The sequence below is a fragment of the Nymphalis io genome, chromosome 13 (genome assembly GCF_905147045.1).
Source record: "Nymphalis io chromosome 13, ilAglIoxx1.1, whole genome shotgun sequence".
NCBI classification, from domain to species: Eukaryota; Metazoa; Arthropoda; class Insecta; order Lepidoptera; family Nymphalidae; genus Nymphalis; species Nymphalis io.
The window spans coordinates 10,241,412-10,351,271 of record NC_065900.1 but is presented as its reverse complement, the minus strand read 5'-3'; the positions used below and the strand labels follow the sequence as shown (position 1 = coordinate 10,351,271).

At 34.6% G+C, this 109,860-nt stretch overlaps 8 protein-coding genes, 1 long non-coding RNA gene and 1 pseudogene across 21 annotated transcripts; 4 read left to right on the top strand and 6 right to left on the bottom strand.

The window, feature by feature from the left end:
* The first annotated feature begins 1,749 nt into the window (after positions 1–1,749).
* LOC126772683 (eukaryotic translation initiation factor 4B) lies at positions 1,750–9,073 on the top strand. Its single transcript, XM_050493135.1, has 14 exons — positions 1,750–1,795; positions 2,276–2,386; positions 2,915–3,099; positions 3,203–3,310; positions 3,397–3,485; positions 4,509–4,618; positions 5,699–5,801; positions 5,885–5,947; positions 6,016–6,083; positions 6,179–6,365; positions 6,705–6,789; positions 7,028–7,067; positions 7,147–7,655; positions 7,751–9,073. The coding sequence occupies exons 1-14, from the start codon at positions 1,783–1,785 to the stop codon at positions 7,811–7,813; spliced, it is 1,734 nt and encodes a 577-aa protein (XP_050349092.1). The 5' UTR covers positions 1,750–1,782; the 3' UTR covers positions 7,814–9,073.
* Positions 9,074–10,717: 1,644 nt separating this feature from the next.
* Positions 10,718–27,186, bottom strand: LOC126772687 (uncharacterized). 3 transcript variants are annotated; one of them, XM_050493141.1, is made up of 6 exons: positions 26,829–27,186; positions 14,305–14,383; positions 12,841–13,101; positions 12,582–12,708; positions 11,825–12,498; positions 10,719–11,721 (listed from the first exon to the last, which is right to left on the bottom strand). In XM_050493141.1, the coding sequence occupies exons 3-6, from the start codon at positions 13,009–13,011 to the stop codon at positions 11,137–11,139; spliced, it is 1,557 nt and encodes a 518-aa protein (XP_050349098.1). In that variant the 5' UTR covers positions 13,012–13,101; positions 14,305–14,383; positions 26,829–27,186; the 3' UTR covers positions 10,719–11,136. The 3 variants fall into 3 exon arrangements, with proteins under 3 accessions (XP_050349099.1, XP_050349098.1, XP_050349097.1); XM_050493140.1 differs by lacking the exon at positions 26,829–27,186 and adding an exon at positions 16,694–16,932; XM_050493142.1 differs by lacking the exons at positions 14,305–14,383; positions 26,829–27,186 and having other exon boundaries at positions 10,718–11,721.
* Positions 27,187–31,561: 4,375 nt separating this feature from the next.
* On the top strand, positions 31,562–39,215 carry LOC126772697 (transmembrane and ubiquitin-like domain-containing protein 1). 3 transcript variants are annotated; one of them, XM_050493208.1, is made up of 10 exons: positions 31,562–31,699; positions 31,824–31,924; positions 32,271–32,449; positions 32,770–32,829; positions 32,991–33,128; positions 34,213–34,377; positions 34,923–35,148; positions 35,516–35,690; positions 37,160–37,305; positions 37,401–39,215. In XM_050493208.1, exons 3-10 carry the CDS (start codon positions 32,275–32,277, stop codon positions 37,546–37,548), a joined length of 1,233 nt encoding a protein of 410 aa, XP_050349165.1. In that variant the 5' UTR covers positions 31,562–31,699; positions 31,824–31,924; positions 32,271–32,274; the 3' UTR covers positions 37,549–39,215. The 3 variants fall into 3 exon arrangements, with proteins under 3 accessions (XP_050349165.1, XP_050349166.1, XP_050349167.1); XM_050493209.1 differs by lacking the exon at positions 31,562–31,699 and having other exon boundaries at positions 31,768–31,924; positions 32,274–32,449; XM_050493210.1 differs by lacking the exons at positions 31,562–31,699; positions 31,824–31,924 and adding an exon at positions 32,172–32,192.
* Positions 39,216–40,078: 863 nt separating this feature from the next.
* LOC126772754 (uncharacterized) lies at positions 40,079–41,521 on the bottom strand. Its single transcript, XR_007669687.1, has 3 exons — positions 41,406–41,521; positions 41,092–41,142; positions 40,079–40,718 (listed from the first exon to the last, which is right to left on the bottom strand). It is a non-coding gene; the product is annotated as an uncharacterized LOC126772754 (long non-coding RNA).
* A 68-nt stretch (positions 41,522–41,589) lies between these two features.
* LOC126772733 (60S ribosomal protein L15) lies at positions 41,590–43,152 on the bottom strand. Its single transcript, XM_050493267.1, has 5 exons — positions 43,058–43,152; positions 42,621–42,813; positions 42,351–42,487; positions 42,081–42,191; positions 41,590–41,874 (listed from the first exon to the last, which is right to left on the bottom strand). Exons 2-5 carry the CDS (start codon positions 42,790–42,792, stop codon positions 41,680–41,682), a joined length of 615 nt encoding a protein of 204 aa, XP_050349224.1. The 5' UTR covers positions 42,793–42,813; positions 43,058–43,152; the 3' UTR covers positions 41,590–41,679.
* Positions 43,153–44,835: 1,683 nt separating this feature from the next.
* On the top strand, positions 44,836–58,480 carry LOC126772666 (double-strand-break repair protein rad21 homolog). Of its 7 annotated transcripts, none has more exons than XM_050493103.1 (21): positions 44,836–45,087; positions 47,425–47,724; positions 48,200–48,315; positions 48,444–48,627; positions 49,425–49,614; positions 49,846–49,958; positions 50,228–50,361; positions 51,021–51,123; positions 51,231–51,378; positions 51,596–51,816; positions 52,025–52,138; positions 52,213–52,303; positions 52,642–52,710; positions 53,113–53,232; positions 53,344–53,418; positions 53,552–53,713; positions 53,823–54,095; positions 54,202–54,389; positions 55,224–55,316; positions 56,129–56,302; positions 56,387–58,480. In XM_050493103.1, exons 2-21 carry the CDS (start codon positions 47,467–47,469, stop codon positions 56,510–56,512), a joined length of 2,952 nt encoding a protein of 983 aa, XP_050349060.1. In that variant the 5' UTR covers positions 44,836–45,087; positions 47,425–47,466; the 3' UTR covers positions 56,513–58,480. The 7 variants fall into 7 exon arrangements, with proteins under 7 accessions (XP_050349060.1, XP_050349066.1, XP_050349065.1 ...); XM_050493108.1 differs by lacking the exon at positions 44,836–45,087 and adding an exon at positions 46,369–46,387; XM_050493105.1 differs by lacking the exon at positions 44,836–45,087 and adding an exon at positions 47,116–47,195.
* Positions 58,481–70,547: 12,067 nt separating this feature from the next.
* LOC126772745 (ATP synthase lipid-binding protein, mitochondrial) lies at positions 70,548–73,723 on the bottom strand. 2 transcript variants are annotated; one of them, XM_050493279.1, is made up of 4 exons: positions 73,566–73,723; positions 73,033–73,109; positions 72,377–72,563; positions 70,548–71,155 (listed from the first exon to the last, which is right to left on the bottom strand). In XM_050493279.1, exons 2-4 carry the CDS (start codon positions 73,075–73,077, stop codon positions 70,992–70,994), a joined length of 396 nt encoding a protein of 131 aa, XP_050349236.1. In that variant the 5' UTR covers positions 73,078–73,109; positions 73,566–73,723; the 3' UTR covers positions 70,548–70,991. The 2 variants fall into 2 exon arrangements, with proteins under 2 accessions (XP_050349236.1, XP_050349237.1); XM_050493280.1 differs by having other exon boundaries at positions 73,429–73,604.
* LOC126772708 (juxtaposed with another zinc finger protein 1) lies at positions 73,650–80,492 on the top strand. 2 transcript variants are annotated; one of them, XM_050493226.1, is made up of 6 exons: positions 73,650–73,759; positions 73,890–74,032; positions 74,373–74,561; positions 74,870–74,978; positions 77,896–78,042; positions 79,763–80,492. In XM_050493226.1, exons 2-6 carry the CDS (start codon positions 73,933–73,935, stop codon positions 80,220–80,222), a joined length of 1,005 nt encoding a protein of 334 aa, XP_050349183.1. In that variant the 5' UTR covers positions 73,650–73,759; positions 73,890–73,932; the 3' UTR covers positions 80,223–80,492. The 2 variants fall into 2 exon arrangements, with proteins under 2 accessions (XP_050349183.1, XP_050349184.1); XM_050493227.1 differs by lacking the exon at positions 73,650–73,759 and having other exon boundaries at positions 73,871–74,032.
* A 4,153-nt stretch (positions 80,493–84,645) lies between these two features.
* LOC126772670 (vacuolar protein sorting-associated protein 16 homolog) lies at positions 84,646–105,737 on the bottom strand. The gene is made up of 15 exons (XM_050493120.1): positions 105,459–105,737; positions 105,101–105,290; positions 104,343–104,489; positions 103,323–103,449; positions 102,591–102,724; positions 101,569–101,744; positions 97,578–97,824; positions 96,847–97,103; positions 96,349–96,487; positions 91,406–91,540; positions 90,231–90,392; positions 87,945–88,164; positions 87,028–87,205; positions 85,804–86,004; positions 84,646–85,269 (listed from the first exon to the last, which is right to left on the bottom strand). Exons 1-15 carry the CDS (start codon positions 105,506–105,508, stop codon positions 85,128–85,130), a joined length of 2,505 nt encoding a protein of 834 aa, XP_050349077.1. The 5' UTR covers positions 105,509–105,737; the 3' UTR covers positions 84,646–85,127.
* Positions 90,998–91,116, bottom strand: LOC126773096 (5S ribosomal RNA; annotated as a pseudogene).
* Positions 105,738–109,860: the final 4,123 nt, after the last annotated feature.

The window sequence follows — 109,860 nt, the reverse complement described above, 5'->3', positions numbered from 1 at the left end:
CCGTCTGTAAAAGAACATGCGAGTCTCTGAGACTCTTCGAGTGACCTCTCACTGCAGACAGCACTGCGAACATATCTTTTTTGTTGCAATGCCACAGTCTCTGCTGAGGTACCCAGGAACCTGACATTGTCATCCTGTCCAGGACCGCACCCCGACCGATGTCTGAAGCGTCGGTAGTCAAAAACGAGTATCGAGTGAATGGGGGCAAAGCTTAAACATAACTCAAAGAAGGACAACTATATAAGATTAATATGTCTCGGATTTAATAAAGTAACTATCTTATTGTATCAATCGTTCAATATATTTAAATTCCTAAAATAAATTACATTTCTATTTCCCCTTTAGTTCTGTTATAAAATCCTGTTCCTATTTAACAATAATAAATAATAATAATAAAATCATTTATTTCGACCAAACAGGGATCATAAACACAAAACAGTAAATAGTCAAAAGACAAAAATTACGATAATAATATTTTACAGATTTTACATATTATAAATCAGATTAAATTAATTCGAATTAAATTATAATACCAAATTAAAATAAAATTATTTAAATCAGATATAAATTAATTAAATAAAAATAAAATTTCAATTAAATCAAATCAATTCAAATTCACAATAATCAAAAGAAATCAATCACATAAAATTAAATTAAATCAAAAATAAATTTAAATTAAACAATGTCATGAATGTAATTATTGTCAATTTACATATCAATATTCATTATTAGTCAGTACATGAATCTTATTGCAATGATTCAAGTACTGACAGTCAAATCTGCATGCGAACATTTTTCGGATGGTGTTGGAGCTGTCCCGAACCCTGCGCAAAAGAGATGTACATCTTACGCATGGTTGCATAAAGACAATCGATTCGCAAATCAAACATCCCTGATGCACGACAGTACCGCGGTCCAAGATATTTGAATCGATGAACCCTACTTAATTCAACATTGTTTAATGGCAGTGGCATCCTTATTTTCCTAAAGGCGAAGTTTTACACACCCTAAATCTTCCCATAATACCTGTTTTTTTTTTGTACTATAAGTTGTATACCCTTTTTACAACGTTACGTTTAAGATAGTATCAATGAATTTAAAATAAGTATTTTATAAGCAAACAATAAAAATATTTTGCTGCAATTAATACTGACACCACGCTTTTTAATCAAATAAATACTTATGTATATTAAAAAGTTAATATGCTTTGTTTTGATAATGTTGTAACGTTATGATTTAAATTTGTTTTGATGTACTATTTTTGTATTATAGTATTAATTATTGGGTTGATTCCACAATAAATATCATATTATTCATATAATATAATCAATTATTTAATTTTTTACTTTTTTGCATTATCTGAACGTACATATTGTATTTTACATATAGCATGAATTATTTGTTTACATATACTTTTTTAATACAAATATCATATTAGTCGATTAGATTTGCCTAATAAAAAAAAAATGTATTTAATTTTCAGTATAAAATTTTACAAATAAGGCTTTAGTAAATTGGTACTATTGATTTCCTTCAATATATGGTTTTTTTATATAAGCATAATTTTAAAATTGTGTACTTTATAAGTTTTATTAGATTCATTGGAATAATTTAATAACTATGTAATGTAACTACAAAACTGATATAGTTACATTTAGAGAATTATTAGATATAAAAAAATGGTAACATTTTTAAATATTTAAAATTAATTATGATGGTATACTCTGGCTTCCGCACTATAATCTGTGATGTCAGTGGCAACACTGGCCCCAGCCTTGTAATATGGCCGCTACAGGTTAGTTTTATTAATTTAATCAATTGTAAAACTGTTATTTTTCGCTATATTCTGTCATTTATTTTTAATTATTTTATCTGCAGTGCATATATATTGCTTTAATTTATTAAAAAAGTAGTTTATATACGTATCGGGTTCAATTAGGTAATGCTAACGTGTCATCAATTCACCTTTGCAGACGTTTGGATTTACCGCGTGGCCACATTTTCAACTTTTCATTTCTTAAACTTTTTCCCTATAATCAAAATGCTCTGATTCTATTGATACTACATTCATATGGTTAATCTATTAAAGTTTAATTAACTTTGTCAGCTGTTGTAAAATCATCGACATGTCCTTTGAACTTGGCTACGAATAAATACTTTCCAAAATCGGAGTAGGTCGTTCACTTGCTATGCGTCATCACAGTATTCCAGAATGATATGCCTTAGGGACTGGGATTAGGCTAAAATTCCTTAACTTTGACGTAATTTATTGCAGGCAAGAAATCAAAGAAAATAAAATGGATCAAAGCCGACGCTACAAACTTCATTGCGGAGTCAACCACAACCCCTGCAGCTAACGATTGGGCAGATTCTGTAGACGATGGACGTAAGTTACGCGACGTAAATCATATTTATATTTTATTTGTGAAATAATAATACCCGATGATGATAATTTATGGGTAACGGCAAGCCAATGATAATCTCGTACTTGGGGCGCACTAACTGGGTGCGCATCACTCACCTCGCCCCGGGAAGGTCTGAGTAAAGGTCTTTGTGTTACAAACATTCTAGCCGGATGCTTCAATCACAAGGAAGGTGGGGGAACCAGAAATGACAAAGTCAACTTAAGCCTAGGATGCCTGACCTGGTTTAGGAGGAGGCGTAGATTTGGCATTGTTGGAAACCCCCATGACCAGCAATTTTAGCGCGATCTATGAGATGACTTAGGTCACAACTCAATTCAGACTAGTCTTTCATTGGCTTGTTCCCTTAAGCAACTGAGGGTGCATCTCTTAATAACTAGTTTTTGTAAATTACCATGCAAATTATGTCGATAATTTAAATACAAAATAAAAAAATAGCATAATTTTAGCATATAAATAGCATAAATTTCTTCAATGCAACCTCTTTTCAGACTCATATGTATCATCGCGGCATCGTCCACCTATGGTGCTGCCGTCAGCGTCACGCGCAGCCCGAGGTGGCCTTGCAGTGGATGATGAATCTATACCGCGTCGTCCTCCCTACATCGCGCATATCTCCAACTTGCCTTATGATGTTGAGGAGAGTGCAATCATGGAGTTGTTTGAAGGGCTTAAGGTATATGACATTCCATTTTTATGATTACGACGATTTTGAGTGAAACTAGCTAAATATAGTTAAAAAAATAGGCTTATAATTATATAAAACTATTTGCACACAGATAAACAATTTGCGACTGCCAAAAGAAGGAGGCCGTCTTAAAGGCTTTGGGGATGTAGACTTTGAAGACAGAGAGAGTCTTGTCAGTGCTATGAATATGCCTGACTTGGTAAGTTTAAAGCATCTTTTTATTGGAATCAGTTAAAATAATTTGAGCTTAAATTGCAAAGTGACTTTCATTTTAATTTGATATAGATGATAGGAGGCAGAAGAATCAGAATAGAAGTGTCCACTCAAGACAATGATCGTCGAATGGGTAGAAGTGGCAGATCTGATAGAGACAGGTATGAAAAGAAAGTATATAAAGGGTTGGTGATGTAAAGAATGATTACTATTTCTTTTATCATCAATATCTGCAGTGGTGACCACTTACCATCAGGTGGCCCATTTGCATGTCCGCCTACCTATAATTTAAAAAAAATGTTAATCTATCCAATATCACAATATAATCTATATGAAACATGTAAAAAAATTCCCCTTTATAATTTTAGTAAATCTTTGCAAGAGAAAGTCTTATTACAAAATTTTTAAAAATTCTCTTGTGCCAGATAATATAAATTGTAGGTCTTTGCTAAGTCACTTGACACTAGTAGTTTGGTTGACTGCTCTTTGCATTCATAAAACAGGTATTTTTGATGTGCTCCTATCTGCCTCTGAGTTTGATGTGCAGAATCATTCTGAAAATAAACAAAAGTAATGAGGTCCTGATCCCAGTCTCTTGATTTTTGTTCTAAAATTTTTTTACGAAAAAAAGGTCTACTGTAGACAATGTCAAAAAGCACAGAAAAATTGTCTAATAATATGCATTATGTGTTTTTTTAAATACGTAATTGTAATAAATATCTGAAATTAGTTATGAGGTAAACATCTATACCATAGATAATTCTAATGCAGAATTTTTGAATATTATTTAAAAAAAATTAAAAGTTGGTGCTAACTCTCAAAACCATTTTTACATTCACAAATTATATAATACTAGTTTTCTGTCGCACCTAAGGTCCCTACCCTCATGGTCAGGTATTAGGTACCCTTTGTCCTTTTCTGTACCACTGACAATGTGTTGTAATGATCGGTCGAGTAGATGAATGAAACTCCTTCATCACTCCTTCATTTGTAATAGCATTAAACAGCAAATAGAACAATACATAATAACGCAGGTACAAGATTTTTAACAACCAATATCTCGAGAATCGAAGATTGAAATAATATTTCAAAATATTATAATTCCTAATTATTTGTTTTTTCTTAAATTGATTATGATATTGTTCTCTCCTTGGCTTTCGATGTAATTGAATATTAATTTACAGAGAATATGACCCAGAGCGCACAATGGGCGACTGGCGCTCCGGCCCGCGAGCTGTGCCCGAGCCGGCGCGCCGCTCCGAGGCCACACGCGACCGCGAGCGCGAGCGGGACTGTAAGTTACATCACCTAGGCCAAGCTGCTCTATGGGTGTATTATTATATAGTGTACTGTAGTTTACTGGTGGTAAAGCTTTGTGCAAGCTTGTCTGGGTAGGTACCACCCACTCATCAGATGTTCTACCGCAAAACAGCAGTACTTGGTATTGTTGTGTTCCGGTTTAAAGGGTGAGTGAGCCAGTGAAATTACAGGCACAAGGGATATAACGTCTTAGTTCCCAAGGTTGGTGGCGCACTGGTGATGTAAGCGATGGTTAACATTTCTTTCAATGCCATTGTCTATGGGCGTTGGTGGTCAGGTCACGTCCGCCTTCCTATTATATAAAAAAAAAACTTTATTCAGTTGTTAAATAACAGGAACTAACGGCCATTTTTATTATATATATCATTAAGCTAACTGATTCATTTTTCGAGTGAAACATGTTTTGTTATGCACCTATACCATAAATATTAAATAAAATCACAATAGCAATATATGTTTCTAATAAAATAAGATATATATTTTTCTTTGTTCATGATGTCACTATGATGAATATGAGTGATTGGGCTCGGAGCGAGCTTTAATGTCACATTTGGGATGCACATTCAAAGTACAACATTATCTATTTTATTAACAGTAGCACTTTATATTTATACAGTGAAATTTTAAAACTTAGTATTTCCTGTACCTTTATAGTTGTTATGGCAATAAAATAGTTGATAATTAGTTACTCTATTCATCTCGGGAAGGTCTGAGCAAAGGTCACTGTGCACTGTGGTCACGTATAACCTTTCAGCAAGAGGCGTTGCTCACAGCAACGGCAGGAAAACCAGAAACTCCGACAATAGGGCTAGTCTGGGAATCTAAAGGTTACTCTAGGTGAGATGTAACCCATATGTCGGTGGAATTTTCCTGTGATCTGCAATTTTAGTACAATCTGTGTCGCGACTCGGTCGTAACTCAATTCAGACTAGTCTTCGGCTCGCTCCACCTTGTCTCTCTTCTGAGTGAGCAATCATATCACATGTATAACGTTATATATAATAATAACACTGCAACTTTCGAGAGTTGTCATAATGCTTTGCGTGTTTCTCAGCCAGCGCAGACAACCGTCCCGGCGGGTGGCGCGATGCGGAGCGCAGCGAGCCGGCGCGCACGCCGTACGGCGGCCGGGACTCGTACGGCCGCGACCGAGAAAGGTTTGTGGACCAAGCTCTTTTCATTTACTAGATGACTTTATATCTGTTTTATAAATAATTAATGGTATGTTTATTTGTTATAGTGGGCGAGATCGCGGCTACGGTGGTCGTGATGGTTTTCGTACTGCGGATAGAGATGGATATGGGTATGGTAGAAAAACATTTAATAATATTTATATGTTAAAAGAAATTCTAACCAGTCCTTTTTTTTTAGGAGTCGCGAAAGTAGAGGATTCGGTAGTAGGGGATTCGGTGACAGGGATCGTGATCCAGCAAGAGAAGGTATTTCCTTATTAATTCTATCATTCAAAAGAAAAATTTGCAATTTATATTTATACAAGTACACAATATTTATTTATATTCTTATCCATGTTTAGATAGTAAACCTCGCGAACGTCCTAAGCTTAACCTACTACCAAGGACTGTACCCCGAGAAACCGAGACACCTACGAAACCTGCAGATGGAGCCTTACTCGAGGAAAAAATGCCAGAAAAGAATGTGCCTAAACCTGTCCCTGCTGAAAAAGTTTTTGGAGCTGCCAAGCCTGTTGATACTGCAGCTAAGTGAGTCCAAATCATAAAGAAAAATTCAAATAATTATATTGGTTTTAATAATGAACAGTATGCTCCTATCAAGTATATTTTAATCAACTTTTAACTACTATTTTAGACACTACAAAACTTGTTTTTCATGTGCGCATGATATAACAAACTGAGTTATTTGATTTAGATTGTTAAAAAGACATATTTGTCTATGCGCTATATTAAAGAGAGGGTCAACTAGACACCGTGTCATGTTTTATGCGCGACTCGGTCGCTTTATACCCACATATTATCCAATATTAATCAATGTCAGTTTTTTATTAAATAAATAAATTAATAGCAATTTCTTTTAACTTATAGGGAACGTGAAATAGAAGAACGTTTACGAAAACAAGAAGAGGAGTCGAGACGCGCTGTTGAAGAGAAAGATCGCTGGGGTCGCAGGGTGAGTTAAATCATAGACAAATGATATGTGTCATAATAATATGTCTTATAATATTAAATGACCAATACTTAAATATACAAAATTTAATTCATGTGTCTCTGAAACGGGTGTAATGATTTGGATCAAATATTGTATTCAAATAGGGTTTTGCTTTTTAAGTTTATTTACATAGTCTTTCAAAATTACATAAAAAATGGTTTATAAATGTTCAGTAAACAAAGTATTTTCACATTTTTAGAACGATCATTCTGGCGATCGTCGTGGTGGCGCTAGACGTGGTATGTATACCTGACAACTTAATTCAGAAATCATTTCACAATATATTTTTATATAGTAGTCCTATTTTCATTATTTCAGATGATCGTGATCGTGGTAGAGATTCTCGTAGTTACAATAGAGACCGACGTGACTATTCCAAGGACGACAAAGATAGACGCGACTATTCCAAAGACGATAGAGACCGGCGTGACTATTCAAAAGATGACAAAGATCGACGCGAGAGAGACGACAGGGACCGCCGCGAGAGAGACGACAGGGACCGCCGGGACAAAGATAATAGGGACCGCGATTACAGAGACGATAGGGACCGCGATTACAGAGATGAAAAGGATCGCGATTATAGAGACGACAGAAACCGCGAAGGCAAGGACGACGACAGGCGTGACAAAGACGAGAGCGATAACAGAGACGATCGGGGCAGGCGTGATATTTCCGGTGAGCGAAACGATCGCCAACGCGACCCGTCACCGGAACGGAAAGACGTAGATCTACACGACCAACATAACGGTCGCCAAAGTCGCAGCCGCGACAGACACGACGTTGGAGTCGACAAACCTTTGCCCAAGCTCAAGGAGCAGGAGAAACCGGTACGTCGTATAAAAATATTAATTTAGTAATGTTGAAATGGTCTTTTATTTTTAGATAATTCGTAACCATTGAGGAAATTTTCTTATCTTTTCAGAACTTTGTAGCATCGAATAAATTTAGCTTCCTGGAAGACGCAGACGACGGCGGCTCCGATTAACACGTGCTTCATTTATCAGTTTCCGTTTTTACTGACTCGAGTGTAAAGTGTAAATTTACGAGTATCGAGTGCCGGCGTGTGCGGTGCGACTCGCTAAGCACTCAGACGATCATCAGTTGTGCTATGTAATAGAACTCATTAGTCGTTAGTGCGGTGTGGTATACGTGTATATTAGGGTCGCTGATGCTCACACTGCTTCGAGGCCGGCCCCAGCCTATATTATGCCCCGTTAAGTACAGCTGTATCTTTACTCGACTTAATATTCTATTCCCTATTCCAATCGTAGTAGGAGGGGAGGTAAACAAACCGTAGATTTACAAATTACTTGCGATTTTCTAATTGTTCTTATGTGTTACGCACTATAAATTAGTTATTACACAGTTATTAAATAATATATTTTTATTTATAATACAACAATATTCCACTCAAATAGTTATAACCACATAAATTTTCGAAGTTCCGATTACAACTTCGCGGACATTGAAAACGCCATTTTATCGTTAGTTAACGCCATTGATATCGGTGTCAAATTTGTTTATTTGAGCTTACTCCTCTTGTGGTTCGAATAGGCTATAATGTAAATCGCAATTCATTCCGATTCCTAAATTCTTCTACAATTATATATTTTAATTAATTATACGGCTTATGGATTGGTCATATTACAGGCTGGGGCAGCTAATTTGTAACCATGTACTGATTGGTGTAAATTTTTCTATGGGTTTGTTAAATTGTAATAATTATAAGCAGGGCTACATTACGATATCGGCCAAGAGCAATTATTCCTACTATTTTGCAATGAACTGATAAACTGTTACAGGTGCTCTCAAATTAAAATTTTTTGTGAATATTTTTTTTTATTAGCATTGTTCATGTTTCTTATGTGGAAATTTCATTAAGAAACATTTGTACCACCACTGGAAATCTGTTTTCCTTATTTAGAGTATGTCTATACTAAATATTTAGTCGATTTAGAATTATTGTTAGAATTTTAATTGTATTATTTATCTTTACACTCAAAATTTGTCAAGCAGTTGTAAAGTGTTTATTTTAACACATTTTGCAAGTATATTTATTTGCCTACCTTGAGTGAAAAGTCATAAAATGTACCTAATTGTAAATAATACAGATTAGGCCTGGTCACAAGAATATTCTGATCAATGACAAAATATAATATTATGTTTATAATATTTATCTTCAGGATTTTTTTGGTACATATTCTCCAATTGTGAATTATAAATAAATTACACTTTTTACAGCCAAGATTTTATTTTATTTTTCACCCATAAAACAAAAATGTTTCCCCAAAAAATACCTTTGTTCCGCTTATTTACATTAAATATTAATAAAGAAATAAACCTATTTATCTTTTAAAAAATATATTAAATGTACAAAAATAATTGTTTTGAAATACTATATTTATACTGTAAACCCGTTACCGCCATATCGTTATCAAACTGCCATTTTCGTAAGATAATTTTTTTTTTATTGTATACCCAGTTCATCGGGAATCGACTAATGTCGCTACCTACCATGCAATTGCAATACCCGCTAAAAAACCAGCTATACGCATTCCATGTTAACGAGAAGCGCCACGGGATTACTTGCGCATGCTACCGTGACGCTCGGTTGTCCACACTGCCTCAACGTGTAACTACATTTTATAATTTATTGACTACCTATTAAAAAATCTTTTATGACTTAATGTTTCATGTTAGTTCGTTAATGTATGTTTAATTTTTACTTATTAATTATTTTATCCCAATTTAATGTGGTTTAGATTTCAAAGCTGATCTGTCACTTTGTACAGTCATTCTGATGCACGCGTTTTACTGGTGGTAGGGCTTTGTGCAAGCTAGTTGGGTAGGTACCACACACATCACAACACACCCATCAGATATTCTACCGCAAAACAGTACTTGGTATTCTTGTGTTCCGGTTTGAAGGGTGAGTGAACCAGTGCACTTACAGGCACAAGGGACATAACATCTTAGTTCCCAAGGTTAGTGGCGCATTGGTGATGTGAGCGATGGTTAACATTTCGAACAATGCTAATATCTATGGGCGTTCGGAACCACTAATAACCAGGTGGCCCATATACTCATCCATAGTGGTATGCCTATGTATTCAATTACAACTCGTAACAGCCTGTGAATGTCCCACTGCTGGGCTAAGGTCTCCTCCCTTTTTGAGGTTTGGAGCTTATTCCACCACGCTGCTCCACGGGTTGGTGGAATACACATGTGGCAGAATTTCAGTGAAATTAGATACATGCAGGTATCCTCACGATGTTTTCCTTCACAGTAAGGGTCCATTCACACAGACCGGCTCGGAGAGGAGAGCAGATTTTTATCACGTTGGAAACAGTGTTTTGAGTGATTGTAGTAAAGTTTATTTTTGCATTTGCACCTTTTTTGTCATTAAAAATGCCTGAACGCGCTTCGTGTGAAGTAATAAAAGGAGCCGACCGGCTCCGCTTGCGTGCTCTTTCTCGCTCGCACCCGCTTTCAGATCTCTTCCAGCCGGTCGATGTGAAATAGTTGGCGGCTCCGCTCCGGCCAATTCCAAGCGTATACGACCCGGTCTGTGTGAAAAGAAAAAAGCAGGCCGATGCTCTCCGAGCCGGTCTGTGTGAACGGACCCTAAAGCATGCAAGCATAAATTATAATCACAAATTAACCATATGAAAATTCAATGGTGCTTGCCCGAGTTTGAACCCACGATCATCGGTTAAGATTCACGCGTTCTTACCACTGGGCTATCTCGGCTGCAACATACATAAATTTACTAAAAATTCTGTTTATGTATTATTTCTCTAGTAAGAAAAATACATGTGTATAAATAAAACCATTTTTAACAAATGAAATTGTTTATTCCAAATACAATAAAACAATAAATCTATTATCTTCAATTGAACATCATCCTTAATTCAATAAACTAACAACAAATGATTTCTACATTATAGATTAACTTTTTTTTACAATTACTTCGAGCATAGTAACAGCATCGAAAAACTAAGATAATATGACATAAGTTTGTTAAACTTAGGGTTCTTCTGTAAAATATATTTCAAATGTATCAATAGTTTTTATAAAATGAATGCTTAAATCTAATACATCATAATAGTCAAATCCATTAAGTAAAATAATAGTTGTCAAATCCGAGATTAAAGAGCTATATGTAATGCTCATGTCGTGGCCAATTGGGCTATTTATACAGTATGTTTCATATAAAGTAACTATAGTTATATTCCCCAAATATTTTTTTAAATCTATACATATAGATTTGAATGTATAAAATAGTGCTATGCACAAATTTTATTACTCTTATCCAAGTTTTTTCTGTGACACGGCTGTCATGAGTGCATCCCGCAACTTCTTAGTCATGTCTTCTAGAAGATCTGCTCGAACTTTTAGTATCTTATTTCTTTCTTCTAGTTCATCAGCTAACTGTTCCATTTGTAGCTCCTTGATTTTTCTATTCATTCTAGATCTTTTTGAGGCTTCATTATTCTTATCCCTCAATTCTCTGTATTTCATCTCATGTGTAGATATTGATGAGTTATCACTGACAGTGGATAGTGTACTCTCTCTTCGTTTAGGAGGTCTCCCTCTTCGAGCTTTTGTTGGCTGCTGTGCACCTTCCAGGGCTTTTATCATTTCCTTTATAGGAATACTTGGCTTACGCTTTCTATATTTTCTAGGTGATTGTTCAGTATAGGGAGTATAAGTTTCGTCCGAATCCTCACTGTCATGGCGGCGCCGCTTTCTTGAACTAGATGTTATTTCCTCTTCAGAATCGACTACAGGTTCACTTTTAGGAGTTATAGGATCATAGTCTTCTGGTATTGAAGATTCTTCTATTTTTGCGCTTTCTGCGCAGATATCGATCTCAGATGACAACGCAGTGGTCTGTAATTAATAATAAAAAAATTAATAGGTTGAAATTAACTACGATACTTAAAGTAAAACATTCATAAGTAAGATATGCTTAGTAAAAATAATATTCGCTTACCGAGCTTGGAAGGATGCATTTCTCTTGCTCCAACTGTTCAACAAAACTAAGAACTTCTGGTGTACTTATGATGTCTATATCTTCAGGCCACATCTTTGTGTGCGCAGCCACGTCTACAGAGAGCCCTACACCGCGCCTGTCTGGTCGCGCGAGTGGCTCAGATTCATTAGTCCCCACATCCCGTTCCTTGTTGATTATGTACTCAGATATTGTTATGTTGTTATTTTCCACCTCCCTTGGTGTCACTGATACAAATTTCATATCCATCGAGTCATCTTGGTGGATGAAGGGCATTGTGTTATGTGTGTCTGATATTGATTTAGTGTAATCTATGTCGTGTATGTTCTGCCAAACAGACTCCGTTGCTTGCCACGTATTCATGTCAGCGATTACTTCGGACGCTAAATCACCTATTACCACTGGCAATGTATTTATGTCAACAAACTGCTCTTGGAATGGTATTTTATTATCGTTTACTATACTTGAATTATTAAAGAAACCTGGGTTAAACTCTGCCAACCCGTCCACGTTTGGTGACACAGGATAGCTGGGTGTTTGATTAATCGTTTGGGCAGACGGCGAGTTAGCGTCGAATACATCCCAACCTTGCGGTGAGATGGGCGTGTATGGTGTGTCGGTTTTGTGTGCCCTTGCTTCCAGATTGTTTGGGGAATCTGTTAACATAAGATATGATTAGAGGAAGTCATTTTTCGTGACATGAATAAGAATTTTTACTGTGAATTGTATCCCTACTTACCAGTGGACTGTATTCTTTCTTCCTCGGCGACTGGCGGGGCGCACCATTGTACCAGATCTTGGAAGAACTCGCAGTCCGAATCGTGAAACATTGTATTCTCGAATAACGGCTCCGGTTTCAGATATTCCTGAAATTTAAGATTACATATTAGATTATGTTTATAAAAATTATATAACTAAAAATAATTTATAAGAACTTATTATAGAACTTAAAAATATAATTATCATATGTACTCACAGACTCGACGGCACCTCCTTACCTCGGAAAAGCTGGTTGTAGCCACGGGTGATGATGACATTGACTTTGTAGTTCCGCCGGTAATTACTCCGGTCAGACCGTTCACCTGTTGATTCTTTTCGGACTTTAAGCGATTTATTTCTACCACTTTCAAAGGACGTTGAGTATTGACATTCGTTTGCGAAAAAACCATGTCTTTCGGTATTTTGTTCGAACTGATTTCCGATATCGTCTCCTCGACACGGACTGACGGTGATCTTTTGAGCAACCATTTTGAATAGAACTACAAACAGAAATGATACGACGTAACATAATGTATATATTTTTATGAAGCAAAGGTAAGGAAAATAGGTGGATCATAAAAGCGTGATAGGATCGTGAGAAGTTTTAGATGTACTCTGGATGTGATATTATTGTTTTTTATTTTTTATTTTAACATATGCCAGTATAGAATAACCATGTATAAATGTAAATTACTCTTTATAATTTCAAGAATAAGTATTAAGATTCGAACATTTATTCCGTGCACATGTAAAGGACCCAAATATACATACATATAGAATATCGTTTACATGACATTGTAAGGAATGGTAAGAGCATAAATATAATTTAAAATATATATCTGAACAAAGACACCAACCGCGCAAAAATTACTTTAAGTCTTTGTTATTTAATTACGTTTTACCAAAATCGAATAAAATAAAACTAACTCCCAAAGTCATGTACCCGACAAGAAAAGAAAAGGTTATCGAGCTATGGTTGCGTTTATATAAATTGTATTTTTTGTTCAATTTTGTCTATAAGAATAAAATATCGTTTTAGAGCAAAGAAATTTAATGAACTGTAATTATCAAATCAATCATAATCATCAATTTTGTGTCATGTGTGTATTTATTAGTGATTTGGAAAGGTAATGAAAATTAAATTGAAGTTCTATAATAAAATGTTATGAGATCCTAAATAACTTCGATGACACCTTAACTAAATATTGAATATAAAAACCTACTACGCTTTTGTGATTAATACAATTTAGTAATCTTGCCTTATTGTTGTTGTTTAGACGCATATTACTTATATGACAATAATTCGCAAGATGGTCGATGACTCGTTATAAATATGCGTTTTTGTACCCAAAGTTTATTATGAATCTTATTCTTGCTTTACGTACTAATTGACCAAATTATATGAATTAAGTCGCGATTATCAAACAAAATTTGATATTTTATATACCGTTTAAATTGCTGTAATAAGATAAAAGAAATATGAACCCTATAACAATTATAATGTTTTATGTCAATATCAATGTAGAATATCTATTTGAAATAAATCCTGACAAAAATGTGAAACAATTGTGTTAAATTTGTAGAAATAATGAGGAGATATAGGTATTTTCTTGTGAAGTTTTCTCTTCGACGTTCTGTGATCTTGCAGTTCTGCAACAAAAAAGTAATTAGGGGAACAAAACCGCCGCGGCGGTGTTACTTACTTTTTTGAACTCTTCTTGAGTTCCTAAAGAAATTTTAACCTTCTAGGCTCCCAAGTTCGAAACTGTCGAAGCGATAGACCTGCAACAACAGAAAAGAAAATCAATATAATTTATACGATAAATATGAAAACTATGCTCATAAATATATTTTTATTTATTTATGCTAATATATATGTGTTTTCATAATGTTAACTTCATTTTGGTTTAAACGTCGTATTGTAGCAACGAATAAAACAAAGTCTTAAAAGTAGGGAGTTGTTGCGATATAATTGTATTCGCATCCGTTTTCGATAACGTATATTTGACTAATTAGATTATTCAATAATTCATGAGAAACATGTTATCTACGTTACTTAATCAAAAACGATTTACTAAGACTAACTAGAAATAATTAATTGGTTATGTATTTATAATTGAGGAGAAGGTTTGGAGCTTATTCCACCACGCTGCTCCAATGCGGGTTGGTAGAATTCACATGTGGCAGAATTTCAGTGAAATTAGACACATGCAGGTTTCCTTACGATGTTTTCCTTCAACAACCTTCTCCTCAAAAAGAGGAGAGGAGGCCTTTAGCCCAGCAGTGGGACATTCACAGGCTGTTACGGTATTTATAATTTTATACTTTGCTCCAACGCAATCCTGTGATTGCTAGTCGACTAAACTTTAGGGTTATGAAGCAGTAGATAGGAAAAAAAGTCAAGATGGCCCAGTGGTAAGAACGCGTGAATATTAACCGATGATCGTTGTTTCAAACCCGGGCAAGCATGATTGAATTTTCATGTGCTTAATTTGTGATTATATTCAACATCGTGAATCATCGTGAGGAAACTTAGGAGGAAAGAACGATAGGCGGCCTTATCCCAGCAGTGGGACATTCACTTTAAAGTCACAATAGCTTATTACACAGTACGCAAAACCCGTTTGTATTAAAAAATGAGTCGATTTTACTTAAATAAAAGTAATTAATTACTGGTTTTTATACTACCATATAAAATAACATTAGGGCTCCTACTTGAGCTGATATAAATTATCAAACTATAGTAACTTGTAGAATCGAAATGACCTTGCATAGTCATGACGGCCATTATCGATTGATACTACTTATGACGTTATCTTTGTATTTTTTATAATAAAGTTTCTATGTTAAAAGTGGAAAAAACATTTGTTAAAAATTACAGTAATTATTATACCGTTTTCACATACCTAATTATGCTGTGATTAGATATAATTGTGGTTTTGTCATTATATTAATAAATTCAAACAACGAGCCTTGACGAGCCGGTTGGCGTGGTTGGTAGAACACTTGCCTTTCACGCCGAAGGTTGTGGGTTCGATTCCCACCCAGGACAGACATTTGTGTACATGAACATGTCTGTTTGTCCTGAGTCTGGGTGTAATTATCTATATAAGTATGTATTTACAAAAGAAAAGTAGTATATGTAGTATATCAGTTGTCTGGTTTCCATAGCACAAGCTTTGTACAAGCTTAATTTGGGATCAGATGGCCGTGTGTGAAAAATGTCCCAGGATATTATTATTATTATAAACAAGAAAAGTGAGCATAGCAATTTCGATAAGTTAGAAATAAAAAATGGGTTACATCATATGAATATTTGCATACAATATCTATTCTATTAATTTAAGAAAGAACGACATATCAATGTTAGACATTATAATATAATCATATTACCAACTGTGTGTAAGGTATTTAAAAGGTATACTTTCACATTTACTAAAAAGTCTACTGCAGAACAAGGCCACCATTGACGTAAACATACGTTAATAATATACTAGTTTTACCGCGGCTTCCCCCGCGTGAGGGGGCGGCGGGTATTAGGTACCCTGTCTTTTTTATGAACCCGGCCAACGCGTATGAAAAAATGATAACATAATGATTGGTCTAGTAGTTAAGACGTGAAAGCGTAAAAATATTATATATCACATTTATATCATTAAGGATTCCCATATTTAAAAAAGGACTAAAGAACAACATTATTTAACTAGAAAATCACCATTCAGAATTTAATAGGTCATTAAGATTTTCAGTATGAAAAATAAATTTAATTCTTATGCAATCACATAAAAAACCTAAAACGAAATTAGTTAAACCTATATACCTTTTTACTATTTCAATGCGTATAATTCGAAATAATTTTATTAATTTTAATAATTTTAATTTTTAAACATTCGAGAACCATCTTACAAACAGTACCTACTCATGCAACAAACAACGTGAGCGCGCAGGTCTAAACATGCTCACGTGTATTCATTCAACATGGTAGATATTATTTTATTTTTTTAATTTGTGGTTAACAAAATATATAATATAGTTTACATTAGAAAATTACTTATATGATAATAATTTATTTGAAAACATATTTTAACTCACCTTACAAAAATTATCTTTTTGTAGGCACCAAGATGCACAAAAGTAACTAATTACTCTTTAAAATTAATGAAAAAGAAGTAACCGTAAACGCTGTGAGAGCAGCTAGCAGTGGAAATTGTCAAATACGATGAAAATCGTGAACTTTAAATAATTATAAGAATTTCAATCACTTTATAAAACATGCAATCGCTCTGTGGGAGAGCCAAAAACCTTGTGCAACATACAGGTCCGAAAGCACCGCATACAATTTTCCTTAATCCCCACTGTCGCGTTTACGTTCTAAAAATATCTTCGTTAGCTTATGATTGGTCTTTTTATATGACGTCAAATAAACTGGCCAATGGAGAACGAGTCACGAGACCATCGCGTTTCACATTGCTATATACTTTTATACTTATATTTAGTTGTTTCTCGCAAACAACGAGTTTGATCAAGTAGGTCGGTGGGGGATTTTCACTGGGGTTTTACACCGTTCCACTGTTCAATCTGCCATCTACATACATAACAGAATACGCGAAGCTAATGTTTCTTTATGAATCATCGTAATAGCTTCGCGAATATTTCGCACGCGGTGAACGTATGATATTTTGTACTTCGTTATTTAAAGTTTATCAAGCAATTATTTAAAAAAATGTGGATTGTAAACTTACAAATTAATCATTCTCGTTTCGATTTGATAATTTAATAATGTACAAAACACTGTTTACATCGTTTAAGGGATTGAAAATTAATCCAGTATTTAAAAACAAGTTTAAATCTCATTGCGGTAAAACACTATTTAAAATTTAAATAATGTTATCCTTAATAATACCTAAACATAGTTACGACACGACATAGAAAAATATTATTAAATCAACTGTCACTACATAATAAACGTAATTATTTAAAGGAATAATATTTTCTGAGAATTTTTCCCTGCTTTATTCAGGTTGTTTATATTCTGAACTTTAAAATGTAAGTATAACTCATAGAATAATATAATAACGAACTTCGATTGCAAACGCTCATGCATATTGTAACAAAAAATATTGATTTAGAATTACTTAGGTAGGTACGATAAGTTAGACAATATAGGGAACGACTCCCTTATTTATTTTCTTTGACTTCGTTATTCATACTCATCTATTACGCCGTCATGCTTACTAAAATTTGATTTTAAATCGATATAGCACTTGTTTCATCTGATCATAATTAAATAGTTACTTAATGTGTAAATTATACTAAACTGTTCAATGAATAATATGATTTAACAAGCTCAGTCTTAGAAATGTAAATTTATTATACTTTAGGTTTTTACCGCGATCATACCTTAATTAATACTTTACGCGGTGTGATTATTATATAAAAGATTATATTATATATATATTATTAATTAATCTTAAGAAGACTCTTAATTAATAGACTACCTAGTCTTATTTTATTTATTTTTTATTTTTTTATATGGGATGGCAAATGACTCTACTCCACCTGATGGTAAGTGGTAGTAGAGTCCAAACGCGACGACGGCCAGTACAGACGGGAAAAACGTTCTGCACTAGCCGCCTTCGCCTTGCCGGCCCGCAAGATGCCTCTTCACGCCTCGTTTGAAGGAACCCGGGTTGTAAGAGGAGGGGAACACGTGAGCTGGTAAGGAATTCCATTTTTTGGTAGTGCGACAAAGAAAGGAGTTGCCAAATTTCTTTGTGCGCGATGGAATTGATGTCACAGTTAAATTAATTTGAAACATTTAATTCTAAATATGGTTAAACTTTGTGCTTACACCAGCCGTGAGTATCGTAAGAGTATTTTTTTATTAAATGCATCCAACAATCGACCACGTAATCACATCACCAACACAAACGAAGGGAATCTTGTCCACCAGCACAAATTCCCAAGAAGTTCACGCGTATTTTAAAAAAAAAATATATCATAATACAATAGAACTGATCAAGTTAACACATGACTTTTCAAGTTTTCAGACAAATGTTACGAATAATATGTGCTATTATGTCCATATGATGATTCATGGTAACTTGTAGTTGAATGACCTCATATTTATTCTTGTGTTTTTTTGTGTCATATAAAAATTACGTCAGAGAATTATTGACATGATCAAAATATATAAGTATTATACTATATGTCATGATTTATCTGCATAAATTCTATATGAGATAATTGCAATGGCGATGTCATTACATATAGCAATTATGATTTAATAGCTACACAAACAAAATACGAGAATTATGCAATTACTAGATTACAATAGCGCGACTTGAATGACCTAGAACATGACATTGAAATCCTGGAAGCAACTATAATGAGAAAATATGTTGAAAAATCTATAGCACCGGTATTTTTTATGATCAACCTTTAAATCATAAAAAATATTATTAAATATTTATCTATTTTATTAGTATTTAATTCAAAATTTAAATATAATCTTCTGTTTTATTTCTTAATAACCTCATTACATTTAATAAATTTAACATTCGAAAATGTTAGAAGGTATACGTTTTGAAAACAATAAACTCAACTATAAGGTTTCCACGCGACATAGAAACCTTAAAAAATCATCTAACTCGAATCTGGCATGGGAGACTGAGTATATAGCATTGCCATCACCCATCGTGGCCTCTGTCGGCACTACGCCATCGACATTTTGCAAAGTCATTGCGATAACATTGTTATATTCGCAGATTGTATGAGACTGCTAATATTATATTTACAATAACGTTGTCTCTATGGTTTTATCTTGTTATTTTTATCAATTATCAGTAAAGTAAAAAAACTTTACTTGAATAATATATTTTAATAAAATATAAGCACTCCTTTATAAAAATAATATTTATTTTCAATACAGCACATTTTTTTCAATATGAAATTTTTGAAAGCCCATCATAGACGTGGGGCCAGCTTCCTGAGCAAATAGAATGAACGAACGTGTGCTCTGCATGTTTTTGTCTTTGGCGGAAAGCACAAATCATCCAGACCAGCCTCGATTTGTTTTGCGTTGCACAACGACAGGACACTCTGTAAGCGGTAACAGCGTGTCCTGTCGTTGTTACATGCCGACAGAGGTCTTTTTCATTACTTAAGATAGGTAGGCAGATTGGCATATGACCTGAGAGAAAAATTCCCATCCCATACATCGTCTATGAGCACCAAACTCGGGAACAAAGATGTTATATCACTCATGGCTGTAGTTAACTAGCTCACTCACCTTTAAACCGGAACAAAACAATACTTTTGTTTTTTACTACGGTAGAATATGTGCTGAGTAGGTGGTACTTACTCAGGAGGATTTGCACAAAGTCCTACCACCAAGTAATTGTTATGCGTATGAGTATATAATTTATTTTTGAGTTAGGACGGCGATATGTAGATAAAATTTTAAGTTATTTTTTTAAACATTTCAGTTTTTTAAATGCCACGACCAATAAATATTAAATCAAAGTTATTTACGAACATTTAATTTCTACACATTTATAAGTTATAAACAAGGCCCAGAAGAAATAATAAGTTACTATTTCATTTAAATGTAAGATTGTCCATTGTGTAACGTTCTTTGAAAATAAGTGTTTATGTTATGTCTTAAAGAGATAATTCTTAAGGATTTTTCCATAAGAGAAAATTGTATATTATTAACTTATTTCAAAGATGGATCAAATTTTCTGTATGACTTGTCTAAACTCTCTTTATTTCAATCACTATTATCTATGAAAATTTGTGTTTTTGCGCAATTATATAACAATGGAAACCGATTTGGATGAAATTTTCAACAATAAAACCCATTCCTGCACACAAATGAAATTTATTATATATTAATTAATGAATAGTAACGATAAGGCCAAGGGATTAGTACAAGTTAATCTTAACCAAAGATTGCATACCCGGATAAGCACTACTAAACGTTTATATGTTTAATTTGTATTTATAATGCAACTCTGGCTCGGTCGTAATGGAAAACTGCATGTGTCGGATGAAAATCTACCACATGTGCATCCATATACACGCTATGGAGCAGTTTGAAGGAATAAGCCTAACTTCCTTTTTAAGAGGTGAGCATCCAGGCTATTACAGAATAACGCCGCATTAGTAAACACATAATAATAGGACGTGTCGCGGAAATGATATATTGCGGCAACTACAATAGGTAGTTTCTACATTCGTCCTTATCAAACGTTCAATGCCGATTTAATAAAACGTCAACGTGTAAACAGTGCTTTAGTCATAATATGGGACGCAGTACACTTTTTTTTTTTAACGCTGGAAAAACGCCTTACGCGTTTCTCCCACGGGAACAGTGGGAGGTATGTGAGGCTCGCCAGTGTCCAAGGCGCCGAGTGCGTCCCGAACATCGGAATACCCACTAAAAAACCAGCGGTACCCTTTCCGTCTTAACGAGGAGCGCCACGGGATAGCTTTCGCATGCTACCGTGGCGCTCAAGGGACGCAGTACACTGGCCTAACTTCAGCCGTAGCTTTATTCGTAACTTCAGCCGTAACTTCTTAATATTCCTATCACATTTCATCAAATTTTCAGCAAATCGATTTAAATGTAAGTACTTCTAGCTATCATATTGATTTAAAACATTACAATTATATGTAATTGGGATGACAACCAATTAACATTAACACATCTCGATGATCCGATTGGGAAATGGAGACATGGTTTGCAGAGATCCGCAATGGATCTGGTAAACCTTTCAAAATTGGATTCATTTCAATCTTTAAAAAATTAAAAGAGTAATTTCGAAAGCAATGAAAACATAATATAGTAAAAAAATCTGTAACTGTTCGATGGGATGATAATCTGAAGACTGGGCAAGGGGCAGAACTAATGGTTCTTTTCGAGGCAAACAAGTGTAACGTCGACAACTCCTGGATACTATTGATAATTCTATGACAGAATACGCCAATAGATTTTTACTGACCCAATCTAAGATGCGAAATCTGCATCCTAAAAAGATAGCTTCTAGACAATTAGGAAGATGAGCTTATTTTTTTTATGATCTCAAAAAATCATATTTAAAATATAAAAAATACTGGCGATTTTTTTTTTACGATATCTGCAAAAATGTTTTTTTTTTATAATTTTTAAAGGTACGAGTTCTTAAATTTTTTATGGAGCGACCGATCGACGCGTGACATCACATCGTCCAACGTCGCTCACTCGTCCATACAATTTCGCCTGTATTTTCGCGTTATTTTTGATTTTATTTATATTTCGGTTAGTATAAAAAAAAATTACAGGTTACAGTTATAGGTATTAGTTTAATATAAACATAATTCAGAATGTTCGTAATACGCCCTTGATACGTTGAATAACGATAGTGTTGTCATAAGTGCATTTTAACGTTTATCTTAAGTTTGTTGTTAATCTTGGAGATAATTTGTAAACAACGCCGTATCGCCAATGGTACGATGAAAAAATATTTAATAACTATGATCCATTGAAATTGATTTTTATCATATTATGTTAATACGTATGATACAAATGAAATCAAATAATTCTTTATTCAAATAGACTTATAAGGGCACTTTTGAATCACCATGTTACAGTATTGAATAAAATGTAAAGCTACCACCCGTTATCTTCTAGTTTATCTGACCGATAGGCTGAAGCAGTTGAGTCTAAGAGGCCAGTTCTTGGACTCAACTACAACAAAATTAGCAGTTAGTCTGGACATAGAAAAAGCCTTTGATTGGGCTTCCCAGGAAATAATGCAACTGGATCAGCAGTTTTGCTAGATCGGACCATCTTGATGGTCATTGTCAACGTTGCATGGTCTTACGTAAAATTCGTCAATTCTGGTGTTCCACAAGGCTGTGTGTTATCACCTGCTATGCTTCTTCTGCATATTAACGACATGTGCAAATGAGCAATATTCAATGTTGGCAGACAACAGCACTGTGGACGCCTTATACACCGGCCGCGCTAATATTTGTCGGAAACACGTCGATGAGTATAAACTTGTGTCTGAAATCACAAGTGCTTATTAACCAAAGTGAGATTGGGGCCAACTAAACTTGGTACAACTCATCCCCAATACGACACAAGTTAGCGTTATGATTTCTAAAATGTCACCTTTTGTCGTATCCCCTTATTTTGAGAATACCGCCTCACTGCCAAATCTAGTATAAGGTTCCGCGGTCTATTGGAAGGTGAAGCGAAATTAGTCTCTAGAAGCTTTGTTTGCTCAACAAGGTAAGACAGTACTTGACGTCAGCTGCTCGCCTAAAATTCTACAAGGCGAAAATTCAGCCCCAGATGGAGTACTGCTCTTATATCAGGGCGGGAGAGATAGCACCTTGTATCTTCTATCGCATCTTTTACGCTTTGAGGAACTGTTTAGATTAATCCCAGGCGCTAAATTTCACCATCGGACATAGCGTCTAAATTCCATCCATACCATCTCGATGTCTGGAAATCCACTACTACAACGCTATTTTTAAAGCATTTCCTGCCTCGCACAGCCACTCTGCGGAAAACAATATTTCCTGGCGACTTTTTCGAACCGTTATGACATAGACAGCTTCAAGAAAAGAGCCTTCTCATTCCTTAAAGGCCGGTAACGCACCTGCAAGTACTACGGTGTTGCAAGTGTCTTTGGACAGACGTAATTACTTTCCATCAGGTGAGCCTCCTGCTTGTTTGCCCCCCCCCCCCCTTTATATAAAAAAGGTTTCTTCCAGTAACAGTTTATTTCATTACAAGTAGGCTCCTCATATCGCTATCTTGCACATTCGAGATTGTTAATTTTATTTGCACTTTCATCACAAGCAAAATTACGATAATATGCCGTGGCTCTGTATCGTAACTATCGTGTCTCGAATTGTGTATGTAAAATTAAAATATAGGAAATGTATATCATATTCTATATCGATATTATCTTCTATCGAAAGCGGAAAGCACTAGTATCTCTACATGAAGAGTACGGACTTATTGCCGATCGCAGTTATGATCAATCAACATCAACAAAAGATTAAAATAAACAATAATAAAGCTCACTAATATATTTCGCGTGATTTGTTAAAGAATCCGCAATCATAAGATCAATGAAAAAGTTATTTTACATAAAATAATATATTAATAATCGTTATAATATTACTATAAGTGGAAGAACGTATGTGAGGCGTCAAATCACAAAGAAGGATAAAAAGATATGAAATTATCAACGCGCGTATCGCAAAAGAGTCGCCCGCAATAACGAAAGGGCGAAGTGACGTCACAGTCAAAACTCGGACGGAGCAAGAATTATACGAGAACGCCTAAGTTGATTTATTTATAAAAAAAAATTTACATGATATAATCATAATTTTTTTACACATGTTATTATAATCATTTAATGTTCATAACATATGCTCTAGTTCCAAAGTGCACATATTCTTCAATGTGGTGCAAAGTGTAAAATGACCATATTTATAGATAGTTTAGTGTAGTAAGAAACAACAAACTGCTTACTCATAAACAACAACCCACTGACAAACAAGCAACACACCATTCTATTTTTAATTACAGTAAGAAAGTGCAATAGAACCAATTATTTTATAATAACAACATTTAAGTATTGTTTCATAATCAATTCATTTTAGTTCTTTTTATATTTATTTTAGTTAGCTTGCCCTTTTAGTTCTTGGCTTTTAGTCTCTCTAACAGGGCACCTATTATTTAGTCAATGTCAAATAGAATGGAAAAGACATGAAGGAGTTTGATGGGTGTGGCCGAGAATAGAAAATTAATTAAACTATATAAATTGTAATATTATAATTTTTTATATATGGGTGTAAGGTTGTAAAATTGTTAAGTTAAATTTAAAGTTCTAAAGAGGCAAATAAAATTAAAAATCGGTAGAGATGGAAAAATAGAAATTAAACAAACCTCTAAAGAATACTGCTCCGGAAGTCAGAATAAGTACCCATATTATTGCAATATCGATTTACCAAATGGATAGTAAATCTATTTTCTAAATTAATAATTCCAAAATGCAAAATGCTCGGGCGCCAGGATGATTATATCCGTTTAAAGCCAATATAACATTACATCTAATAACTTCTTTTCTTTTTTTTTAAATTCTTAACAAGTGCCAAAGCAAAATTTTACAAAATAAGTTTAACAAAACAATAAGTAGTTATTTAAATGAGTGCAAAATTAATGTTATAAATACAAACAACATCAAAGTATAATTGTCCAAACCAAATACAAAGTTACAATATGTAAACTTTTTTTTTTTTTGAATCCTTTGAATGGCAACTTTTTTTTTTTAAATAAAACATTAAATTACAGTTTATATAGATCACACGCGGTTCCCCTACAGCGGCGAAAATAATATGTAGAAATTACATACCATAGTCCAGTTCTTTAAGTTAATTAAGTAATAATTAAAGTTTAAACCTCCTTGAAGTCCCTTCAAAGAACATCATGAAGACATAAACAATCAAATATGGATTATAATTAATTTAACCAAAATATGGAATATTGTTCATGAAAACAGTACTTTTGAACAATATTATAAGTTTACAAAAAAGAAAAGTTACCATTACGACCCAATGACCGGAAGGAAAGTGAAGTCTTAGACAAATGTCAAAGAGCATCTCAAAGATAACAAATTAAAATCAGTTCGAAAATGCATAATGCATAAAAATTTGCATTATGACGAGATGTCAAATTTAGTGGTATTTTTCAAATATGGTATAAACATAATTATAGTGACACCTGTCAAAGTCAATTGACACATGACAACTAATGTTTTAAGGTTATAATTTTAATAAATTCGTCGTATTTATTTTAAAGCGTGTACGTTACATGGTTGCTTAAACATGTAACATACGCCAAAACTATGTTACAAAATAATAAGATAAAATCAGCCATGTTGCTATCTCTTTCTAATAGTTAGGGATAAAAAGGCCTCTTAGTCATATAAAGCTTTATCAAATTAATTAAGAGAAAATGCTTAGCTTAACTTGACAATCTGAGCTAAAACAGCACTATGATTAAGCATATGATTACTCAAAATCATCATGCAGACTGACAAAACAATCAATGTTTGTTTAAATTCTCAATTGTGTAAATATGAATAGAGATGGAGAAATAATCTCTTTTCAAACACTCATACACAAAGAAAACTTGATAAGAAAAGATACGGAATGTGACAGTGTTATTATTAAAATTTTAATACTAAATAGATAGTACTAATTAATAATTCATTCTGAAAACCACAACTTACAAACCAATAATTTATAAAATATACTCAAATTGTAAATGAAGCATAACTTAGAAAATAATAATTAACTTCTAATTCCCACAGTAATGAGTGAGAGTTGTCACCTATAGTAATGAAAAAATAATGTTTGAAGGAGCACAACTCTTAGCTTATATTAGCTTAATAGAATTATTGGGCACCCTGGACGAGTCAACCATATGGTGCCCCTTTTTATAATTTAACTTTTTTTTTTTTTATTTTGTGCCGTATTATTTATAAAAAAAAACATATTTTATCTATCCATTCACTAAACAATATACTTATAATCCGGTCAAAATGAAAATCATTGAAAGTTGAAATGGTTCTGCATTGTGGTCAAAAGTAACCTAACCTATATGACTTTGCCATAGAATTTGGTGTATAATCATTCGGCTGCCCTGATTGTCTGGATCACTATGGTTCCCCTTTTAATGAATAAAACAATACTGATACAGACAGACAATCATAAGCCCTCCAGTGATCATACAAATTTTATTTTATTTTTTCTAAAATAATAATTAATTATTATACAATAACAAATTGTTAAAAAACAACAATAAATATTTTTAGAACCAAATCACCATAAAAAGTATTCTAGAACCTTAAAAATGGCCAAGCAGCCGTTGAGTGACAGAACCAAATCGGGCCATATTCACTAGTCTAAGGCAGAATATGCATAAATGCCAATTAATAAGGGGAGGGGGCAGACCTCTTACACCTCCTTTTACCCCGTGTACTCCTTTTTTTACTTTAATAGATATTGTTATTAGTAACATTTAATATTAATAATTCCTGTTTTATATACCTCAAAGGTATAAAAAACACAATACATTAAGATGATTAAGTGTTTAGTAAATGGGTATTACTTTAAATAAAAAAAAGAGAAATAAAATTCTTAATATGTAGATACTTACATTCTGATGTTTCTTCTTGTAATAACTAGCTTTAACTTCTTTATTTTGTCCTTTCGCATAAAACAATAATTCATTCGACTATGCAACTGCTTGGTTGTATTGTAGTTTATATTCAATATATTGTTAGAGAACTTATTATTTTTTTGTTCAGTATATGCGTAGCTCATGTTAATCACTTAGTACGTTAATAGATAATTATTTTTGGATTTATTTCTACTTATCTCTCGTAATATTATAAAAAATTAACCAATCGGCGGTCTTACAACTGTTGAGTTAATAAGACCAAAAATAAAAGTTAACAAAAATAAAAACCTCCACTTAGTTATTTTTTTAATAAATAAAAAGGACTAGTATTGTTAAATGTGTTGTAACTAAATCAACGCTATATAAACAGCTTAAGATACTTTTAATAACAAAACTTTAATATCTAGAACACTGTTCCTCTGATTTTTTCAAGTCATATGACGACTTGATGAGTAAATCAGTTATAAAAGAAGTTAAATCCCTATGGTATGAAAGAGCGCGATCGTAAAATTAATGACAATTGTAATAAGAGTAAATGAGAACGATATACTTGGATTTTGACATGTTGTCAGAAATGATGCTGTGTTGTAATTCCATTCTACACATAAACTTTCATTATAAACTCTTTACAAACTGTTTTTTTCCGAAGTAAGTTTAAGTATATGATAATAATTTATCTACAAATGCAGCTTATGTATTATTTTACGTTAATTGCTTATTATAAAATAAATTACAATGCTATAAATAGGCACAGATTATTCTTATTTTCTGCGTCAAATGATTAGCTATTCTTAGGGTGATGCAATTTTCAGACAAATTAGTAAATACGACTAAATCAATAATGTTATTATTATATAAGAGTTGCAAAGTGCAAATTCAGCTTCTATAAGATACTCCTATAAGAATGCTATATTATAAATGTCTATGAGTTTTAAAACCATTCCGAGTTATATTTTTACATAGTAATAGAAGAATATGCATGTCTACGATAAAAACTATTAGTTGAGTACCGTTACCTATCAGTTCATATATTGTTTTTCATAAGAAACTATAAAATACAAATTTTATAATATTAGTTATAGATGAGACCAGACCATGCAACCAGTTTTATAAAAGCTTTTTTAGGTACCTACTTATTCAGGCATATAATTATCTTGACGCAAACGGAAATATTTTTTATTTCAACATTTTAAAGTTTAGAAAGTAGTTCTTAAATTTTAAGACAGACCAAGTCCTGAAATAGCCAGATTTTGTTGTTTTTGAGTTTTATTAATTTTTTTTCTTTAAATTTGTGTCTTATTGCCCAGTCAACTGTTTTTTTAGTTTTTTTTTTAAATAGTTAAAATGTAAGAAAACACGTACACTCAATTAATACTTCGAACCCTCAAGGTTAAATGAAAATCACTTAAGCAATTTACTTAATTATGTTTTGTTTATTTTAATTTTTTTTTATATTACAATACATTTTTTATATTATATTTTATTGGTCCAGAAGGTTGCGTAGCATTTTAGGTAGTGATTTTACGCCGATCGATTGCCATCAATTTCGATAAATCTCGAATGACTAATAAGTAAACCAAGCGTCAACTGACGCACCCGCGGTGGGTTTGGCTGTGGGAGGTTGCAAAAGTGGCAAACTAAAGAAAACAAAATTAATATCACGCTGGCTGAAACTTTTTTCATGAATAGTTAACATCACAATGAGCCGGAAAAAATCGTCAGCTGCACATTAAAGAGAAGAGTTATGCGTCAGCTGGTCGCATGAACTAGTAAAAAATTATGTAAGATAAAGTCATAGTGCGACGTATGAATTTTTACTAAGACATTGCTTACATATTTCAAAGTATGAAAACATGCCTGTGTAGCGGTGGAAAGACCGTCAGCTGACGCAGTAAAGATGTGGTCGGGAGGTAGCGTTGCAAATACCAAAGTCATAGTAAGCCGGCTGATGTTGACATAGATAGTTGATCTTATATAGCTAATAAGCAAACCGACCGTCAGCTGGCCAAGTAGCGGTGGGTTTAAGATTTTAATATATAAGAGTTTTATATCATTTTAAAGGTATCAAGGTCGTGATTAGGATTGTGTATTTATTTAAATTAATTCAATAAAATTAAGGCATTTCTAACAAGAAGTGTCACTTTTCTACACAGAGATAAAATTTCTCTTTAATCTCACCATAATGAGACCGGTCAGTTCAAACTTAAGTGTTACTCATAATGTTAAAGTAAACATAGAAAACTATAAATATAAATATAAATTATAAAAGAGGAAATATTTTGTCAACCTTCAACTGCAATCATTAATCCGATTACATTTTGCCGTAGACGGAGAAACTAATAGACGCAATGACTGAAATAGTCATTGCGTCTATTGCTTCATGCATCTTCTAACTTACAAAAGAATGAGAACGGAAATTATGTTACAAATGGCTTAGACAGAGATAGAATTATCAAATCTTTTGTCCCTTATCGCGTAATCAGTTTTATCAAGGTCGGCTACTCAAGTAGCGAAACAAACTCGATAGTTGGTGCGTTCATTGTGCTTATTGTTCAATTTTTGCTTATTTTTATGTTAGAAAACGATTTTAAGCCAGTGAAGACAGAGAAACAATCCGTATATTACATATATCGAATGTTATACAATGGCGCATTGTCGTATTATTTCATGTTAAAGCTATATCAAGAAGAAAATTGCCGGCGTGTGTTTTCACGCATGAGTACGACTATTTTGTTCCTAATATAGTTTTCTCAGTGACGATTATTTATGCCATAGCATGACGGAACCTTATATCGCATTAAAATCCTGAAGATAATAGGATTTTCCAGTTTTTGTCATTCATAACCTATAATTATTTATCATGTAAGTGCTGCCAGCGTCAGCGTCATAAAAAATCTACTCGTCGACAATGTAAACATATAAATATGGAGTCCAATAATAGCCTAAAGTGCTGCGTTATCTAAACATCTTTAAGTATAAATAAAATTAAACTGTCTGTCTGTGATTTCAAAATAACTGCCCCTTTTAAAGTTAATATGGCTATTAGCGATTTACCAGAACCAAAACAATAAAAAAAAATTCTGTCTGTCTGTTTGACCAGGCTAATCTTGGATACGGCTAAATTACAAATTGAAATAACTAAATTATTATAAGTAGTATTTCGAGGTTTCGTTTAAAAAATTATTTGAGTCTATCAAAAGTTATAAAAACATACGTATTTTTGTTGTTATATCTATAAACATATAATGACTCTTCCCGACTGATTTATCAACGCAGAGCGTAAACTACAGGAGTAAGAAACTTGAAAATTTGGCAGTTGATACATTTTATGATGCAAGCATCCACTAAGGAAGGATTTCTGGAAAATCCATTCTTAAAGGGTTAAAATAAGGGATGTACGGTTGTATGGAAACCCGTTATTTTTGAAGTAAGAAAAAATGCAATTTCATATACAAGGTTATAAATAAATAAATATGTATTTCAGTGTTTTTGAAAATTTACCCCTAAGAAGGTAAAATAGAGGTTGAAAGTGTCTATGAGGATTCATCATTTTTAATGTAAGAAGAATAAAAATGATATTTAATATTAAAGCTTCTGATTAAAAAATAAAGGCATACATATTTTAACGTTTTCGGTAATTCAGCCCCAAACGGGAGGTTGAAACATTTATATAAAAATGAAAAAAAAATAGTCTGATCTGGTTGAAATTTACTATTTGTGTTTCTTGATTGAATTGTTATACATGTATTTTAAAGTTTTTAGAAATTCCACCCAAACGGGTGGCAATTTTTTTGTTTTTTTTTAATCGTTAGAACGGTCGTATGTACATATTCGCTTAAAAACTTCATTCATATACCTCTGGGTGCAAATAACAAAATACACAAATACACTACATGTGCATCATTTAATTGATAGTCCCGAAGCTTTACCTCAACGGGCTTAATAGGGCACAAAGCCTACCACCGTTAACAAAGAGGTGCTTCGATTATTTATTATAAATAAAGTTTTTAGTGAGATGAATAGTTTTTTTTTAACCTGAATTTGATAGAATAAAAAAAATTGAATTTGAATTGAGAATATTAATCCAGTGCCATATAAAGATGCTGAATTGAAATTGATAACGAAATGATGATAAACAAAAACAAACAATGCAACGGTTGTTGAGTGTAGTTGGAAAACAAGAAAAAAATTAAAAAATTATTTATAATAAATATTATAAGGTAAAATTTAAAAACCTCGTATTGTGTTAATGAAATCCTGAAATTTATCTATATATATCTATCTCTCAAAACAGGAAATGTAGTTAATATGGCAGCTTTATACGCACCCATTGACAAACTATCTCTGTCTCAATCGCGGTTTCACGGCCCCTTTCTACGCACATTGCCCAAGTCTGTCTGGAAACCTGAAACAGAATATTAAACAAAAGATATAAAGCTTTAAAAAAATTAAATGTTTAACGAGAACGATATTATAATTTTAATCGTGCGCCTTATCATAAACATACTGACTTCGATAGTATATGTATAATTATACACGTTCGCGTTATAATTATTATATGCCCACATAATAATTATAACGTGAACTAAATAATTATTATTAATAGGCTTTGTCAATAAAATTAAATTTGACGTTGGTTGTTACATAATTTAATTGCCATTAAAAAAATATTCATAGGCTTTATAGAAATTATAGTATGACAATTGACAATTTTAGTTTAGTTTTAACCATTAATGACATTTTATCGTTTGCAATTTAATAAAAATTAAAAATACGATTTGTAGAGTAAAAATTGGTATCATTTTATTATTAAATAGATAATTAGTAAAATCATCCATAATTATACAGTGAGTTTTATTTATTAATGTAAACTGTGTGCAGTCAAATCTTTTATTCGATATTGACATATTGCGATGATTGCCTTGATATATCATTAATCTTCTCTGTTCCTATTTAATTAATTATTTTCAGTTTTAGCCGAAATGTCTTTCGATTATTCAGTAAACTTCGAACGAATACTCTTGTAGCTTGTATTGCTTGTATCAGCAACTTCATAAACACAACGAAACGAGGTAAGTGCATATGTTGTTACTTGTTGTATATTCGTTGTCATGTATATGACCTTGATGGGATTGTAACAGTCAACAGAACAAGTATATAAATCATCCTTGCAATAATAAACATGTATTTATAACTTTAGCAAAATATGAATAATTTCATCATTATATTCATAGCAATTTGAAATTATGTCAAAAGGAAGTTTAAGGAATTTTTAAATAATTATATATTGACGTAAATATTCAAATGATTCATTGGTTGTGTTTTAACTCTTTTACTAAAGTAAAGTTTGAATGTAATATAGACCTTTAGTGCCTTTAAGTAAGGTGAATGAATTGCATTTGTTAATTAATGTTTTAGAAGAATGTCCTTAATAGAAGGTGTTGGGGATGAAGTGGTGCAGTTCGTGGTTGTTGTGTTAGTTGTGGTGGTAGCTTCACTGGCTTGGTGGTCCACCAATGCAAGACCTGATAGATACAGAACTGTACTTGTGATGAGATCTCGGCCCCATCACCCTGTTACAGTCAGCATTTTAACGAGTGAGTGCAGTTATTTTATTACCTTGTAAAATCTTTACAAGGTCAATTTATTAAAATTTCAAATTTAAAAGAAAAGGTTACAATTAATAATCTCTATGTATATTTGAAATCAATTAAAGGCATTTTGTTGCACTTTTAAAATTTTATTAATTTTTTTTAAGTTTACTTATTTTGAAATATGGTAACCACATTAAATTGAAATCATAGTAGCTATGTGATTCAAATATTTGTCTTCCTGTTCGTTGCTTATATTGCTTAGCTTTGTCTGTTCTATAATACTTTAAAGAAATTGCATCTTTTTATTATTTTATTGTTTACAGGGTCAAATGTAACAAATACCCAAGTCAATACTACTCAACCATCAACTTCAGAACCTATAGGTATATAGTGTATTATAAAAGATTTCCTTTTATTTATTTTTCATATAATATGTATGAATGTTGTTGTTCTTATTTTTAGTAAAAGCATTTAACAGTATTTTATATGAATCGAATATGAAAGATGAAAAATTAACTGATATATTTTTTACTTTAAATAACAGCTGCAAATAACACAAGTTCTGATAATGAGAACATCAGAGACAATAGAGTGATACCTCTACAGGAAATGGACAGCATTGTTGATGCAGATATGGCGATGTTGAACAACAATCGCTTACATTTCTATCGAAGGATTGATTGTAAGATTATACATGCATACATGCTTATTAAATTAATACTAATTTAATTTCACAATTATATATAAAATATATTACAGTCTTTATTCTGATTTTTGTTTTAAGTAAATCTGTTTCACAAAGTTTGATTAGCAAATAGCATGATCTAAAATGAGCCATTGAACCGGTAAGGTACTTTTGTAGAATGTTTACAATTATGTAAATCAACAACAATTACTTTAAGGTTATGAACAGAACCCATAACATGTTTTCAAGGTTTTTTTTCTTACACTCTCCATAGCATTGCATTAGTTTTTATCTTTATAATTTCTTTCCGATTGTTGTCAACTTTGCTTCTCAGGTTATTCAATTATTGACATTTTATCTTAGTATATGACATTTTAATATGCAATTAAACATATCCACAGAAAAGTTTTATATTTATTTTTTTCGTTTTTCATGTGTTCACCTCTAACACCTGATTGAGTTGCATTTTTGTATATTTTAATTTAGCACTAGCTGAATTTATTCATTTATTATCAAACTAACATTATATATTAAGAAATACATTTTCTTATTTGCATATATAAAAATAGTGTTACGAAATATGTGCCAATTATAGGCTAACTTAACATTCAAATAAAAGTTGTTCATCTAATCAATAAAAACAAAAAAAAAACAAACTTAAATAAAATATATAACTGAATTTTAACATTACCATGGACTAGTGGACTGAAATTTTCAAATATACTTATTTTTTTTCAATAACTTCTTATTTTTCATTAATATATTTCATATATTATTTTATTATCTTTATTTTATCTATAAACAGTCTAAACACTTCATTATGTTATAACCAATATACTATACCAGTCAGCAATCTTTTATGAAATTATTTTAATAACCCATTCGGTTTTTATAGAATTATTGTAAATTTAGCTTGAACTTTGGAAAGAGTTGAATAAGTTATTTAAAACAAAAAATAACATCTGAGATGTGATATAAGATATATGAGATTATATCGAAACAATATAGGATTAATCCTTAATTCTACACAAGCAGAACAATAGGAATCGATAGTATTTATAACATTTTATTTTCATTTTAGCTCCAGCTAATAATCAGAGCATCTCAGAAACTCAAAGTGAAGAAACAGATAGCATTGAGGAACAAGAACCCTCCAGCAATGCTCAGATAAGGGAGATGGACAGTATAGTCAGTGCCATGGAGGCTGATGTCACAACTGGATGTGACTTTTTTACAAGATCAAGTGGTATTTACTAAAAATATATTTATAATAATTTAAATTATGACTTTAAATCAAATTTGACTGTATAGATATTCATATAGCCAAGATGGCGCGGTGGTAAGAACACGTGAATCTCATCATGTGCTTATTTTATGATTATAATTCATCTCGTGCTTTACGCTGAAGGAAAACATCGTGAGAAAACCTGTCTAATTTCACTGAAATTCTGCCCTATGTGTATTCCACCATTCCATGCGGGGTGCATTGGAGCAGCATGGTGGAATAAGCTCCAAAACTTTATCCTCAAAAAGGGAGAGGAGGCCTTTAGTCCAGCACATTCACAGGCTGTTACGACGACGAGATATTCAAAGCATAAGCCATTTTTATTTTGCCTAATAAACTTGCTCACATTCGCAATGAGTCATCCACAAACATGGCAATATGTATCATTATTATTTGTTAGGATAGTTTAAACTAAGTGTAAAATAAATTTCTTTAATTTCGAAATTAATTTTAAATTAATAATTATTAATGTATATTCTAAGTTAAGGCTTTTTCTTTATTCTTAGAATCCCATTCTAATTCAAAACCAAAATCAGCAATATCCAGTCAAAAAGAAGATTCATCAAACGAGCGAGAAATTACAGATGTTGAGACAGAAAATGCTGTTGGAACATCTAGTGATGTAATAGACAACAGTGATGAAAGAAAAATACTTATTAAGCTTAAATATCTAAATGACACATTAAAAGAAGTAGAAGGAAGCCTTGATGAACTTTTAAAGGATTTCAAGCGGTAATTATTTTATAGTTTATACTTTATTGCAATACTAGTTTGTGCCTGTGTAGTACCAGGAGGTGGAGGCATGAGTTGTTACTTTATATCCTCTTCTGAACCCTTGGCAGTAAGTATGCAAAAGTAAATGATGATCAGCTCAATAGTTAAGACATGTAAGTGTAACAAATAAACTCATTTTCATATATATAATATTAGATAAAGTATACAATGAAATTAATTTATATTAATAAGAAGGCCAACTTAAGAAATATTATGCAAAGTCGCACCTATGCTCATGACTTCGCACAGTCAGCTTATCTTTGGTGTAAGTAAATGTAATCAAAATAATAAAAATAACTAAGCATATTTGATGTTCATATTTCAGACGGCACTTCTCGGCGGATTTGGGCGCGGATCGTCGCGTACGACTCATTTTCCGCGGTCGTGTGCTAGGCGACGAAGCTGCCACATTACGTGCGTGCGGCTTGCATCACCAGGCTGTGGTGCACTGTCTCGTGCATCCCTCCCACACGCCGCGATCGCCGCGCGTTGCCTCTCAGGTGACACACTCACACATACACACACATAGACACACTCAGACTTGTGCGTGCGGCTTGCATCACCAGGCTCTGGTGCACTGTCTCGTGCATTCCTCCCACTCGCCGCGATCGCCCCGCGTCGCCTCTCAGGTGACACTCTCACATACACACAAACAGACTTGTGCGTGCGGCTTGCATCACCAGGCTCTGGTGCACTGTCTCGTGCATTCCTCCCACTCGCCGCGATCGCCCCGCGTCGCCTCTCAGGTGACACTCTCACATACACACAAACAGACTTGTGCGTGCGGCTTGCATCACCAGGCTCTGGTGCACTGTCTCGTGCATCCCTCCCACTAGCCGCGATCGCCCCGCGTCGCCTCTCAGGTGACACTCTCACATACACACAAACAGACTTGTGCGTGCGGCTTGCATCACCAGGCTCTGGTGCACTGTCTCGTGCATCCCTCCCACACGCCGCGATCGCCCCGCGTTGCCTCTCAGGAGACACACTTACACATACACACACATAGACACACACAGGCTTGTGCGTGCGGCTTGCATCACCAGGCTGTGGTGCACTGTCTCGTGCATCCCTCCCACACGCCGCGATCGCCCCGCGTTGCCTCTCAGGTGACACACTTACACATACACACACATAGACACACACAGGCTTGTGCGTGCGGCTTGCATCACCAGGCTGTGGTGCACTGTCTCGTGCATCCCTCCCACACGCCGCGATCGCCCCGCGTTGCCTCTCAGGTGACACACTTACACATACACACACATAGACACACACAGACTTGTGCGTGCGGCTTGCATCACCAGGCTGTGGTGCACTGTCTCGTGCATCCCTCCCACACGCCGCGATCGCCCCGCATTGCCTCTCAGGTGACACACTCACACATACACACACATAGACACATACAGACTTGTGCGTGCGGCTTGCATCACCAGGCTCTGGTGCACTGTCTCGTGCATTCCTCCCACTCGCCGCGATCGCCCCGCGTCGCCTCTCAGGTGACACTCTCACATACACACAAACAGACTTGTGCGTGCGGCTTGCATCACCAGGCTCTGGTGCACTGTCTCGTGCATTCCTCCCACTCGCCGCGATCGCCCCGCGTTTCCTCTCAGGTGACACACTCACACATACACACACATAGACACAAACAGACTTGTGCGTGCGGCTTGCATCACCAGGCTCTGGTGCACTGTCTCGTACATTCCTCCCACTCGCCGCGATCGCCCCGCGTTTCCTCTCAGGTGACACACTCACACATACACACACATAGACACAAACAGACTTGTGCGTGCGGCTTGCATCACCAGGCTCTGGTGCACTGTCTCGTGCATTCCTCCCACTCGCCGCGATCGCCTTACACGTGACACAACAGACACGCTATTTGCGGATGGTCTGCACCATCAGGTTTTGGTGCACTGTCTCGTACATCCCCTTTTTCTAAAACCTAAAAATATTTGTTTATTATCAGCAACAACAAAACTTATCAGAAACTTCCGGAAACGCCACTCACGAGCTGGTGACTGAGACGGCGGCTGTGCCAGAACGCCCATGGGATCTCGAGAACATCCTTATGACTCTAGTCTCTGTAGCGCTCACCATAGTATGGTTCTTCAGGTTTGTTATAAAAAACATTTAAACTTGATAATATCTAAAATATCACTTACTTTACTTAATTTCCTTATGATTTCTTTTCCAATGTCTTTTTGCAGGTGTGAATATTCAAACATGTTTACGGCCAGTGCCAGTGTTGCCCTATTTGGATTGACCGTGTTTTATAGTGTCGCAATTTTCGGTCTTTATTTATCAGATACATTCCATTTCGACCGACGACCTGCACAACCTTTACCTAATAACTAAAATGAATCTAAATGAACACATTACTTATAAACCGCCTTTTGTAAACTTTATTGTATTTCATGAGCATGTGGACGGCTTACGTAATATTAAATCGATGTTAAAAATATATATATTGCCACAATATATATTTTGCTCATAAACCATTTTAGCTTGCATTGTAACTTCAGAAATAGTTTCTTCGTGAATTTGTTAAATTCATAACAATTTTCTTGAAGTTTCTAATATTAAAATGTAAAATTTTGAAAAAAATGCTTGCGTAAATATAGGTATAATTCTGTTTGACTAACAGAGGAAGTACCAATTAAAAAATACAATTTTTCAGATTAATTATGTAACATATGTATGTTTAGGACAGTTGCAATTTTCTATAAAGTAACACTTATAAACACAATATTTTTCATCAATAATTAAATTGTTTTAATCACAAAGATATTTTACACTTTCTTGGGTTAGTATAAATAAAAAATAATACTTAATTATTATTAAAAATTAGCATACATTCATGTATAGCACAAAGCCTTTTTATTTTTACCGTCCAAATAATCTCAATCATTATTGTTGTACTGCTAATTTATTTATTGTAAAGGATCATATCGCCATTATACAAATAATATAGTAAAAACAATTCTTGAAAAGATTCAGTAACAGTAACAGCCTGTAAATGTCCCACTGCTGGGCTAAGGCCTACCCAGTATGAATTGAGCACACGTAGACCACCGCAACGACGACCGACACGTTCCTGTTTAACAAAAAACTTCGATATTAATTAATCTTAATACATATATAAAATATATATACAGAGAAGGTTTTTGAAAAGATTATCTGTTTGAATTCAATTAAAGAAAGCTGACATTTTATTTAATTTATGCCTATTTAAGTTTGAGGTGACAGCGTACACAAAATTTTTAATCAAATAGATAAGCTATCAAAAGTAAATACATTGCATACTTTAGATTAATTTATATTATACTTTTAAATTAATATGTGAAAAGTATAAAACTAGTACCTTAAGGGTAATTTGTGAGTATAATGAATTAGTTAATAAATATTATAATAGAAATATTTAAAGGTTAAATTTAGAATATTTATTATTACCTACCTTAATTTAATCCAAATTATTATTTTAGTTGCCTATTTTAGAAAACGATTCGAATTCATCTTTACACAATGCCTACATTAAATATTATTTTATTTATAGGCATAACAATTTTACATTACGAAACTAAAGTTTTAGCAAAAATGTTACTTTTAAAAACGTAGAAAAAATAAATAGCGTTTTGAAAAATCACAGGATATTGAAAATTCTATGATTTTTAAAACATAGTTATTTTAAAAAGACCTACTTTTGTATGAGTATGATCGCGACATGATCCCATGCAGGTTTACTGGCGACGGTTGTTTTTTTAGTAGAAGTGAATATATTTATAAATTAAAATGTATAGAATTATAATTGGTTTCAGCAAATGTAAATAAAATAGGTTAAAAAAAATTACACGTATTTAATAAGATATACGGTGACTGCTGCACATTTTAGTTATCTGGAACAGCTTAGTAGCGCGTTTTGTCGTGTATATTATACATTAATTTTCAGCTGAAACATTTTATTGTTATTTAATTTTTAAGTTCATGCAATAAACTTACACCAAAAAATGTTTCTTTTATTTTATAACGTAATAGTTTATATTTTATCTATTGCGATGTAAAACGATTTTAATAATACGGTTTATACTGTACAATTTACACTGAACGAACATCATTATCCATGGCGATGCCCCTACTTTTTCCTAATCGCTACAGGGCAAGTGTGTTATGTAATTTGCTGGTTTTATTGCTACGTACAGACGGTACAGAATAACTATGACACATTAATAATTTACTAGAATTGTGCTGTACAACATAATTCCGACTTAACAATTTTATTTATTCCATGTGCAGTACTCAGTAGAATTCTTTTCTAATACTATGTATTTTTTAAACACAAGTATGTATTTTTACTTAACCTCAGAAGTGAATAAATTGAGTAGAGCCACTAATTAAATTTTTAGATTGGATTGGTTTTTTAGGTACTTATTAAAAAATACCATTTCCGAACTTGTATAGCCTACAATTTGAACTAATATACAGGCTGGTAAATGAGTGACAGCTCCCAGCGGAATAGTAAATGTTGGCTGTTTAGTTTTATATACTTTCACAGAAGTCTACCCCAATGAAGGTTAAAGTTGAGGACAACTATCTCAATATATAATTGTCAATTTAGGAATTAAAATGTTATATTCTAAGATATTGCGAATATGTAAACTTCTAAAATTTAATCTTATTATTACAAAAATTGAGCAGGCATGAAATAATTTTTATGTACAATTTTTTCTATTCGTATAGATAATAATTTAAATTTATTTAACAAGTAAATTCTCGTTCTAAAGTTTGTATATTAAACAAGAAGTCAAAAAACTAGTGGTATAACAGAAAATTGAAAAACTAAATTTTTTATTTATATAGTATTGATTGGTATTGATAAATAAACACAAGGTTGATGCTTAAAAAAAATATTTATTTTTCTACATAAACTCCTAACAAGACAAAATATTTAGTCTCTCTTTCTAAAACTAAAATTCCTTAGAAAAAAAAAACTATCTAGATATTCCCAAAACGCTTCGAGCACTCATTACTTCGGCATTGTCTTCAAATTTCTTGCTTTGGAGGTGTTCCTTGAGTAGAGGAAAGAGGTAGAAGTTTCTTGGAGCCTGATCCAAAAAACGGTCACCATAATGTCGTCCGGGGAACATGACACTTTGAATATCTTTAGTGCCAGTGAGGAAGCTCATTTCCAAGTCATGGATTGTTGTTTGGTCTGAGACCAAAATAGTGGATCCAGGTTTTATCTATATAATTGTTTACCCTATCAGCTTGAAACTTTTTGAGATTCAGCCTCAAAATGTCAATGTCCCTTTTACTTTTTGGTTAAGATTCTCAAAACCCAATTTGCAGAGCTTTATCATATGCAATTTGTTGGCAATGATTCTTTGAATGCTTGAATAGGAGATCCCTCTGACCTCAGCTATATACCTGATGGTCACTTTATTTCTTTATTTTTGCTCTTTATCTGCAACCTTGGCTAACAATGAGATGATCACTCTTCAGTCTGACAGACATTTTAAACATTGTCTAACCTGTAATGCAAAAATAGAGTAATAAATAACATGTTAAATCAAAAATATTTAACTTATATATATATATATGAAAAAATGTATTTCGCCGGATTGAGGATTATTGAAAACTTGAATAACAGTAACCTCACCTAGACGAGACATTTAATATATCCAATTTTATAAACATATTAATAATTAAATTATTAATAGTCATAATTACTGATTGGAATTAATTTTTAAGAAATAATGGTGTTGTAATTAATTATTTCACACCCTTTTATAAGCAATCAGTCTCAAGACTAGAGGGATCGAATGAAATTTGATATACAACTAGTAGCAAATCATGTCCTTAAAATTCATGATTAGAATATTTGAATAAAAAAAAAATTATTACCTGGATATTGCTGTGATAGTGTTGTGCCACAACCGATAGCAGGGTAAGCACCTAAAGTAAAAAAAAACCATAGTAAGTAGGTGTTGTCACATATTTAAAAGAAGAAGTTAAATAAATTAATATCAGCCATCCAAGGAAGTTAATAATGCGTGGTAATCATGGTTGCGCATATCATAAAGCATTGTATCATCATTTAATTAAATGTAGGATTAATATTAAATTGATCAATTTTGAAGTTCGAAAAATGTTTTCAGTATTGAAAAAAAATATTATAATATAACGAAAAAAAACCAAGTATAATAAAAAACATTCACCTTTTCTTATTTAGCTTAAGTTTGTGAGATTTTAGATGTCAGGATCACCTGAAAATAAAAACAAAATATTCTAAAAACCATTAAACATGAAATATTAAGACATATATAAAATAATATTAATACTTACATTTTCCAATACTGTAAATGTAGCATGAAATATAACATATAATAAAAAGAGAGCAAGTTATTGGAATATTTTATTGAAATACCACTGGCTTTCCATCTAAAAATGACACTCATAAATAGAAAGTCAATAGTAATGTCAGAAGTGTTTTTATCGCTTGCGACGAAGTTGAAGAGTGTTGCGTCTGATCCAGGCGGCACGTCGGGATCCACCCTTGGTTTGAGAGAAGCGGTGTCCCTTTCCGAGACCACGAGAACTCTTGCCCGCTGATGTGAGACCACGCATTTCACGGTGCTTGTGCACAGCATTTACTATCCAGTTGATCTTAGGATCACGACGAATTGCCTAAAATAAGAGTTATATTTATTAGAATGCCTTATTAAAAATTGTATACTTATTACAAAATAAAAATTATCAGATAATAAGGTAGGTGAGTTTTCAGCAAAACCTTTCAGATTGGTGCATGACATAATTGCTCATCATATAAACTATAGATTTACTTGAAAATTAAGGATGAATATATTTAGAACATTAGTTCACAATTATTTTACCTTGTGTGAGGGATCAACTAAGATGACTTCGAAGTATTTGTAAGAAGAATCTTGAGCTACCCAGTATGAATTGAGCACACGTAGACCACCGCAACGACGACCGACACGTTCCTGTTGGACAAAAAACTTCGATATTAATTAATCTTAATAATAATAGTATGCGAATTGAATTATTATTTGTGTAAAACTACGAACATTTTGAATAAGAAATCACATGACAAAACATAAATAATTTGGATATGAAGCAGTTTATATTTAAAGTAAAAATACCTCTGCGATAGACTGCAGATTGCGAGTGGGTTTTAGTTGGTTGACTCCATGGCTTTTAGGTTTGCCATAAGTAGCACCCTTGGGAACTGGACGCTTGCGACCACCACGACGCACGCGGATTCTGAAGACGACATAACCTAAAAATAATATATAAGTATTAAAGATTTTTAATATCATAAAATGTTCAGCTAATGCTTAAAGTATTGTTTATACTATACGATGGTCACACAAGTCAATTAATAATTAAATACATCAATAAGTATTGCTTACCCTGCTTGGCGCGATATCCTAATCTCCTAGCCTTGTCTGGCCTCGTCGGCCTAGGAGCGCGATGCATACGAGTTAATTGGCGGTATTGCCATACTCTCACACGTAAAAGAAAACGCATAACATCGCTCAGCTTTTTACGATACAACTCTTGAATATATCTGTAAGCGCCCATCTTGGGAAGCCTGTGGCAGACCTAGCAACAAAATCAATACAAATTGATCAGAAGTCACATCATCGGTCTGGCCACAAATGGGGCGATCCGAAACACTTGACAAACATGCCGTGAGGTTTTATCTGCAATTGAATTTATACGATCCACATTGATTAAATATAGGAATTAATACAAACAAATGATTACTAGAATAGCTTAGGAAGACACAATGTTGATTAATACGTTTGGATTCTAAAGATACAATAAGATTAAAAAATACACATACGTCTCGCGCACTCCACAGGTAATCAGGAAAAGAGAACTATTAACTGACAATGACAATGGCTATTGGCTACTGATGTGATATTGTTGCCACATACCAGGCAATTTTCGTAGTATTTTTAATACAGGCAAGAAATTATTATGAAGAGTTTAGTAAGTTTTTAATTACACAATTTGAAGCGTTCATTTTTTCATTTAAACATTCATTTTCTTATTTCTGGAAACTGTAATACGGTACACATTTAATTTACCCAAATTTAAACTACATTTAATGTAGATTTTTTTTGGTACGTGAGTTACAACCGTACATTTCCGTACTTCTCGTTTAATTATTATAGTGAGAAATTGAAATCTGTTGCTGTTACTTAGGTTAGGGTAGACAGCGTCCTATGTTTAGTTGTGAAGTCCAATGTCAAAAGCAAGAAAAAAATATATATAAAAAAATAAAAAATATAATAAGTAAATAGTATAATACATAATAAAAAGCGGTAGATGATTTTCTAGAAAATTAAATCTAAGCATTATTCTCCTCAGTTTCGCTATTATCAAAGAAAAAAAAATTAAAATGAAATAAGATCTCTGAAACACTCCTTGCGTAATAAAGAAGTTCAGCTTCGATTTGAATCGAATCGAGTTTGCTAAGATTGGCCACTGTTACAGGACGTTCAAGTAAGTTAGAAAAAATACATATAATTTATAATACATATAAAAAATACATATATTTGTTTCCAACAAATGAAGTACTCATTTATAATAAACAATACGGTTACATTCGTTAAATATTCTATATAATCAAAATATTCTAAATAATGTATATGTTGGCAACATCATAAATGTTAGCCGTTGGATGCGGGTAGCGCACGACCGGCTAACGTGCAAATCCTTGGGGAGCCTTTGTCCAGCCGTGGACGTTTTCCGACTGAGATGATGATAGCAACATCAAAAAGCCCGGCTCTTATACAATTTAATTACCTTTTGCTATAGTAAATAGTATATTAATAAATACAAATCTAAAAATACTATAAACATTAATGTAAAATCGACACTTGGAGCCTTTTTTATGCAGTAATTGAAATAATAAAATTAGAAATAAACGACGCAATAAAACAATTCAAATCAGTTCCTCACACAGGATGAAGGGGAAGCAAATAAATTTACTAGTTTTTTGAGTTATATTCAGTAAGGTACTATTGAACAAGTATTTTTTGATCACAACCAACTAAGATTTTTTGTAGCACTTTGATTTTAGATGATAAATGACAATGGCTATCTTTAACAGTTAACAATAAAACATAATATTATTTCCTCCATCTTACAACGCGATGAAATTATTGATTTTGTCTGACCTCCCCTCGTAGCAAACAGCTCATGCGTGTATGGCTGCTGGACCTATACCTAACTATAAATATTTTAAAGGGATATTGAAGATAGGGGAGCGAAAAGTTGCAGCTAGTAGCATATTTGCGTTTCAAATTATAGCATATCCGCGTGTTACAAAAAACGAACTTTAAGTATAGGATATCTGCAAAGTAAAATAAATGACTATAAAAAAGCTTATATACAAAAAAAATATTATAAAGGCTGTTAAAACAGTTTTTTTTAATAGTAATTTACTTCACAAAAGAGGAAGTCAACTAAAAACATTTTTTCAAACATTTTTACCATATTTTAAACATAATAAGAAAAAAACATAAATAATCTATAGCAGAAAACAGAAAAGGCATACGAGATCCTCATCTAAAATAAGCTCTGTTGGTCGTAACTGCGCAAGTCCTAGTAAGTAAAAATGGCGAGAACAAATTTGCGCTGGTGCTTTAAAGAAAATATTAAAGACGATTTTTAAATAATTAACGACTTATTGGCATGAATAAATGAAGTGATTAGTGTAATTAGAACTCTGTGATGAAATTGTTTGTGTTGTAATACCCAGATAAATATTTTAGTTACATACAGGTGCTTGGGACTTGTATTGATTTTTTAGAAGAGCGTCCCCTACGCAAAATGTTGGACATTGTACAACACACGACATGCAAAGTAAGTATCTCAATATATATTTGAAAAAAATTATCGTAAAAAAGAAGCTGGATTCGATATACATAATATATCATATACTATAAATGTCGTTTTATTTATGTTTATATTTAACGTTTTGGGTGTGACCTGTTGAACACTAAATATGATATACAAAATTATAAAAAATACAAATATAAATACGAAATTTAACATAAGATTCAATCTTACTTTTTCTATAATAAACACCGATTTATTTTGGTAAGATAATATTCAAACTTATCATGAGCGTAACTATTACTTTTCATCACCTTCTGATTTAAGGAAAGGTCATGAATAATTTTTAGTACTAGCATATTTTTTGACAAACTAAATCAATAAAAACTGCGAAAGTGACTAATTTTGTCACATTTATGCATTTAATTGCAAATTGTTAATATCCTGTGCAAGCTCTATGCTTATGTCATTCGTCAAAAATGTCTAGGCCTAGGGTATTTTGTATTAAAGACAATGTGATTGCGACGTCTATTTTTAAGTAAATTTTTAATTCATCGTATTCCCAAGAAGAAAATCAATTAGCATATTATGTGATTTATATAATCATGTATTCAAAGGTTGTAAGAACGTGCTATTAACACAAAATTCCCGTTATCTAGACGAGACCCATCTTATTAGAGACCATAAATAAGATTTTCGTTACAGTCACAGCGCTGATCTTTTTTAATATTTAGAAGTTCAGTCTAGATAATATAAATGGTATGAGAATTTTTGCATATAGGTTACCAGAATATTGTTTTTAGTAGCAATAACAGTATTAGGATCTTTTGAGATGATATTAAATTATTTATTTAGTTTCAATTTTTAAATGTTGATTCTAGAGATTCCAATATATAAAAAAATGTAATATTTACTAAAAAAAATGTCTGTTAATAAAATGCTACACGATTAAAGATCAATTGCGCTATGTGGAGTAGGTGGCAAATAGTGTTTGTGAGCTTTGCGGATATTTACTAATTATATAAAAGTTGTAAATAATGTGCCATTCCTGATTAATTTGTGGTAGAAGTACGGTAAACCACTGTTTACCACTCCTTTCTTAACGGAATAAAACGACTGCGCAAACACAGGCATAAAAAATACAATATATATTATACAAAATCACAACAATGTATTTGAAATAACTTGTAATTACAGTTGAATTGAAACCAGCAGTACAGTAAAAAAAAAACTCATTCACTCCAAGATATGATGCGGCTGCCATTGTTCCGAAGAAAGAAATTAGCCATTAGTCAGTTGATGGCGCTGACAATTTTAATTGTTGTTGGTTAGTGTAATTATCAAATTTTACATCATAATGGAAATTATCGTACATCGTACGTAGCTATGAAATTATCGCACTTGTACGATAATTATTTGTTTTTTTTTTGTTTTGAACCCTGTAGCCTACATTAAAATTTATATAGTTATCATTAATTCTATGGTTTTTGGTGCTGTCTGGAAATAAATACGTCAAAATAACGTAAATCCAATCAAAGGAAAATATATCTGTGGAGATATTGATTATTTGAGAAAACATAAAATAAATATAGTATACAGTTTAGTAAATATATGTACAGTTTTACTCTTTAGCAGTTATTATCGTTCACATTTTGTTTCTGATTTAATATGATGGTTTAAATAAATAAATAAAAAATATATATTACAAAATATTCCTTCAAACGAGGTTCCTTCAAACGAGGCGTGAAGAGGCATCTTGCGGGCCGGCAAGGCGAACGCGGCTAGTGCAGAACGTTTTTCCCGTCTGTACTGGCCGTCGTCGCGTTTGGACTCTACTACCACTTACCATCAGGTGGAGTAGAGTCATTTGCCCTCCCGGCGAATATAAAAAATAAAAAAATAAAAAATAATAATAATTAAATATGTTTATAAATAAATAAACACCTCACTCAATTTTAAATGCGAAAATTTTACCTACTAAATCTATTCTTGTTTCTGAACGGCTTATTTCACAAGAAAATCATGGTGGTGTACTCTGTGTAGAAAATTAAATGCCCGGCGCCATCTTGAAAGCGTAATTGTTGTCATGTTTACGTTGTATGTGGAATCTGGAATATTAATTTCGAATAAAGTAGGTGTGAAACGGTTTAATTGTGTTTTCAAAATATAGATTAATAAATATTTAAGGCTGTCATGATAAAAATAAAGTTATTTAACTATTTTCTATGTTAAATAATTGAAAAGTAGAATAGGCGCCAAATCGACGAATAATTAGTGTCGTTAGTTTAATGTTTGTCCATTTGTGTCGATTATTACTAATATTTCTCTTTAAAAGTGTATTTGTGAATCAATCTTTTTTTTCAGAGCAAATTTGATGTAACTGATCAAATTAAGTAAGTTGGCACAATGTTTTACGCACATTTTGTGCTGGCCAAAAAGGGCCCTTTGGCCAAAATTTGGTTGGCAGCCCATTGGGATAAAAAACTAACAAAAGCTCATGTATTTGAAACGAATATTGAAAAATCTGTTGATGGAATATTGAAGCCTAAAGTAAAAATGGCTTTAAGAACATCAGGTCATCTTCTTTTGGGTGTGGTGAGAATCTATTCAAGAAAGGCCAAATATCTGTTGCAAGATTGTAATGAAGCCTTTGTTAAAATCAAGGTATGTTTACTATTATCACTATAACTTAAACATTCATGACATGATTTCAATACTAAACTAAATATCAACATATGAAATATTCTTACAGTAACAAATTACAATATAATCAAAAAAGTCATAGGCATGTAAAGAACATGTAAGCTTCATGTATTTAACTATAACTCAGCCTCTCTATCTATTTGAGTATCTTAGAAACTAAAAAAACTGTACAAAAACTTTGTTTTCTGTTTATAAATTGTAATTCAATTTCGACCAAACCACAGTATGGGTAGATAGTGCCATCCTCAACATTACATGTAAAGTAGCAATGTTTTTTTGGAAATTAATAGTTATTATATTTGCAATAATTTAAGTATTTTTTAAATAAAAAATTCTTACCAAAAAAAAGTTATATGATGTATTGCATTATGTGAATTAGCTAACTTAAAATAACATTAAAAATTGTGAAAATGTTTACATATTTGAGTCCTTTTAGATGGCTTTCAGGCCTGGTATGGTTGATTTGCCAGAAGAACATAGAGAAGCAGCAATGAATGCTATCACTTTGCCGGAAGTCTTTCATGACTTTGATACTGCTATGCCAGAGCTAAAGTAAGTGTTAATTTTGATTGTTTTCAAACCTAAATAAACATGTAACATTTTATTCAATACATTAACATGTTGATATTCTTTTATTAACAAGATAACAAGACAATTTTATTAATTATAATTTTTTACAGTGAGGTTGACATTGAAGCTCAGTTTTCCCTAAATCAATCGAGAGCTGAGGAAATTACAATGCGCGAAGATTATGGTTCCTTGAATATGGTTACGCATGATGATGGATTTGGTGATATGGGATTTGATACAGACAACCCAGATATAATGAGAGAAGCTATTGGAAATGAGGGTGGATTGGAACAGGTTTGTAATCAAAACAACATATGTTAAAAATAAGCTTTAATGTTTATTAAGTGTTATCATAAAAATATAATATATTTTTTTTTTCATATAATATGTAATAAGGTTTTTTTAAATAATAAAATTTATTATTTCGATAGAAATAATGACAAACAATGTATATTTGTAATGTATGTATAAAGACCAGAAGATAAATTTATAATGTCAAGATTTCAGACTTTTAAAAATCATAATATATTGTCAGTAAATACATAATTAATATCTATATTATGGAAAACAACAAGTACAAAAGAGTACAATTAATCAACTTCATGCTTTTTTTCTATCTTTTTTAATTTAGAAATCAGTAATTGGTAAGAAAAAAGACACCTTTGTTTCACTTAAATATAAATAATATTTTAACAATCAACAAAACCGTCCTTCTCAACTCTTTCTTCAAATTATTTTTTTGAACACCAGCATTCATATTTGTCTTATTTTTTAAATAAACTACATACTTTCTGCTACAGTATTAGGCTCAAAATTAAATCATTTTATTATTGCCATTAAGATATTGATGCCAGCAGAAAATATTTCGTATAATAATATACAATAAACATTATAGCTTAATAAAACCATTCAATATTGCATTCAACTCTTTTTATATATCTTTTTTAATATAGTTCTTACCATGGCTTAAACACAATAACCGTTGATTTAAATCACTTAATTTTAATTGTGATTTAAATCATCCCCCGTCTGCCAATAGTGGTGTTACATTTTAATTATATATACATACTGATCAGTTCCTAATGTTTTAGAGTAACCTTCTGTTCGCTGACGGATCATCATTGGAGCTGGCAGGCAAAGATACTGGAGTGGCCAGTACTAGTGCTGCTGGAGTTCCTACTTTGACTGCACCTTCACATGAACCAAGAATGGAAGCTGCCCCGCATGGACCTATGGATGATGGCTTTGGAGGAACTATTGGTGATGTTGCGGATTTTGGACGTAAGTATAGAAATTGATATATATTTTTATTATAAATATAAACTTTGTTTCATTTTAATTGCAACGGTTTTTGCTATGAAATTGATAATTTATTTAAAACAATGTATGAAATCAATCCATTTGATCACAATTATTTGTATAAAGCATTTCTGTGTGTTTTCTGATATACTCTATGATTAAGAAATATAAATATTTTTTTTTTTATAAGAAATATAATTAATTTGTTAATAGATGCCGGAGGTCTATTCGAGGGTGATCTCTTCGGCGACGTCACTGCAGGTAGTTCGACCGGTGGCGCCGGTACCGGCCTGCCTGGAACTTCTGCTCAGCCGCAGTCCTTGCAGGTAGGTGGACCTTGCAAGTTGTATCTAAATATCTATAACGACACTCGTGAGTGATTACTATGGTAAAAAGATAATATCAAACTACGGTTGGTACTTAATAACACTTTTTTTTATTTGCAATAATTTATGTGATTTTGGAAATGTGTTGTGCTAGTAATGTTATGTATGTAACATTCGCAAGGCGTCGATGAGTTCTCTCAATTTAATGCTTTTATTTTTGAGTACAATGCTTTTTCTAAATAAGCGTAACAGTAATTGTGTCGCGCCAGGCGGAGATCGAGGCGGCGGGCGGCAGCGCGCGCGAGGCGGACGCGGCGCCGGACGCCGAGCCCGAGTCGGACGACGAGATGCCGCACTACGACGCGCCGCCCTCGCCCGGCTCGCCGCCCTCGCCCGCGCACAGGTACTAATAATAATGAAATCGTTTATCGGTCGACCGAACAGGGATCATAAACACAAAACAATAAATAGTAAAAAGACAAAAATTACGATAATAATGTTTTATGGATTTTACATATTATAAATTAGATTTAATCAATTCGAATTAAATTATCATACCAAATTAAACTAAAATTATTTAAATCAAATCAATTCAAATTCACACTAATCGAAAGAAATCAATCACATAAAATTATATTAAATTAGACTAAATCAAATACATAAAATAAAATTAGATGAAATCACATTAAATTAAATTACATTAAATTAAATTACATTAAATTAAATCAAAAATAAATTTAAATTAAACAATGTCATGAATGTAATTATTGTCAATTTACATATCAATATTCATTATTATTCAGTACATGAATCATATTGCAATGATTCAAGTACTGACTGTCAAATCTGCATGCGAACATTTTTAGGATGGTGTTTTAACTGTCCCGAACCCTGCGCAAAAGAGATGTACATCGCTTAAGCATGTTTGCATGAAAACAATCGATTCGCGAATCTGCGAACATCCCTGACGGCAACTGTACTGTTGTTGTACTGCGGCAACGACGATTTGTTGTTCATATTTATATACTTCATCTTTTTAAATATTTGTCTTTTTGATCTCAGCTGGGGCGGGTCACCTCCGCATGAAAGTGAAACTCCGAGGTCGGATGACGCCGGCCTCATGCCGCCGCCTGCTGCGCCTCGACCTCCATCTGCTAGACCTATGGTAAGTAGTACAAATAAACAGTTTTTTTTATTGAGCAGACGTAACTGTATATTTGTGAGTACTGTTAAATGGTATTAAAAATGATTGTCACATTTTTCTCTAATCAGGAAGTGGACTGCGTCGATACTGTGGTGGAGGACCCGCCACCAGTAGAAGCTCCCGCCACTCCGGCCCCTGCAATCGATTCTACTACTTTGTTACAAAACGACGAAGAGTCATTCGCTTTGGCACCTGTTGATGCTACTGTTCTTAAAGGTATCATTTTAAAAGATCATATACTGTTTTAATCGATGAAAGATTATAATGATAAATAATAATTATCACAACTCAACAATAAAATATTAGTTTAAAAAAAAAGGTTATTAATATTTGGTTCCATATCGTAGCAAATAATTTATTATCATAGTTTATGTTTTATAAAACTTAAACGCATCTAATGTAAAACTTAAAATATAATATTTTATTGTCTTAGGAATTACAAAAACTAAGCGGAAGCGTAAGCTGATCGTTGACGAAGTTAAGAATATATCTGGGGAGGAAATGAAGAATCAGCTAAGCAACACATCAGACATCGTCACCACATTAGACTTGGCGCCGCCGACGAGACGACTCATGCACTGGAAGGAGACCGGGGGTGTTGAGAAATTATTCACTCTGCCCGCCAGGCCTATACCTTCTAGAGTATTATTCAAGGTAAATTTATTTTCATTTAGTGCCAGGGTCTTAACGTACAAAAAAACACTAAGAAAGATTTATTATTATTTAAATAAAATAAAAAAATGATTATCGTTCAAAACTAACTAGTATAAGAAATTATTTAATGTTCGTATAATTGAATAAAATGTTCGTAAGAGTATGTGGGTTTGGGACGAGAGGGCTGACGTGTGCGTGGTGTGTGCAGAAGTACCAGCGCAACATGACGCTGCGCACGGACGCCGAGGACGGCGACGCGCGCTCGCCCGACCCCGAGCCGCCCGTCGCGCGCCGCGCCGCGCGCAAGCGCCGCCACGACGAGGTGACGTCGCTAGCGCCGCCCTGTACCGTCGCTGGGAAACGTACCCTATCTTTATATATGGTTTTTTTTAGCAGACCATTCAACCGCCGGAAACTCCGGCCCCTACACCTCAGCAGGATTTGGAACCCCCTACCCCGATACCGCAGGAGTATGAACCGTCAGTAGGTGAGTCGCCGACGTACCTCCACGCGTTGTTTTTGTTTATTGTTTTGTTTCTCACTAATAAATTTAATTCAATTTTATATTATCGCAAAAGTAATGTACAAACAATGATAATATCTAAAAATCCAAACCTTTGCTTAATAATGGTGCGTTTGTAACTTTTTACTTCTCGCTTTGCCGTGCACATGTCTGACTAAAATTTTCATTCCTACGCTTTGTATTAACTCGAGTATGAAAAGGATGAGCTTCCGATATACTATTAAAACGTTCGCTACGATGAAATCGCGAGTGTCGGTAAGCTCATGCTTCGTACTCGCGGTGCTAACGTGGTGTGGTGGTAGAGTCGGAGCGCGACGCGCCGCCCTACGCGTCGCCGCGGCACGACGACGTGGAGCCGCCCAGCACGCCAGGTACTAGCGCGCACACTCTACTCGTTACACACAAATACCACAATACTATACAATCATAATATGTTTAACTTAATACAAATTAACTACTACTCTTATGAATACTAAATTTTTCATTCTACTTTACTGGGTCTTTTAGAAAATATATTGTTTTACGTGTGTTTTTGCTTTATCGACTTTTTTGTGCCTCATAAACTGGTTATGTAATCTTCCTGGGTTTAATTAATACTATATTTCTTAGTGTAATATTAATGCATTATTTTATGCTCCTTACATTGCAACTAAAACTAAATTTATGTTTTTACCTATTCCCTTTTAAGAAATTATTCAAGTCTGGGATTGACTTTTAGTCAACACAAAGTTTTTGTAAGTGAACACCAAAAAAAAATGTTTCGCATTTTTAAGGTATGCTGAGTTCTCTTGGGGCACCTCTTACACCTGGTGTACTCGGACCTCTAACTCCGGGCACATTACTCCAAGGCGGACTCACGCCCGGTAGCTTACAACACGGGTCCATGACGCCAGGTAGAATTGCTGTAACAGCATTTTTTTTTTACACATTATATAGTAAAAATAAAAGCAATAAAGTGTATTTTTTATATATTTTTAATATTAAAGGTTATATGTGTTGTTCAGGTGGATTAACTCCTGTAGGACTTCAGCATGGTGACCAGCAAGTAGATTTAGGATTATCAGGAGCTTTGCATGGAGGTTGGTATCAAATATAATTTAATACTAATATAACTGAATACAAAAGCTTATTATAATGCTAACTTATATAATTGACATTTCGATCATATAGTAGAGATAAAATAATTTAACTGAAAAAAATAATTATGATTAGGTATGACCCCGGGTGGCATGACTCCAGGAGGTATGACGCCGGGTGGTATGACCCCAGGTGGAATGACGCCAGGCAGAATGACTCCAGGTGGTATGACACCTGGTCTGGGTCTAGACGGTGGTATGACGCCAGCTGGTCTACATCACGGCACCATGACGCCAGGTATATAACATTTTTTGGTATTATATATATCAGATAATGATTCATGTACAAATACAAATTGGTTATACAATAGAAATAATATTTTTTTATAATATTTTATTTTATCTAGGAGGACTAGATCACGGCGGTATGACACCCGTTGGTCTTCAGCACGGTGGTATGACTCCGGCAGGATTGCAACACGGAGGCCTGACTCCCGCGGGACTGCAGCACGGTGGCATGACCCCCGCCGGTCTGCAACACGGAGGCATGACTCCTGCCGGCCTTCAACATGGTGGCATGACACCGGTCGGCCTGCAGCACGGTGGCATGACGCCTGCGGGACTTCAGCACGGAGGTCTCACGCCGGCCGGTCTACAACACGGGGGCATGACGCCCTCAGGTTAGTAACCGAGTCGGTTAATAAGCCGAGATTATAGGACACTTTCTATGTAGCTTCTTTGACCTCGAGTACACGACAGTTGCAATAACACGCCCGTACCCGCCAGGCCTGCAGCACGGCGCGCTGCTGTCGCACAGCATGGAGCTGCCCATGATGCCGCAGATGGGCGGCGAGCACCCGCTGCTGTCCGTGGCGCCCGCGCACCACGCGCACCCCGCGCACCCCGCGCACCACGACCTGCACACGGGGCCCATGGAGCCGCTGCCGCTGCCGCTCGACCACGGGGACTACCAGGTGCGTTAGCTAGCTCGGCAATTTACGTTAACTGGCCGATGACATTAGCTATAAACATTACCATCTGCATATGACTTTTCGGTTATAACTCAATAGTTGCCATATTGTTTCGATTGTGTTCGTTTCAATGTCCATGGTTTGTGGACCCTGACGAGAGAGAAGAGTAATCCTACTAAATTTCTATTTCATAACATATTTTGTATGTAAATATTACTATGATATACAACGTTTATTCAAAAAAAAAAAACAACCAAATACCATATTTATTTTAACATTTTAATATTATGACATATTTGTATATGTATATATTTTCATGAAAAAAAAGTCTAAATACTAATTCAAAACTAACCAACGCAATTATGTTGTGCTTTTCGTGATATAAACTGCTAATATATACTAACCAAAGTGCCTGTATAGTGAGTGACTAATCTTCACCGATCTGACTTTATAGTCTCCATGTTACACAAACATTGGATTTTATTTTCTATGTTTGTAAACATTGAAGCATATAAGATATTATAACATGGTCAACATTATAAATCATGAAGATTTCACTAGATGCGGTAAGATCATTAATAGTTTTAGTTTTTGTAGAAACATAGTAGTTTTATTTTGCTTTTTTATGTTCAAAGATGATTCATCTTAATGCATTGCGATTGTTTTCGATGTATATGTGTGTGTCTATACACGCGTGTCAGATCTCAACAACAACAATTTTAATAAAATTTTAAAATATATTTTCAAGTAGGAATCTGACAATTCGTGTATAGAGTTTTATTTTTTAATTACTTTAATAGCACTTTCATTGACAATGTTTGCACCAAATAATTCCAGAACGGTATGCAAATGACGAACCTGGGATACGACGACCAGCACGGACAACACAGCCCTCAACACGATTACGATCTACCGCTGAGTGTCGAAAACGTAAGTGGAAATTATATATAATATTGTTTTTTCAATCCACGATAGCAAGCCAGCCTTGACTCACCACCCACATGGTGGCCATTAATTTATCCATCGGGTAGCCCATTTGCCGTAACATTGCAATTTTTTGTTATTTAATTTTCCGATGGGGAGACGTCTACAAGTTTAAATATTTCATAACATGGAGATATACATTAATTTTTTGGACGAATAATGGAGCGATTACTTAACTCGCTTTCATATTGAATGTATGAAAGCGAGCTCCGGTTGTATAGTTATTATATAAAGTGTTGACTGCTTCATTCACAGTAGCAGCCGGTAGTCTGGAAGTTGGAAGTGTGTACACTCCCTTCCTCGGTGCGCACGTAAAGACCCGCCGGCTTTACGTGCGCCTGAACTGTTTCTTTTATTTATTATCGGTCGTGTCGCAATGCTGTTCCATCGAATTACGAACGCTAGGGAGTAGAGATGCTGTGCTCGCGCACACAGTCGTGTCCCTGGCGATGATATGTTTTTTTTTTATAGAATAGGAAGGCCGACGAGCATACGGGCCACCTGATGGTAAGTGGTCACCAACGCCCATCGACATTGGCATTGTAAGAAATGTTAACCATCGCTTACATCACCAATGCGCCACCAACCTTGGGAGCTAAGATGCTATGTCCCTTGTGCCTGTAATTAGACTGGCTCACTCGCCCTTCGAACCGGAACACAACAATACCAGGTACTGCCGTTTTGCGGTAGAATATCTGATGAGGGGGTGGGACCTACCCAGACGAGCGTGCACAAAGTTATGACGTGATGCTCCGCAGGCGGAGGAGGGCGGGCGCGAGACGCGCGAGGCGGGCGAGACGGACGAGCAGTTCGAGGAGCGCGTGCTGAACCGGCGCGCGGCGCAGCTGTTCGCGGCGCTGCGCGGCAAGCTGGCGGCGCGCCTGGCGCTCGCCTTCGCCGACCTGGCGCCGCCGCACAACAACCGCAAGCAGGTGCCGACCGCATGCCGCCCGACTGCCTTGTGTACTTTTTATTTTATGTCCTCTATATTTCGATCTTTTGTTGTATTCCCGTAGGTGGCGCAAAAATTCTACAGTTTGCTAGTTCTCAAGAAGCATCAGATGCTAAAACTAGAGCAGAACGAGACTTACGGACCTATAACTATAACGAAGGGAGCACAGTTCGAAACGGAGGCGATTTAATTAAGATAGTTTTGTGTACGCGAGACGGAAAAGAATATCATTTAGATATAAAAAGGGTATTTTTATTATAATCGGTGACTCGTGGTTAAGATCCCTTTGGAGTTGATTGAGCCAAAAATGTAATGTGTAAGTGAGGCCGATTCGAATTCATAGAAACCTATTTTGGACCAAAATATTATATTGCATGCGATCTGATCTCAAAAATCAGATGGCATTAAAATTTTACACGAAAAAAAATGTACATATAAATAAAAAAAATTAAACAACACCCCTTGATACAAATAAAACATACAATACAAAAATATTTGGTAAAAAAAAATATTAATCATCGAAATATAATAAGTTCAATTCTGCCCTAAAATTACCGTGTCTATCAAAAATGACGTAAAAAATACTTAATACTTACATCCAACTCAAACACAGCCCGGGCGTAATTTCTACGGGATTTTAAAAATCGACACAGACGATATCGCAAGTATGTTTTTTTATATTTTGTCTTCTACACTTATTATATTTCAGTGGTTATATATGCTTTTTAAGTTTGATGTTGCATGCCTATTTGTCAGTTTAGAAATTACGTATTTTACATTTGAACACTTTTTTAAGTTGGCTGCAATGTTATACGTGTGTGTGTGTGTGTTATTTTATTTTTATTTTTACGTATTTATACAACTTTGAATGTACTGTGGTTAAGTATTAAAAGGGGATTTACATTTAGGGCACTTTCTAAGGACTCGGTTGCTGAAAGAGTTCAGCTTTTATTGCGGTCCGTTGATGACGTGTAGAGAAATGCCTTAAGTTGTTTTGATGTAGTTATAAGTAAAATTATTGTATGTTTAAATTGTTTTTAGCTTCTCCCTCAACATATTGAAATATTGTTAAATAATACATATATATAGTAAATAAATGGAGTTATACATTGGTGATTAAAATATTGTTCATGCTTAGGAATGACAGGCAAGATATCAATGTGGGTGTAAAAAATCTAAATAGCACAATATTCGCTACACTATTGAGTGGTCCTCTGCAATTTATAATAAGCTATTTTTTTAAAATAAAAGTAGCTTTCAAATACACATCATTTTCTAGAACATTAAATTAAAAATAGTCTTATAGTGTGATCGTAAAGACGCCGTTGTTATCATATCAGGTGACACAGCCAATGGGTCACCCCTTCGAATGTTGTCTTCTGTTTGTTTCTAGAGCGATAAATACGTTGCGTTACGTAAATTTGGCTTGCAAGACCATAATACACAAGGGTCGACAATGTGATCGAGTGTCGACATCCCTGGTATTGCTTTGATAGATGTTGAAAGCGAGGTTAGACAATCATTAATTGCCTTAAATTTTGTTATTGTTAGAAATATTTTAATGTTAAAAACCATTCTGCGTGTAAATTACGTGTATGATACTTGATTTCGAAGACTTTCTAGTTATAACAGTATATTTTATTCTAAACTGATCACTTATAAATTTATCGTAGAGAATGTAATAAAGAAAATTATGTACAAGTAGTCTTAAGAGGTAACTGAGAAACACCAAATAAAATCATGCTGACAATGTTTATTACAAGAAGATTTAAATATATTTACATGTTTATACAAGGTGGTTGTGTGCGTGGTGTGTGAATGAGTTTTTGTAAATTTCTCAAAAATCTTTCAATTTGCTGATTTTGCGTTTAAATGGTTATGAAGCCCAAACTGGATGCATCCCGAATGTTCCGGTTTGTATCCATTTTGGTTCAATTTTTTGGACATGAAATTATGTAAAATGCCAAGATAAAAGCATTAAGAATGCGTGGAACTGTTTATTAAGTTAAGTAACATTTAGAAGTTTTTGTAAAAATGGATTTAAGAGAATACCTCCGTCATTACTACCAACCACACAACTCGTGACGGCTGCTACACACGGGGGTACTCGCTTAGATGCTTTTCAGTGAAATTATTTGCAATAAATTTGTTGATATAACGTTTTTATCTTTGATTACCTTTATATTATGCCTCTGCGTTCGTTTACGTCATGAAAACTTCTTTCACGATAACTTGCATATTACCAAAGCCTTACTCTTTTGTGTTTATTGGTTTTGGTATACATGTTCGCAGCATAGATTCTTAAGGAGACCGATTTCAACCACGTTGATATAATATTAACCATCAATCTTTAACCTTGCTACGGACTGAGCGTCTTATGGCACCATAGGAATCCATACCTCAAGTGATATGATTAATATTAGTAATATGATTAATACTGTGTATGTATGTGAGAGAGTATGTATCATAAAAGCAAATGATATTCGTGAAATTGAAATCTTTCTCGGCTACTATCTCACAAACTGAATATTATTTTCTTATTTTTTTTTCTATTAAGAAGACTCATTTAGTTCATTAATTTCGCCGAAATTTGTCCATATGGTAAATTATGAGCTTGTTTATTGTGTATTTTGGGCATACTATACTCCGGTTGCAGAACAAGAATTTCTGACATTAACTTTTTTATTTAATTTAGTTTAAGAACTCACGGAACGTTTTTCTCCCGCACTCGCCGCATTGGAGAAACAGCTCTTTTATTTTTAAATTCACGAGATCGAAGTTCTGTTCAGTTAACACGGTGTCGATTATCATAAGACGAGCAGATATACAACATGGCGTCAGATTTCTTTACGCGCGATGCCCGTCAACCAATCGCAAAGCGTGCGGGCGAGGCCCGCCGAAGCTGCGTAAAACACGTCGTGAACGGAGAAATGCATTAAATTTTTTAAATACATTCTACAGCGGCGGGCGCAGGTGAAAACCGCTTCGTTAGGACTTAGCCTTCATCTTGAAAAGTGACGATTCAAAAGTACTCAAAACAGCTCACTTGAATAAAGTATAATTTGTATTGATAACACTGAAAAATATATTTGATTGAAAATAAAATGGAAAATGTTATTAATAAATATTTTATTTAAATAATTTTATTTTGGTGTATGGAATTGTCAGTAGCCTCGCCTGTCATAAACTAACTACAGTCAAATTAGTTTGGAGAGCTTTTTGTGTTTGCAGTAGTGCATCGTCAGCATAGAAATAAATAAACATATTTTTTATAGGTACTTAATATTGTACATATTAAACATATTTTTTATCATGAATTTCTACAATTGAATCAAAGCGAAATGCTAGACATTCGTAGACATCCTCGGTTTTATCCCATAACTCACTTGAGTTATGTTGATGTTAATGTGATTCGTTCTGATATTATATCTAAGGGTCGTGTCTACCCTGAAATAACTTTCCCTCTTTAATTCTATTGAAATACATGAAAAAACTTCTTTATTTTTCTAAAGTGGCATTAAATTTTACCTCACATAATCTCATTCATAGCATTCATATTCGTTGTGACATTTTTTAAACGAATTAGTAGAAAAATAATAATAGACAAAATGACGCTTCTAACGCTACTTATGAGAGTATTGTATTTATATTCGAGGCACTTATGGCTGACTCAAACTGGTATATTCCGAATTTAGGCACTGTATGTTTTAAAAATAACAATAATCATAAAAGACTAACCAAATAACACGTGCTCATAAATAATCCTTATTGCTTAAGACAAAAGGTTTATTTGATGACAATTTATACATAAAAGAGTGACCAAGTAATGTTGATGAGATAATGTACGGAATTTTTCATGTTCTTTATAATATTCAGTGTGGAAAAAGGCTCATGATATGCTTCTGCTAGTTCTTAAGTCTGAATGATTTGCAAACCTTATCTGTCACATCGACCCATTTTTCTTTAATTGTAATTTTATTGCATTTGAGTAGAATGTCAACTACATTATAATATAATAATAATTATCATGATCATTACTTTGTCGTCCACTGTTGGGCATAGGCCTCTCCAATGGCACGCCACTGAGCTCGATCTTCAGCTCTCAATTTTAATCCACAACCATGCACATGTCGCCACTCAACCTACTTAGAAGGCTTCCTATGCTACGTTTGCCCTGGCCTTCACTCCAGAACACGTCTACTCCAATGGTTGTCGTTTCTGACCAGTCCACTGCCACTTCAGCTTACTAATCCTATGGCAAAAATTACACTTTCGCTATATATATTACACCAACACTGTAGATACTTTGCGATCCAAATAAAAATAGGAACGTCTTTTCGCCATACCGTGACGTCATAGAAACTTCAGTTGGATAAGCAAATTAAAAGCATATGAAAACGAACGATTTATATGAATATGAAAGCATGGTTGCTTTTATAAAAAAAATGTTCTTTCTATTCTGATTTGGATCACATAAATAATCTGTGTATATATCCTTTGTTATGATCGATCAATCATACCGCTTATATTTCATTTTACATTGTATATATTTGTTGATATGTTGGAGACATAGATTTTTTACATTACTTGTGTATTTTTGCTTTGATTTTTTTTTAAAGAAAATGACGTCAGAATATAAGAGGAATTGAGATAGTTTTTCATCAATACATATAATAATAAACGGTTCGTAACGTTTAACTTTTGTCGGATTGTGTTTGCTTGACAGCCTCAACGGGAGGCGATTACTGAGCTAACAAGAGTTGGAGTCCGCGATTGTAGTGTATCGTTATGTAAATACCTAACTAAGCTCCTTCATTTTCAGGCAATCGCAAGTAGAAGAACATGTATCTACGATTTCTTAAAATAAACATTATGAATGGAGTTACTGTGAAAGTGAAAAACCTCTCTTTTTCACTTTTTTTTAAAATAAACATATTTAAACTAAATTATTAATATTCAACTTGTTTTTTGTTGAATGGTTCAAAATAAAAAGACAGAAGTCTTTATATTGATAATAATAAGTAATATAATTATGCTCATATTATAAAACAAAAATAATGAGTGTTATATATCGTAATTAACGTTATATATCCAATGATATATAAGAAGAATATTAAAAATATATATGTAGTTGTATATAAGTAAAAAACTGTTAATCTTCATAAATGTCTATTAATTCCTTAATAAAGTAATTCTTTTTCCTGCTACTACGGATCTTACCTACTACATTGTGTACTAATAGATGGCGCTATTAAAATAATTATATATTTATAAAGCAACGTAGTAGTTTCTATCATTATTAGTTATAAAAAATGTGTTAATAATGTAAGTAAACAACAGACACTGTGCAATTATTCTCAAATATTAAAATTAATACGTTTTTTATGCTATGATATTTTTACGTTGACTAAAAAAAGAGTTGGATAAAGATTTCGCTAGGTAGGATTTAATTACATTAGTAAATAAAAAAAAACTTAATTATGGTAATTATGTTTTCTGAAAATTGTATGCAATAAATTTTATTAAAATGAGTATGAGTATTGAACAGCTGCGGCTTTTTTTAGTGTTGAATTGTTCTATAGAAAAGAGCAGCACACTTTTTCAAAAACAAACACGTGGATATTTGCTTCTGCAGCCTAAAGCATAATTCTATATAGTCTATCTATAGGCGTTTCGCGATCTTAAACTGAGTCGTTATTTTTTTTCCTCGATGTTGCAATAACTTGATGTTTCTATAACGTGAAGCTTACGCATTTCACGTTCAGTGAAAATATTAAATTTAAAGCGGGTAAAACTTAGGTAAGCGCAGGTAGTGCTTTGCTTCATCAACAGCCTTTCGTAGTCCACTGCTGAACATAAGGTGCGCCAAAGCTCCCGGTCCTCCGCCTTCCGCATCCAGTCGGTGCCCGCCACCTTCTTAAGGTCATAGCGCTTTGCTTATAAGTAGCTATATAGTAAAAGTTCTGGTATAAACTATACGTATATTGGTTTAATAGTTTTTTTCAGTATATGTATATTTTTTGATGGAGATGTTTTTATACCATCTACTTTGTTGTAGTTCGCTACTAGATTGCGCTTCAACTTTACCGGTAAATCTAAAAAAATAGTATGGTAGGTGCGGGTAATAAGGCCTAAATAACAAAAGTGGTATTTAAAATGATTCGCTCGAAGTCACCCTTGTAGGTAGTTAACACTCATAGATGTCGCTTTAAACTTGTTGCTACGTGTTTGCTTGCTCTCTGCCACCAATGTTACGTTATCCATCGTGAGGAGCATTTGCGCGACTCAAATAATAAGATTTCGCCCAAATCAATCGTAAGTAGTTTTTTAAATATTATTCTTATATTATAAATATTTATCCTTTAGTTTTCTTTTATTCTTGGTTTCTATGAACTTGATGTTTAAAAAAAGTTTCATGAGTCTAAAAATGATTTATTTAATCTTTATTTATACATGGTATCAGGCATCAGCGGGTATTAAGACCTACCGAATTTATTCGTACCTTTTCTGTTCAAACATTTGTCTGTTTTAACAGTTTATTTCATATGTTTTTTAAAATGCTAGAAATGTAAACAAGTAATTATAAATTTGACGAGCCGGTTGGCATGGTTGGTAGATACTTACCTTTCGCGCCGCAGGTCGTGGGTTCGACTCCTATCCAGGCAAACATTTGTGTGCATGAACATGTCTGTTTGCCCTGAGTCTGGTTGTAATTATCACTTATAATATAAGTATGTATTTACAAAAGAAAATTAGTATATGTAGTATATCAGTTGTCTGATTTCCATTGTACGAGCTCTGCTTAGCTTGGGATCAGATAACCTTGTGTGAAGAATGTCCCTATTATATTATAACTGCGTGCTAATTGGTTTATCATTTCTTTTAGTAACTACAATCGCGATGCCTCCCAAATGAGTATCGTGGTCTGAAAATGATTTAGCATTATGAGTGGTATTATGAGGAGTGCTTCGTCTAGTCATCGGCTAATACAGATGATTTTAAGGGCTCCGATGGCTGTTAACCAAATATTTTTTTCATTATTTTCAAGGCTTTAAGCATAATTAGTGTATTCTATTATTATTGATCTCATTCACCAAATGTACCAAGTATATTTTGATTATTTAAGTATGTTAAAATTTTAGGCCTTATTACCCTACCATAGTATAATAAGGCCTACTAACAAGGTTTTTTTAAAATGCTTAATTTTGTTTTTGTTTACAATAGGAAAAACAATATTTTACAGAAAAATCGGACCTTTTTGTGGAATACCACAAAAAGCTTTTTTAAAATATCACTTGTGTTTGTGTACTGTGAGAAATCGTAGCTGTTAGCTTAATAGCTAGCTTTATAAACCGCTTTGATACAACTTCATTGTAGAAGCCTATTAGATGTACAATTTATATTTATACTGCATTTTTATTATAAATTCTGCCAACATATTATTTATTATATTCCACAAACATAGTCATTTCCCAATGTTGCCTGTGTTTGTGGATTATGAGAACTCGTAGCTACTCCATTCCAACTGCGAAGATCAAATTCAACTAATGAAGATATTCAAATTAAGTAGAAATTTTGGTATTCTGTATATATGTACATTTTAGCACATCAAGTAGCTTATTAGTTTTCATATTCCACAAACATAGCCATTTTCAAATGTTGCCTGTGTTTGTGGATTATGAACACTCGTAGCTGTTTTATCAATCTGCAAAGATCAACTTCAACTGATGAAGACATTGAATTTAAGTAGAAATATTGATTTTCTGTAACTGTGTACATTTTAGCACATCAAGTAGCTTATTAGTTTTCATATTCCACAAACATAGTCATTTCCCAATGTTGCCTGTGTTTGTGGATTATGAGAATACGTAGCTGCTTTATTCAAATTGCGAAGATCAACTTCAACCGATGAAGACATTTAATTTAAGTAGAAATATTGGTTTTCTGTAAATGTATACATTTTAGCACATCAATAGCTTATTAGTTTTCATATTCCACAAACATAGTCATTTCCCAATGTTGCCTGTGTTTGTGGATTATGAACACTCGTAGCTGTTTTATCAATCTGCAAAGATCAACTTCAACTGATGAAGACATTGAATTTAAGTAGAAATATTGATTTTCTGTAACTGTGTACATTTTAGCACATCAAGTAGCTTATTAGTTTTCATATTCCACAAACATAGTCATTTCCCAATGTTGCCTGTGTTTGTGGATTATGAGAACTCGTAGCTGCTCCATTCTAACTGCGAAGATCAAATTCAACTAATGAAGATATTCAAATTAAGTAGAAATTTTGGTATTCTGTATATGTGTACATTTTAGCACATCAAGTAGCTTATTAGTTTTCATATTCCACAAACATAGCCATTTTCAAATGTTGCCTGTGTTTGTGGATTATGAGAACTCGTAGCTGCTCCATTCCAACTGCAAAGATCAACTTCAACTGATGAAGACATTCAATTTAAGTAGAAATATTGATTTTCTGTAGCTGTGTACATTTCAGCACATCAAATAGCTTATTAGTTTTCATATTCCACAAACATAGTCATTTCCCAATGTTGCCTGTGTTTGTGGATTATGAGAACTCGTAGCTACTCCATTTCAACTGATGATGATATTCAATATAAGTAGAAATATTGGTTTTCTGTATATGTGTACATTTTAGCACACCAAGTAGCTTATTAGTTTTCATATTCCACAAACATAGTCATTTCCCAATGTTGCCTGTGTTTGTGGATTATGAGAACTCGTAGCTACTTTATTAAACTGCGAAGATCAACTTCAACGATGAAGACACTTAACTTGGGTAGAAATTTGTTTTTCTGTATGTGTGTACATTTTAGCACATCAACAGCTTATTAGTTTTCATATTCCACAAACATAGTCATTTCCCAATGTTGCCTGTGTTTGTGGATTATGAGAACTCATAGCTACTCCATACGAACTGCGAAGATAAACTTCAACGATGAAGACACTTAATTTGGGTAGAAATATAGATTTTCTGTATGTGTGTACATTTAAGCACGTCAAGTAGCTTATTGGTTTTCATATTCCACAAACATAGTCATTTCCCAATGTTGCCTGTGTTTGTGGATTATGAGAATACGTAGCTGCTTTGTTCAAATTGCGAAGATCAACTTCAACCGATGGAGACATTTAATTAATGGAAAATATTGATTTTTTGTATCTGTGTACATTTTAGCACGTCAAGTAGCTTATTAGTTTTCATATTCCACAAACATAGTCATTTTCCAATGTTGCCTGTGTTTGTGGATTATGAGAATACGTAGCTGCTTTATTCAAATTGCGAAGATCAACTTCAACCGATGAAGACATTTAATTTAAGTAGAAATATTGGTTTTCTGTAAATGTATACATTTTAGCACATCAATAGCTTATTAGTTTTCATATTCCACAAACATAGTCATTTCCCAATGTTGCCTGTGTTTGTGGATTATGAGAACTCATAGCTGCTCCATACGAACTGCGAAGATAAACTTCAACGATGAAGACACTTAATTTGGGTAGAAATATAGATTTTCTGTATGTGTGTACATTTAAGCACGTCAAGTAGCTTATTGGTTTTCATATTCCACAAACATAGTCATTTCCCAATGTTGCCTGTGTTTGTGGATTATGAGAACTCGTAGCTGCTCCATAGGAACTGCGAAGATAAACTTCAACGATGAAGACACTTAATTTGGGTAGAAATATAGATTTTCTGTATGTGTGTACATTTAAGCACGTCAAGTAGCTTATTGGTTTTCATATTCCACAAACATAGTCATTTCCCAATGTTGCCTGTGTTTGTGGATTATGAGAACTCGTAGCTACTTTATTAAACTGCGAAGATCAACTTCAACGATGAAGACACTTAACTTGGGTAGAAATTTGTTTTTCTGTATGTGTGTACATTTTAGCACATCAACAGCTTATTAGTTTTCATATTCCACAAACATAGTCATTTCCCAATGTTGCCTGTGTTTGTGGATTATGAGAACTCGTAGCTACTTTATTAAACTGCGAAGATCAACTTCAACGATGAAGACACTTAACTTGGGTAGAAATTTGTTTTTCTGTATGTGTGTACATTTTAGCACATCAACAGCTTATTAGTTTTCATATTCCACAAACATAGTCATTTCCCAATGTTGCCTGTGTTTGTGGATTATGAGAACTCGTAGCTACTTTATTAAACTGCGAAGATCAACTTCAACGATGAAGACACTTAACTTGGGTAGAAATTTGTTTTTCTGTATGTGTGTACATTTTAGCATATCAACAGCTTATTAGTTTTCATATTCCACAAACATAGTCATTTCCCAATGTTGCCTGTGTTTGTGGATTATGAGAACTCGTAGCTACTTTATTAAACTGCGAAGATCAACTTCAACGATGAAGACACTTATCTTGGGTAGAAATTTGTTTTTCTGTATGTGTGTACATTTTAGCACATCAACAGCTTATTAGTTCTCATATTCCACAAACATAGTCATTTCCCAATGTTGCCTGTGTTTGTGGATTATGAGAACTCGTAGCTACTTTATTAAACTGCGAAGATCAACTTCAACGATGAAGACACTTAACTTGGGTAGAAATTTGTTTTTCTGTATGTGTGTACATTGTAGCATATCAAATAGCTTATTAGTTCTCATATTCCACAAACATAGTCATTTCCCAATGTTGCCTGTGTTTGTGGATTCTGAGACTTACACTATGTTTATATTTACATTGGATTTCTGTTTGTGTGTCGACCACGCTCCAACCGCATTTACCATAAGACATTGCCTTAGATCGAATCCGATATACTTGAATGTCTTTCCCTGTGCTTTAATTATTGTGAAAACAAATACTCAAGTATGAATATTTTCAAACCACCTACTTACAACTACCTGTTGAAATCAGAGTGTAAAACTATAAAAAGTACTTAAAAAAGTATGATATTTTATCGATATCTTTCATAAAAATTAATGCCTTGTTTATAAAAACGATATTGTGATTCAACCTTAAAAGATAGACATATGCTATCGTGGACTTTTTTTAGAACTTTTCGAGAGAAACAATTACGTTATACATGATTGTTGTATAATTCTAACCGTTTACGCAGCGCACGCAAAAAGTTCTTAAAAAGGAATACATTTTCCCCGCTTTTGCAACATTTTTCATTAATGCTCCGCATCATATGTCAATTCGAACCAGCAGTTCTTGAGATTAGTGCGTTCAACAAAACAACCCGTCAGCTTTATAATATTAGTATAGATAAATAAATTTATCAGTGAGAACAATTTTGTTTAATCTGAATATTTTGGAATAAAAAACATTCTGCATTTAGTCATTAACAGCATTAACAAAGACGTGGATGATGGAGACATACAGCATCGTAGATCGGAAGACTTAAATAAATTTTATTTCTACTCTAACCTAACAAAATATATTACAAATAAAAACAGACAGGTTTACCAGAGAGCGCCGTGCGTCTCCGACTAACGTTCGTTCGCTGCAAAGAATTCACTGCAATAAGGCGGCAATCGGCGCGCTTTACATATACGCGTGGGCGCGATTAATGGACAAGTGTCACGCATAAGCTATCAGCATAATACGTCATTATTAAGTAGTAATCAGTACTTTCTAAGTTGGCCAAATTAGTAAGAATGTTTGAGATGTTTTATCTTTTTTATCCTCAAAAGCTCCGAAACCAAAACAAACTCGTAATAAACTTAACTCAATAAGCGTTGTCGTCTGGTTTATATTGTTATACATTTATATTGTTTGTAAATTTTATACTTGATCAGTAAATAATATTATAATGTTATTTTACTGGTGGTAGGGCTTTGTGCAAGCTCGTCTGGGTAGGTACCACCCACTCATCAGATATTCTACCGCAAAACAGCAGTACTTGAAATTGTTGTGTTCCGGTTTGAAGTGTGAGTGAGGCAGTGTAATTACAGGCACAAGGGACAAAAAAATCTTAGTTCCCAAAGTTGGTGGCGCATTGGCCTATGTAAGCGATGGTTGACATTTTTTACAATGCCAATGTCTAAGGGCGTTGGAGACCACTTACTATTAGGTGGCCTATATGCTCGTCCTCGCCTTCCTATTCTATAAAAAAAAAAAAAAATAATACATAGTAAAATAATATTCTTTCTTTTAAGTTTTTTCTTCTCTCTATTTAACGACAACTCTCAATAACGCCATAAAATGAGCAATTTCCCCAGTGTCGTTATACAGTTTACTCTGTATTTAAAAAAAAACATACTGCACTGTTCATGTATTTTATTTAAATATTATTACTTATATTATTAGAATGACATTTTGGGACAGATTGCGAATTAATATAATTGAGGTATATCGACAAAATAATTTCCATTCCTTAATAATTAATTGTGAAAGTTCTACTATTTTAGCAAGAAACCATCCCTGTCTTGAGATCTATCCATTTCGCTTTTCTTTAGAAACAAAAACATAATTAAACTAAACTAGCAGCCGTAGCCAAGAACAAGACGGTATCGAGCGGGGCGATGTAAGTCGGTACGGTGGGTAAGGGTAAATGACCATATTGTAAGAGTATATAGGCACTACTAGGTAGAAAGTAGATATAATACTCGCATCCCATTAAAATGACTTTTTTTATCATTATGGTTGATTACCGTGTCATAAAGTAATAGAATATGTGTGTGCTTTAAATATGAAACGGTACAAATCAATGAGAATTACTCGTCGGATTGATTATTATTATCTGCAAATCCTAACTTCTAGACCATTTATAATCTCTGTGCCTATTATATACAAATAAACAAAAACTTTTCATTGGAATTTAGATTTTAAACGTCTAAAAGAACCATATCGTTTCATAAAACCTTAAAAAAGATTTCTAGAAGCTTGCTCTCGAAATAAATTATATTAATTTTAGGTATGTTGAAACTTTCGTAAGAGAATACATAAATCGTTTTTTCATGCTTCCGTCTATATTGTCTCGATAAGAGATAACGCACAGCAAAAAAAAAAATATCATTAACAATCTGTTAATTCAAAATGTCCACAAATTCAAAGTCGCTCAGCGTGCTATGGAGCGAGCTATGCTCGGAGTATCTTTGAAGGATAAGATCAGAAATGAGATTATCTGGAAAAGAACCGGAGTCACCGACATAGCTTGCAAAATTAGCAGGCTGAAGTGGCAGTGGGCTGGTCACGCATGTCGTAGGACCGATGGCCGTTGGAGCAGACGAGTCCTAGAGTAGAGACCGCGAATCGGCAAGCGCAGCGTAGGGCGCCCTCCAGCCAGGTGGACCGACGACCTTAAGAAGGTAGCGGGCACAAACTGGATGCGGAAGGCGGAGGACAGGGAGCTTTGGCGCACCTTGGGAGAGGCCTATGTTCAGCAGTGGACAACGATTGGCTGTTGATTGATTGAATCTGTTAATGTCCCACAGCTGGGCTAAGGCCTCCTCTCCCTTTTGAGGTTTGGAGCTTATTCCAAAACAAAAAAATGTACATGAATTGAAATTTAGAAGCAAAAGTCCTGTTAATGTATTTGCCTTTTTTTTTTTAAGGGAGGCCAGTTTCGTATTTCTTTAAAACTCGTAGAATTTCTTTGGATGATAATAAATCATTAAATACATCCTTGTCTGATCGACACGTTCAAGTACTATTTTTTGTTTGAAAAACAAAAACATTTTTTTAATTATAAGTGTGACGTTATATATCGGCATATCCATGCATACAATTTGAGAAAAAAATTTTTATCAGATTTTTTAGGGTTATAAACTGTTTTTCACGTGGTCGACGCTGCGATAAGTTTTCCTTGTCAAATTTGAATCTAAATTCTAATACTATGTCACAAAGATTGATTAGATACCTAATTATAGTTAGATAACCGTGATAAATTCTGTTCTGTTTGATATTTATATAAATTTATTTTAAAAACGTAAAATTAAAAAAAAACGAACCAACAGTAAAATAGTATTATAATGTTATGGTCTCACGGCTACGGAACTGTTGAGAGTAAAATTATATTATTTTTTGCTGGTTGGGCCCCTACCCTATACATGGACCTTGCATAAATCTGAGTAAGCCAATTGCCGACAAAATGTGTTACAGTATTGTATACAATGGAGGACGAGGGTTTGCTTGTATGTGCTTTGCTGTTACTGTTCTACATCCAACTTGATTTGATTCAGTCTTTATGAATATACAGGTGTATTATGAAAAAATTAGCATTCAAATTGGTTTTGTATCATTTAATCGCCCTAAAAATGTACAATACAGATGCTGACATTCCCAAACAGCATAACAAGTGCAAAGCGATGACAATACTCACACGCAAAGTGTAATTACTGGCTTAACAATTATCATCACCGGCTTCTGACATAATTATACTGAGAATATATATGCATAACATGATTTAGATAAGTCTACAATGTATCAGGAATAGGAATAATTAAGTGTTTACGTACAATATTTTATTTGCAGATTTTTTTTTATACTACATAATTAAATAAATTGCGTTTCCTGATGATGCACTGAAAGTGTAACACTTAACACATAAGTCCTCGCACCACTATGAGGGTGAGGTTTCACACATTCGATTCCATGGCCGTCCACTCCAGATAGTATACACAGAAACCTCATCTAGGATGGCAGTAGTAGTGTTCTTAAAAGTAAATAGCTTAGAAAGCAAACAGCAGCAAGAAGGCCATCATAAGACAGAAGAGACCCATGGCCTCAGAGAGGGCGAAACCCAAGATGGCGTATGAGAAAAGTTGCTGCTTGAGGGAGGGATTCCTGGCATAACCGATGATGAGGGATCCAAACACCGTTCCGATACCAGCACCTGAAAATTAAATAAAAAATTGATTAAGAACTGAACTTAATTATGTAATGCAAATGTAAATTTTTATGTACTGTTTAGATAATAATTAGAAGAAAATTGAAGAACTTTTATGCATTGGTAATAGTTTGAAATGCTGCAATTGAAATGAAGTCCGATTTAATTAACCACTTTAAATCAAACACTTATTATTTAGGTAATACAAAAAGAAAATATACTGAATTTAAGTAGGCTTCTTTTATTACCTTTTTTCTATATTTTTAAGATAAAATATATTGTAAAGCTACTACCCATTTAGAATGTTGATTTTAGCTAGAAAAACCAACAAGAAACTCGGTAGTTAATCTTTTTCATAAAAATATACATATAATAATCACCACCATCAATTTGTAGTACATAAGAAATTATCTTATAATGTGATTAGCTTCCTAATTATAAAGTTTTATGGTAAAAGGTTAGCAAAATGTACTTACCTCACGTGCCAACACTCACAGCATGCAATTGTTAGTTGAAAGGTACACACATCATGCATATTCTAGTTACAATGCCCAAATTCCACAATGATAATATACACTGTACAAAAATGTCTTAAAAAAATAGAAAATTAAAAAGCAAATAGCATCAGAAAGGCGATCATCAAACAAAAAAGGCCCATAGCTTCAGACAGCGCAAACCCAAGAATAGCATATGAGAAAATTTGTTGCTTGAGAGATGGATTGCGTGCATAGCCAATGATTAAACATCCAAACACCACACCAATGCCAATACCTGTTGGTGAGATAAAGAATAAGCCAACCAACTAACTTCATATAAAGTATGTTATCCTCATTATTAAGTTATACAAAATTTGCACTATATATACTTATTTTAACACCAAATCTAAGCAGCAGTAGAGCATTCATATACTTTTGGTTTGTATCTGAACCAATTAAATATGGAGGGCCTGAAAATCAATAACTCCTCCATCTTGTTATGCAACTTGGGCGGTTACATAAATTATTTTTAAGAAGTTTTTATTTACTTAATTATGCTTTTAATTTATCTTTTAGGGATACTATGATCAATTATATTATTATGTTATATTCCTGATTAAATGATATGATCCACATTCTTTAAATGAACATCGTGGGGTGGTATGCTACAAATACTTTACATTTGAAGGCAGGTTTTGGTAAATAAAGCGAAACAAGAAAAGGCACTAGAACTTGATGTTATGTCACTTACCAGAGCCGGCGACACCGACTGTCGCAGCACCAGCACCGATGAATTTGGCAGCAGAGTCAATGTCCTTTGTGACCGAGGTAGTCTGGAAGGAACGGATTGCTGACAGCTGGGCTGGGGCAGCTGGGACAATCTGTGTCTGGGTGGGCACAGCCGCCAGCGGCCTTACAATAGCTGTGTTGCTGAAGATCTGTAAAATACAAAGCATTAAACATGGATTTTGCTACTCAAGTTTTGTATCTGTCAATTTCTATGTCAATTATAATCAAGTCATATGACATTCATAAAATGGTAAAAAAAGGCAATTGTTAATAAGTCTAACCAAAATATTAAGATTAATTATTATCAGGACTCAAAATATATTAATTGAAAATCTTTAATCACTTGCCTCATAACTTATCATTGATGTGTTGTTATATAATACACAAATTTGATATTCGAAATCAATGGTTTATTTTAACATTTAATAAACCACAAGCCGAAAGATTGATAGCCTTTAAGTATTTTTATTTAATATATAAAAATAAGGGAGTTACAAAACTTTAATATTTTCAATGTACAGTAATAGGATGTATACAAATTTATAATCTCGTTTATTCGTACGATTAATATTCGATATTGTTTAATCAAAATTGATATTAATGATAGTTAGTACTTACAGCAGACCTGGCTGCAGGGGCGATCAATCTAGCAGCAGACAGCATTTTTGTGTTATTGAGGGTGCGGCGATCGAGAACTGAAATAAATATGGTTCTAGTGAACAATAAGCTGCTTTACTTGAAACGATATGAAGTAAATTGACTTCAGGAGACTTGACAGTTTGACCGCAGAGCGTTACGTAATTTACTGGGACTACGTAACATAGTCGGTGATAGGAGTTTAATGAATATCTAGGATTTTACGTAATTGACAATTTTGATAACACTATAAACAGACGGTCGCGGCAAGAACGGGTATATTATCATATATAATGATAGACGGGAGTCGGCGGAAAATGGCTGAATCGGCGATATCTATCGTTTCGAATTAAATGACTATCTTCAATGATAACTTACAAAATCACTGTAAAATAATTGCACCGACACACACTGTGCGCTTTTCTTAAATGATATGAGCACTTTTTATTCGACAATCGTCAAAGATTTAAACACTTTTCCACGATTAGTTTGTTCACAATTTCTGTGACACTTACCAAAGAACACCGAGAAGGAGGAGACCGGCCTTTGGAATGTTCAATTTCTGAGTGGTCAAGAGAAACAGAGTATAAATTCTGAGTCGGTATTGGCTGATTTGCGCAGTGCGCGCAACTTCCTTTCGGCGCAGCCAACTATCGATCGGACTGCGCAAATGACATAGACTTTAAATACTAACTACTTGAAATATTATGTAAGTATTGGTAAGGCTATTTTATTAAGTGTGTAAATAATCGTTTTTATTTTTAAATCGGCTTGAAAACAGTTTTCAATTGGATTATGTTTCTAATTAAAAATTATATCTAAGTACATATTTTTATAAGAATATAGTTCTACATTTGACTAGTCCATTATCCTACATTCGACATGGCCGTCTTCATGATAAACATCTGTAAATTTAATGGCTGCGGCATAACATTTCCACGACTAGCGGATTTAATTGAACACATCGAAGACGTTCATATCGGTGAGTACCAAACATTTTTTATAATATTCAGTTAAAAACATTATTTCGTTGTTGCAAAAATTGCGATAATTCAGCCATAATACGTCTTATCAATATATCAAAGTTGCCAACATTGAATTGAATTTAAGCACGTAATACAAATTAAATGCGGGAATAGTTATTTTAATGTATCAATTTCTATAAATAATCCTGAAATGTTTTACATCTAACATGCATAGATTTTTCGGCTTATTTATAATTGTAAACATTGAACAGCTGATTAAAGTCGGAAGAGGCAACTTAGAAAAATTAAAAATATATAAAATATTTAAATCGATATTTTGCTTTCGGAATTTTTCAGATTACGATCCAGCAGTCGTTGAGCAAAAAGAAGCTTCGCAGCCAGCATGTATTCCGCTAAGTTATGTTTTAAAATTTTTCACTGAAGCCTCGAGGCGGGAAATTCAAAATATGCCAGCAGCGGCCGACGTGCGCCGGCGCTTGCTTTCTGCGCCCAAAACGCCCTCGGTCCGAAGCAGTACACCTACAGGTTATTGCTATTAGATCTTAACATTGATGTACGTTGTTTATATACTGCTATGTGTATTAAAACGATTATTTAATATTTAAGTCTTCATTGCACCATTTAATTGAGGATTGCGCAATGTGTTTTAGTAAGAGAAAGATTTATCTGAACTGTACCGTATTGTGAAATGCGTGAATTTTAATTCCTTATTATATTATTATTTATCTTTACCGATCTTAGCTCATTTATCGATGTCGTATAAAGCTATTATACTAATAAAAAAGAAAAAAAATATTTACTTTTTAATATATTTTTTTATGAATAATTTACAGGGAGCGAGATGGATGAAGACGATCTTATGAGCCCTTCAGAAGACAGTAACGACTCTTGGACAACAGTCGAAGAATACAGCTCTGAGTTTATTCTGCGGTATGGGGTGAAGTAAGTTAATTTGTTTTATAATTGAATATTTGGCGAATTATTTAAAACAATATGTATGTATATTCTAAGAAGGTTTTATGTAGACACAGCTAACTTATTTTGTTTAATCTATTTGATATTCCTACCTATACAGTGATTTTAATGATTGGTGTTCCGTTTTATATTCAATTAGTCAAACACTGATTTCTCTTCATCGTAACTGATTTGACATTTGAAAAAATTGTTTAACCGAACAACATGTCTAGGTAAAACCATTATTGTTAAGTACCACATATATATCCTACCGCCGAATAGAAATAGTATTGTCGTGTACCGGTTTGAAAGGTGAGTGAGCTAGGTGCAAAGGCGAAAGGATTGTTTAGTACAGTACCAATTGGTCTAAGGGCGGTAGTACACTTACACCCATAGACCAATTGATAAAAAAATATTTATTTACGTATGTACAAGTTACACGTGTAAATATTCTTCTATCACCGCTTAATACCGGAACACTAGTGTTAATATTTCTAGTTGCTTAATCGATTTAGTTTCGATTTACCGCAGCTTCGTAAAGCGTTTTGAAAACATTAATATGTTTGCTAAAGCAATCTTATATATATGAAATGCAAGCACTTTGATGTCGTTATTTTACAAGATTAAATCCAACGTAAAGGTTATTAGCGGTTCGGAATGTTCTAACGAGTAGAACCGGTAAGAAACTTAGTAGTTACTCTCTTTCTAAAAATAAATTACGTATGAATGTTTACCTTCTCCTCAAAGAGAGAGGAGGATTTACTGGTGGTAGTGCTTTGTGCAAGCTCGTCTAGGTAGGTACCACCCACTCATCAGATATTCTACCGCAAAACAGCTGTACTTGGTATTGTTGTGTTCCGGTTTGAAGGGTGAGTGAGTCAGTGTAATTACAGGCACAAGGGACATAACATCTTAGTTCCCAAGGTTGGTGGCGCATTATTGATGTAAGCGATGGTTAACATTTCTTACAATGCCAATGTCTATGGGCGTTGGTGACCACTTACCATCAGGTGGCCCATATGCTCGTCCGCCTCCCTATTCTATAAAAAAAAGCCCAGTAGTGGAACATTCACATGCTGTTACTTTGACTTATTTACTCTATATATGTTTAGAAAATCTATATATCATGAAATAAGCTCCAAACCTTCTCCTCAAAAGAGGAGGCCTTAGCCTAGCAGTGGGACATCAACAGGCTGTTACTGTACTGTACTGTAAATCTATATTGAATTATACACACAAATTTTTTCGTTTGGAAATAACAGTAGAAAATAAATGTTCGAAACATGAAAACTCACGTTTTCCTAAAATTTTACCACTAAGCGCCGTAATTGTTATATAAATAACTGAAGTAAAAATCACAAATACCTTTAATTAATTAAATTGTTTTTAAATAAATAGAGAGAAAATGGCCGGTAATAAAAACGGACGTAGGTACATTGCGTAATGCGAACGTTAAATAATGACCTAATGTATAATATTTGTTGCAAGTTCCTCCATGATATAGTTAGTTTTTTGTTACCAAAAATTATTTAAAATAAAATACTTAGTAATATCTATGTGCATATGTAGTTAAAGATTATTTATTTAGGATTACCAACATGATATACAATAATAATTAAAATGAACACTACAAATTAGGTAAAAAAAATCCGTACTTATCGGTAACCACGACATCTGATAGATAATAATAATAATATCCTGGGACATAATTAACACACGGCCATCTGATCCCAAACTATGCAGAGCTCGTACTATGGAAACCAGACAACTGATATACTACATATACTACTTTTCTTTTGTAAATACATACTTATATAGATAATTACATCCAGACACAGGACAAACAGGCATGTTCATGCACACAAATGTCTGTCCTGGGTGGGAATCGAACCCATAACCTTCGACGTGAAAGGCAAGTATCTACCAACCACGCCAACCGATTCGTCTTATATCTCGAGGGATACACTAAACATCTTTAATAATAATTAAATAAAATTCAATTTAAAACTTAACTTAATAAAACACTGTTTGTGGTTTACAATGACATTTAAGGAAATATAATATGTCACTTACATATAAGTACTATAAATCTACTAGATATAATAATTTTCGGCAACGCGCCTGCATGTCCTCGGGTGTTGCAGGTGTCCATGAGCGGTGGTAGTTACCTTCCATCACGTGAGCCTCCTGGAAGTTTGCTCTCACATACATGAAAAAAATATATATAAACAAATTTAAAAAAGAGTTCAGTTCTTATTATGATTTCTTAGTATACTTTATAATTTACAAGTAAGTAATTAAATAAAAGCTCGTGTCATGAAATGGAACCGAATAATCAACACATAGGCTATATATAGATATACATATATACGTATAAGGCTAGGCTAGATATATATATATATATATATGTTTTTGGTATTTGACAAACGCGACCAGCGTAAAACGCACAATTACATATGTACCAAACCACTAAGACAAATAAATATGTTTTTAAATAAGTTATATTCATTAACGAGCTCTGGAGCGTTATATCCTATTCTATTTTTTATTTACTAAACTGACAAGTAAGTAAGTAACAGCCGGTAAATGTCCCACTGCTGGGCTAAGGCCTCCTCTCCCTTTTAGAGGAGAAGGTTTGGAGCTTATTCCACCACGCTGCTCCAATGCGGGTTGGTGGAATACACATGTGGCAGAATTTCGATGAAATTAGACACATTCAGGTTTCCTCACGATGTTTTCCTTCACCGAAAAACACGAGATAAATTGTAAACAGAAATTAAGCACATGAAAGTTCAGAGGTGGCTTGCCTGGGTTCATCGGTTAAGATTCACGCGTTCTTACCACTGGGCCATCTCGACTTTGACAAACTGACAAGTGTATGTTAGATATTCTATCTGCATTTCAGAATGAACGCAAACGCATCATCAGGAGCCCTAGGTCCCGCAGCACAGGAGAAGCCCTTCGCGTGCCCAGTTCCAGGTTGCAAGAAAAGATATAAAAACGTAAACGGCATTAAATATCACTCAAAGAATGGACACAAAAAGGATGGCAAGTGAGTATATATATACTTTGGCAATGTCTGTTGGCGTTGAATAATTAGTTGATTAATTTACACCTCGACAAATTACCGCAAATCAAAATTATCAGGATGTTTGTCGGCCTAAGGGATATGTTTTTGTGCTGCTTTAATTATTTTAAACTGTTATAAAAACCTATTCAAGTGTTTATGGTGCTAGGCCTCGGATAAATGATCGCTCTGGAGTTATATCAGGATTTATTCTGAGATTTGCTAAAACGAAAGGAACATTCATTGAAATACAAATTTTATAAACCAATGTATTATAGGTACATTGAAAAAACCACACCAGGTTTGACCTCAGTCTATTAATAACTTAAATACACATACTTAATTATAAATAAGAAATCCAATAAAGTTAAAATGAAATACATTGAAAATAAAATATATAATATACTTATAGCTTGGCTAGGTAACTTTTCTACATGTTTGTGTCGTTGTGTCGTCTGGTCGCTCGGCCAGAGACAAAGGAGTGACGTGCAAGTTTGGAATTTATTGTTTAAAGTTGTGTTTCACTTATTGTGAAAGTCGAGATGGCCCAGTGGTAAGAACGCGTGAATCTTAACCGATGATCGTGGTTTCAAACCCGGGCGAGCACCACTGAATTTTCATGTGCTTATTAATTTGTGATTATAATTCATCTCGTGCTTTACGGTGAAGGAAAACATCGTGAGGAAACCTACATGTGTCGAATTTCACTGAAATTCTGCCACATGTGTATTCCATCAACCCGCATTGGAGAAGCGTGGTGGAATAAGCTCCGAACCTTCTCCTCAAAAAGGGATAGGAGCTCAGAAGTGGGACATTCACAGGCTGTTACTGTATTGCAAGAAATCCCAACCTGGTAGCTACTGTCATTTACATGTACACATTGAGAAAAAAGCGATTACAAATATATATATATTACTTGCGCACGTTTAGACAGTTACAGCCAGCGCGCACACACACACACACATACGTATATGCATACATCCTTATATAAAACGGAATCGAATTCTGTGAATGTCAAAACTGTATTTTTTGATTTGAGACTTGGCCAAAACTCGTCCTAATAATAATTTTCACTTGTGAAACATAAAATAATTAAAAAAAAATTCACATAGAAAATATCCAGTTGCGCCAACTCCAGCTGCATTTAGGCAAAAGTTAATGGCTGGACCTAAAAAGCGTCTCACTGCCCAGGAATATTTTTGGAAGAAATGGGTATCTTATAAACTTTCTTCCGTATTATTAATATATATTTTATCTATATATATACTATTATATTTTATCTTTAAATTGAATAGTTACAATAAAATATATTTACTGTTTTTTTTTTTTTAGAAATAATGATTTTATAATTTTATTATTTACTGTTTGAATGTATGTAGTATTTTTTTCCTATCGGTTCGTAGTGTTCTCATGATTCAGATGAATCAAATTTATAATAATTTTGAATTATAAAACACATAGATAGATATTTTACTACTAAATGAGTTACAGAGTATTTTTATTATAATTAAATGTTCCTATTTTAATTTGGTTTAGTTATTGACTGATAAACCGATGGACACCGACTTCCCGAAATATGTCGAATTTCTCAATGTAATCGGAACATTTAATAATAACAATGTGTATATATACATATATTCATATATAATTAAATGTTTCGTTATGTTATTGCATATACTAACTTATTTATATTTTGTAATTTCAGGGTAAAAAAGGCTTACAAGTGCCAATGCGGCAAAAGCTACAAAACAGCGCAAGGGCTTAAAAGTCACTCGATATCACAACACATTGTATCAGCTCCGAGCGAGGCTCGTGCCAACGCGCCCAAAATGCCGAACCTCGTAGTGACCGCCTCGCCCGGCTCCCGGCCCCCTCCCACCCAATCCCTGGACAACATAGATGCAACGAAACTTGTCCGCATCTACGACACCATCAAAACCAAAGATCTCTCCTCCTTCACTATCCCCAAACATAACCTGACTCACCTGAACATCATTGCGGCGAACCAAGGCCAAGGCTTACGACATTCAGTCTTGCTGACTCCGAACTCGTCACCCGTCACAAATCTCGATAAAATCAAGTACGACAGATCGCCCAAGGTGACTGTGACACAGGAAACGTATGAAGTTTCTGGTTTATCTATGCCGAGCGATCGTAGAGGCTGAGTAGAGTGTGCATTAGTTTAAATCACGCAGTTCCTATATGAAAAATGAAAAAAAAAATTCTCATTTTTTTTAAGTTGTTTATTGAAGGTGGTGATATAACCTTGAAAGTTATTTTAATTATTTATTATGTTCACATTATTTTAAATAAGTCTAGTCAAATTACTTTGAATTTGGGATTTGTTGCTTTACTATAATTACCCGATCGGATATTAAATAAAAATAATGACGTTATTAATTCGTTTTTAAAACAAATGATATATTCTATCATGTAATAAAACATAGACAATATTGATATTTTTAGTTTGCGTTGAATTTTATTTTTCTATATATAATTTAAAGCATTTTGACTAGACATGCATGTATTTCGATATTTGTACATAATATGATATTATTATAATTTAAAAGCACCTTCATTTTGTTCGCTCATTTATTTATCGAAGTAAAGTGTTTATTTTATTGTTACGTATAGTTAACAGATTAGTTTGCTGTGATTGAAATATTTATGTAATAATTTTTTACCAAAGTGACTTAAATCGCTAGTTCAGCGTAGATCCAAAGGATTATAAAGAGCATACGGACTGAGTAATATGAAATCTGGTCCAGTAGTCAAAGAGTGCTATATTTGAATTATTGTTATAAATGCAAAGTGCAAACAATTATAATTTTTTTTTTAATATGATAAATAATTTCTCACTAAATTATCTCAAAAGTAATTAAGTTATTGTAACTGGATCAAATTTTTTTATAACTACGTCCGTATTTAGTTATTAGATATTTTCGTGCAATATACCCCTTTTTAATTTCGATTTTTTTTTAATGAATATTTCAAAGGATTTTCATATCTGTTACAACAGGGTAATATATGTTTGAGTAGTAAAATCCTTTGAGCTTGATATCCCTTGACATTGGAAGTTTATTTAATAAAAAACATCACAATCGCAACTTCTCGTGCCATCCTCATATGTTTACGCTCCATGTACTTAATGTCTGTTTCACGCTTACTAAATTCGTGTTATACATTAGAATTTTGTATATAAGTTATAAAAATAACAAAAAACAAGCGTTCGCTGTTAAGAGTATCCATCTAGGATAATAAATTATACTCGTAAATGTGATAATATTTTAGAAAAAAAAACAAAAAAAAAATGCTTTTAAGCGTATACCGTATTAATGGTAATATAGATGTAAGGCCTGATATTGTTTGTCCTGTCGCAGGATATAAGATGCTTAAGTATGTAAATATTAAAATGTATGACCCATGAGTTTTGTCTGAAAATTTCGTATGTATTGCGTTATTTAAAGGACAATATTTACAATTTGTTTTTTTTTTTCTGTTTGTATAAAAAGCAGATCTTGTGGTTGTATATACTAAAATATTCACATTTTGGATATGACAGTAACTATTGATGAAATGGTGAACTGAGAAATTGTGGGTTGCTCCAATTATAAATAGTCTTAGATGCAATGATAATATTGTTGTCACGAAGAGATTCAAACGCCATCTAATCCTAGTCTAAAAGACACAATAACATGGTTACGAATGCTCTTTCGGAGGCAGCCTTTTTTATTCAATTTCTATAGATATTAATGGTGATTCTAACTTGTTCGGTTATTTTTTCGTCAACAGTTTTTTTTTTTTTTTTTGCAAAGAATGAAGATTCTTATTCAACCTTCTTCAATCAAATATTTGAATTTCGTGATGTTTTCATTTCATGACCATTATTCATTATATTATATACTTACTACGGCGTATATATAGTATGTGTTAGATACTCATAAATGTTAAAACGAATCTTGTTATAATTAGGTTAAAATTTTCTCGTGTTTTGTATGTATGTCTTGTTGATCAGTTTTCGAAGTGAAGCTTATTTGAGCACTATGAGCATGAGATTAAAATTTCAAGGTCTTATGTTTCTGACGCCAACAGGTTTCCACTTCTGTCACGTGTACCTACTAAGTGTGCGTTAATTATTCGTTTGCATGTCCAGAAGCAAATTCCATAATTCGTGGAAACCGATAGTGTTCGAAAATAAAAAAAAAAAATATTTTTCCTGAAAATTTTTTTGTAGAGGTGCTAACAAACAAGGGAATTGGAAATGTTACGAATGTTCGTATTTATTATATGGGAAAATGTATAAGGTGCTTAACGGGTACAAGTGTGATATTCGGAGCGAAGGATGCTGCTGCTGTGTGAATGATGGAGATGTGGTGTCCCATTTTTGTGATCGAAGATGGCCGTCACAGATTATACGAGTCACAATAATTGAGGATTAATTTAACTCTTTGCTAGGAAAAGAGATTATATTGAATTTACATGAAAACTTATGCGTTAAATTGTTTGTGAATCTAAAGAATTTTAGAAAGTTGCTAATACAGAAATAGCTCACTATTTTAGCTGATATGCACCCATCAAAGCGATCGTGAGGCCCGGTGCTTGTCTCGGAAAGGAGACAGTCACCGCTTAGTAAGTTAACTTTGTTTTTCTAAAGTATTTTGAAGGCCATTGCTCAGTCGCCGCTTCGTCTATGATTGTAACCTATCGAATGTCATTGGCAGTTATAGAATTATAAAACAACATCGAAAATAATTAAATAGAAACTTAACAAACATTTATACGATAAAGAATGCCCACGATGAAACGGATTTATTTTATGTCTTCTTAAATCTTTGATATGATTAGTTGAATTTATAAATGTCCTAAGTTTTTAAGATCCATTGTAGTTCTTGTGAAGGACATTTGATTTCTTAAGGAATCGTCGCAATGTATGTACATTTATTGTGTGTTTGTCCGTCCTCGATATTTTGTCCTGCGTACTTTGTGTCCTTCAAATTGAAATTTACATCAACATTAATGTTTTAAACATTTTGCATGTGTAATTTATTTTACGAAGTTACTTTAAGTGAAATACTGAATAAATTTAGAGTTACGTCTATAGGATGTTTGACTATTTGTCGAGTCTGATTAATGCAAATTATTTTTTACATGGTTTTTTTTTTAAATTTCAATATATAAATCATATAATATTTTATCTGAATTCTATAAAAAATATTTGGTCTTTTTTAAAGTTTTGTTGATCCTACAATGTTGTACCCTTGTCAAGTTGGGGGGGGGGGGGGGCGATAATTATTCTCTTATATAAATATCAGGATAGTCAAATGTTCTGTAGTCGAAACTTTGTGTACATATACATATATATACAGTACTTTTTCACTTACACAATTATTGTATGTACATTATTTAATTAAGACTGATTGTTAAAAAGCTATTTATAAATTCACTCGCGTAATTTTAGTGAGATTTGATATAACTTTAGTTTAAAAAACATTAATAAAAACTACACGTCTTTCGTGTATATTAAAACATATGAACAGAAATATCACTGGAATTACACGTTTGTCTTTATTTCTTGTTATTATTTATTTATTTGTTAACCGTAGAAAGACATGGTGTGCTCATTTATTCGTTAAAATGTGACTGAATTTTTGTGTGTTTGTAAATTAGTGGTATTAAGCGGCAATATAATTGTATAAATAAGAAAGAGCAAGAGAAGAGAAACGACTTTTATATGTAAACTCGTATTCATTTAATTTACAAATTGATGTATTTCAATAAGATATTCGAAAATAAACTCAAAAAGAAAAGAAATGTAAGGTAAATGACATTTACTGATTCTGAATAATTGTTATTCTTATTTCATACCTATTAACGCCATGCTTGTAGCTTTAATAATTGCTAGTCTTAAAAAAAATTGAAATGGCAACTTTTAAATATTGACAAGACAAGTGTTGTCAATTAAAATAAAAAAAAAATGACCAATTTTCGAATGTAATGTTGTAGGGACGAGTTTTGTAAAGAAAGAGTGAAGTTCGACATTTGAATTGAGTAGTATTCGAATGTATGGTTCCAATATTATATCCTTGTATATATTGAAAATAATATTCTTCCACGCTAAATGTTTTCTTATACATTAATCCATAAATGGTTGTGAATATTATACCGACGATATTCTGAATATATATTTTTCAAATATATATGTACGATTTGTGATTTCTTCAGGTACTGTGAAATTGTTTTTCAATCCTATTTTTCAACATTTTGAGACATATTCAATCGTACTTCATTAAGGGAAATAATTTTAGTATAAGCTAGGTGCAACATGATGTAGTAGTATCAAGGAATTCGATTTAATTTTAAGTTCTGTGAAATTAATATTGCACCTAATAATGCTTTAAGTAAATAAAAAAAAAATGTTTTCAATGTTATAAAATGTATGGTTATAATTTTTTGTACCAATTTTGTATCGTATATTATAGAATTCACTCATCGGTGTTTTATCTGCGTACGCGAATGATCGCGAAATAATACCAACTAATGTCGAAGTCATGATTGTAAGACTAATTAAATAAAGCCAAACTGCAATCACGCCATGTATGAGTTTTATTTATTAATTACATTATGATTACAAGCATATTATATCTTTCAAGTAATATCACAATAAATAATGCTTAATTATAACTATTATTTTTTATTTTACTTATAATGATTTTATATAACAAAATGCCATAAAGCTACGATTTAAAATATAAGCATACAATGTGTACGTGTAATTATGAATTGATATAAAAATATATATCAGCGGTTGAAAATTATCGGGCAATTATATTATTGATTCAGTTTAGTGAGTTTCAACCGAGATAAGAAAGTTCTAGTTTTTTTTTATCACGGAGTTGATATTAATATCGAAAGTTCGAGAAAAATTCGAAATGATGTGACTCATGACTAAATATACATTATAATTGTCTTTTTTTATTATAAAGATAACTGTTACATATTTAATTGCGTTTTCTTTACATTGAATATTATTGTATTCTTTATATTCTAAATATATCCCAGAGAAATCTAATTTACTTTTTGGTTAGTTGTTCCAAGAGGGCCTGAATTTTGGCATGCTTGGTAGACTCCCGGATTGGACACTTGTTTTGTACGAAAAATAAAGCACTCTCATCCTTCTGATCAAAGGCCACTTGCGCTGCTTCTTCGTAAAATCTAAAATCATTAATTTCTTATTAATATTGATTCTTAGTTAGTATTAGGTTTAAAAGAAATTTTATTAGATCGAAATATAACATACTCAAAGTTTAAGCTTTCAACATAAGATTATTTTATTATATTATCTAAAAAACAGTTACAGTGCAGTACAGTAAAAGACTGTGAATGTCCCTGCTGGATTACGGCCTCTCCTTTTTTTTTCGAGAAGAAAGTATGGAGCTTATTCCACCACGCTGCCCCAATGCGGGTTGGTGGAATACTCATGAGGCAGAATTTCAGTGAAATTAGACACATGCAGATTTCCTCACGATGTTCCTTCACCGTATAGCACGAGATGAATTATAATCACAAATTAAGCACGTGAAAATAACAGTTACTCATAAATTAAATAATAATAAAATCCTAGATCAAATTGTATTGTATAATAAATAGTTGTACTGCACCACTCTTTCTTTGATTGAGTAAAAAACATGCAAAAACAAACTTTTGCATTTATAAGCTGGCATTGGTTACGAATTGATTAATACTTACTCGGCTTTAACGTAATATTTGACTTTGATATCATCTCGACATTTCGGTAAATAGTTCAAAGCTTCATCGTTCTTGCCGTACTTGAGGCAGGCGTCGACGAAGGGCTCGTAGCCGACGGGAGATTTCTTCGATTTTGAAAACGTTTCTAGCTGTGTCCATTCATCCCGTTCGGCTAATGTCAGGATTCGAAGCCACCAATATCTTTAACAAATATAATATTATTGGCAAAACATTTACCTTTCATTAATACCAAATATAAGAATTCTACCTAAGCTTTGTCCTATCTCTCTTTCTGCTCTATATTATAAGGAGTAAAAGAGACTTATTAATCATCATCGGCTTTATAGGTGTTATTAGATAGAGAATCTTGTGTCTTGTTTGTTGAAAAAAATATTGGAAAGAACAAGACATTACATTACACACGCTGAATAGCGTTTATAAACTTAGCTGTATATATACTTGGTTTATATACTTTGTAGTATAAGAATATTATATATAAGATATATTTATTTTTATAGTTCTAATCTCGTCTCCAGGTGCCAACCACTCCACTCATCAGTGATTCTACTGGCGAGATAGTCGGTGTATAAATAATTTTAGGCAAAGGGATTATAAATTCCTTAGTAGGCTTTGTATTTAGGAAGTTGCTTATATAGAAATATATTAACTCCGAGCACAGACTGTTACTGTCTTCTGACAGTACCATCATCATCACATACCATCAGGTACCATCAGAAGTCAGTCGGCAGTCGAGAAACGAATCCATACGAATTACACAATGGGACATATTGGTGAATGAGTCATACTTAAAACAGCGTTGCGCCATTTCGCTCGGTTTCTATATCTAAAAAACATTTCGCTTACGGATAGTAGACGAGGCTTATTGACGTTGATTTTTTTATTGCAACACTATTATCTGTCATCTTAATAAGTTTACCCTACTATCCGTTATTCGTAGCTTTCTGATACGTAAGTAGCAAGACAATGGTAGCTTTGAGTTGTGCCTCGTAGATGATTCTATCCGTAGATAAAACGAATCAATACTTGAATACAGTAATCGGGCATAATTGAAAAATTAATTATGTTTTTATATATACCATATTTGTACTGGCTCATTCACCAAAACAAAAAATCTGTTACTTTGGTACCGCGCGCACTATTTATTTATTTTCTTAAAATACTAAAAATTATCAAATTATTCTTAAAAAATATACTTTTAATTACCTTCTATCGGGCATCTTGTATTCAGATCGTAATTTATCAGCCAATTTCACTTCGCCCTGATTTAGAAGTTTCTTTACAGTGTCCTGTAAGGAGAGACCTACGAAGCTTTCGCCGTATGTTTCCTGGAGGCTGGACTGCTGCTTGCATAACTTTCGCGCTTCTTCGCAAATTGATACTCCTATAATTTAAAATTAGCTCGAAGAATAAGAATAACTGATTTTTTATAAGCAATATTTGCCTCGGGTTGTCTGAGGAATAACCAAATATTTGATGAAGTCTAAATATATATAGAAAACGTTTTGTTTCAATGCATTTGAAATATAATACACTACATGAATAATCATACGAAGTGTCGCACATATCCAAAAAACTTTCATGTAGCTACCGTAACCGCAAGCGTAACATTTCAATGAAATTAGACACATGCAAATTTCCTCACGATGTTTTCCTTCACCGTCAAGCACGAGATGAATTATAAACACAAATCAAGCACATGAATATTCAATGGTGCTTGCCCGGGTTTGAACCCACGATCATCGGGTAAGATTCACGCGTTCTTACCATGTAGCTACTATACAGCAAGAGAAACATTTTTAAAAATACGATTGATAGAATGTGAGCAGCCTGTTGGTATTGAACGTGATATGGAGTTTAGCGAACGACAACGCTATTCTAGAATTACACTAACATCAAGAGACTAACTTTTGAAACGTGTGTTGTCTCTCTCTTTGGGAATTTTTATTCCAACTGCTCTCCCTACGTGACAGAATAGCTAACAGTAGGTCTGGATCACTAACTTAGATTAGCGTCTCAGAATGAAGATGAGATTACATAAATTGCTAAGAAGGAGGTGATCGCCGCGACACAAAACTAAAGTATCCGGTCTCACAGAGTACGCAGAGAGAACGAGTGCTCACCGAGGTCGTTCTTCCCCTTCCGGTAGCACTCCCGCGCGGAGAGCAGCGAGGCCTCAGCGCTGCCGGGCGAGCCGCGCTCCAGCGCGTCGCGCACGTGCGAGGCGGCCTGCCCCGCGAAGTCGTCCTCCTGCACGAACACCTGGCGGAGCGCCTCGCGGTTGTGGCTCGCGCAGTACTTGATGTACAGCGCGTGCGCCAGCGGGAAGCTGCGGATCGTGAGCTGCAAGCGACGTCCGGTATTTGAGAAACGTTTTGTATCGTGTTCGTGTACGGAAATTGTAAGATTCTTAATATTTAAATTGAAGTCGACCGTCGAGGTCGTCCATATATATATATATGTATATATATTACTAATTTTCCAGCTGCGGCTTCCGGCGCGTGTATGGCTGTGTAGGTACCCTTTTTTTGTAGTAGAGTAGTTGATAAATGAAAGCGTAACAAACAAACAAAATCACTATCGCATTTATGATATAAATAAGGATATATAAAGATAGTAAATTATTTAAAATACTTATATTTGTATTGGCACGTGTGTGGTATATTTATTTTAATTAGAGCAGAAAAACCAAAAGGCGATAGCCCAGATGGTAGGCGGTAACCATCGCTCAGCCAGTATGAGAATATGAGCCATTATTTGACAATGGGGTATAAGATTCTGGTGGTAGAGCTTTGTGCAAGCTCGTCTGGGTAGGTACCACCCACTCATCAGATATTCTACCGCAAAACAGCAGTACTTGGTATTGTTGTGTTCCGGTTTGAAGGGTGAGTGAGCCAGTGTAATTACAGGCACAAGGGACATAACATCCTAGTTCCCAAGGTTGGTGGCGCATTAGTGATGTAAGCGATGGTTAACATTTCTTACAATGCCAATGTCTAAGGGCGTTTGGTGACCACTTACCATCAGGTATCCCATATGCTCGTCCGCCTTCCTATTCTATAAAAAAAAAAATCTGCCCTTGTGCCTGTGGTTACACTAGTTTATTCACATACAAAACAAATACAACAGTACAAAACATTGATATTTGGCGGTAGAATATCTAGTTAATAATCCGATACCCAAATTGTTTTGCGTAATGCCCTGCCACCAATAAGCTCGATGGTGTGGACTTCGATAAGAGGGGATGCCAGATATTCGTGGAGGGGAGAGAAACGTAGTTCGTTAGGTCATATATGTGGATCATAATCGGTGACGGTAGATAGCGTATACCAATAGCGATAAGTAATTTCCAAAGTATTATTATTATTTTGAGATTGATTTACAATAATTTAACCAAAACTGAACTGAAGATGTTACCAAAAATGTTTACTTTTCTTTTATTAATATTTAGTGTTCACCCGTTTATTTAGAAAAGGCGGTTTAAGTAAAAAAAGTAGCCTGTGTCCTTCCTTAAGGTTCAAGCTTTGTCACGGTAGCATGCGAAAGCCATCCCGTGGCGCTCCTCGTTAAGACGGAAAGAGTATCGCTGGTTTTTTAGTGGGTATTCCGATGTTCGGGGTGCACTCGGCGCCTTGGACACCGGCGAGCCCCACATACCCCCCCAACTGTTCCCGTGGGGGAAACGCGTAATGCGTTTTTCCAGCGTTAAAAAAAAGAAAAAGGGTTTAAGCTTACTTATGAAGCACGCGGATTACATCAAAATCGGTTTAGTGGTTTAACCGTGAAAGCGAAACAGACAGAGTGAGTTCTTTTCGCATTTATAATATTAATATAGGTTAGTATTAAATGGGTGACGTATTTATTACATTATGTATGTATATATTAATTAATTATGTAGAACTGAAGATAATATATTCGAGGTTTTTTAACAATGTTTATTTAAGCCATATTCTTTTAGTTGTTAGTAGTTAGTTAGTAGTTCTTAGTAGTTCGACTAACTCGTTGGTCTAGTGGCTCTAAGGCCGCAGACCCGGAGGTCCTGGGTTCAATTCCCAGGTCGGGCCAATAAAAATGTTATTGGGTTTTTCTGTCAGAAAATTCTCAGTAGCAGTCCGGAGTCTGGAAGTTGAAAGTGTGTACACTCCCGTGCCTCGGAAAGCACGTAAAGCCGTTTGTGCGCCTAAACTCTTTCCGGTCGTGTCGGATTGCTGTCCCATCGGATTATGAGAGTTAGGGAATAGAGAGTGCACCTGAGTTTGCGCACACACTTGTGCACTATAATATCTCCTGCGTAGTTGGCTAATCACTTTTGAGATCAGTCGCCGTGGCCGAAATCGGTCTGGAGGACATTATTATTATTATTATTTTAGTATCAAATTATAGAAATTTTATTAAAAAAATGATCATACTTCAAATTCATGTTTTCCCATTTTTTCCTTCAAATGCAACAGTACTATGTAGACCAAATCCGTGTCCCCGCTTGCTGTAGCTTTCAACAGCGCAGTGGGACCTTCTCCGAGGGCCAGTAGGAGAGGAACTTGAAGTTTACTGCGAGTTTCGTATTCTAGTATCTGTAAAATTATATTATAAAGTGTTTTAGAACAAAGCATCTTATTTCACGTCACGTTACACTTCAGACACTTGGCGAATGAGAGCTCAGCTGAGATAAATGGACTTCGAACGTCATGATACTTTTGCTTTGGTGTTTTTTATAAGACTATACAGAGTATATGGTATCGATTTTTAAGTTTATACATATAATAGTTTACATTTTTATATTAATTAATTTTAAAATATTTATTTTCCTAAGTTAAAAAATATATATTTCTTACAATTTAAGAATAGAATACAATATGCTTTATAGTGGTAATAGTATAATAAAAACAAAATTTAAACAAAGCATAATTAAAAAATTAAATATATCTGTCCAAAAGGCTTTTTCATCGCTAAGAGAGCAGTCAGATTGGGTATTATCATTCTATTTTTATTTAATTACTCTCAAACTCAACTGTTATTTAGTAAATAATATATAGCGTTAGGAATTTCGTTCAAAGCGGGCGGGGCATGACTCATTTTTGTTTTTTCTTAAAATGTTTATATAATATTTATAAACTATTTTAATAAATAATATTAAACTGCAGTATAAAGCCGAAATTTAAAAAAGATATATTTAAAACTCCAACGGCACGCAGTGTTCCCAGGCGTTCACCCATCCAAGTACTGAACGCGCCCAACGTTACTTAACTACGGAGATTGGACGAGAACCGGTGTATTTAAGGTGGTATGGACGTTGGCGATTCAGAAGAATTCAGAAGAAATAACAATACAATAACTAACAACTTATAGACTTTGTGAATCCGCATTGAAACCCTTATTAAACAATTAACGAGCGTTTGGTCTTCTTAGGTCTTTTTCTTATAAATTTCGGCTATCATTAAGCGTATGATATTGATTTTCTGTTGAATATAATTATACTGGCCATTATATTTTAATTTAACATTTAAAAATAATAATATATAATGTCAAAATTAGCAAAAATATTTAGTATTTTTTTAGTTTATTTACTAAGATTTTCGAGACTTACCTTAATTGCTAATGTCTTCCTTCCCTTTTCCGCAGCTTTCATAGCAATAGTAGAGTAGGATATACCAGGAATGTTACGTAGTTTTTCGCCAATTTCTCGAGCAGCACTTTCGTTGTCCAGATGTGGCTGTGTTACCTGATAAAAATTGTTAAAACATTAGATTGTTATCATTAATAGTGTGTCTTTAAGATATATATCTTTTAATTTCCTATTATTATTATAAAAGCAAATGTGTGTTAGTCTTATACGCCGTAACGGAGCAAGCGATCGAAGTGTTGTTTTGCATAAATTAGTTAAACTTAAATTATTAGTTAAAGTTAAATTAGTAACGAATAAACAAAGTTGAGCTTATTGCTATAAATAAGGATCCCATAAACCCAAAACACGCGTCCATGACGACGTGAGAATATAACTTTTCTATGACTCATGTTGATAATGCGAAAAAAAGCCAATATTATCTTATGTTTTTCTTGTAATTTAATTTACATTGTACAACTAGGAAGAGATTGACTCCCTAAATCATCGGTTAGTTTGGAGTTTCAGGTCAGTTTTCGAATGCCTAACAGAAAAAAAAAATTAATCCAATTACCAATAAACATAAAACTTATACCAGACGATGCAGCGCGTTTCGGAAAAGGCTTTAGTATAATTCATGGTATTGTATATATATCGGAGATTTCATTAATTTAGACGAAAAACAATGCGCGGCGCATAAAACAAGTACTGGCAACATCGCACTGTCATCAAAAAGAAAAAAAAAGATAGATTGTCATCAACGCCTAAGAACGGTGATACTTTTTCTTCAATTTAAGAATAGTGATTGTTTTGTTAAGACTGCTATAAGAATAATATTTTGTGATTATGAGAGACAATAAAATTGTAATCGTGTAAATACGTTTCGATTCTATGGAAGCGCTATGTTGGACTCCCATGATTACGTCTTGGCCACCCTGGACGCGACATATATATATATACACATTTATTACTGGTGGTAGAGCTTTGTGCAAGCTCGTCTGGGTAGGTACCACCCACTTATCAGATATTCTACGGCAAAATAGCTGTACTTGGTATTGTTATGGCACATACCCACAGGCACAAGGGACATAACATCTTAGTTCCCAAGGTTGGTGGCGCATTGTTGATGTAAGCGATGGTTAACATTTCCTACACTGCCAATGTCTACGGGCGTTGGTGACAACTTACCATCAGGTGGCCTATATTATATATATGCCGTATCTCAATGTTTATAAGTGAAGGTTTAAAGTAATTTCATCCGTGCAGTGACGGAGAAAGAATACATTTCACTGCCCCTCTCTTTCCCATGGGTGTCGTAAGAGGCGACTAAGGGATATCTGAGCGACCATCTGCTCATCTGGTGGTAGGATGCTAACATCCGCCTGGCTTGTTACCACCGTACGCATGGTGAAAAACTCGTGAAGTGGCTTGCAGCCGCGTTTCGAGGTCAGCCAGCGTACAGCCAGTGCCCGAGCGAGTATTGCCGCGATGGGTGTTGGTCCAGTGGAGACGGCTGTTGAACCAATGCCGGGGGAAATTGTATTGACCTGCCGGACAGGGAGACCCGAAGAAACGGCTGTTCCGCTGGCCGCCCGTGGCATAGTACAGGGGCCCGAGCGTGCCTAACCAGCTCTCGAGGCTGCCCCACCAGGCCACGCATAATCTCGGGGTGGACCGTCGTGCCGGTTGGTGATCGGAAGGTGGGGTCCCGGCGGCCACTTCCGGGGGGGTTCGGGGGCCCTTCCGTCCGGCGGATCAGTATATTTTCCTTTTTGGCAAACATTTGGGAAAACACGCCTCCATACTTTGCCCATCCCTATCGTGGCAATACGTCGCTCGCCTCACGTCTCTTTTCCTAATTTCCAAATGGTAGCGCAAATAAGAAATAACGGTCGTTCAGCGGTGCACACCCCCACCATACCCACGCTGTTTGAGGTCGAGTTCTCTAACATCCGAGGACTCCACGCTAACCTCAACGCTGTCCACCACCATCTCGAGACAGCACGGCCAGCAATGTTGTTTCTCACGGAGACGCAAATACTCCGCCCTGCCGACACCAGCTACCTTAACTATCCCGGCTACATGCTTGAAGAATCTTTTAAAGCGAAAGCCGGAGTATGCTTGTTCGTCAGGGCGGATGTTTGTTGTCACCGATAGCGCTGCTTGGAGGACCCCTCCTTCTCCATGTTGGTGGTACGTGTGGACCTGGTTCGTCAGAGTCGAGTCTACGTGTGCCTCTACAGATCCCACAATGGTGACTTGGAGACAAGCCGATTATTCGACCATCTTAGTCGGGTGGCAGATGCTGCGCAAGAGCAGTTTCCTAACGCGGAATTGGTGTTTTTGGGTGATTTTAATGCTCACCATGAATCATGGTTGAAATACCTCAAAACTGACCATGCTGGAAGAACTGCTCATGCTTTTGCTCTCACACACGACTTGACCCAACTGGTTGATCAGCCCACCAGGATCCCAGACATTGATGGGCAAGCGCCTTCTCTACTGGATCTTCTGCTGACTTCTCACCCGGTGGAATATCAGGTTGTGGTTCAAGCTCCACTTGGTTCTTCGGATCACGGCCTTATATCTACCAAAGTGCCACAGGCCAAGCTGCCGCCATCAGCGGTATGCAAACGTCGCGTTTGGCACTATAAGTCGGCAGATTGGGACGGTATGCGCGATTACTATGCGTCAGTCCCTTGGAAGGAACGTTGCTTCAGTGGGAATGACCCGACAGCTAGTGCCGCTGCTGTTGCTGATGAGATCATGTTAGGAATGGAATACTACATTCCTAGCTCAGATCTCATCAATAGGGGTACGCGTAACCATTGGTTCACGCGTGAATGTGCCGACGCTGTATCATCTAAGCAGGCGGCATATCGCGCGTGGATCAACGGCTGCATTAGCGGGGCATCTAACATTGACTCACTGAAAGCAAACTACAATAAAAATTCCAAGTCCTGTAGGAAGGCATACACGAGAGCGGATGCACAGCGCATTGTACAGATTGGTCATGACCTTATTTCGCATCCTAGGGGCTCCCGTAGCTTCTGGCGTCTGACCAAGTCTGTGCAAAACAATTTCTGCCAACCTTCGCTGCCACCGCTCAGAAATCCGGACGGATCGCTAGCTCACAGTCCGCAGGAGAAAGCCGACCTCCTGGCTAAACTCTTTGCCGACAACTCTGTGATCGATGATTGTAGTGCGCAGCCACCAACAATACCTTCGTGTGGCCACACGATGCCTGACATCAAAATCAGGCAACGTGATGTGCGTGCGGAGCTGCAATCACTCGATATACGGAAAGCTAGCGGTCCCGATGGAATACCAGCCATTGTGAAGAAGTGCGCGGCGGAGCTGTCTCCTGTGTTAACGCGCCTGTTCCAACTTTCTCTCTCTTCGAGATGTGTGCCGGAAGCTTGGAGAAGAGCTAATGTGCAAGCGGTTCCCAAAAAAGGGGATCGGTCTGACCCGGCAAATTATCGGCCAATAGCTATCACCTCAGTACTTTGTAAGGTGATGGAACGGATTTTAAACAACCAACTGATCCATTACCTAGAAGATCACTGTCTAATTAATGATCGTCAGTACGGGTTTCGACCAAAACGGTCCACAGGTGATCTTCTAGCGTACGTAACGCACCTCTGGGGTGAAGCTATCGACAAGCATGGAGAATCGTTGGCTGTCAGCCTCGATATCTCCAAGGCTTTCGACAGGGTCTGGCACAGAAGTCTTCTCTCCAAGCTACCTGCATATGATCTGCCTGCTCAGCTATGCACCTGGATTGCCAGCTTCCTACACAAGCGTAGCCTTCGTGTTTTAGTAGATGGTTGCGCTTCACAATTCTATGTAGTGAATGCTGGCGTCCCCCAGGGATCTGTGCTATCTCCCACACTCTTTCTTTTGCATATCAATGATATGCTCTCTCTTGGGAACATACATTGCTATGCAGATGATAGTACAGTGCATGGTGGATACCACGGACGCGCAGTGGCTGGGCGGGCGGAAACTGAGGAGAGGCGGGAGAATCTTGTTATTGAACTCGATAGGACATTAGAGCTCATCGCCAAATGGGGTTCTGATAATCTTGTTGAGTTTAATGCCAAGAAAACACAGGTGTGCGCTCTCACAGCGAAAAAGTCACCATTTTACCCTCATCCCTCCCTCCGTGGCACACCGCTGATGATACAAAGCAAAATCGCCATGCTGGGGATGGACGTTCGCTGCGACCTTAGTCCAAGGGATTACATCGAGGCTATTATAAAAACAGCTTCACGAAAACTCGGAGTTCTGAACAAGGTGCGGCGTTTTTTCACGCCACAACAACTGTGCCTGTTATATAAAACACAGGTACGGTCTTGCGTTGAATATTGCTCGCACCTTTGGGATGGCTCCGCTAAGTACCTAATGGAGGCCTTGGACCGGTTGCAGCGACGTGCAGTACGCATTATTGGCGACGTAAAGGTCACAAACACCCTTGAACCTTTACAATTGCGTCGCGAGATAGCAGCACTGAGCGCTTTCTATCGTCTGTATCACGGCGAGTGCTCTGAGGAATTATTCTCTCTAATTCCTGCTTTCCCCTTCCTTCTTAAGTCCACGCGAGCTGGTTCTCGATGTCACCGCCTAACTGTGACATCAATTCCATCGCGCACAAAGAAATTTGGCAACTCCTTTCTTTGTCGCACTACCAAAAAATGGAATTCCTTACCAGCTCACGTGTTCCCCTCCTCTTACAACCCGGGTTCTTTCAAACGAGGCGTGAAGAGGCATCTTGCGGGCCGGCAAGGCGGGGACGGCTAGTACAGAACATTCTTCCCGACTGTACTGGCCGTCGTCGCGTTTGGACTCTACTACCACTTACCATCAGGTGGAGTAGAATCATTTGCCATCCCGGGGCATATAAAATAAATAAATAATAATAATACCTTGTAACAGGCCCAATGCGACAGTACTCTCGTTTGGCCGTCTTTCAGTTGTAGGTAGGAAGCGATGTGACCAGCGAGACAGTGTAAGCGACGCCATATGAGCCTGTCTAGTAAAATTCTTTCACCTAGATTTTGAACTCTGATTATATGATATCATTAAGGAATAAAATTGTAAGTAAGTTTTTTTTTTAATTAACATCTAACAACTAATTGACGGATATTGAACGCGGAGTGAAAAAGTGTTAAATCTCAAAAGTGTCAGTTATAGAAAAAGCTATGGCAGCTGATAGACTAATCAATGTACCGCCAGATAGCAGTTTCTACCAGGATTTACAATATAACTACTGTCAGTAGTAGTAGTCATGTGAGATATCTAGTAATTAAGTATGATGACATATTTTCAATATTATTTTTCATAAATTTGTTGAATTATTTGGGCAATGAAGGCGACCGAAGGCGGCCACCGATAAGACAAGTTCCCTATACAAGAGCGGATACTGCAGGTAGGTGAGCGGCACGGCCACGCGCGGGTCGCGCACGGCGTTGAGCACGCGCAGCCAGCGGCACGTGCGCACGTAGTGCTCCGTGAGCACGGCGTCCGACAGGAAGCCCTTGCCGAACTGCGCCGCGCGCGCCAGCAGCTTCTGCACGTCCGCGCTGAACTCGAACGCCGCCGCGTCCACGCAGTCCTGCACCGCGCCCGCCAAGTCCGGCTTCACCAGCCGGATGTACTCGTCGGCGCGGTGGCTGCGGCGCTGCGGGCACACACTGAGCTACTTGCTATCCTATATATATATATATCCACGTGCTAAATTGTGATTATAATTCAGCTCGTGCTTGACGGTGAAGGAAAACATCGTGAGAAAACCTGCACGTATCTAATTTCATTGAAATTCTGCCATATGTGTATTCTACCAACCCGCATTGGAGCACCGTGATGGAATAAGCTCCAAGTCTTCTCTTCAAAAGGGAGAGGAGGCCTTAGCCTAGCAGTGGGACATTAACAGGCTGATACTGAATATATATATATACATATATTCTTCTAAATTCACGTTCCTATGTTTGTCCGACGTTCGTCCGATTGTGATGGATCTCTAGTGAGATGTTCCGCGTATTCTAGGAAGCATTTTTGTGTTCGTTTGTCTTTAAAAAAATGTCGAATGTAACATGCGAAGCCGGGACGAGACGCGTGATATTAAAATGTGGAAAAATTAAAAAAAATCACCAACCTGAAATTGCTTCGAGGCCTCCACTAAGTACGACCCGGGGGCGGTACTATTTATCCTGAATATTTTTTCGACAACAACCGGCACCTTTTGTACAAGTTCGTGAGTCATTTCTGATATGATCCGAACGCAGTCCATCTCTTGTATGAGGTGGAACGGTCCGTCGTACGGGTACGATACCGTGGTGCCATTGAAACCGTAGATGCACATCGTGTCATCCCAATGTCCTATTATTGCTTGGGAGCCACACCTGAATAAAAATATATAAGATTAATTTTTAATCAATCCCACTTTACAATAATTTACACTTTACAACACTACAATTTAACCCAATCTCATCCAAGGGGGGATGGGCAGCAGCGTCCCCCCTCCCATAAACATCTTACCCCCCTACTGCACTCGCCAACACGCCTGCCCAGCGCGGCGAGTATGGGCAAACCCCTCCCTTAATGGCAGATGCGCCCAAAAAAAGGCCCCCAGTTACCGGCAAGCCCGCTAGGCCCGACCAAGGTAGCGGTCGCGGTATCGGCAGGGCAGGGGGTGCTAAGAATCACCGGTTCACGGCAGGCTACCATATAAAACGACTGAACATGGCAACGTATAATGGACGCTCGATGAGGCTGGACCATCACCTCGCCGAATTAGAAGTAGAGTTAAGTCATATAAACTGGCATATACTTGGGTTATCTGAAGTCCGAAGACAGGGGGAGGACACGATAACTCTAGAGTCCGGTAACTTACTCTACTTCCGCGAAGGTGATAACCTCTCCCAGGGTGGTGTCGGTTTTCTAGTCAAAAAGGATCTCATTAGCAGCATTGTGGAAATCAGTAATGTGTCGAACCGGGTAGCGTACCTTGTCCTAAAACTTTCCGACAGGTACTCCCTGAAGGTCGTACAGGTATATGCGCCAACTTCGATATACTCTGATGATGTGGTCGAAGCGATGTACGAGGACATCGCAAAGGCCCTCAACGACACCTCGAAGGCCCACTACAATGTTGTTATGGGAGACTTTAATGCTAAAGTGGGAGTACAAGATAGCGGTGAATCGAAAGTCGGACCTTACAGCTTGGGCTGCAGAAATCACAAGGGGGCAAATGCTGGTAAACTTTCTCGAGGCGCAGGGGCTTTTTTTGATGAATTCTTTCGTTCAAAAGAAGCCTCAGAGGAGGTGGACCTGGCGAAGCCCCGATAACGTGATAAGGAACGAGATAGACTTTATCATTTCGAATAAAAGGCAAATATTTAGAGATGTTTCAGTGATCAACAGGTTTAATACCGGAAGTGATCACCGCTTGGTTCGAGGCACTCTAAATATCAACTTAAAAGCCGAAAGATCGAGAATGATGAGGTCTACTCTCCGACCTACCATGCTCCAAGCTGCTCAAGGCTCCGAAAAGTTCCAAATGGAACTTCAAAATCAATTCACCGCGTTGGAAACCATAAGCAGCATTGATGAGAGAACCGACACGCTGGTCAAAATACTGCAAAACACATCCCGCAAGTGTTTTCAGCCACAGAGAAGAGACAACGCACCAAAACTCTCTGCTGAGACACTCGAGCTCATGAGAAAACGACGAGAACTACCATCGTTTTTGTCAGATAAGGCCTTAAACCGAACAATAAAAACGCTGACGCGACGCGATCTCCGACGCTCCAATACCCGTGCCATCAAGGCTGCGATTGAGCAAAATCGGGGATCGAAAGTGTTCGCTCGCAAGTTTGGGAGGCCGCGTCTGACAAAACTTAAAACTGAAAATGGTGGGGTCGTTACCTCTAGGCCTGAGATTGTCGGAGAAGTAGAGAGGTTTTATGGGCAGTTGTTCTCTTCAAGATCGGATAAACCCGTGGGAATCAGTATTGATGACCAGCGCGCCCCTCTTATGCGCCATTACTCCGAGGAGCTCCCGGTCGTTGACCAAGGAGAGATTAGGGCGGCTCTAGAACAGCTTAAAAACAACAAAGCTCCGGGAGATGACGGAATCACAACAGAGTTGCTTAAGGCAGGCGGGACTCCGGTCCTGAAAGAGCTAGCAAGCCTCTTTAATTCCGTCATCCAACATGGCAAGTCCCCGGAAACGTGGAGCGGGAGTGAGGTGGTACTGTTTTTCAAGAAAGGTGATAAAACCCTCTTGAAAAACTACAGACCAATCTCCCTCCTGAGTCACGTGTATAAGCTGCTCTCAAGAGTCGTCACGAACCGTCTCGCCAGACGACTTGACGAGTTCCAGCCCCCAGAGCAAGCCGGCTTTTGATCAGGCTACAGCACCGTGGACCACATCCATACTGTTCGGCAGATTGTGCAGAAGACCGAAGAGTACAATCAGCCGCTGTGTATGGCATTTGTGGACTACGAGAAAGCCTTCGACTCCATCGAAACCTGGGCAGTGCTCGACTCATTGCAGAGATGTCATATCGATTGGAGATATATCGAGGTACTGAGATGTCTGTACAACGCCGCTACAATGACTGTCCACATCCAGGACTGTAAGACGAAGGCGATCCAACTGCGCAGAGGGGTGAGACAGGGAGATGTAATATCCCCGAAACTGTTCACCAACGCGTTGGAAGACGTTTTCAAAACGCTGGATTGGACTAGGTATGGAGTCAATGTAAACGGCGAGTACATCTCACACCTTCGATTTGCCGACGATATCGTCATCATAGCAGAGTCGCTGGAACAACTCACCGAAATGCTGCGTAGCCTAGGCGAGTCTTCCCGGTGTGTCGGTCTCGGTATGAACTTGGACAAGACCAAGGTCATGTTCAATAGGCATGTCGTGCCGGGACCGATATACGTCGAGGGGAAACCTCTCGAAGTTGTTAGTACCTAGTTAGTACTTAGTACCTAGGACAGATAATACAAGTCGGTAGGAACAACTTCGGAAAGGAAGCCGATCGAAGAATTCGCTTGGGATGGGCAGCATTTGGCAACCTTCGTCAAGTCCTCAAGTCGTCTATACCGCAATGTTTGAATACGAAAGTCTTCAACCAATGCGTCTTATCTGCCATGACATACGGTGCCGAAACGTGGACACTAACTGCGGGACTAGTCCACAAATTCAAAGTCGCTCAGCGTGCTATGGAGCGAGCTATGCTCGGAGTATCTTTGAAGGATAAGATCAGAAATGAGATTATCCGGAAAAGAACCGGAGTCACCGGCATAGCTTGCAAAATTAGCAGGCTGAAGTGGCAGTGGGCTGGTCACGTATGTCGTAGGACCGATGGCCGTTGGAGCAGACGAGTCCTAGAGTGGAGACCGCGAATTAAGCGCAGCGTAGGGCGCCCTCCAGCCAGGTGGACCGACGACCTTAAGAAGGTGGCGGGCACCAACTGGATGCGGAAGGCGGAGGACAGGGAGCTTTGGCGCACCTTGGGAGAGGCCTATGTTCAGCAGTGGACAACGATTGGCTGTTGATTGATTGATTGATTGAATTTTTAATGGACATTTTATACAACGCTTTATCGACTATGCTTTATAAACAGTGCTATCTTTCTCTTTCGAATGTAAAATCAATGATGATAGAAAGAGATAAATTTATAATTGATTGATGATGTAAATGTTACTGTTAACTGAACTCTACTGAAGTAAGGCCGTTAATGTTACAAATTTTTATACTAAAAACAAGTATAAATCTGAAGGGTTTGTTTATTTGACCGAGCTATTCTCACTAAAACGTCCTACTTGTTAGCTTTGCTTGATTATATGAATGGTTACTGTTTATTACACCACACGCTGCGAATTGGTGATATTATGTACATGGGCATTAGCGTGTCAAAATTCATTAATGCTTCCCCAGATTAAACATCATACACACGTACATTCTTCTTCTGCTTTCTGCATTTTTTGGGTTTTCTTAAATAATTTAACAGATAACATAGAAAAAATATTTTAAATTGTAATTAAAGCTTTATAAAAGAATTTAAAAAAAATGTTTTATGTTACAATAATACGTAAATGAAAAAAATAATATTGTTTACGGCATTACTCACCAAACCAACTCCTTAGGTTGCTTGATATATCCAGTGTCAATTTCACAGTATTTAAACTTAAAATCTGATGAACCAATCCACAAAATACCAGAATCAGTAAATATAGCAATATGGCGTCCATTTTGGGAGGGCACCATTGTTAGGATTTGCGTGTAAGCGTTACTTATATCAGGACGCTGTAATTAATTCAATAAAAACTGTGAAAAAATGTTTTACATAATTTTAATTATAATACATTATATTTCGAGGAAAATGTCTTTCAAACATATGTAAAAAAATTGCGAATTTAACTGACATAAATGGAAATTTTTACGTCTTTTATCAAATTTTTATGATTTTCTCATTGGGACAATACAATAGGTACATATATATATATATATATATATATATATATATATAAAGATGGTAATGGATACTAGAACTGGGAGGGTTTTAGTACATAAAATATTAAGTGTTACCACCTCTATTTACAATACATAAATACTTTATTGTATTTCAAAAACTAAAATATACACGAGGATATATAACTTCATAAATTAATACATAGATATAAAATTTGCTACATATTATGAATTTGATTGATGACACTGTGTGATTAATTAATATAAAACGATAAATATGGTGACAAAAAGCCGAGATGACCCAGTGGTAAGAACGCGTGAATCTTAACCGATGATCGTGGGTTCAAACCCGGGCAAGCAACACTGAATTTTCATGTGCTTAATTTGTGATTATAATTCATCTCGTGCTTTACGGTGAAGGAAAACATCGTGAGGAAACCTGAATGTGTCTAATTTCACTGAAATTCTGCCACATGTGTATTCTACCAACCCGCATTGGAGCAGCGTGGTGAAATAAGCTCCAAACCTTCTTCTCAAAAAGAGGAGGGGAGGCCTTTAGTCCAGCAGTGGGACATTCACAGGCTGTTACGGTTTACGGTACGGAGATAAATAGATGAATATATTTGTATTTAGTTAATAATTAAGATAGTGAATAAAAATATGTAAAAGTAAAAGACTAACCATAAGAAGAGGCCTCGATTCACCAAGTTGACATTTATAAACCTCTTTGTCTCTGCATACAAGGAATCCGATCACGGATGACGATCGCAGGCCAGTACTCAGAACACACCAACATGTTATTGGTTCATTGGCTCCTGGAAAAAATATATTTAAGGATTGACAAATGAGTAAAATGCCGACCTCTTCTCTAATAGTAACTAGAATATGTTATCAATGGCCACCCATTAATGCCCCACCCATAACCTGCCCAGATCGGCTTGAACAAAATCCTACCACAAGTTGTTTGGTCTATATTAAATCTTTATCTATAATCCTTAAGGTTATTCTTTGAGCAATTCTCTTACTATATACACTGTTATTGAAGTTTTTTAAGACTATTTAAAATTCAACCATATGTCTCAAAATACTAAATAATTCTAATAAGCTTCAAACCTTTATTTATTAATCAATTCAGTCGGTACTTTCTCCTTATTAATTGAAAGGAAGTAATTTCAAAATCAAGCTTTTTTATTTACTTTTATTTCTCATCGTCTAATTGTATATATTTTTAAATGCACGTGGATTTTTATCATAGGAAAGAAAATAGCAAAAAGCTAATTTCAATCTTTAAAGTTTTCTTTGAGACTACTCATCATATCTCTCCACCCTCCTTAAAAGGAAGCCCAGCCAGGAAGTTAGTAAACTATAATTAAAAAAATCATATAATAAAAATCAAAGTTAATTGGCTCTTACTTGGCACATCGGGCACAGGTCTCACTTTTGGTTCAGAGACATTACTCACAAGGAACATTCGATTGGTTGTGGTCATGACAGCCAAGCCAATCCCATGCGCGTTTGAAAACAATTGTGCCTTACAGACCTGAAACGAGTTTGTTTTGTTTTTAGCAATTTTTTTTAATATATATGTGTATATTGCAAAATACTTTAGTATATTTTAAATAAATGTGATGTTAATTAATCTTATTGGTAATTTATTAAGAATAAACCACTAGTAGCAGATATAGTGCCTAGTTTAGAATCATTTTACTGTGTTTAACTAGTTTATTTTAATACATATAACATAAATGTACAAAATACACATTTTCTGTGATGTTTTTATATTCAGAAAGCAAATCAATGTATGATTGTGAACTCATTTCTTTGCATCAAATAGGTCAAACATCATTATCCTACGTAATTTAAAAAAAATATGTAAGATTGGAATGTGGATGGAACGATAGGAGATTTATCATTTGTTTCTCTAAATGGGCCTGTATTATTTAAGCGATGCTTCCAACCCACCACGGCGTAGGTATTGTAAACATTTAATTTATTTATTATCTTTTTAATTTTACTACAAAATTTTGTAATAATAAACTCACATTTAAAATACCATTTTTTCACTAATCCATAATGTATACTATAGTTTATGTGAGATCCCGACCAATTATATTGCATCAATTCAAATCAAAGTTGTTTATTTGTCTTTACTGCTGTTGTGATTGGAATAGGCTACAAGCTATTTATTGTTTAATAATAAAAACGGATTTTATTTTTTTATAGGATAGGTAGGTGGACGACCAAATGGGCCAACTGATCAATGGTCACCACCGCTCATAGACATTGGCATTAAAAGCAATGTTAATCATCGCTTACATCACCAATGCGGCACAAACCTAGGGAACGAAGATGGTATGTCCCTTGTGCCTGTAATTACACTGGCTCACTCACCCTTCAAACGGGAACACACAAAATATAATTGATATTTAATACCTTTGTATCTCTAGCTTCTTGACCCATGCTAAAAGTTTTTTGATAAGCACCAAACATATCATAGATTAGAACATCTCCACTTTCTTGCACACACAGCAGCTGTTCACCATCTGACCATCCCATGTGCACAAGCACACCATTATTCCACTTGAAACATACAGTTTTTAGATATTATTTATTTGATAATGACAATAATGCATTTTAATACCAATTAAGTTATAAGTTTTATCAAAAGGTTTCTTCACATTATTTGCTCACAGTTGAGCACAAAATAAATTATACACAAGAAAACTGAACAAACAGACAAGTGTTTGGCTGGACATACAGTCCAGTCAGTTAGTTAAGGGTAAGATGTTCTAGCTGTAATTGCTTTTTTTTATCCTGGGACATTATTCACACACGGCCATCAGATTCCAAACTAACCATATACATATACTACTTTTCTTTTGTAAATACAAACTTATATGGATAATTGCACCCAGACTCAGGACAAACAAACATGTTCATGCACACAAATGTCTGTCCTGGGTGGGAATCGAATACAATGAATCGAAACAACCTTCGGCGTGAAAGGCAAGTATCTACCACCCACATCAACCTGCCTGTCAAAAATGCTTTAAAAATCAAATTACTATTACCTTCCCTATACATTTATAAGGCAGAATGAATTTATATGTCACCTTATTTAACATGATTAAGAAGAAATTAATACCAGGTAACAAAATAATAAATACTATATTAATGCATAGCATACTAACCAAAATTTTTGATATGATATTTCCAACACCATTATAAATTGTAATAACTGGTTTAGCAGTTGTCATAATACGAACAAATTGTTTTCTGTCCCTCACTACAGCAATTGGACCACCATATGGAGCACCACTGACAACCATGTTTCCTAAGCCCTCGTCCATTGACCAGACCATATTATATAGATCAAATTTCCTAAAAAAGACCAAAATTGAGTATCAAATAGCTAATGAATTTTAAATTAAAGTTGAAAAAATAAAAACTACTTAATATTTAGATATTGCTATTAAAAAGAATATAATATTGTATGTATAGTTATTTAGCTTGAGTATTTTGTAGTTATTTTTTTAAGTATTTACTAACCTATAGTAGGAATCCAATTGAAACCAATCTGCGGTTAATAATGCTGACATTTTTGTATCTTGATTTTATTTAATAATCGGATTTTGTACTAATTTGATTGTGTACAAGGAAAAACTTATCACAACTTAGTACATTATTTTTATTGTACATTTAAAACATTTTATTAAATTTTGAAAATAAATGAAAGGCAAAACATAAAAGAACGGTGAATTAACAGTAATTAGTCCTAAACTATTATCGTAAATAACAGAATTATTGAAGAATAAAATAATGATGTTTCATGTTTTGTTTTCAACTTTTGATAGTTAAACATTTGACATTGACAAATGACAAGTGACTGAATTGCCAATCTGAATAGTGTTTTTATACAAAAATCTGGCGATTAAAGAAGGTGGCAGTACAGGACGTATGCGGGCTGCCCAAGATCGGGACGGTTGGCGTTCTATGGGGGGGGGGGGGCTTTCGTCCAGCAGTGGATAAGTTAAAAAAATAAAATACAACAATCTATTGAAAAAAACGAGGTTATCTTTATATTTTATTATTTTAAGCGTGTGTATGTGCTGAACTTCTATACGGCTGGATCGATTAGAGTCGATTTAGAATCTGGACCTTTGAATATCACTTTGCAGAATTAAATTAAATTTAAAAGTTATCACTCAGTTGTTCTACTTATATGACATTATCATTAAACCAATAGTAACCACTTTGATGCTGTTCCAGTGCTAAAATCTACGAGCTCGTTAGAGTAATAGCACGTCATGTCATTCATGTTCTTTGATTTAGCTCAATCGCAGTCGTAATTTAATGAATGATAAGAATGTAATGAAAGGTTTTTGTTTTTTTGGTGCACTATGCTGTCTTCTCTGTGGCGGCAAATATTTGCAGTGTAACACTATAGTTACACTTACTTATACACTAACTCCGGTTTCCATCGCGACGAATCGGTTTTAAAGCTTCACTTGGTTCTTTGCAAAACCTTGCGCAGCTTGAAGCATAATGTTTACATACATACATAACATTGTTTAGTGCATCAAACAAGGCGACGAGCCCTGCTTGTGGTAAACCTATTGAATATTGAAACAACTTTAAATAGGTATATGCCTTGTTTTCGAAATGAGGGAGAAAATTAATAGATAGATTCTATATCTTTCCTTGGTATAACATTGGGGGTTTTGCCAGGTCTAGCTTTTTCTGAAAGAAATAATTAATCAAAACTAGCTTTCGTTTTGAACAGAGTTTTTTTTTCAGATAGTTTAAGGACAATGTACGCAACGTACGTCATTAAATTATTAAACATTATTCTACCATACATTCTGCAATTTGTGGGACTCATTTTTAGGTAGAAATCATCTCTTAAAATTTAGTTACTATCAATATTCTAATTTATTATTTAAAAATTGCAATTTTGAAAAAGTCCATAGATATTACGAGAACATCTACTGTATATAAATATATATGTATATGTTATTTTGGTGGAGCACTTCATTGCTAGTTTTCAGTGCAATGAGATGTTTGATAATTAAATAGTGACACTATATGGTTTTAAATCATTTAATAATTATCTTTGACGATTTTCACTTTCTAACTATGAAAAACTAAAGGAAATAGGCTCTTGCAATACCGCTTTCAACGTAAACATGCCGGACCTCGGTCATGTGTTGACGATTTCTTTAAAAGGTGAAGCCAGTTCTCAAAACTGGAATGTGAAATTCAATGAAGGCATAAGCAATTTGTATCGTTAAACGTCAACAGAGCTGCAGTACAAGAGGATGATACTTTCAATATTTCCATATTGAATGTTTCTCTTTCATTTCATTATTAAAAGCTAGTTAACCATCAAGCGGCTCACCGGACGGTAAAAACAAAATATTAAAAATATATATAATAATATTTAAATATTTAATAAATTGTATGTATATGCACGTATATATTCCATCATTTCTACTGGTAAAGTACGTGAAGAGTTTTTGATTGAATTATATGGACATAAATAGTTTCAATGTAATGTTTTGTAATTGATCATCGTTAATTATAGCTATGATGAATGCACTTTGGTAATTAACAGCCATTAACATTTCAACAGCCTCACTTGCTAATTGTATCATAATAAATGTGATTCTATGGTCGTTTTTTTTTTATAGAATAGGAAGGCGGACGAGCATATGGGCCACCTGATGGTAAGTGGTCACCAAACGCCCTTAGACATTGGCATTGTATGAAATGCCAACCATCGCTCACATCACCAATGCGCCACCAACCTTGGGTACTAAGATGTTATGTCCCTTGTGCCTGTAATTACACTGGCTCACTCACCCTTCAAACCGGAACAACAATACCAAGTACTGCTGTTTTGCGGTAGAATATCTGACGAGTGGGTGGTACCTACCCAGACGAGCTTGCACAAAGCTCTACCACCAGTATTTCTCAGCAGTATGAAGACAATTATCCTGAAAGATAATTTATTAGGTAGAAATTAAGTCAAACGTACGATAAATAAATAAAATATTAATGAGATTTCGAAGAAGATAAATTTAATCAAATCGATATATACATTTAGACTGTAGATGATCCAAAAAAATAGGTTTTTAATGTTTTAAATAAAATTTAATTGTAATGTTTAGATTATTGTTTATTTATATTTTAGTATATTTTAGTATTGGTTTAATGTTGTTTGATTTAATTGTTATTTTGATTGTAATTTATTAAAACATATATCTCTATTTGTTTAAACATTTTAAATATTATTATTATTATTTTATTTTCTTTTTTTATTCCGTATGAAATATTTTCCTTTTTCTAGAATTTAACAAAAAAAAACCTCACTGTTTTAGTAATGCTTGCATGTTTTTTTTATTATTTTTTTTATTTTAGCCGTTTATAAAATTGTATGAACTTTAATTATTTAAGTAATTTTATCTTCTTTTACCTTTTACTGCACTGAATGTAGCGTTTGTGTTGGCTGCATATGTACAAGGCGTAGACTGAAAAGCAGCCTAGCTGAGACTACGACCTTTTCACCAAATTATGAAATATGATATTGTTAACTCTTTTTTTATGGTTTTGTACCTTAATTTTCTTTTTGTCTTTGTTTCTTTTTGGTGAATAAAGTTTATTATTATTAATGTATAAGATTATAATGTAATTATGACATTTTTTTAAATTTGCCGGAAAAGCAAATTACTCCACTCCACCTGATGGTAAGTGGTAGTAGACTAAAAATGTGTGCTAATTTTTAACTCAATCGGTTGGATGAAACTGGTTAAAAATCATTTGCACGATTTGTTCCATACATAATTAAAGGTTCAAAGTTTAAGGATGCACTCGACGGCAGCGTTAGATATTTATTTGAGTAAAATTGTCAAAGAAGCAATACTTTTTAATGTCAATACATTTTCATAATTAATTAAAATTAAATAATTGTCGATTTTGTACCTATTTTCTATTATTGATTTATTCCCTGTATGGTTTTAATAGATGTTTTATAAAAAGTTGTATAAATTATGATAATTATCGTTGAAAGATAGGTTGATAACCTTATGTAAACAAGTTTTATAGCTACTACATTATATAAAATTCCAGTTGTGCCATAGACTTTTAGTCTTAACAGAATTGTACAACCAATTAATACGTTTTCGCATGGACGAATGCTTGCAGTTATTTTCTCACGGCTAGTCCCTTGTCCGTGGACTAGCGGTAGGAGGAATTTACATGAATAGCTTTAATAATGGCATCTCTTTCGGTTCGTCACCGGTGTGAGGGAGACAACAATCACGAAAGTATAATTCATCATTGAAAATAACTTCTCAGTGCACATACAAGCGCGAAAGGCAATATCAGTTTCGTATTTAAGTTAATTTAAGTAGGTAAGTTTTGTACAAAAACTGCGTAATTTTGAAACATTCAAGTCGAGATTAAAACAAATGTCTACAACAAATATAAACTTAAAATAAATTCAAATGACAATGTTTCTTTTTGAATCGTTTTTAATATTGTAACAAGTTTGTTTATATAACAATTAGTAATTAAATTAATGATATTATGAAGTCTTTATTTTTCATTTATTGATTTTTTTTGTTACATATGACATTAATATTTCCTTCTAAAAGTATACCTAATTACTATGGAGTAAGATCCAGGACAATGTAAGCAGCTCTTTCAAGAAATGTTGCTAAAAGCTATTAACTTAAACACCTGCATTTTTCTGCGAGATCTGTGCATAGAGAAAAGATCTAGAGTCTTGATAAATCATTTTCGTAATTCAATTTACTTCCGTGTCGATTATAATGCGTCTAATTTCGCCTTTCTCGACGTTTTTTGTTCAACACACACTCAGCTTAATCAAAGTTTTATTGTAGATATATATTTATAACAAAATATTATTTAAAGGCAAAGCGATAATTCT

Bases quoted from the DNA above. Each gene is read 5' to 3' on its own strand.
- LOC126772687 (XM_050493141.1), bottom strand. From the start codon at position 13,011: ATGGTTTTTTCGCAAACGAATGTCAATACTCAACGTCCTTTGAAAGTG. The intron at 12,499-12,581 runs GTAAGTAGGGAT...TTATGTTAACAG, and splicing joins AGAAAGAATACAGTCCACTG to ATTCCCCAAACAATCTGGAA. The intron at 11,722-11,824 runs GTAAGCGAATAT...TATTAATTACAG, and splicing joins AATGCATCCTTCCAAGCTCG to ACCACTGCGTTGTCATCTGA.
- LOC126772683 (XM_050493135.1), top strand. The intron at 2,387-2,914 runs GTAAGTTACGCG...ACCTCTTTTCAG, and splicing joins AGATTCTGTAGACGATGGAC to ACTCATATGTATCATCGCGG. The intron at 6,084-6,178 runs GTATTTCCTTAT...ATCCATGTTTAG, and splicing joins TCGTGATCCAGCAAGAGAAG to ATAGTAAACCTCGCGAACGT.
- LOC126772745 (XM_050493279.1), bottom strand. From the start codon at position 73,077: ATGCTGTCTGCTGCTAGATTGATCGCCCCTGCAGCCAGGTCTGCT. The intron at 72,564-73,032 runs GTAAGTACTAAC...TGTATTTTACAG, and splicing joins CCCCTGCAGCCAGGTCTGCT to ATCTTCAGCAACACAGCTAT. The intron at 71,156-72,376 runs GTAAGTGACATA...TTTAATTTTCAG, and splicing joins AGTCGGTGTCGCCGGCTCTG to GTGCTGGTATCGGAACGGTG.
- LOC126772666 (XM_050493103.1), top strand. From the start codon at position 47,467: ATGTTTTACGCACATTTTGTGCTGGCCAAAAAGGGCCCTTTGGCCAAA. The intron at 48,316-48,443 runs GTAAGTGTTAAT...AATTTTTTACAG, and splicing joins ACTGCTATGCCAGAGCTAAA to TGAGGTTGACATTGAAGCTC. The intron at 55,317-56,128 runs GTAAGTGGAAAT...GATGCTCCGCAG, and splicing joins TACCGCTGAGTGTCGAAAAC to GCGGAGGAGGGCGGGCGCGA.
- LOC126772670 (XM_050493120.1), bottom strand. From the start codon at position 105,508: ATGTCAGCATTATTAACCGCAGATTGGTTTCAATTGGATTCCTACTAT. The intron at 105,291-105,458 runs GTTAGTAAATAC...GGTCTTTTTTAG, and splicing joins CAATTGGATTCCTACTATAG to GAAATTTGATCTATATAATA. The intron at 103,450-104,342 runs GTATTAAATATC...AACTCGTTTCAG, and splicing joins AAGAAGCTAGAGATACAAAG to GTCTGTAAGGCACAATTGTT.
- LOC126772733 (XM_050493267.1), bottom strand. From the start codon at position 42,792: ATGGGCGCTTACAGATATATTCAAGAGTTGTATCGTAAAAAGCTGAGC. The intron at 42,488-42,620 runs GTAAGCAATACT...TATTATTTTTAG, and splicing joins AGGATATCGCGCCAAGCAGG to GTTATGTCGTCTTCAGAATC. The intron at 42,192-42,350 runs GTATTTTTACTT...TTTGTCCAACAG, and splicing joins ATCTGCAGTCTATCGCAGAG to GAACGTGTCGGTCGTCGTTG.
- LOC126772708 (XM_050493226.1), top strand. From the start codon at position 73,933: ATGGCCGTCTTCATGATAAACATCTGTAAATTTAATGGCTGCGGCATA. The intron at 74,979-77,895 runs GTAAGTTAATTT...TCTGCATTTCAG, and splicing joins ATTCTGCGGTATGGGGTGAA to AATGAACGCAAACGCATCAT. The intron at 78,043-79,762 runs GTGAGTATATAT...TTGTAATTTCAG, and splicing joins GGACACAAAAAGGATGGCAA to GGTAAAAAAGGCTTACAAGT.
- LOC126772697 (XM_050493208.1), top strand. From the start codon at position 32,275: ATGTCCTTAATAGAAGGTGTTGGGGATGAAGTGGTGCAGTTCGTGGTT. The intron at 32,830-32,990 runs GTATATAGTGTA...TTTAAATAACAG, and splicing joins ATCAACTTCAGAACCTATAG to CTGCAAATAACACAAGTTCT. The intron at 33,129-34,212 runs GTAAGATTATAC...TTTTCATTTTAG, and splicing joins TTTCTATCGAAGGATTGATT to CTCCAGCTAATAATCAGAGC.